The sequence below is a fragment of the Coenobita brevimanus genome, chromosome 89 (genome assembly GCF_032717465.1).
Source record: "Coenobita brevimanus isolate Jiangsu-jjx chromosome 89, ASM3271746v2, whole genome shotgun sequence".
NCBI classification, from domain to species: Eukaryota; Metazoa; Arthropoda; class Malacostraca; order Decapoda; family Coenobitidae; genus Coenobita; species Coenobita brevimanus.
This window is the reverse complement of record NC_137042.1, coordinates 21422464-21566642: the sequence shown is the minus strand read 5'-3', so window position 1 is coordinate 21566642 and position 144179 is coordinate 21422464. Positions and strand designations below refer to the sequence as shown.

The following is a 144179-nucleotide window of genomic DNA, read 5'->3' as shown; positions in this document are numbered from 1 at the left end:
TTGCCATGTACTACTCCATTCATGAAGTTTATTTAATTCTTTTTGCAGCTCTTTACAAGAGTCTGTGTTAGTAATTCTCCTTTGTATTTTTGCATCATCTGCAAACATATTCAGATAGCTCTCATTTCCAGTGTTACTGTTTATATCATTTATATACACTAAAAACATGATTGGTGCCAGCACTGAACCCTGTGGTACTCCACTAGTCACTTCTTTCCATGATGAGTAGTTTCCTTGTGTGTGTGTGTGTGTGTGTGTGTGTGTGTGTGTGTGTGTGTGTGTGTGTGTGTGTGTGTGTGTGTGTGTGTGTGTGTGTGTGTGTGTGTGTGTGTGTGTGTGTGTGTGTGTGTGTGTGTGTGTGTGTGTGTGTGTGTGTGTGTGTGTGTGTGTGTGATCTCATTCAATTACCTGTGTACATAAGCATTATTCCATCTTTCCCCTGACTGACGCAGCACCCACATGTTCAAACCTTCACTCACACCCACGGCAGCCATCTTTTACCTTATCCATCAGTTCCATCATCTGATACAAGTTCCTCCAGCACCCCATGGGCACAGGCATTTGGACTTAATCCCTTCAGTCCGGTGAAATCTTTATTTGTTCTAGCTGCTCCCAGACGATTTTATAGAGCTTAGGGGGAACCTCTTTTGGTGAAGGGATTAGTGAAAGCTATACCTAACCCTTAAAGTTCGAAAAGTCTGCTCAAAGCTGAAGAAAACTCTCTGGAGATAGTAAGAATGAGATTAAAAAGACGTCACGGAATTCAAGGAGCTTTCTATGGCGCCCGTGACTGGACAGGTTGCTTGATACGTTAAAGGCAGTTATAATAATTCTCCGTACTGCTTGAGGACGCATTGTATCTCGCTAGCAGGGGTACCCGGCGTTGCCCGGGCCAAACAGGCGAACACCCTAATCCTATTTGTTCTAGTTCAATCTTTCTTTCTACTCCAGAAAGACCATGTAACACTTATGCTTTTGAAAAGGGGTAATAAAAGGTACATGAACTTTCTATTTCAGCTTTCGCAGACTAACGCACAATATTTGTGTGCACTTGCTTACTGTTACCGTTGACCTCAAACGGCCTCGGAGGTCTACCTCACACAGCCTATGTCCGAACTGGAGGTCATGTGAGTCTTCATGCCAAAAATTGGGATGCTGGGTCCTGTCGTTCGAGCGTGTATTACCGGTGACCTCAAATGACCTCCTACCAGTGACCTTAAATTATCGCAGCGGTCAACCTCACATACCCTACGTCCGAACTGGAGGTCATGTGAGTCTCCAGGCCAAAAATTGGGCTGCAGGGGTACGCGGCGTTGCCCAGGCCAAAAAGGCGAACACCCTACCGGTGACTTCAAATGACCCAGATCTGAATTTTGACCCCAAAAAAACCATCCTCGAGTCACAATGATTTAGAATACATATGGATCTGGGAGTCTCAGGCCCTTGGTTTGGCCGTGACTGAAGGACAAACAACAACACGGCTCTTTATATATATATATATATATATATATATATATATATATATATATATATATATATATATATATATATATATACTGTTGCTGCCTCGACTCTTGCACAGGTCAGGGGACACTTTTCAAACTGGAAGGATTACAATATACAGCCATCATCATTTCCACTAATACTGAAAGCCCTTTGTAATATTAATGGAATCGTCTGGAGGTGGCAAGACTATAACAGACGTAATTGTCCTGTACGGGTTTAAATTCTGAAACCATTCCTCTCCCTCCTGGTATAACTTTTCCGTAGGTTTCATTTACGGTGTCACTGATAAACGTAAAACTGTGTGTAAACAGGTGACTTAGGTACACATCTTATTTTGTTAAAGTGAGTGAGAGCTGATAAGACTATCTCACGTACTGACAACCGAGACACATTCCTGTAAACAATGGTTTTACTCGCATAATAATGCTTTGTTGTTTGGTTCAGCTGTTCTTAACTGTTGTAGGGTCCAGCCGCTCCTTTCTTGATTTGATTTTCAATATATATATATATATATATATATATATATATATGTATATATATATGTATATATATATATATATATATATCATCCATCCACCCATCATCCAATCCTACATTGCCCCATGAGAAGCGTAGGAGCCCGGGGCTAGGCAGTTGGTCCCGACACTGAAGATGAGAGTGACCAGCCTCACTCATCCCTGAGTGGCATTACATGAGCAATCAACCTCAATCATCCCTTACATATAAAGCTTCACCGACTCAATCTAACTGGAGCGCAATAATTACCCACTAAACCACCAGGCGCCAAAAATTTGGTTATATGGTTACCACCCAGCGTAGTAAATGGTTTCCTGGTGCACAGGAAACCATTTGGCTTGTCACTCAATGTAGAGTCACCCACAGGCTGAAAGAAGTGGAAAGAATGAAGGAAAGAAAGACAGAAGAGGGAGTGTAGTCACCCGTAGGCAGAAGGACAAGGAATGAATGAAGGAAAGACAGAAGAGAATGGAAGGAAAGAAGGATGGAGAGGAAAGGGCAGACACCCGAGAGCAGCTCTACATTGAGTGAGTGGATGGTGAGCGTCCCCACCTACCACACACACACACACACACACACACACACACACACACACACACATATATATATATATATATATATATATATATATATATATATATATATATATTATGGCCGGCAGCAGATATTCTTCCGCCCTCACCTGCAAATCACCTAAGCTACATGCAATACGGTGGCTCCCAAAGTACGTAGATAGCTGATAATCCACGATAAAAGTTCGTCTAAAATTTCGCCTATTTCTAACTTTTCTTCGTCTATTCGTTAATTGGGAAAGTTTTAGTATACCGATGTTTCTATGACCATAGATGATTTTTATATGATGCGTCAGGGAGGAATGCCCTAAGCGTGAACCAAGGAAACAATGTAAAATGGTAAAGTTTTGTTCTTGATTGGTAAAAGATGCTATTTAGATACTTGGAGAGAGAAACGAAGTCTCGTCTGATCTGAACTCTCTCAGGCTTCTATGACTCATCCAGCTGAATAAAGTAGTATAGCTTTAGCTGGAATAAAAGTATAGTTAATCCAACGATAAATCTGGTCGAAGTAATTTTTGTAGAGGAAAGAGCACAGGATGAGGCAACGCGTGGTTTGGCCTATGCCTACACGAGATAAAGTAAGTGATCCAGATCTGGGGAAAATGTTAAAAAAAAAAAAAAAACAGCCGTATACTCAAAACGCATACCTCGATGGGCAAATACACGCTCCATATTCTGATGATAATTTTTGAAGTGCGTGACGACGTGTGTGACCTCTCTGTGGCATTGGTGACTGAAATGTGGGATGCAGGTCTATCATATCTACGTGTGTTCCATAATGTCCGTAAAAAATTAGGATGCTCGCCACTGACGTAACTAAAGCACATGGTCGTAGGTCTCAAAGTGACGAATACTGCTATTCTTAAAAGATGTATATCTGCGATATTTTCTATGTACGCATAAGAACAATACTGACGTATATAACTGTAACGGACACAGCGAAATTTATTGCAGAATCGGACTTTCTGGGAGTGAAAGTGCTAAACAAATTACCGCACTATTTTCTTCATGGTGGCAGAGTTGGAATGGTACAAGGGTGTGTCGGCAGTGGAAGTGATGCATATGAAAGTCGCAATGATCTAATGGTTGCCTCTGTGTCATCGTCAGAGTATGCCACCGGTATAAAATAACAAGATGCAAATATATTCAAACATATGGACAGACATACGATAAGCACCTGTCTGTTATGGCTTGGTTTTCAAACTCTAAACTCACGGCACGGGCAGATAGCGAGACGAACGCGTCATTATCATGACACCGCGGCTCCACTGGTGTATGCAGTACAAATTAGTGTCAACAGGTGAGTCATGTATACTACCATGGCTGAATCAAAGGGTGTAATTTCTCATATACCGACAGAAATCAAGGCCTTTAAAACTTGCTTGGAAAAATACATAGGATTAACTTTCTCGTTCTTGTATTATTTCTTCTTCCATATCCTTTTAATCATAATGAAATTAATAAATATTAACAAAATACTTTCTCGTCAGTTTATTGAGTACAGTACTGAAAATGAAGGAAGGGTGAAAACTCTGCATCAAAAGCTTAAATAAGACATTAATGGGTATTACATAAATCAAATGTAAAAATGACAGCCCTAACCAGCGATGAAATCAACGATATGGCCGAGCTGACAAAGTATAGGAGCATTCTCAGAATGCATACCTCCGCCTAGCTAGGACCATCCCCCCTTTCAACCCTGATCTGAGGCATTTTTCGTCCAAAATTTAATTACTTGTTCCTCTCATGGGACTCGATCAGCATTTCAAGTTTGATGGTTACATTCATTAGTTTTTCCATATGCTAACTCACACACAGGCAGACAGACAAATCGAGATAAACACAAAAACTCCTTGGCGAAGGTAACAAAAAGAAGGCAAGCTTTCCAGTCACAGTAACAAACACGGAAAGTATAATCCGGTAAGTGTATTGGTTTAGTCTAAGCAGCGGAATGACGTTGCCAGTTCGCTTCTTACTGTTACAGTTTGTTTCCATATTTTTTCTTATTTTCATGGAGGTAGCCTAAACGATTACTTCAATTTTATCCATGTTTTGTATCCTTGATGCGTGTTGTTTCCTGAGCATAATGGCGGACACTTACTAAAATTCTGCGCAACTGTACCGTATATATATATATATATATATATATATATATATATATATATATATATATATATATATATATATATATATATATATATATATATATATATTCCATTTCGGCGTTTCTGGTTAAATTACCAGTACCTTTGGATAGGTTTGGTTAGACCGGGTTAGGTTAGGATAAGTATGATTGTTATATTGGATTTGATACCAGGCAATGTTTTGGTTCAATTAGGTTAAGTAGGGTAACCTAAGATTCGTTATAGTGGATTTGGTGCTTGGTCTGGTTAGGCTTGGTTAAGTAAGGTTTGTTATATTGGATTAGGTTATGCTTGGTCTGATTAGGCTAGGTTTGGTTAGGTTATTTTGAGTTGTAAGGATATATTTTGTTCGGTTAAATGAGTTCACGTTAGTTAAGGACAGGTTATAAATATTTAAGGTTAGGCTAGCACAGATGTAAAACAAGAAAGAAAAAAATGTTGAGCACGTTTTAGAAAGCATGCCAATACATTTAAGAAACCAACACGTGAATCTGAATGAACATTGATAAAAAACAACAGGGAAAACAAAATCAGCAATAAATAATCATTTACCATCATAAAAATTAGAAAAATACAGAACACAACCTGGGAGAGAAGTGTTTCGGTATTTTGCTACTTAAACCGAGCGACAGGTTTACCTAATATCCAACCTACGAAACATTAGACAGCAAAAAATTAAATAACGTTAAAACAAATAATAAATAATATGGGTACGTCATTACATATACTGTATACTGACGGATAAAAATATCACCAATCGTTTGCGATTTGATTCTACTTTTATGTTATTTCTAGCAGGAAAGGTTAACAGGAACCCTAAAACCCTATGACTACTAGACTTGTAAGCAGTCTGTCAGCTAAACAAAATAATAACCCATATGTCCATAGAAGCCAAAAGGTATAGTCGTACCGCAATACAACTAAAATGCTGAAATACCCCACCTGCGCAGTGTGTGGCGTGGTGGTGACAGAGGGGTCAATGGGTGCGGGTGAGGCGGTGCATTGAAGGGCGGACGATGGCTCAGATCTTACTCAGTTTCCAGGACAAACAATTCTTCCTAACTGCATCCAATTATCATATTTCATTATTGATGGTGGAAGGGGGTGGCCGCTCTCGTTCTGAAGAACCTAGTCTTCAGAGCATGGGTGAGACTCCATGGTAGTTTGTCAAGGCCTGTATTAAGTGCTGCCATGAACACAACACACTGCTAGTTTATGCATTTATATGAAAGATAGCACGAATTTTGATCGGCTGACTGATTCCCTTACGAGAATAGTATACACGCACAACTCAGTTTAACTGCGCAATGTGGTTTGTACAATGTACTCATTCTAGTTGGGTTTTTCTTGTTAAATCTGACGAGACAGGGAGAGGCCGTAACCGTTCTCTGATGAGCTCAGCTTCAGTGGGCTATACAGTATATTGTGACTTTAAGGCCAATACAGGTAGATAACCGCAACCACTGGAAGTGATACACTAACATTAAGTTGTGCACATCAACACGTCCGTTCGCGTACACTCACAAATAAACAATCCCAAAACATCCTCGCGCTAGAACCGGTGTGTTCGTCGCAATCTGAGCATCCAGAGTTCAAACTGTTCGTGTGTACGGACCTACAGTATGTGGTCTATGTGAAAACTGAACCTCCATCCCTGCTCGAGTGGGATATTTATCGAAGTAAATGTGTCCATCTTTCACATACACGTGCTTCGACACAAGCTTCGGCCTCCGAATATTTTTGCTTCATTACCTCAGTGTTAAAGCCACTTTCATATCTCTCTCCACTAAGACGGTTGCCATTCTCGAACTGCCACATGAACGAGGTCAGGACAATCTATTCTACACCTTTATTGCGTTTACCATCATCGTATACATCAACAATGCCTCTGTGAGGGCGAAAATAGCACGGATGACGGATTCGAAGTTGTTGGCCGAACATCCTGCTTCCTCCAGCGCTGGTGAATAACTCTCCAAGTCCTTGTAACAGCCAAAGGTGACAACTACCCGTCACTCGTAACCGAGAGTTGTGAAGTCACAGCTACTATGAGGTTTCATAAAGTTCTTAGGATTTTTCGCAAATTTATGAACAATCATAAGAGCTTACGCGTAATCATTAGGACTTTGCTTTGATAAATACCGGTCCAGAACTATACTGTACAATAGGCTGATTTTCGCTGTTTTATGAACGATCATATGAGCTTACGAGCAATCATTAGGACTTAGCTTTAATAAATACCGGCCCAGAACTATACTGTACATTAGACTGTCTGCTGGAAACTGTATGCCTATCTGTACACTAAGCATTTCATTCTTGTAACTCAATTTTTGGTAGTTTCCATAAATATTATTTTCTGTACCAGTGGTGCTTTTATGTGTGGGCTGTTGTGCTTTTTTAGCTGGCCAGCGGAGTTTTTTTTTTTTTTTTTGGGGGGGGGAGTACTTTGTGATTTTGCGGAAGACAGAGTACCTACGATAAGAATAAATGATTTTACGGCAGGAGAATTTGAACTAAAATGTGGTGTTCCTCCCTGAAGCTCTCTGCCCCCTACTTCATACATGTTACATACGGGCGACCTGACCAAAGCAGGACCCCTAATAATTACTTATCAATGGAAGTTAAAAGAATGATGGCAGTGATAATGGCATATGCGATAAGTAAGTCATATGAAAAGCTGTGGAAGATAAAACTGACATTAATAAATTTAAAATAATACCATCAGCACAGAAAAAAAAAAAAAATGTCAATAATTGACGGTGCGATCGCTGATTAAGCACAGAGGTACAATTCTGGGACACAAAGATAAATACAAGCGGAATAATATATCATGTTAAACTGAGCATATAGAACAAAACAGGCACTTAACAAGGATTAATATTTTAGAGAATTATTACCAAATATAGGAATATAATTAATAAAATCATAAGTAATACCCATGGTTGAGTACCCTCCCATACAACTGAATACGATCAGTCAAACAATTACTCCATCTACAAAGAATGCAAAACAAGGCAATCAGAATACATCTCAATGAAAGTTATCCTTACCCCAAAAATACTTAGCAAATGCATCAGGAAACCAATATAAGCCCTAGTAACATCAAATTACACAGAACGGCTGCTAGAAAATGGAAAAGGGTGGAAGAAATAGACTTTTAATTCAAATTCTAAGTAATTATGAAAGTGATAAAGAACACAAATGGTTTCCGAGATCAATCAAAAGACTACATGAAGAACTGGAACCCATAGCCTACATGTGTACACAGATAGACTATTGATCACTATATATATATATATATATATATATATATATATATATATATATATATATATATATATATATATATATATATATATATATATATATATATATATATACTAATTATCAATGACAGATTGACTGAAACTGGGAAGTTAATGAACAAATGTCTTCGACGACAGTATGAGTGCTTGTATGAACAGAAATGTGTGAAGGAACTGAGACAGAATGATGCATGACAAGTGTTAAAGACTGCACGAATGACAATGTGTGGATTCAACTAATATACTGTACTATAGCAGTAGCCATGTGTCTGTGTGTGTGTGTGTGTATTTTGGGGCAGCCAAAACTACACATTCAAATCATACCAAAATTGGCACAAAAATTGCAAAAAATTCGCTGATGAGAAAAAACTTCGTCTCATCACGATTGAAAAGCTTTACAATATTTAATGAGCGATCAAATTTTGACCAAAAAACGCCACGGCAAAAAGAATCGAAGAGAGGCGCACATTTTCGTAAAAAGATGAGATGAATTTTGTCATCAACGAGGAAACGAGAGCGAAGCACGAGAAAGCGAGCGCGCTGCGTGAAAGCCCTTCGCAGGAGCAAGTGCGAGAGGGCCCGAAGGGCCCACGAGCACTTGTATGGTAGCTATGAGTGAGAATGTGGCTGAACAGATGAAAGTCCATAAAGAATATGGAAAAATTGTGCGAAAGGATATGAGTGAATGTGCTGGTTGGCTGGCGGGAGTGACTACAACAAATGGATAAATATATAATTAATAAAAAGTGCAATAAAATAAAAATACATATCCATTAATACACTGTTAATGTATATGATGGACCAGTGGTTAACAAGCGCTGAAGCTAACACCTGAAGTGGCCTCCCACGGGTATAACAGAGAATAAAAAAACAGATAAGCTGGTGATAACAAAGCAGAAGCTCTAAGCGTCAGAGCGGCCTCTTCATGAAAAAATGCAACCAACACAACAGGTGGGAACGAGAAGCCTTACTTAAGATAATAAATCGGACAGCAAGATGGATAGCCCACCATCTCTAAATATATACTCGTATTTTTATTTCTCATTTCACCTTCTTAATCTCTGTCTTTTCTCCCTAGTGAGTGAACTACACATACTCGATTTCAGTTTCTATCGAATGTTCGACCTGATAGAAGAAATAAAGGGCAGAAACAAAAAGGAAATGTAGAGGACGGAGAGAATGGACAAAGGCTCCATCCAGTTGCCTCTTACGACAAGCAGGGATACTGGGGAAGTATTCTTTCCACCCCCACCTCCCTCCCCAGGAAGAGTCTGAAAGAACATAAGTTTCACTTATGGTTAAGTCTGAAATGTGCTGTATAATAACAGCTGTGCTGCCCCTGCACCATATAACGGTAGACCGTATCACCAAGAAGTATTACTGTCACCGTCCTTATTCTGACATGTATATAACCACATTTCATTGTGCAGTGTACGTGGTGTATCAATATCAGTGCAGTGTAATGTTCCATATACCCATTTTTGTCATTTTTATTACCTGAATGGTAGGCTGAAACTCATAAACGTAACGACTTTTATCATGTAATAGTCCGCCTGTTCTTACACAGTTCATTTACCCCTTAATCTGAGAGGTCTCCCTTAAATTGAATAAACAGTCAGACTTTAGCATGAACTAAATCGTTTGGCATCAACAATATCAAGTACGTCCTCAGGATGAAAGAGTTCAGCACGAGGCATCTCTCGTGCTCAAGGTGCTCAGAAAGGCTGTTTCGAGTACGACATTCACATACAGAGGAATCTAATTTGCTGAACGAGACACACAACGGTTGCCCAATTATACGCTGAGTGTGGTGAATTATAGCCAAGAGGGAGGGTGTCCAGCGGTGGAAATGATTGGCACACTGACCATCGGCCGAGTGGATGTGAGGTGAAGGGACACGGATGAAAGTATGAAGGAAGCCGGGACGGTAAGTACTGTGATGTGAGGAGAAGGGACACGGATGAAAGTATGAAGCCGGAATGGTAAGTACTGTATATGAATACAACTGAATCAAGGTAGGTTTGTGAGGACAGGCATTCCACATCCTAGATGTACTGAGATACGGCGTCACACAATGGACAAATGAATATAAAACACACACACACATACACAGAACAGAAAGCAGTTGCTAACGGGCCTTGGTGTCATATTCGTCAGGTTTGGAGGGCGCCCATCACATGCTCCATACCAGTTTATTTCAAGACAAGGCATGTCGATACGCATGTAATGGCCCTACAGGGTTGCCAGGTTGGTAACACGTAAATGTGCCAAATGCCTCCAAGAAATATGCCAAATTATGCCAGAACTGTGCACTATATTTTTCCTAAAAATGAGAGAGAGAGAGAGAAAGAGAGAGAGAGAGAGAGAGAGAGAGAGAGAGAGAGAGAGAGATCCCAGAAATTAATATTAACCAAAACCCCTTTACTCACCTTTAGTTAGAATGCAACTGCAATAACATCATCAAACTGTTCACTCATGTACTCCTGATGCACATGTTGGGTTGATGTATCCATACTTCTAGATGTGGATGCGCCCTCTGATCCATACATGGAGTCATTGAACAAGCTTAGCATTTTTTCTGTAACAATTAAGCCTTTGCAGCATTTACCACTGAAGTGCAGTCTCGTTTTTACTCTTATGATTGCAATTAGCATGCTAGTTGAAAGTTAATTTGCAGCTTACTCTTCACATTTGTGACGTGGGAAAAAATGCTTTCCACCACTAAACGGTCCAACTGTCCCAACTCCCAACGGCTGATGTTTTATTGACTACATTATCAATATTGGGTCAATCATTATTTCGTTCAGTGTCTTACTATGAATATAAATAAAAAGACATCGAGACATCCTTAAATCTGCCAATAATAATGCCAAACGAGGTTTGGCATAAGCGATTTTTTTTTAAAATGCCAACCAGACCTTGAAAATGCCAAATTGGCATTATTATGCCAAACCTGGCAACCCTGTGGCCCTATAATACCATTTGTGATGCTGGGTAGAAATAAATATTGAATCGTCACTGGATCTGTTCATTCAACACCCAGTGGGACGGCACGCCTTGAAGTACGGTAATGTTTAGCAGATCCTGTGACTGGGGGGGTATGGTGGTAGATATGTTACGTCCCATGTAGAAGACTGATGATCGAGTCCAATGAAACAGGAGAGAAAAAAATAGTAGGTATGAGCGATTAAGCGTAATAAAAACTCTTCCCCAACAACTTAAAATTATTCAGAGCACATGTATAACATTTCATGCATGTTACTCATGGAAACATACTTTATCAAATGGACATATAACAGGGCACATCAGAATAATAAGGAAGGAACAACTTCGATTTTTTTTTTTTTTTTTTTGGGGGGGAGGGCTTAAAAATATGAAATGTAAACTATCAGAGGGTCTGCAAAGCATCCAACCACGACGAGAATATGCCCCTGCTTCAAAGGTGTTGTATACCAGTAGAGTGGCGGAACTTCCACTGGATACTCAGATCACCCATGGATAGACAGATAATACTTTTGGTAATCCTTTATATCTATCTATTTTATCAGTCACAGTGTCATCTCCGTATTTTCCGTCGCAATACGTTTAAACTATCTACAAAACATAAGAATACCATATAGCCTACATAATCCTTATTCACGCACGAAGGGGCGAGGTTCAGTGTTAAGGAAGCAAGCCAGCGCATCTCAAGAGTCCACCATCTCACTTGCACTGGATGTAAAACCCAGTATAGAAATTTTTCTGCTGGTTAATAAGCATCCCTGCTCATTCACATCTGGCCAGCATCAATTATATCACCATCAAAGTCACTATGCAAATCTTGAAAAACATCATCCTCTTTCTCACGACATTAATTTTAATGTGTGAGTGTAAGACGCCATCGATTAATGCATAGATAGGACAATGAATCTTAGAAAAAGGCTCCCTAACTGATGGCCACATCTGTAGGCCTATACATACAAATTCACATATGCAATCAGCACGGCCTGTTTTATAAATTCATTATTTCTAATCATAGGAAGAGCCAGCTAATTTAAACACGAGGTCATTCAAGTATTTTAGTCAGTTCCTTCCACCTCGTAAGCTAGCTACAAGCACGGAGGTTCGATGTTTTCTGTTTGGTTCCATTGAGTACCATCAGATCCCTCCCCGATGCCCTGATCCTCCAAATCAAGTGTTTATGGAATTATGGCAATGTGGATTGAAAGGCACTTAGGCCGAGCTTCTTTGGTCTTCTCGGGAATTGTTATTGCTTTCGTGAACTAAAGCAATCTGATCGCGCTCATCACTTAACGGAAGTTATCATCTCGCTCATGGAAGCATATATTGTTTTTGTTACTTCATTACTCTTGTCGTAAGTCTTGGCTTAATCACTTGTTATCTATTGTTGCCTACAAGGAGGTGGTGTTGGAAAAGCACCCGTGTCAAACCAGCCATGAAACATACTGCATCCACTTCAACGTTTCTGCACAGAACTGTGTATCTGTTCATCCATTACCATCGATCCAACTCTTTACTCTGCAAAGAACAAAGTCATTTGTACTGTCATGGATTTCGTGTACAAACTCTTCCCACATCTCCATTAACTTTAGTACATCCATCTCTTTCACCCTCTTTTCCTCATGCCTGACAGTAAAACTTCTTAGATGTATTATAGCCACATTACATGATAGATGTACACCCAGACTGATCCTCTTGTTCTCAAGATCTGTTCTTCTGTACTGACACTACCTACAGTAAGCATACTTTTTCGTCTTGTCAATTTCCCAATTTCCTTCCCACATGAACTTTCTCCCACTCAGCATGCTGCCGCAAGTTGTATCTGAACTCCCACTAATGTCAGATTAATTCTTGTATTACTGGTATTCCTGATAAGGGTATCTTCAACATGTAAATTTTGAAGCACCTCTTGTCTTTCTTACCATCAATCGTCTGGGGTGCTCTACTACCAATATTCTTACCCTCCCTTCAGATTATTGGTCACTCTCCTTTCGGGATTTAGGGAGGCTTCTTCAATGATCCGGCTAAATCTTTAGCTTCCAAACTGCCCTCCGAAAGTTTCTCTCTTCCTCTCCAGCTGGGCTATAGATACAATTCATTAATTACCTTCCAAACTGTCCTGTACACCATCCTTTCACAAGCTGATGACTCCACGCTTATTTCCACCGCTTCTCATTGCGTCCATCACAACAATCACTATAGCAATCACAGGATGAAGTTTTGATTTGCTCATTCCTTCTAACTTGGGAAAGAGAACCCAGTTCTTAATGCATCCCAAACTCTGTATCTCCATCTTTTAAATCAGCACAATCTACCACATTAATTTTCTTTTACCTTCAGCCAAACTCAATATTGTGCTTCATCGCAAAATACTTACTGTATTTTTTTCTATATATATATATATATATATATATATATATATATATATATATATATATATATATATATATATATACACAAGGAACAATAGATGCATACCGAAGTATTTAATGGCTATCACACAAAAATAATCCGGTGGTCACATATTATACCACAGCTGGCCACAAGAGCATAGACAATCTTTCAGTAATTACCAGCTTCATCATTCATACAGTAATAATTGTCTGAGGAAGTTTTATTTCAATACAACTAGTAACATGTCTTAGAAATGGAGGCACATGAGGGACAATGTGGGGTTGAGATGATCATGGCAGTGGAAATGGCTATACTTAACGAAGGGGTTACCTACTAGGTGATAACTGATGAGAGAACAGTGAGTGGAGAGTACCGAATGGTGAGTGTGTGACCAAGAATAGTATGTAAAGAGTACTGCAATGGATGATGGCATGGACAGTATATGCAAAAGTCTGGTTCTAACACACACTCTTTCTGCAAAGTCTACGAATGCATAACAGTACCTAACCCATTCTACTAAATCCAGAGTACTCTTTCATTGCTACAGCCCGCTACAGTACTCCCACTCTCTACTAGGGCTACAAATTCATGACAATACTCTCTCCACTACTGGTACTAATGCCTGATGGATATATGGCTGGGGTGAAAAGAAGAGCGAGGTTCATGAAGAATCAAGGGGAGTCATGATGAATCTACTTGGCTCTCTCCTGGATCCACGTGCCAACCTTTTCATCCAGATCGGCCACCCTCTGCTTGACGTCCTCGTACAGCTCCTGGAAGCTCTTGTCCCCAATCGCGGATGCCTTCTCCTGTAGATGTGATAGTCAACATATGTGATAGAAGCAATGCAAAATGTCGATTTAAAAAAAAAAAAAAAAAATGTATGAAATAAAATCAAGAGGAGATTGATGAGAAGATATGAGAAATATGGAAACAAACGAAAGAAAATGAGAGAGAAAAAAGAAGAGGATATATAGGAGAAAATGAAGCGAAGATAAATATGTGAAGCTACAGAACGTGGTGAAATTTTTTTGCCATATCAAATGGAGCCAGGATGTCAAGGGCGTGAATAATGAATGAATGGAAGTGTGGCCCATTGAACTGGGCAAACTTTGGCTGTTTGGACGTTGCTACTCGTCATCCTGCCCTAGGGTGAGAGGCCCAGATGATGATGATGATAAATGAGATGATATAAGGAGAGAAACAAAGTGAGATGATAGAGGAGATCCAAGAAATGAAAGGATATGGGATAGAAATAAGGGGGGGGGGAAATGTGTGAGATGAAAGAAAGATAAGATGAACGAGATGAAATGATACATAAGAAGAGAAACTAGATGAAATGAAAGAACTGAGACAGGTAATCAAATGAGACACCAGATAAGAGACAATATGAGAACTGTAGTGGGAAATTTTTTTAGCCTTTTCCTTGTATGAGATAATGTACGCCAAAACTACTCGCACTGCTTAAATGCTAAAATTAAAGCTAATAAGCTGTCAAATTCTACAAAAACTTTTTTTTTTTTTACGAAAACTTTTTGTGAAAATTTAACAATCTATTTGCACTTATCCAGTCATATTACATTCGAACTCTACTTCCCATGCTCACAAACAGCTTCAGACTGTCAACAGGCTGGACCTACCCACGTAAATTATACAGAAAAAATAAAAATACTCGGGCTAAATCACGCCAAATACTCTTACCTCATGAGTTTTTGATAAAAAATTGCTTGACTCTCTACTACAAATGGGAAAATTAGTTATTAAAAAAACTTATTCTTCATATACATATACCGGTACTATATATATATATATATATATATATATAAAACGAGAAACCCTAGACTGTCTCTGGAAATAAACTTCTCCTGTTAAGAATAAAGATGGCGTTGTTACCTTGATCCACTGTCGGGCGGGGGCGAGGGAGGAGACAAGACCCTGGATAGCTTCGTTCTCTTGTACCCATTCCTTCACGTCAGTCACCTGCAACACCCACACGCTTTAATTTCACACACACACACACACACACACACACACACAGACCAGCCTCCTCTCTCGTATACACCAAAAAATGAAACTCTTAAAACAGAAGTGACGTAAACTCAAAACTTTGCTTCTACAAATCGTTTATATAAAATTTTGGAAACTTTTCTTATGAATCCATCCATTCAGTTTTGACGTTCGTCATCAAAAACACCTGTATTATACCAAATATTTAGCATTAAAAACTTCATAGAAACTCTTATGTTACTCGAAAGACTATTTCAACCAGAGCTACCAGTTTATCATCCTAATGCAAATTACTACCAACACATGAGACTGGTTGGATACTGAGACGGCAAAAATACAACAGTACGATTATCACAGACATATCTGGGCTAGACAGACAGGCAGACAGACGGAGAGGGGGAGAAGCACCCACCTTCTCCTTAACATCACTGGCCACATCAGAGGGGGTCTTGGAGGGCAGACTGCCGAAGTACGAGGTGACAGGCTGGAACCATTCCCTCAGAGCAGTGAGGGTACGTGAACCCCTGCAACGAGTGAGTATACGAATGTGCGTGAGTGTATAAATTAGGTGGGTGAATGAGTATGTAAATTAGACGACTGTGTAAATTTGTAAGAGTCTGAGTGTGTCAGGCGAGTTTCATATATTTCTGTTGGCACTGCAGCTACCCGTATGTACTTATATACATAACCTGATTATTAATTCACTTACTCCAATTCTACATTGTATCCTGTTCTCGACAATTGCTGACTTCTCTACCTATTTACCCAGACATACTTAACACTACTTCAGTTCATGACATCTTTTAATGTGTTATTCTTTCTATCTGCAAAAGATGGTACAACTTAGGACAAGAGCTTTTGTACTGAGGGGTATAATGAAGATTGTGTACTGTATAACTCCTCCAGTTAAAAAACCCTCTCCCAATCTAAATAAAAGTCTACAAGTAACAAAAAAAAAAAAAAAGTAGAATTCAGGATGTTAAAAAAGGTATGTGTCCTACTAAGTGTTGTTTTCTAGATGCTCATTTTTTCTCAGACGTAGATATTTATTTATAGACACATTTATCAGGGGAATAAAACTTAAATAAGATATATACAGTATACATACTCAGCGGGTGCAGCGTAGGCCCCAGCAGCTATGACCCCCAGCACGGCAAGAAAACACCAGGCACGCATTTTGTGTACTGCAACAAAACAAATTAACACCATATTGCAAATATCACATTATTGTTTGGCTGTTATTTCATTACACTGTCACCAGTTCGATACATCAACCAGGACAACAAAAGTACACTAAATACATTATCATCGGAATCAAGATTTTGCGACTTGAAACTCAAGACTGACCAGACTGCTGCACACACACACACACACACACACACCGCTCGCTGGTGCAGTGGTAACGCTCTCGCTTGCCAACTGGTGGACGGGAGTTCGCGCCTCGCTCAGGTTGCGAAAAGTTTCACTGACGAAGTGGGTGGTTACTGTCCCCCTCGAGCAAGGGGACGGGTGTGTGCGTGTGTGAAGGTCACAGCCTTGCCCTTAGATCGGACTATATGAGCTCTCAGCTCCCTTCCGGGAGGGTAAAAAGCTGACGATCACGACCATCAGGTGATCCTGACCGACCCGGTGAATTACACACACACACACACACACACCTAACTACTGTACTCAGTACCAGAAACAGCTTCCCCCTTTATATATAATAAATAATATATATAAATATAATACACATTATCAAATTTCCCGCCAATAGTGAGGAGTGCGCCTACGTCAGCAATGGCCCGCGTGACTGCTGGGTATCTGGGTAGCATGACGTCAACAGCGCGGGGAAAAACATGTGCGTAGTAACCTCTTTGATCCAATAGCGTACTTTGTTTTAATCTTCAGACTAACCCATTTCACTACTGTAATTAAATAGAAATGACATACTTTGGCTGACGGATTTAAAGTAAGACACCCAGGCACGACAAGAGCATGGTGTACGGTATGATGCAATGTTATGTACAGTATAGTGGTGGTGAAGGACAAGGTGTGCCGTACCTAGAAGTGTGACCTTGAATGTACTCTAACACTTCCAGTACTGTGTTGTTTGATATTTGTCTCGTTTCCCTGTGTGTGTGTGTGTGTGTGTGTGTGTGTGTGTGTGTGTGTGTAAAATGAGGAAATAATGTGCGTGTGAGGGGTGGGAAGGTTCCGGTGGGGGAGGAGGGGAAGAGTGGAAGGGTGGGGGATGAAGGGATGAGGGAAGGGTAGAAGTGGCGGGATGAAGGTGTGGGTGGCGAGTTTGGGGAAGCAGGGATGAAGATGGTAGGGTGGAGAGACACGGAGAGGGACGTGGGTGGAGGGAAGAAGATGGTAGGCTGGGAAAGGAGGGAAGGGCGAGGGTAGGAGCAAGGATGGAGGGGTGAGAAGTGAGGGTGAGAGAAAGCATAACAGGTGGGAGAAATGTGGGTGGAGGGAGAAATAGATGGATGGGAGATATGGGCGTAATAAAATCGTCAGGATATACCATGAACAGAATATAAATATCGCTGTAGAAGTTAATAAAACGAAGACTCCATATCACCTCTTCCTTAAGAATTTGTCTGAATATGGCTAGTAAATATCCTTTTGTAAGTTACCTATGCAGATTACGGTGATAAAATGATGCAACACGGAGGACTGTATGGTGTAGTAAGCTAAATAATAGGGAGCTTCCTTGACCGATGAGAATACGGGCTAAGTTGTTTGTGGTCTTTCCCGAGCAAGATATAATCGTCTGGAGATAAACGCTGTCCAGGTGTTAAAAAGTTAATTCCGTGGTTCTACCCAAGGAAAAGCACCGTGGATGGGATTAGTAAGGGACTATTAAAAGATTATTACCTCCCCTGAGTACTGTATTTAACTTACCCCCGGCGGTCTCACGGGGGTGGGGTGAGTGGTAGGGAGGATCAGGAAGATTGTGATGTGGGGGGAGGGTTAATGAGAGAGAGAGAGAGAGAGAGAGAGAGAGAGAGAGAGAGAGAGAGAGAGAGAGAGAGAGAGAGAGAACATAAGAGAGGATCAATGCAGTAGGCCGGTTGATCCATGCTAGAATCTCCAAGAGGAGTAAGTGAACTACTAGAGAGAGAGAGAGAGAGAGAGAGAGAGAGAGAGAGAGAGAGGAATGCTAAAAAAAAAAAAAAAAAAGTTGTTTCATCACCCACACGTCCACCTCCCTTCCAGCAGGTCTCTCTCTCTCTCCGAAGGAAGGAATGATAACAGGAACGACCGGAAGGGGGGTGGCATGGAAGAGACAGAAGTAATAAATAAGAAAGTAGGCGGAGAGAGGGAAGAAAATGAGAGGAGAAAGTCAATCCAAAGGAGGGATAACAACAGGGGGTATAAGAGGTAGAGGAAATATAATAATAATAATAATAATAATAAGGTAATGGGCAGTAAATAGGAGGGAAGTTAGGGTTCATGGCATGGTCAAGGTTAAGGGGAGGGGAGGGGGTGAAGGGGAAGGGAGGGGGTGAAGGGGTGGGGAGGGAGATGGAGGACAGACAAGTTACCCTATAGCGACCTTAACCTTGAAGTATTAAACCCACAATCTCAGTCTCTGTATACTTTTCACCTATAAACAAACAACTCAGATCTCAGCTAATGTCATACGATTATATATAGCTGAACGTGAGAGAAACCTAAGTGTTTATACTATATCCTTAACAATACCCATACAAACACCAGACGATTTTATTCAGGTGAGTGTCACGTATCTGAACGTTAATATTCACGTAATTTTTTTTTTCTTCAAATAAAATGGGTGACAATGCAGAAAGAGAACATGGGATGCAGTGTGCGAAGGGGAAAAAGAAATTACAAAACTTAAAACAAAATTTAGTTCAAGGGAAAATAATGAATGATGAAAAAGCATAAAACCTTGATAACTGTATACAACCAGAGAGAGAGAGAGAGAGAGAGAGAGAGTTAATCCTCATACAGCAACTCCTTTCCTCTCTTGCCCCCACACCCTCGCCACAGGGTGAAGAGAAAGCTGGAAAGATGAGTGATAATTTAGAAAGAAAGCCAGGAGTCAAACTGTGGTAACGGCCAAAGAAAGTCGGACTTGAAAGATAATGAGACAAAGAATTGAAAGACATGAGTAAAACTACGGACACTCAAAGACAGACAAGAGCCTGGGTGACTGAGATGAAGGTAAGCTTGGAGTAAAATTTAAGAAATTGTCAGAGAACAGTACGGAGAGTAAGGCAGATTGGAGGATATGCAGGTCGAGCCGAGAAAGTCGTGAAGTTACGGAGAGAGAGAGAGAGAGAGAGCAGGTAACTGTACATTAGCGGGCAGTATGCAGTAAGCCGACTCGTGTTCTACTTTTCTTCTACACCAAGACACCCCCAACCACCGCCACAAAACCCACCCCAGTTAGCCAACAGCAATGACTGCCGTTGCTGCCTACAGTAATATGGCTTTGGTATTTAAAGGACAGCGTGATGTCATTTTATCCTGCTTCAACGTATCTCGCTCAGAAGTATACTTCATACTGATTTCACTAGTTTCACATCAGTTTCAACGAGTATAATAATCCATTTTGGATGATATCCTTTCATACTGACTTAAACTATCTAACCATAACGGACCACAAATAATTAAAAAGGCGTCACCTTACCAAAGGGATACACTCCATGTACCGGTGCATCCAGAAACGCCGCTGAATAAAATCGCTTGGCCGTAGCAAAAGCAAAAACAACTAAGACGACATCATGGTCATGGGGTTAGCAAGGGAAACGATTCAGCTAAACGACACAGATGAAGATATTCATCAGTCATTGCATGTGCGTTGAAGGTTATTCGGAGCATCCCTTTCATTTTTTTTTTTTTCTGTGAAAAAGTTCAATATGATCATGATGATTCCAGTAAACTTTATGCTATATAGTAATGGCATGAATGTAATTGCGAGTGGCGGATCACCGACTGATCTGGAGAATGTTATTTATCACACGACCTGCATTGTTCTGAACTTCCAAATACCTTATGGAGTAACGATTAAAGCATCTGATTCAATTATGGGAGCCTGGGGTAAAAATGAAACTTCAGTCACCTGTCACGCAAAATGCTTGTTGATAAAGTTCAGTAAAAAATTAATTCATATTCCATAGACCATTCACACGTCCTCCTCTCCCCAACACATGCAAAGAATTTGTGTCTAAGCCAAACACTGCGGGATATTCCAGACCTGTATTTAGCGGCTCATCCTGCACGAAATTAGCCATAAAATTTCATTCTTAACTACTTCGTGCAGAGGAATATGATGCCTACAGTAGAGTAGTTTGGGGGATTACTACCCACATCTTCCTATACAAAACGTTATCTGACAGAAAAATACAACGATTAAAGTGCTGTAATTAGCCAAGTTTCATTTTTAACCTCCTCATTCCGATGACATGTCTTATTCTTGCTATCTCCTGTTCCATTTTATTAAGCGTTGGAAAGATTTTTCAAGATGGAGAGGTTAACAATCAATTCCTCTCATTACTAGGGAACTCTTCCACAGCTGAATATAATCGCCTGGCAGCAACAATTAAAAGATCGTATTGAAAAGGTTACAGCTTCTCTGTCCTCTGCGGCAAAACGCGATTTGTTGTCTATACCTCGAAGTTAAAATATAAGTTAAAACGACGCTGGGTATAACTTACTGTGAGGCTGAAGGGAGGTGTCTACTCCAACACCTAACTTACTTGCTGAGATGTGTATTAACTGAGGGCAGACCAGCCCGGCGCGGTTTATATACACAGTCTCGCTTACTCACCTACCAAAAACCTTCACTCAATTTGGCGGGCACTAATGTTGGCGTTCAGGTACGATGCAATAATTATGCCCTTGTTCGGCGTTAATTACCTTATCTAAACTCAGAGGAACGGCCAGATGACTGTTAATTACCCCATGTTTCCCTCATAACTACCTATGCAGCCAATTATTTTCTCTCAGCCAAATGCTCATTCTTAGAAAGAAACGATGACTAAAGAACGACGTCATGGTGGCTGTGGCATATGATTGGCTGGCGTCACACAGAGGCTGGCTGGATGTTCACGTGGTCTTCCGGTCACCAGCTCGGATTCATTAACAAACTTAAGATCACCGCCCTGTCGTTGTTATGGTATGTTTTCGCAGGCAAAAAAAAAAAAGAAAAAAAAATGCATGGGAAGATTCTGCTCTTTTCTTTCCTTGTGCGTCCTGCAAATATTATCTGAAATCTAGAGGTAGGAAATGATCATTACAGTCTGACCGTCAATCTGACACTAAGAGATGAAATTAAAAAGTGCATGGGTCTCGGAAGAGGGAGTGTTTTCTTTGGAATTTGAACTTTCCGTAGTACCGTGAACGGCCTTAAACATGTAAATTTTGCAGAGGTTCATACACTAAATTCACCTGCCATACCTGATCCGAACATGCACTGAGTACAACATTGATGTTCACAGAAATGTGCCACTTTGTTCAACGCTAAGAGACTTATCCATCTGAGGAATACCAAAATACATAGGCAACTTGAATAAAAAGAAATCCTCCAGTTGTTTGATATTTAATTTTGTTCCTTCAGCTCGAGGATGTCCTTTAGTAAATCAATCTCTCCACTACCAGACGACTGTGTTTAGTTTGGGAGAGCCCCAGAATAATGAAGGCTACAGCTAAATCTTCAAATTCGAAAAATCTCACCTAAACTCGACAGACCACAAAAAATGACAAGAATGAAATTGGAAGTATGTCATCAGAAAGACAGTTCAAATGAAAGCCGAGGGGAAGAAATGTACTCTTTTAAGATTTTTGTTATCGCGCTTCAACTACAAAACCACAGATCTGGCAACTGCATTTCTTACCCAGTTTATGAGGAAAGAAAAATAAATATAACAAGCGTAATCGTCACTGGCAAGGAAACCACAACCGAATAACACAACGTCCCAAATGCTAAGTTCAGTGAGAGAATACATGGATCATACAGATTAAGAAATCAGATTGGTGACGAAATTATAAAACGGTCAACAGTGGCAAATAAGTTGAGTGTATGATAATTAGAGGAGGCACTCGAGAATATTATGGTGGACTCGGTACACCGAAAACAATAAGAAGAGCACACAGAGCTCGTAGATCTCCTCCAAGCCAGCACCATCCCTACCTTTGACCTTATTCCTTAACTTTTTTCGCCTGAAATGTAATCACTTGTTCCTCCGATGGTCCTCAATTATCATTAAAGATTTGGTGACCTGCCATCCAACAGTTTTTCAACGATGCTGCCAACACACAGACAGACAAACCGAGTCCCACGCACACAATCTCTCTCTCTCTCTCTCTCTCTATATATATATATATATATATATCTATATATAGATATATAGATATATATATAGATATATATCTATATATATATATATATACAGTAGTGTATAATGTAAACATAAACAATCACAAAACAAGACACACACAAATATATATATATATATATATATATATATATATATATATATATATATATATATATATATATATATTAGTGTATAATGTAAACATAAACAATCACAAAACAAGACACACACACACACCGCTACACATACACATATCGCTCGCTGGCGGAGTGGTAATGTTCTCGCTTGCCATTTGGTAGACGGGAGTTCGCGCCTCGCTCAGGTTGCGAAAAGTTTCACTGACGAAGTGGGTGGTTACTGTCCCCCTTGAGCAAGGGGAAGGGTGTGTGGGTGTGTGAAGGTCACAGCCTTGCCCTTAGATCGGACTATATGAGCTCTCAGCTCCCTTCCGGGAGGGTAAAATGTTAACGATCACGACCATCAAGTGATCCTGACCGACCGGGTGAATTACACACAAATATGCATATAGCTAAATTATTAGGACAATGGTGATAAAGAATTGTGGCAGGTGCTTGTTATCTTCGGTTTATTATCGTATTCTTAGGTAAAGGTTTGTGTCAAATGCGTGTAACGATCTAAGTCTGACTGTGCTGATAACTTAGTGGTTACTAACCTTTTTTATTTTTTTTTTTTAATCTATAATACGTACAGTTCTAATTTTGCAAGCTTATGGCATTTTGAAAGTTTATTAGCGTCTTAAATTAAATGCTCTTATTTTTTTTTTTAAAGTAAATGTGTATGATTTTTAACGCCAGTTATACATACAGTAATTTTTATAAGGATTCCTAATGTACACTGATAATTATGCTATCTTTATCATCATCCATTTCTTTACTACCCCATTAGGAGCGCAGGGGCCTGGACTTGGTTACTTAGTCCCTACATTAAGGTACAAGTAAGGAGTCACTTTCCTCTGCGTGGTATTAGATATCCAATAAACCCAAACTATCTCTTGGGGAAAAAAAAAATAATAATAATAATAGGGTACATCCAGGTGGAGCGCCTTAACGTAGGCGTGTACTTGGTTATATGGTTACCATCCAACGTAGTGAATGGTTTCATTGGTTACGGGAAATCAGTACAGTTACCTAAGGGTTGAACTACATCAAGTGAGTGGACGGTGGAAGTCCCCACCTAACACCACATCACCTTCCACCATTATATTTAGCGCTTTAAATGAGAACACATAATACGCCAATATGCAATATTCAGTCAAACGTTCTAAGGTACCTTAATCCTTAAATTTGCACTACTGTATGATACGATTACGTAAATAACGACACTACAATCATTTAATAAACAACAATTTATGAGTGGTGGTAAAAGACTATTCCATCCAAAATTACACATCCGGGTACGGCAGACAAAAGTGTGACCATCTCCTGTATCTGTATCTGTATCTGTATCAGTGCGTGTGAGGGCCTCTTCTGGACCGGACCTTTTCCTCGGTGGGAAAGTGACAGCCATAATTTGCAGCTCCTCGTGTACACCAAGTATATAAAAAAAAATAAAAATAAAAAAAAAGCAAGAAAAGAAAGAAGTTTCTCGTGAGAGCAATGTATGTGAATGTGGAATATGTTATATCGTCTACGTCTGCGTTTGTCACAGTTGGTTTGTTACAAGTATGAGCTGATATGGTGTGAATAATTATTCCAGCATAAGAAAAGACTTCAAACGTTTCCCATGCCTTGACTACCGCAGAGCAGTAGACTAAAGCATTAACAACTGAGCCACCAGTTCCACCCCAAAAATGGGGGGTGGGGACCATCTTTCGTGTGTGTGTGTGTGTGTGTGTGTGTGTGTGTGTGTGTGTGTGTGTGAAGGGCAGTAAAAAAAAAAAAGAGGGTAGGTTGGGAGGAGAGGGAGAGTGGGAGGAAGGGGAATGTGGTGGAGGGATGGGGGAAGGGAAGTATAGTAGTTGGGTGGGAGGAAAGGCAAGGGGGTTTGGTGGTGAAGGGGAAATATGGTGGAATTAGGGAGGAAAGTATGGAGGGGGATGGGAGGAAAATTTTATGGAGAGGATAGGAAAGGCAAGTCATAAATGGTGAATCTGAGCGGACGAATGGATGCAGGGAATATAGGACAAGGTAATGAAGAAGGAGAAGAAAGATACTGTTGCGGATGATGATGATGATGACGGGTAGAGGATAGGGATCTTGGGTAGAGGGAAAGTTAAGAAGGGCTCGTAACAAGCGCTTACGGGAAGCAGTGAGCCCGGGACAACGCCCAAGGCCAAGGAAACACATCCGCCTACTCACAGAACTCACGGTCCAACTTTGCTTCGCTAGGTGAGGAAACTGAGAGAAGTACAGTACCTAACACCGTGAGCATAAACAAAGGTGGTCACAAGAAGAACAATGGCTATCTTCTGTGTCTACACATGTGTTCAGTGTCACTGAAACTTCCTGGACGTGGATTACCTGGGCCAATTATTAAACTAAAAGTAGTCACTAAACTCCTCTGTTCGATTATGTACAGGTACTCTTCATTGTATTCAGGCTATCACCAGACTATTTTTTCAACTTCAAGAGCCATTTTTACTCTTGAAGTAGTGAATACAGACTATAATAAAACTCTCAAGTTTGAAAGGTCTATCCTTAGGTGAATACAGTTGTCTGGCGGTCGTAAGAACAAAACAGGGCATACGTCATCGGATCAAGGGGGGGTTACTAAAGATTTGCGTAAGTTACTGAATATACTAGCATGGAATAACGCAGAGCTATTATCCATTAGCTAAAGGGTTCTTTGCCCCCAAAATTAAACCTTATTGACAAAACAATAAAAAAAATGAACACATAGGCAATACAGTATCACATTATTTGGCCCTTACACGAAAAAATAAAACAGCCAGTATAAATCCATGGTAAAAAAGAAAAAGTGAAAGAAAGCGCACGCTCCCGCGAATATAGCCTACTATTTTGCTCTAACTTTACCTAATAATGCCATCTCTTCATTTTAAATTCTAAATTATAATTACGGAAACAGACTGACACCAGGAAATGACACTAGTCACTAAAATTTCCTATCGAAGGGAAACACACAGGAAAGGACGAAAATCTATGCCAAGTTAACGTGAATGATATATAGTCACAATGTGGCCATAATCAAGCATATGCGTGTTCGATGCAAACTCCCCGCCCGCAAGAGCCGGGATAAAAGCTGGTATTAGAAAATCCCGTTTCAGAGGGTCAGATTTTGAGCACTCGGGTTTTCAGTGTCAGACATGAAACACGTAACAATGAAATACGTTATGCCCAGAATTCGGCTGAATAACGGATGTAGGCAGAGTCGGCGTTGACAGATATGGCGTTGGCCAAGTCCGTATCGATAAAGTCGGCGTTAGCAGAGTCAACGTTGAGAGTCGGTGCTGACAGATTCGGCGTTGGCAGGGTCCGCGCTGATAGGGTCGGCGGACTTGACCCTTCCAGGAAGGGAGGAAGGGTCGACGTTAATGAGAAGTTCTTAAATTTTCCACACCATGAAACTGAACGTCCAATCTGATAGGAGTAGAGAGGAAACAAGACCGGAAGACATACAGATACAGCAAGATGAGAGTGTGGTGCGAAGACATAATGGCAGCAAGGAGAGAAAGATTGGTGACAAAAGGCTCCCTTTAGACGCCTCCTACGACAGGCAGGGATACTGAGGAAGTATTCTCCTCCACTCCCTTTCCCAGGGAGCGTTATAATCAGAACGAGGCCCAGTAAAGTGAAGTATTCATATTCAGAGTTTGACCCCGAACTAAACGATTGGACACACTGTCAGAATATGTTCAGTTTCGGTTAAATGTAAAAAAGTCCAAGAGAGATGAAAATGAAAAGGGGAAAGGAAGAAGGGCAGGATAGCACCATGGTAACAAACTAATCAACAATCTAAAAATCATCAAATAATCGTTCCAGCCAAAGCATAAACAGCCTGAACAAATATTGGGTAACTAAATCAATACGATGACGTCTTTTGTATTTATTCTTGATACCGCCAGGCGATTCTGCTCTACTTAAGGTAGACGTCTTGCAGTGGATATAAAAACAAATCTTTTTTTTTTTCCCACGGGGATGACTTGACATTTTCCTCTTATCTCCCGTGATGGAGACGTTGAAGAAGGGCTATATTAATGCCTCTCAACTGCAGGAGGATCATTAAGGCAGATAATAAGTTCTTACTGCCAGTCTTCCCCCAGATCACGACCTGCAATAATCGGTGTTACATCGAGGTCCCGGACTGTACTGCTGGGGGAACAGCGACATCAGGGAAACACACTGTGCCTAACAGTCTGACCGGCCCGATAAAGGTATTGAGTCTTGAGATGCTAACCCCAGATGAATTAACTTTACTGAAAGGGAGTCATACGAGCTCGAATATTAATAGTGGAACCTTCAATTTTTTAGTAAAGTACGGTCGAAGCAAATTTAGCGTTTTATTCCAGCTACCGCCAGAGGACTTTCTTCGACAGAGTGAGTCACAGGAGCCTGACTATACCTGGAGGATGTCATGATCTCAGGACAGGGTTACGTAAACGTCAGGGCTGGTTACATAAGTATATACGATAAGTTAATATTCTCCTTTCATAATAAGATCTGTTATAGCAGACAGAAGATGCAGTACGAAGAACGTCAAACATTCTCCTTTTTCTGCACTGGAAAAAAAAAAAAAAAATCGCAGGTGCAACAGCACTTTGACCATAAGCAGTTTGTGAATCCCAGCACAGCCTAGTAACGCCTTACTGTACTGTATACTCTCATCTCTTTCAGTTATGGAAAGTCCTAGGCTCGGTTGGTGACTAGTTCATCCTGTTCCACTTAAAACTACCACGTTCCTGTGAAGCACTCTCAGCTGAATAAAACCCATTGCCATTGGTTGCGATAGAATACTAGAGCTGTCCCAATCGTGAGACGGTTGATGGCACCAGTATTAACACATCTAAGGACTCCATCCTAGCTCAATAGAATCGTCTGGCGTTGGCTGAAACCTAATACTAGAGTTGTCCAGAAAGGGTTAAAGTTCCCGAGTTTCCGGTCCTTTTTTATGTTTTATAATGTCAGCCATGTAATCTTATCTAGAGTCAAGCTAAATCACAAACATATGTCGACGAACACACACACACACACACACACACACATATATATACATATATATATATATATATATATATATATATATATATATATATATATATATATATATATATATATATATATATATATATATATATATAATCTCACGCGTAGATTAGGGAGTTTTGTTTGTAGTGATTAATGTGCAGTTACTTGTACCAGATACAGCTTCCAAGTCTTTCCTATTTCATCATGCTTTCTTTTTTTCCGACATTCCTGGTATCTGCAGGCGAGTTGATTGTGCGTAGGAGTGATTATTCGTACTGGAGGGGTTATATGTAACTTTCAGTACTCCCTCTCACCACTGGAGATCCATCCTTGGTTGAACAGAAAAAAAAAAAGTTTTTTGGAAGTAAAAATATTATACAATAGACGTCCTCGGGCTGAAGTGGTTAACGCAGCTTAACACCCAACACTTAGGGTCGTATTCTAGGTGGCTCTGGGGATTTTCCAATACATCTTTCTCAGCGATTTATTCTGTACATTACACCCTCTTGTACGTGTTTGATGCAAACGTTTCCTACACTGAAACGATATAAATAACATAAAAAGGAATGGTCAGGTGCTATATGCTAACTACATCGCTAAGGAAGAAACGCTACAAAGCCTCATATGCCTCTTAGAACATGGGTCTTAGTCAACTACTTATCAACCCTCTTGTTCGTGTTTGCTTCCGTATTTTAATCCAGTTAACGCCAAGATATTTTATTAACATGAGAGAGAGAGAGAGAGAGAGAGAGAGAGAGAGAGAGAGAGAGAGAGAGAGAGAGAGAGAGAGAGAGATTCATAAGAATTTTATTTATTCTGGTATCATTAACCCTCTTATGGTCGGGACTACTCTAGTGTTCTATTTCATGTAAAGAAGGATAATCTTATCCAGCTGAGAGTGTTCTACAAGCCTAAGTGTTAACAAATGCTAAATTATATTTATCTGCCAATTATAGTCAGTGACATGCTATCTGTTTATTTATCAGTCTGTCTGTCTGTCTACTGCCAGTCGCCCAATATATACTGTGTATATATATATATATATATATATATATATATATATATATATATATATATATATATATATATATATATATATATTACACACAAACACACATGCAAATAAATAACTTGGTTACGCCTGATTCATAAACTGGCTGATATTCATAAAGAAAAAGGCAAAACGAAAATGTCCCGAACGCTTTCCTGTAATCACATCTACAGGAGAGAACAAAGTGGGTGAGAGAAGGGTGAGGAAATTCCCTAGAGACTTCACCAGGTCACAGGTCAAAACCAGTGTGACAGCTAAAAATATCTTCGTACTGTACATCTACGCAAAACATGGCGTTTTCATTGTAAGCAATTATATTTGAGTAATATATATATATATATATATATATATATATATATATATATATATATATATATATATATATATATATATATATATATATATATAACTTGTAACTTAAACAGAGACATTAAGTATATATATCTAGGCTGCTTCCCCCAAGGAAAGGAAGGTAGCCGAAACAGGACGACACACTCCCCATTTACTCATCCATTCAAACACAGTCATTCGCATCTTAGCCCCAAAGGGGAGAACGGACAGATCCTCACCGCACCACACCACACAAGGGTCAACTGCGCAGTGCAATCAGTGACATCCGCAGCAGGGCCCGACAGCAGAGATGGTTTACCCATGCCACATCATAATAGACCCATCCGCTTACTCGCACCTGACTTGACTAGCTGATCAGACCAAATGTGGGAGAATATCCCCTCAGGGCTGCGTCATCATTTATTCATTCACAATTTCTCTCCATTTATTTCTGTCACGCAGAGCCACTCTTCCTTGCTCAACAGACATCCCTCTCGCATCCAGCGCTCTCTTCACATTGTCCATCCATCCTATTCGTGGTCTCCCTCTCAGCCTTACACCTCTCACATCAGATCTAATTATCTTTTCCACCAATCGCTCATTATCCACTCTCCATATGCCCAAACCATCGCAACACCCTTTGCTCAACTCTACCAGCCATCTCCCGAACAACTCCAGTTCTTCGCACTTCATCATTTCGCACTCGATCCATACGCGTCACTCCACACATACTCCTCAGACACCTCATCTCCATTACATTCAAACTTTTCCTCTCTGCTACACCCATATTCCATGTTTCAGCCCCATAAAACGCAGTCGGTACCACAACACCCTCATACAGCCTTCTCTTTACATCCATTCTAAGCGAACGACATCTAAACACTTTTTTCATTCCTCCCAGCACCTTTCCTACTTCATTTATTCTAAACTTCACTTCTGCATCTATTCTTCCATCCATAGCAACATGCGACCCTAAATATTTAAAACACTCCACCTCCTCAAGCAACTCACCATTCAAAACTATATTCATCCCCCTACCATCTACCAACCTCGTACACTTCATCACTTTATATATATATATATATATAATGAAAGAAAGCGCACGCTCCCGCGAATATATATATATATATATATATATATATATATATATATATATATATATATATATATATATATATATATATATATATATTCAGTAATATGATACCGCATATGGTTAGGACTGTGGCCTATGGACAAGTAAAAGGATTAAGGTCTATCTGTCTATCTATCTATTGCCAGACGCCTCAATCCCGTTTGGGGTGGCCACAAACAAATCGCCTCCAAGTCGCCCTGTCCCCTGCCATTTCACTGCCCTGCTCCCAACTCACACCCCCCTCTCTCATATACCTCTCCACCCCATCCCTCCATCTCATCCTCGGCCTCCCCCTCCCTCTTCCCCCCTCCACCTCACTCACATACACTCTCTTCGTCAGTCTTTCACCCTCCATCCTCTCCACATGGCCAAACCACCTCAGTATGTTCCTCATAACGCTTCCTATCACATCCACATCAACACCACAACGCTTCTTTATATCCTCATTCGTCAGCCTGTCTCTCCATGTGACTCCACAGGCTCCTCTTAAAATAACTCATTTCCACTGCCCTCACTCTTGACTTGTGTCCTTCCAACAACGTCCAAGCTTCACTTCCATACGTTAGAGTTGGTATCACAATACTGTCATGTAGTAACTTTTTCACTTCCATGCTCACTTCCCTGTTTCTTATCACTGCTTTCAAAGAACCAGCAACCTTTCTTCCCTGCTGTACCCTTTCAAGCACTTAACCCTCCAAACCTCCATCCTTACTCATCACACTACCCAAGTACTTAAACGTACTCACATTTTCCAATTCCTCACCATCCAACCTCGCTGTACATTCACTGACTTCACCTCTCTCAAAGACCATCACTTTACTCTTCCCTACATTCACCTTTAGATTCCGTTTCTTACAAGCTCTCCCAAACTCATCCACCAAGCCTTGCAGTTCCCCTTCGTCTTCACTCAACAACACAGTATCATCTGCAAACAACAGTACAGAGAGTTTCCAAACACTATCCTCTCTCACCAGGGCCACTCCAACATCCACTACCCTACCTTGTACCTCTTTTATTACCCCATCCATGTACAGATTAAACAACCATGGAGACATGACACATCCCTGTTTCAACCCAACTTTCAAAGAGAAAAATTCACTTAGTTCACCATCCACACGCACTGCAGCCTTCGCACCATCGTACATACCCTTCACAGCATTCAACAACTTCCCATCTACTCCATATATTCTTAACACTTTCCACAATCCTTGTCTATCCACCCTGTCATATGCTTTCTCCAAATCCATGAAAGCCGCATACAACTTCTTTCCCTTCTCTAGAAACTTTTCCACAAAAGATCTAAGAATGAATATCTGATCTACACAACCTCTTCCCTTCCTAAAGCCTCCCTGTTCTTCTCCAACTAATTTCTCTGTTCTTTCTCTGTCAATAAGTATCCTACCATACACTTTTCCTATTATACTAAGAAGACAAATGCCCCTATGATTACCACACACTTCTTTTTCCCCTTTTCCTTTGTACAAGGGAATAATTATACCTGACTTCCAATCCTCCGGGACTCTACCTTCCTCCCAGGCCAATCTGCACATCTTCCACATCCATTCTATTACTATCTCTCCCCCATGCTTCAGCATTTCACCACACACTCCATCAATTCCTGGAGCTTTCCCCGATTTAACTTTCTTCATTGCTTCCACAACTTCTATCCTACTGATTTCTTCCTGTCTGCTCACCTCCCTCCATCTCCCAGCCATTACCCAGCCATTTATACTCGCATTACTTCCATCCTCTATGTTCAACAATTCCTTAAAGTGTTCTCTCCATCTGCTCACTTTTTCTCCCTTCTCCACTAGTAATCTACCATTTTTATCTTTCACTCTCCTGCTAACTTCATTTCCACCCTGTCTTACTTTTTTCACCTCTTTCCAGAACATTTTCTTACAGTCCCTCCACTTTACACTCAAATTCCTTCCAAATTCCTCATCCATTCTCTTCTTACTCTCTCTTACTAATTTTTTCACCTCTCTCTTTCTTTCTACATATAACTCTCTCTTCCGCCTCTCAACCTCTTCCACACCCCTATTTCTCATCCATTCATTGTATGCTTTCTTCTTTTGTGCCACAGCCTGTTTCACCTCTTCAGTCCACCACGCTGTTCCTTGCACCCCCCTCCGTCTTCTCTTCCTTCCACACACATCACATCACATGCTGCACATATTTCTTCTGTAAATATCCTACACACACCTTCCACGTCTCTCATCTGCTCCAATTCATATTTGCCCAATCGTTCCTCCACTTCTCTCTTATACTCTGCCTTTTTCTCATCCTCTTGTAACCTTTCCACTCTCCTTGCAACTACTCCTTCCTCTCGTTTCCCTTCTATTCCTCCATCTTACTTGAATCCTAATTCTGGCCACCACCAAGTAGTGGTCAGAAAGTCCATTCCCCCAGCCTCTATAAGCTCTTGCATCCATTACCACGCTGGTGCAGTGGTAACGTTCCCGCTTGCCAACTGGTGGACGGGAGTTCGCGCCTCGCTCAGGTTGCGAAAAGTTTCACTGACGAAGTGGGTGGTTACTGTCCCCCTTGAGCAAGGGGACGGGTGTGTGCGTGTGTGAAGGTCACAGCCTTGCCCTTAGATCGGACTATATGAGCTTTCAGCTCCCTTCCGGGAGGGTAAAAGCTGACGATCACGACCATCAAGTGATCCTGACCGACCCGGTGAATTACATACATAATCAATCATTGCCTTCCTTTCATTCAGTTCACCACCCCCCCTTCTCACCACTCGCCATGTATACCTATGGATCATTTTATGCCTGAAGAGGGTATTGGCTATCACCAACCCCCTCCCAGCACAAATGTCCACTAACGCACTCCCATTCTCATCTATCTCAGGAGGCACACCCCACTCACCAACTATTCCATCTACCTTCACATTCCCAACTTTACCATTCACATCACCAATCAAAAACACTCTCTCATTCCTTCCAAACTTTTCCATGCACACTTCTACATTTGTCCAGAACTCTTCTCTCACTCTTCTAGCACGATCTTGCGTTGGCGCATACACACACGCAATCGCCCACATTTGTATTCCAACTTTCAACTTTACCCACACAATCCTTGACCCAACTGATCCATACTGTCTTATGCTCTTCTTCCATCTTTTACTCACAACTATACATACTCCTTCCTTTGCCCTCTCATTCTCACCTACTCCTGCACATATACCCCATCCATACGCTCATTCTCTCACACTTTCTCCTCTCCATTTTGTTTCAGTTATTTCACATACATCCACTTTCGCACCCTCAAGCACCTGGACAATCTCTCTCTCTTTCACCTCATCATTCGCTCCTCCTAAATTCCATGTACCCATTACCAAGTCCTTTGTCCGGTCCTGGGTCGTCATCGTTTGGTCAGTCCTTATCCGAGGCTTCTTGTTTGTTTTTTTAGTTAGTTGTTTTCCGGGGATGGGCACTAACCCTCCGCCAACCCTTTTAGTCTCCTTTTACGACAAGCAGGGATACTGGGGGAGTATTCTTGAAAAAAAACCCTACCCCCAGGGGTAAGGTAAATTAACTAATCTCTTATAAATATTAAAAAAAGGGTGCGGAGAGCCTTCTCTGTTATTTTATTCTAGTGAATAAAACTCCAGCAACTCTCTCTCTCTCTCACTGACCAACAGCTCCACTGTCAATTTTCCTCTTGCGTGATACAAGCTGCCTACGTGAGGGAGCGCGCGCGCGCGCGTGTGTGTGTGTGTGTGTGTGTAATTCACCGGGTTGGTCAGGATCACTTGATGATCGTGATCGTCAGCTTTTACACTCCTGGAAAGGAGCTGAGAGCTCATATAGTCTAAGGGCATGGCTGTGACCTTCACACACGCACACACCCGTCCCCTTGGTCAAGGGGGACAGTAACCACCCACTTCGTCAGTGAAACTTTTCGCAACCTGAGCGAGGCGCGAACTCCCGTCTACCAGATGTCAAGCGAGAACGTTACCACCGAGCCAGCGAGCGGTGTGTGTGTATGTGTGTGTGTATACTATTACATAAACATACTGAAACTGCTTATGTGTGGATCGTGTGCCTGTAAACCGAGAATATGTCTGTGTGTGAGTGAATAACTTGTATGCACAGTATTGTACCGCACGTGTATATAGTAAGTGCGCGTCGGAGTCCACCAGTGTGTATGTAAGCTGCATACGGGAGCATGTATGTATGCATGCACCTTAAGTACATATGCAAGTATAGGCTTGCTTGATCATGTGCATGTAAACTGTATGTATGCATATGTATGTAAATACGTATGTGTATGTTTATGTATGTAGGCTATGTATGTATGTATAATTTCATGTATGTATGTATGTATATACTATGTATTTAGCTATATATCTCGGCTATGTATGCATACATAAATGTGCAAAAAGCTGTGTGAATATTGATATACCGTATATAGACATATAGATAGATAGATAGATAGATAGACAGATACATAGCTGGAAAGGTAGACAAATTGACAGAAGCGTGAGTAACCATGTACGAGTATATGCAGGGAAGTGCATGTACAGTATGACCGCGCGTTTTAGTAAGTACTGTACGTTTGTGGGTAAGCTCAGTAAGTATTTGTAGGCGCTTGTGTGAATATGTGTATTAAAGCTATATACGAATGTGTGTGTGTGTGTGTGTGTGTGTGTGTGTGTGTGTGTGTGTGTGTGCTCGCGCGCAGACAGAGCTCATGTGACAAAAGCGGGTAAGGGAAGAGTAACGCATGACAAAAGGGATAAGTGTTGGGTCATTCATGGTGCAATTGTGTTCGTGGGGGTGGGGACAGGACATGCAATACACTCCCCCTCTACCCTCCATCCTCAATTCCCAGGACAACTTTTACCATTCATTCAGGACAACCTAATCCACTCGTTTAGGGCAATGTCATTCATAAAATTCTGTCAATCCATGCATTCATTCATTCATTCATCAAGTTAGGCGTAATTACGTTGGGGGAAGGGCTCTTTCATACTTTTTTTTTTTTATCATGCCCTCAGAGCAGTATTTTCTCGCCTTCACGACCCGCACGCTCTCCCCTCCCCACATATCGCTCTGTATTTACATGAGTAAATACTTATTCCATTAACATAAAAGCAGAATTTAAAATATACCCTTCCTTTACAACATATAACGTGATGACAAATCTATTGTTCTAAGGAATTTTGTCATAAACATGCCACATGATAGACAAAATACAGATTATTATACACCATATGTTAAACATCAGCAAATAAGCACAAATACCTGATGGCCAAAACATCACTACATCACTATTGCTGATCATATATTAAACATAGCCAACTCATCATAAACACCATTACATGGCCAAACAATCATCGCATTGTCATAAACACCACCAAATTATAAATTATGTCATAATCATAAACATCCATAAAAAATGGCACATACCTGTTCACAGTCTTCCCCCCCCCCCTCTCTCTCTCTCTCTTGATGCGAGAATGTCTATGAGCGGTTATTTCCGTTTGTTTATAACTAACGATTTTTCAGACGCGAGGTGCTTCACTCCTGTGTGCTTGCCGACTTAAAAAAAAAAAAAAAAAAAAAATCACGCCATAACCACCCTCTCACACCACACCACCCAAAATCACTGTCCTACACCACACCACACCAAGGGCATTAATTGAAGGGTTCTGAAGCCCCAACACATATTACTTTTATACGTGTTGATTTGTCTGGCTGATATAATTAAACATGCCTCAAGTGAAGAAAGAAATGCGCTAATGTGAGACAGGAAGTTGTCAAGTGCAGATGTACTGAGTGACTTGTACTTGAAGTCGTTGTAGCTTGGAAATTTAAGTAAATGGAGAAAACAGGAAGGTAGATTATGTATTGACTGCAGCGCGAAGATAAACCTAACCACAAAGCAATTTTTTTTAATATAAAAAAATGGTGGGGTTGGTTATGAGTCATCCTTTGGTATCAGACATCTTGGGATCTTTTATCCTTCTCTCGCGAAGGCCACAACAAGGAGAGGGAGTAGGGAGGCGGCCAAGTGACAGATAAACAGAAGCCTACTGATCGCTCAAATACGTAGAACAACGTGCTTCCAAGGTTGAGACAGAAAAATATAAAGTGAATGGTAATCCCAAGAGCTCTGTGGTTCTACTGAACGGCTCAGCACTTGCTCAAACGAAAGCCGTTTCTGGACGGCGATTTGCTTTGGTCGAAAAGAACGACTTTGGCTCAAGCACTTGCTCCTACGGAGACGCAAGAAAATTCACGGAAACTCCCCCGATGCATTTCGGGTAATGTAAAACCAATGGGGACAATTAAGGGTCAAAGCACCCCTTATGAAAATTTCAATCGACATCAAATTCAAAAGGGTCCATTTGTGACCAAACTGCGCCCGTCCCCCCAAGTTTCATGGAAATGCTTTTTCCAGTTATGGCTGAGCTACACACACACACACACACACACACACACACACACACACACACACACACACACACACACACACGCACACACACACACATACACACAAACACACACAGATCAGAATTATTGTATATTAAATAGGTTTGTACTTATCCAGGCCATTCCTTAACTCTCCTCTGGGGCGGCACGCCGCCCTATGGAGGTGGCGCCCCTCGCTTAAGAACCGTTGAGTTAGACTGTTGTACATCAAACTAGGTTGGGTTGGGCTGTTAGATTTCGTCACACTGGTTTAAGCTAAGTTATATTAAGTTTGATAAGGCATCATTATCAGGTTAGGATGGATTAGGACATAATCGGGTAGAATATAAGTTAGGATAGGTTACGATTGAGTAAATAATCTACTGTAAGGTAAGAGTTTTGGATACTTAAGTGGTTAATTTTATTTGAAGAAAAGCTCTCTCATGTAATCGTGAGTATACGAATCTGAGACAGAGACTGAGAAACTGAATAATTTAGCTTGAGTGAGTGGCAAACACAAAGTGTTACAGAGTGACTGAGCAACCGATTAAGTGAAAGATTGAGTGAAAAACTGAATGGTGAGAGAATGAGTGATTGGGTCCGTGACTGAGTGACCTAGGTAAGTAAATGACAAGGTAAGTGAATGAACAAATGGGTGGACAATGTTCATTAGAGGAATAAGCCACATCTCCGTAACTGCGAATAAATGAAGATCAGGACAGAGTGAGTGAGTAGGAGTAAGAGTATGAATGTGTGAATACACAGGCCCAATAACAATGACTCAACGTACAGGCACTTCCCCTCCCCTCCCCATAATTGGTGCCGTCCTTCTTACTACAGCCCGCATTCTCTTTCTATCCATACCCTCACCACTAACACATCCCATCCAACCCAACCCAACCAAGCCCAGCCAACATAAGCTTACTTACCCCAGTGCAACCTACTATAACTTAGCCGTGTTTTCACTGGGCGTTTTCTGGACCAGTCTAGACCGGTCTAAGCTTTCTGGACCTTCCAGGTGATCGCGAGAACGGATTTTAGACCAGTACCATCCTACATTGGCTGGAGGATCAAGTGGACAAAGCCATGAATAAATCAGCTGCATCATGTAAACGGAAAAAAAAAAAAAAGGACGATAATAAATCAATTTAGCTATGAATATCGTTATTAGTGTACACAGTAGCTGTTTTTACTTCATATAAACGAAAACAGTGTGTCACCATCACGGTCATAAGTGAAATAAAAGTGCAGTTTACCATTTCAGTGAAAACTGAAATGTAATAACCGGAGGCATAGGTTGTAACTGCCATCATTACTTTATAATAATCCATAAATCACAAACTTTGCATTTCTCTCCAGACATAATTAAATCACTAAATCAGCCATAAATTATTTACCTTTTTCAATTTAGGATTAACCAAGTAGTAATTTAAAAGTAGCATCTACATTTACATTACCTTCTCATGTCAGCAGAAGTGGTCTTGGCGTAGAATGGTTTTGGAGTAGAGGTGGTCATGGCATTGAAGTCGTTTTGGCAATGATGTGGTCTTGACGGTGAAGTGGTTTTTGGCGTTGAAGTGGTCTTGTTGTTGAAGTGACTTGGCGATGAAGTGGCTTGATTGGTCTGTTGATTGAAAGGCTTGACCCATTAAAGGAGGAAGGGTCAATGTCAATGAGAGGCCCTTAAACTATTCATACCATGAGATCAAACGTCTAACCTGATAGGAGTAGAGGGGAAAGTAGAGTCCGGAAGAAACACGGAAATATAAAGAAGAGAGGTAGGACAGAACAGAAGAGAACAGTAAGGAGAGAAAGACCGAAGACAAAAAGGCCCTTTTATTCGCCTCATACGACAAGCAGGGATACTGAGGAAGTATTCTTTCCCCTCCTCCCCAGGAGGTCTGTAGTGAAGAGATTAAATGGCTGGGATGAATCTTATACCTAATCCTTTCCATCCTTATGACTATCTAGCATATTACTGAAACCCATCCACCACTTCTATCAGTCCATCTTTTAAATACTGTAGCTGCATCGTGAGATTAATTATAAGTAACTCTTCCAGAATTCAGTGACGCTTTTTCTTCATTTAACTGTTGATATATATATATATATATATATATATATATATATATCTATCTATATATCTATATATATATATATATATATATAGTGCAAACGATTATCTTTCAACACCATAATCATCGCTAACACCAATACCAACACAATCATCAAAATAATCATCGTCATAATCATCTACGTCACCATCAATATATATATCATCACTACAATCACCATCATCACTATATTTAGCATTATGATAATTATCATCACCCTCACCAAGATTAGACCATCATTATCATTACATTCATCATCATCGCAATTGTCAAAATTATCACAAACATTAACATCATCGTCATTACCACCCACAACCATCACCATATTCATTTTAGTCACCACCATTACGATAATAATCATCACCTGCAGAAGCATCGCCACCAACTCTACAAGCACTAAAACCACAATTGTCATAATCATCATAATCATTCTACGCTGGACAAAGGACTTCAATCCTGAGTCACTATATGAGTCAGGTTGTACCCCAAACACCACTGCCCCTTTGCTCTCTCTCTCTCTCTCTCTCTCTCTCTCTCTCTCTCTCTCGGTGAAGTGCACACGGTCTTGATCAGTTCAGTAAGTGAAACAAGCACGACCGTTCTCAAACATTCACCTGTTGCATATTATCTATTTCTTTGCTTTTTATCTGTTTCAAGAATGCCACGGTCAAGTCTTGCATTGAATCTTATTCTAACTAACGACGGACGATTTTATTCAGCTGAGTGAATTTAGGTTATCAATTGCGGTACCATTTACCCCCTCGTGGTAGGAACAACATTATTCCAGCCAACTCCAGATGACTTTATTTAGAAAAGTGAATCATATATCAGCGTTAGTACCGGTATCATTAACCTTCTCGAGGTCAAGCTACTGCTAGACGACTTTATTCAGCTCACAGTAAGTCACAGGAGCCTCAGAGCGTTGCGACGGACTGCGGGCCACAAAGAACAAACACATGCATCGGACATCCCATTAACTAAAGTGCCGGCGTTAGAAGCGGATTCGGAAGTGAAAAATGTTCGAAGTTTAGAGGAATCTGATGTGACGACGGATGCCAGTATTATATATCACTGATATTAGTGCTTAGTGCCCAGCCATCTCAAACTGAATGAATCTCGATTTACGTCACAGTGTTCGACCTCAGTTGTAAGACCGATTTCATTCAAATTGTCAGCCTTTAATTCCTTCTTTTTGTACTTAAAAATGTAATGACAAAGTGTATGCGAGTAACCATTGGATGAACAAGTAGACATAAATATCAAGATAAATACACCGACAGCTTGAGTATGAAGTGTGAGTACACATAAACATCCTTGGTGACTCAGTGCACGGGATGACGTGGCCGTGGGCACACATCCTGTGCCCTGCTCTATGAGAGAGAGAGAGAGAGAGAGAGAGAGAGAGAGAGAGCACAAATAAACAATTTTCCATTTACACGTCAGCACTGCTAATCCAAATCTTTCCCCTTATACAGAAAGCATACAAATATTATTATTATGACGATGATATTATTATTATTATTATTATTATTACTACTACTACTACTGTTACTAATACAGTATTACCACCACCATCACCATCAGTGTACTAACTCAAACTCTCAACCGGAAAAATTAAGATTCTGAAAACAAAGACTCTGGCAAGAGAAGAACTTGAAAAGGGCGAAAAACTAGCATTCCATTCCATTCCAGACTAAAACTACTCTAGGCCACAACTTACACCTCTCCACACCTTCCCATACTCCATCAGTCTATAACCAGGAACTACAGTCCAGTCAATTAGAATTACAGTTATAGGTGACGAGGTTAGGAGTGGGGGAGTATGGGTAGGTGTGGAAGAGGATCAGAAATGGCCGAATATAACGGTATTCCGAATCGACTGTAGATGCAGTATTAGGTCATTCGACCTCATCCCCGATCTTCCTCTCCTCATTCCTCCAACTTGCTTTTTTGCGTATTGTCAATGTCACCACGATAACGCCTATTTCACCTTATTCTTCCAAACGACTTTATTAAGCTTAGATGAGTCACAAAGAAGTTATTGAAGGTTGCATCTACAGTCCTTTCAGTTCGAAGAGAGCAAGAGTAACTAAACACACACCCACACCCACACCGCTCGCTGGTGCAGTGGTAACGTTCCCGCTTGCCAACTGGTGGACGGGAGTTCGTGCCTCGCTCAGGTTGCGAAAAGGTTCACTGACGAAGTGGGTGGTTACTGTCCCCCTTGAGCAAGGGGATGGGTGTGTGCGTGTGTGAAGGTCACAGCCTTGCCCTTAGATCGGACTATATGAGCTCTCAGCTCCCTTCCGGGAGGGTAAAAGCAGACGATCACGACCATAAAGTGATCATGACCGACCCGGTGAATTACACACTACCGAATGAAATAGTGTGTGCCAAAACAATTCACAAATTTAAGGATATGTACGATAAATATGGTTCAAGACACGGGACAGTACGAGCTTGACTCATTCCTGTAAAGATACAATTAGGTAAGAACACACACACACACACACACACACACCGCTCGCTGGTGCAGTGGTAACGTTCTCGCTTGCCAACTGGTGGACGGGAGTTCGCGCCTCGCTCAGGTTGCGAAAAGTTTCACTGACGAAGTGGGTGGTTACTGTCCCCCTGGAGCAAGGGGACGGGTGTGTGCGTGTGTGAAGGTCACAGCCTTGCCCTTAGATCGGATTATATGAGTTCTCAGCTCCCTTCCGGGAGGGTAAAAGCTGACAATCACTACCATCAAGTGATCCTGACCGACCCGGTGAATTAATTACACACACACATCGACAAGGTCGGCACAACCAAACCAGTAGCTTACGTTTAACCATAGTTAGCCTACAGATCTTGCCATGACCAGGCAACATACAGCTATGCCAACCCCCAGCCGCTCCAACTCTTGTGACAACGACAATAACTAAGTCGTCCTCCGAATGAATTACTGAATGTAAAGTAAGTCGTCCTCCGACAGGTTTAATATGTTCCAAATCCCTCCGAAGGGCAAACTCACAGACACGATTTCGGGCTTGTGTGTCCTATGAATTACTGAGATACCCATTTAAAACTGGATGGATAATAGTCGCCGCCCCTCCCCTTGGCTCCTCGAATCGTACAGGCTTTACCTAACAACCTATATAACTGGTGTCAGGCAGATAGGTCCCAAATGGGCTGGGACATGAGCCGTGTCCCACCAACACACGAGGAACTCCCCAGCAAAAATCGTGGGTCAGGATCTGCCAAAAACTTGCTGACCCTGATCACTTTTCCTCATTCTAACACACGTGGCGGTAACAGTTTTCCCTGTGACAGCGTAAGCCCTCTGCCAACCTCCAGAGTCAGGGATGGAATCATCACTACCTTTTATAGATAGGGTCGTGGGTTGCCATGCCAACCACAGCTATAACGAGCTTCACCTGCCGCACCCTGACAGATGGTCGTTGACTTTATAAGTTTATCAGGCCTCTGACAGGTCTTATTTTTTGACATGAAACGGGTAGTACTGGATTACATGGTACCAGTAGCAGATCAATGTCTGACCTGACTCCATACAAACAAAGAGTACAGGCTACAAATACTAATAATACAGGTTGTGAGCTAGTAACTTCGAATTATACATGGTAGATACTAATGATCCGATTTACTGCTTCTCTTTCAGAATCTATGCATGTATGTTAGCTTGCTGTATTAGCAGCGATAGAAATAAAAATTCTCAAAATGTACTGCACAAACTGTCTGCTAGAATAACCAATAACCATTTGAATCCAAGATGTCTTTCATATGATACGGATCGCAAGCTGGAGTGGCCAGACCATCAAGATGCCAGTATCGATGATTTAAAAAAGAAAAAAAAAAAAAAGAAAAAAAAAGAGCATCTCAATTCCACCATGTATTGCCAATTATAGTAAATGAAAAGAATATTACTAGTGAAGAGTGGAAAGTGTGGACGAGCTTGAGTGTCTCAGGCAGCTGATATAATGACTTTACCCATTTCGTTCCTGCATTTTGAATTACTAATAGAAAATATCTGCCCCCATAAAACTATAGCCATTAATATGTTACTTTGCTGAGGGAGATGTAAAAACACCGTATCAGCTCATACTTGTATTTTCCGGTAAGACTGGAATTCTACAATAACTGATAGAAATGTCAACCTTACTGAATCTCGCAGTGCTTATAGACGTTAATCCTCAGCCTTCTTCGTCATATATAATATTCTTCTGTATCTAGTCATTTATTATTTCTGACACAAACAAGCAACATGTATTACCAAGAGTCTGAGATACTTCACTACGGGACCAAGCTAATCCTTCCCCAACTGTCTTCACTATGATCTATTTGGTGCTTATTTAGTTTTGTTCCATTAATTTTATACCTATCAAAACCTCCATCTAGTTCTCTGAAAGACGAATAAGGAAGGGGGAAGAAGCAGTTTGGGAAGGTAAGATTGGGAGGGATGATGACGGTTGGAGGGTTAGAGGAGCGAGAACAAGAGGAAGTAGAGACAGGAGGGAGGGAGAAGCTCAATAATGAAAAACGCTCCTCTTACGAAAGAGACAGAAAAATGAAGAAATTCAGGAGTATGGTGGCGCTGACATGAATATGCTGGAAAGAGTTATAAGTGTTCTGTGATGGTCTGGCAACATAGAGAGAATGGAGAATGAGACAGCGACCAGGAGACTTTGTGTGGGTGAGGTGGTTGAGGAGAGACGATGGCGAGACCGAGTGTGAGATGGATGAGGTGGAGAAGTATGTGAACGCGGGCGATACAAACTGGAGATAGGGCAATCTGATGGAAAAGGAGTGTGAAATGATTATCTAATTGTGTCTAAACCATCTATGTATGGAGACAGAAAGACGATATTATTAATGCAAATTGTCCAAATAAGAATTATGCATTTGACATACAAGAAAAATTAATGTGTATTATACACATTAATCCACAGGGGAGAGCTGCTGAAAAGCCTCCTAAACTGGCGAGAAGACGGACCCATTAATAAGTTGGAGGATTAATATGGACATTACTAGTATATGGAGGGTGTTATATCCTTGAAGGAGCAGTCGTTACTGACAGGTACAGATTTAGCTGAGAATATTTTGTTGAGGTCATCCCTTGCACGATGGCAGTCCGGCAGTTCGACAGATGCATGAAGGCTTGATAGCATTGGCAGGTGGGTTGTCAAGAGAGAAAGTGTTGTTGCTAAGCAAGTACAGAAATGAACATAATACTCGTAGAATGACTGCAGCAGGTTGAATGAGCCATACTACAGGTAGGTCCCGTCTAAGGACACGAGGGTATTATTGAACCATGGCAGTCAGACAAGACAAAGGACATCTTTGCTAACGGCACCACAGTCATATCCACCACTCCATATTCCAAAAGATGGCCATTGCCTCTGAACACTCCCATCAGTGTGTGTGATGGGCCATCACACACACGCAAAACACACCCCAGATACCACACGCACTCTAGACGCACAACAGACACACTATCAATCCTCCCACCCCTCAACACAGCACCCCATAAGGCCTGAAACTGTGAATATAACAAAAATCTGCGGAAATGAAAGTGCAACACCCATAAAACTCTACGGTTGAAACCTGTCAGATCTCTCTCTCAGAAATTTAAGGTGCAGTGACTCAGTCAGTAACTGACACAGGTACAGACACACAATGGATCTGGCTGCTCATATGGGTACGGTAAAAGCTGCCCACCAAGCCCTCCTTCAGAAAAAATTGACATGAACATCATGACAAGAAGAAGAAAAAAAAAAAAGGCTGAAATTTCAAGTGAAAAAACATTGTATTAGCCTGCTGTATTATGTAAGTAAAATACACATAAAAGTATATACCGGTACACATTCCTACATGTTGAAATTTCGCTGGTGATCCACCACACCAAGAGCCTCAATCATCGACACAACAGAATTACAGCTAAATCTGTGTTCATAACTCAATGGACCATAAGGATTATTCTGTATAATATCTATTAAAAGGAAAAGTTCACCTACTTGTCTGGTATGTTTAGTGACAACTTTAGCCTACCAAAATCGTTCACAATTATAATTCAAACACAAAAGAATGGTCAGAATGACAAGTATCTCCCTATTTATCAGTATACAGCATCCAGGATTACTGCATCCATTTTCACAGGGCCTACTCTCAAGGCCCCTCCCCACACCAAACAAATTCCAGCTCAAACCACCCATATCTTTGTCCCGATACCCATTTCTTTACACTCCTTGTTACTTTCATAAATATTGTACCTATTTTCACAGGGTTTACTCTGATGGCCCCTCCCTACTCCCCCCCAAATTCCTGCTCATACCACCCATATCTTTGTCCCCATAGCCATTTCTTTAACTTCCCTGCTACTTTCATTCTTGGAGGATGGTTTGAAATAAACCCTCACTACACTTAAACCACAAATCCTGTAAAACCATTTTCACAGGGTATACTTTCTTGGCCCTGCCCAGCCCACTTCCTTGACCCTGGCCTACCGCCCACCAACATTCTAGATCATCCCACAAATTCCCTTGCTCACCATGCCCATTTCTTTACCACCCTTTGATGGCTTCAATGCACGAAGTGGGTCACACGGTCAATGAATGCACTTGTTAACATCATGTAATTTTGATACTATTTATAAAAATAATGAAAGGCTTAATAGTTATACATTACAGTTGTTGTGCAACCTGAGACACACACAAAAAAAAGAACATAAGACAATAACGGGTGGCTCATGAAAGAGGGCACACCCTCCAAGTATAAAAAGCCCTTGCCGTAAGTTACCCTTCTTATGATTTCTATCTTCCTTTTCTTTTTTCCGCTGTAAGTTACCAGTAGTTTACATAAAATTGTTGGTTAAATACCCACTGCTACCCACTGTACTGATTTGCCAGTTCCATCTATTTACATTACCAGTACATACTTGGAAAATGTGATACTTGAATCATGTGACCATTACATGTAATGAGGACTGCCTGTACTCCGTTGTGGAGTTGAGAGTAGCAGCACCTCAAGGTAAACAAGGTCCTTGTGGACACTGTTCTGCTGCTGGTAACAGGTAATCCAGTACAGCAGACCCTCGCTTTAAGAGACCTCAATAGACTGGATATCTGATGTAACGGACACTACGAATGCCACCAAACTTTTGTCTGCCATAAGAACAATGTTCATTAAATGGGGTGCAGTGGGTTGCAATACATGTTTCCTACCCCTTTTTACTCCAGACTGGCCTAAAATTGCCCTCTCCCCATTGTGATTGCTGAATTGTGATACAATAACAGGCTATAGTAATACCGTACTAGTAATGAAGGGTTTTGGCAAGGATGTGAAATATGTTACAAAAGGGCAAAATTATGGGCCAAGTTAGCATAAAATGGGTAGTTTTCATTTTTAGTACTAGAATATACTATTGTACTCATTTATTTTCAGGCGTGCTCAAAATCTCGCCTCAATGGGGACCATCGGATATAACAGACTATCAGCTTTATCAGAGCAGGCTTCCCCCAATTTTGCCCATTATAGCAAGGGTCTACTTACCTCTTTTATGGTCGGGTTGTTGATGACTACACCAGCAACTCTGGTCTAGGTCAGTGAGGAGGGTGGCCGGACTCCCCACAGTATGAAAAATAAGACCTGCCAAAGGGCAGATGAGATACTTAAGCCAATGGCCATCTAGCACGGTGGGTGGAGCTTGTTAGCGCTGGTTGGCAATCCACCTAAGAAAAAGAAAACTCTGAATCAAACCTGGACAGCCTTTATCCAGAATCCCAATGCCTCTGTCCTGAAAGTGGTGGGTCCTCCCCTGACTTGTGAGGTTGGGGTGGGGTTTGCATCACCCCCCTGTAAAAACCTACATCTAGTGCAACTTAAGAAGGGGAAGGGAGATCACGATCAGCATGTGTTGCCTGACCCTGACCCAGTTTTGCTGGGGGGGTTCCCCCTCGAATGCCAGCCTGATAGGGCTTCTTGGGTCCCATCATGCTGGTGCCAAACATGCTGGTTGCTGGTTAAAGCTTATGGAACTGTGGCAACCTGATGATAGGGGGGAGGGGGGGCTCTAGTCCAAAATTTTTTAACTTGTGTCACAGTGGTGCGGAGGACAACGGACACATGAACCCGTCATACCAGGTGCAGGTTTAACCTTCAGAAGGCACCGAGTGGTGGCTTGGAAGATTCTATGCCTATCGAAGGATGGTTGACGGCCTTGTTGTCATGAGAGTTGGGGCAGCTAGGGGTTGACATAGCTGCACTGTCTGAAGTGAAGTGACCTGGGCATGGCGAGATCAGTAGTGATGTCACATACTCGTATACAGTAGTACTGCTCTGGCTGTGACAATTCCCATGCTTAGAAGTGTTGCTGTGGTAACTGCTGCTCACTTTGTCTCTACTGTTGAAAGGTTTACTCCTGTTGATGAGTGTATAATGTTGTTAGGGCTGAAGCACTCTCTCTTATTGCAGTGTATGTTCCAACTGAGATGAGTGATCTTGAGGAGAAAGAGCTGTTCTATACCAAACTTGACTCAGTTGTGGAACAGCGCACAAGATAAACTCATGATAGGGCAACTGCAATGCAGTGCCTGGCACTGACAGGGAAGGCTTTTAGGAATCTGTAGGTCCCAGCGGCTCTGGAACCCCAATAGTTCATACCTTCTGGATTTTCCAATGTCCTGTAAGTTGAGAACTGCTGGATCCTGGTTTCAGCAGCCAGATCTTCACCACTGAACTTGGTACTCCAATACTGGAGGGGTTTCAAAGGAGATTGACCATATCCTTGGTAGTACTCTCTGGGGGATCCTTCAGAAATGCAGGGCTTTCAGGAATGCAGAGTTCTTTGCTACTGATCACAGACCTGTTGCTGCTACTATAAGGATACAAATCAAAACTGAGAAAAGCTCAAGATGCAACAAAAAAAGTTCCATCTTCAGAAACTCAGAATGAGGAGTGTGCTCATTAGAAAGCAGTGGCACTTTCATATCAGTCTAAGGTGCTCAGTACTGTTCAGGGCCCAGTTGAACGATGGGATATCTTTAAGTGTGCTACCCTGACAGTAGCTGAAGAATATGCTGGAGGGCAACCAAGATCTAGGGGTGGTTTTGTCTCACGAGGGACACAAGCCACAACTGAGAGTCATGCTGCCTGACTGGCTGGGGATCGGGAGCTGCACAGACTTCTGTCTCAACGGGCACAAGTTTTGTTGAGAAGGGACAAGGAGAGTCATATCGGAGAAATTGCTGTGGAGGTGGAAGGCCACTTTCATGTAAGTGACCTTCAACCTGCTTACCGAACCCTGAAAAAGCACCAATCCAGATCCGTTTCTCGGTTTAACTCTGTTCGAACGGCAGACGGATGGCTCGCATCAGGGGTGAACGAGTATTAGGGCTTGGTGGGCTGAGAACTTTGAGCAGCTGTGTATGTCTGAACTTCCCAGTGGAGACCTTCTGTTAGCTGGTGTACAACCACCAACTGCTTTCCCACCAACTGATGATACTGAGCCTTCTTTAGAGGAAATCAAGAAGACAGCAGATATGTTGAAAAGTGGTACAGCAACTGGTGTTTGTGGCATCCCGCAAAACTGATCAAAGCTGGAGGCTATGCCATGATCAGGGCATTACATGCAGTAACAGATGCCATCTGGCAGGCAGGAATCATTCCTCCTGACTGGGCAAGGAGTTTGGTCACCCCTTACCAGAAATGAAAAGGAAACCAGTGTGGCTGTATTAACTAACATGGTATTACAGTGCTCAGTGTACAAGGCAAGGCTCTTGCTCACATTCTCTTGATGCATACCCAGGAACATTTGCTAAAGTTCCAGATGCCTGAGCAATCCGGATTCACACCTAAGAAGTCTACAATTGACCATCTTGTAGCTCTTCGAGTTCTTGTGGAACACTGCTTTGAATATCAACAAGGTCTGCTTGTAGCCTCTGTGGATCTCAAAAAGGCATCTGACTCAGTAAATGGGAAGGTGCTATGGAATTCCTGTGAATCCATGGGATCCCTATGGAGATAATCCAATGGACTGCTGGCCTGTATTCAAACACTGAGAGTGCTGTCAAATGTGGAAGAGAAACATTTGACTTTTCATGTGCATGGATTTGGTACTTGGCTGGGCTGTCAGTCAAAGTCACCGTGGATTATCAACTGGGAATTTCTGAGTTACTAACCCTGCATCTGTCGATGATGCAGTTATCCTAGCAGAGTTGATGGAGATACTACCGAGAGACCTCGAGGAGTTTCACGAGAATGAAAAACCATAGGGATTAATGGTCTCTTGGGTCAAGAACAAGGTCCAGGCATTTGGTGGCTTGTTGGAAAATGGTGTTTAGTCTGTCCCAAGCATGTGTTGATAACATGGAAATTTTGGAAAGAATCACTCATCTTCGTAGTGTGGTTCATAATGATGGTACATGCATTGGTCTGGCATTCGGGGTTGTAATTCACTCATCTCACTTATTTGGCTTTGTTGTTATTTGCGTAGAAAGACAAAAATTCCCATCTTCTGGGCATTGGTGCTCCATATTACTCCATGGCTATGAGACATGGACACTAAACAGAGACTTCAGGCAGAAATGACTCCTTTGGTACTAAGTTCCTTCACAGGATCATGGGATATTGCCTGTACTGCTGGGTGTCTGAGTGCCTACTCCATGAAACTGAATTGAGGCCTATTTCCCACTTAACATGTCAGTGCCAACTCTAGTTATGTGGGCATGTGGCTTGTTTTCCTGAGGTTGATCCTGCTCACAAGGTAATCTCTGAGAAAGTTAACCCAGGGTGGAGGAGACCAACAGGAAGACACGGACTTCATGGCTGGAGCAGAGGTCGATCATTCCTGCTGAGAGATATTTAGAAGAGGAAGAGTCGCTGCCTGGAGGACTGCTTGAAGGAACCCCCATGGGTGGGGCTGGAAGATGAGTGAGGCTATGCACCCTAAAGTGTTTACCTCCACGTGATGATGATGACAACGATGATAATTTCTTGCTACTGTGCAAATATGGTTCTGACCCCATACTCGGTGAACCCACACAACCACAGTGTTGGGAAGGCATAGATTCATTGTAGGTGGTCCTCACTTTCCACCAAGGATTTGTTCAACCCTTTATCAAAAATTTTCTATAAAAATAAGTTTGATAGGTGATAATGGTCAAGCTTAAACAGCAAAATTTTCTGTAATGACTGTGGACTTAGCACACACACACACACAAAAGATCTTATAATAAGATCATACTGTGCTACAGGTGGTAAAGGGAAACCAGGCTACATCAACTCTCAGTACGGAGCTGAACATGCATGATGTGAAGTGAAATGGAAAGTGGGATGAGAAAAAAAATATTACAAGGCACCTGGAAAAGGGCCAAAGATAAGTACATGCCAACTCCTCCCTCACACCGAGAAACCAAGAGCAACATTGGATGGCTTGCCTGATCAAAATACTTGCTATCAGATCCTGACCTCTGCTAGCCCATCAGGTGAGGGGGATATGACTACTTGACATGCCCATGGTTTATGAGGGTACCACATAAGACTGTAAGAGAAGAAGAGGCACAGGGATTGTACAAAAGCCCCAGCCCCCAGTAAACCTGTCAGCACATTAGCAACAAATACCACCCTGCTCCACCCATGGCCAAAGGTACAGAGAACATGAGCCTAGCCCAAAGAGGATAGAGATAGGGTAGCTACATGGCCAGTTCCTATGAGATGCATCTGCAGAGCAACCAACTATGTGGGGTACAGTACCATAGTACAGTCCACATCCATTACAGCTTCTAACCAACATATGCATTAACATATGATTACTGAACCTGACAAAAAGCCATGTTGTTGTTAAATCCAGTCTGTCTGGCAAGGTAGACTCATTAACCAGAGGCAAGCAATCACCTTTGCAGGGCAATCCTATGCAGTGAACTGATGTTCCATTGTGGCAGACAGTACCTCATCACAGTGATGCATGGGGAGGAGAGTGAAGGTTTGAGTCTTGGATGGATGCCACATTTGCACCTCTCCACCCAATTAACAGGGCCACCATAGTAGGCAACACATCATCCCATCACTTGGTTATGCAGCTGCCACCCAGTGTTGTAAATGTTTTCCTGGGTAACAGGAGACCATTAGGTTTGTCACTCAATGTACAGTCACCAAGTGGAAACAAAGAGTAAATGAAGGTGACAGGAAGGTTGGAAGAAAGGGGACAAGAGGATGATGGACACAGAAAGGAATGATAAAGAAGGAAGATATAGGTAGCACTACATCATGTGAGTAGATGATGGGAGTCCTCACCTAACTTCTAATATGTTAAGTAAAAACTCATTACATACAGATAAAGAAGAGCATACAGTCCATGGCGGGCCACTAACACACCAAACTTTCAAAATACTATGTAAAAACTCATTACATAAAGATGAAGAAGAGCATACAATCCATGGCAAGAAAACTTGCATGGGCATGCACATGAAACCAGCACTAAGAATGTGTATTACTGAAAAGGATGTCAGTGAAACCAACCAGAAGGCACAAGGAAAAGAGACAACATCAGAACATTTCATGTAAGAGTTAATCCCAGATCCATGGCATCACATGTAAGAGATAATCCAAGATCCAGCACCACCTGCAAGATGCAACACTGACATTCCACCGCATCTCTCTTGTACTTCATTGGTATCAATATAACCAGGCAGCAGTTATACACATATCCCTCAACTCCCTCCCTATCCCCTGAAAGGAGGATGCTGGGTTGTATTAGAAGAGCAACCTCACCCTACAGTCCACTTCATTCTCGTTCCAATAAGTTTGGGGCCACAACAATAAACTCAGCAGGACTGAAATGTTTCTGTTCCACTTGCTAAAATCAGAAGCATTTCCTTTAGGTGCAGACATGAAAGAGTAGCAGGAGTCAATTTAAAAACTAAATGAAATTAATAACTGAGACTACAAGTAAAAATCTTCAAAAATTCCTTTCCAAAATGCTGTTCCCATAAAATCTGGTGATGCATGACAGGACATTTGGAGGCACAGAAGTATAGGTGACAATAATATCATCTATTCAGCAAATCTGAAAGAAAATAAAACTTAATTCTTTCATCAACTGCATATATTGTTTATTATAAATATATATAAATTCGTAGTACACACACAACTCAGCTTCCACTCACATTCTTGGGTATTAATCAAAATTGCTAAGGTACTGGATTTTTTTTATATTCAGATTATCCACATTAAACTTCTTGAGATTTTTTGGATAATTTATTCACATTATTCTGATCCTGTTACTTTTAATTACTGCACAGTATACAGTCACCACTCGCACAACACGCGATCCTAGTGCTCAAAACTCACAACACGGAAGGCAAAATTTGGGGCCAAAAAATGGTCACAATGCGAAAATGATACACAATGCAGGTGGAGGAAGCTGACCATTTTTTAAAAAAACTGTACTACACTGTGACGACAGAGATAATGCAACCAGAGGCCCCAAATTATGCTTCAAACAGTCATAACGAGGAAAAGTAGGGTTATAATGCGGTGGGAACAGACATAACACGGCCAGTGATAGTCATAGCGCGGGTTGCATCAGCCAATGAAGTAAGGTTGTTACGTACCTGCACGGGGTGTCGTCATGGTCTGCTGAGCATTCCTGCCCCAGCTAAGCCTACCCTCTCCCCTTGGTCTGGCTGCACACATGCTCTACGTGATCTTTCCTCTTTTTTCTGGCCACAGAACTCCAATCCACCTCCCCCTAGTAAGCCTACAACCTCTTCCATTCAAGGTAGGGAGTCCTCTAGTGTTTGTAATTAAGTCTTTATTAGGTAGGTAAATGTCCTGGGGGAAAAAAAAAAAAAAAAAAAAGGTGAACCTGAGGCTGGCTTGGGTACCATGAAACCCTTGAACATGTAAACACATGGTCCTACAATGTGGAATTTTCATAAAGCGGCAGCTTCAGGGTATAATGTTCCCACATTATGCGAGCAGTGGCTGTACTGTACTCAATATATTCAGTGCCTATCCTGCTACTTTTGATTATACTGAAATATCTTCAATGCCTTTAATGATGATTTAACATCAACTGGCAACTGATATGTTACAATTATAAAAAAATTATTAACCCTCTCATGGCTGGAACAGCTCTTCATTTGAGCTAACACCACGCAATTTTAGTACAATGAAAGCAAGTCATATGAGTCTAACAACTGATACTGTACTGTCACTATTAACCCTCTTATTCATGGAACAACTCTATTCTATTCCAGATAATGCCAGATGATTGCATCCTTCCAAGTGGGTCACAGAAGCGTGAGAGCTCTTGCTAATATAAATTAGCAACCATCCTCAGTTCTCCCTCCATTTTTCCTCCTCCTCAATTACTTCTACTCTGCTTCATTCTCTCTCTACCACTCCAGTCTCCACTCTACCTACATGTACTTCACTTTCTATTTCTCATCCATTTAATCTGCTTCCACCCAATGATGTACCTTCTATTTTGCTCCTGCTACCTCTAAATAGCCTTACTTAGCTAACAATTCACTTTTAAAACTGAAGGTGTTACATACAGCCTTCATTTACCCTTTCATAATCAGAGGGTTCTCGCAAGCAGAATAAAATTTTCCAGTACAGTAGCAGCACACATAAACACCAGTTATCATCATACACTTGCAATCATCGTTCTGTGATTTTTTTAACCCCTTAACCGTGGGGCGTCACTTTCGTGACGCTCGGGCACAATGGATCATACCGCAGGGCGTCACTTTTGTGATTCTGTGTTATTTTGAATTATCCCGGGCTTTCAAGTGGTGGCCTGTATCATCTATCAGTACTGCCAATGTCCAACACTAGTCAGCACTCCAAATCTCATCTGTACTCCCATCCACTGTTGACAATTTAGCCATTTTTCCCCGTTCCTGACTCCCCTCCCTACCTCCGCTCCATTACCCTGTCTTCTCACCTCCCCAGCCGCGCTGCGCTAAAGCAAATTTCCCCCGGAATTATCCACTGATTTCATCCATTGAAATAAGCCCTATGCCCTATTCTTATACAAAATAATATATACTAAAAAGAAATAAGGTAAGTGATAGTGCTATACACCTTGATTTGGCTAATTATCACCTGACAACACCTCACGTGCACTCGTTCGCTAATTTCCCATGGAAATTTCCCCTTTGAAATATGCCATATAATCTATTCTCGTAAAAAAAAATTATATAAGGAAGGGAGAAGCCAAAGTGACATTTACATTCACATGGAACTACCTACTTTTTTCTGTATTTTCGAGATTTCCTACTAATCATTTTTTAGCATGTACTGCTACTGTCCACCAATAGTCCGAACTCCTAATCTCATCTGTACTCCCACCCATTGTTGACAATTTAGCCATTTTCCCCCATTCTTGACTCCCCTCCCTACCTCCCCTCCAGTACCCTCTCACCCCTCCCTACCTCACCTCCTTTACCCTTTCCTATCGCCTTCCCTGCCGCGCTGTGCTAAGCAAATCTCCCCCGGATTTTTCCACAGATTTCATCCATTGAAATAAGCCCTATGCCCTATACTTATACAAAATAATATATACCAAAAAAAAATAAGGTAAGTGATAGTGGTATACACCAGGAATTGGCTAATTATCACCTGACAACACCTCACATGCATTCATTCGCTAAATTCCCACGGTAATTTCCCCTTTGAATTATGCCTTGTAATCTATTTCTGTAATAAAAATATATATCAGAGAGGAAGGGAGAAGCCTAAGTGACATTTACATTCACCTGGAACTACCTATTTCTTTATGTATTGCCGAGATTTTCTACCAATAATTTATTAGCATGTAAGTTAGCAGCTGTCAGCCCCATTGTCACTGTCAACCCTTGCCTTCTCAGATAAGCCGTGCCATTTAGTTCCTTGTCCTCCTCTGTGGTCAAAGCATGTCGCACTCGCGCCCCGCCATTTCTGCCGCTTCTGCACCCATTGCAAAGGGACCCGTGACCTCTACACCCAGAAAAACTTGTGAGGGAAGCAGGAAAGGACTAAGTGACTCTGCAGTGGAACGTGAACTAGCTGAATTATCAATGATAATGATGGATAGTGACTATGACCCTTCGAGGGATTCGTGTGATGAGCCGGGTGAGGAAATCGTGCCAGAAACTACTAGTACGAGTGCTTCAGTGCCCCAAGTTATCCCTAGCTCCAATGGAGAGCAACTGTTAGTGCAGCAAGGGAAGGAATTTGGGAAGGGAATGAAAAGGCGGCAGGTTAGCCCCGGAACAATGGCCCCGCGTGACCCAGCCCACCATGAGTCCCGAGGTGATTCACCTCCCCGTTCCTCAAGCTCCACTTCACTCATTTCTTCCTCTTCTTCTACTGAATTTTCTCCGGAGTCTTCATCGTCGGAGTCACCACCAGCATCAACAGTGAAGGCAGGCCGTAGAGGAAGAGGTAAATCCCTGACCCGTAAAAGTAGAGTTGCCAGTAGAGTAAGGGCTGCTAGTGCTGTATGGCAACCCAGGGTCAGTGCGAGTGACCTTGAACCTGATAAATCTGCCTCACAGCCACCCTCCACCCTCATCCACCCTACACCGCCACGACAGGGAATCCTGGACGCCTTCACGTGGACGGAAGGGTCCGATTTTGCCCCTGAACATCTCCATTTTGATGAGAGTTCCTCAGGAATACAGCCTGCCTTCACTCTTGACGAGGATGCTGAGTGGGTAGACTTCCTTTTGGGCCTTCCTCGATAATGAAGTCATGCAGCACATATGTGATGAGACCAACAGGTATGAATCACAACGTGCTGCAAGTGGTACAGGTGCAGCCAAGATGCAACAGTGGTTCACGCTGGGAGTGCAGGAGCTGTATGTGTTCTTCGCCCTCATGCTTCTCATGCCACACTCAAAGAAGCATGAGTTGGAAGAATACTGGTCCATGGACCCCTTACTACCCTCACCCACCTTCAATAAATACATGGCCAGAGATCACTTCCGGAACATCGTGGGAAACCTGCATTTTGCCCACAACGGTGTACCTTCCCAAACCGACTCACTCTGGAAGATCCGGGAGATTCTGAGCAGAATGAAAGATAAGTTTATGACATTCTTCCACCCCTTTCAGAAGGCTGTCATTGACGAATCCTTGGTTTTGTTCAGAGGACGTCTTAGGATTGTGCAGTACATTCCAAGAAAACGCCATCGCTTTGGAATCAAGTTCTTTGTACTGTGCGACTGTAAGACGGGGTACATCCTTGACTTCATCATTTATTCAGCCAGCACTGTCAATCTTGATAAAACACACCCCCTTGGCTTCTCAGGCTGTGTAGTGAAAGTGCTCCTTGAAAGGTATTTTGGTGGGAATCATGTGCTGTATACAGACAACTACTATACAGCACCGAAACTTGCCAAATACCTTTCAGGGCACGGCATCAGCTCCTGCGGCACTGTCAAGAGTAATCGTGCCCACTTCCCTAAATTCCCAGAGGCAGGAACCTTGCAGTGAGGAGACATGCACCTATGCAAGTCTGAGAAGATGCTGGCAATACGTTGGCATGACAAGAGGGTCGTGCACATGCTCACCACCGTACACAAGGGGGAAATGACAGACAGTGGGAAGGTTGACCGTAGGACAGGCGAACCTGTGAGGAAACCTGATGCTGTCTTAGACTACAATATCAACATGCGGCTGGTGGACAAGTCCGACATGATGACTGGAGAGATCGATTGCCTCAGGAAGAATACTAGGTGGTACAGGAAAGTTTTTCTGCATCTCATAGACATGACGATGCTGAACGCCTTCATCCTGTACAAGATGAAGGTCAAGCCACCCAAGTCCTTCTCCCTGAGGTTGTTTGCCAGGACTTGTGTTCAGCAGCTGCTTGAAAGATATAACTCCAAGACGCCATCCAGTAACACTTCCCGACAGACTTGAGCCGAAGGCGTACATGGATCGGCACAGACTGGTGCAAATGCCTGCCACAACCAAGAGGAAGGCTGCGATCCGCAGGTGCCAGCTGTGTGCACATACCACCCGACGCACACCTGAGCACAAACGCACCTCTTGGCAGTGAGCTGAGTGCCAGGTTCCCCTCTGTGCTACCTGCTTCTTTGATTACCACAGCCAGAAGCAGTTCTAAAAGTGCAAGTGGGAAAGGAAAATAATGTGTAAATAATGTGTAAATAGCAAGTGATAGCAATGGATGTACAGTACATATGACTGAACAGTGTAATATAGTTTTATGTTGCTGAAAGTGACAGTGAATAAGTAAAACAGAAGTGTAAATATTGAAAATACAATAGAAAATGTAAATAGAAATGTAAGTAATTAGTAATATAAGAATATGAGTACAAATACTTGAGGTTATATCAGTGAAAGTGAATCCGTGGCTCTCTACGTATTTTACTGAATGAAAAATTGAATGACTTCAGTGACAATAAACTAATACTACTGAAGGAAACTTATGGATAAAGACTGCAGATATATATAAGTGTAACAGAAATAGAAATATAAAGTATGAGGGGTTTTATGAATAATAAATGACAGAATACCAACAGCGAACTAGCGCAAGTGGGAAGGTCATACGTGCTCGTAATTTTCATTGCTTTCACAGTGGTTTTTTTTTGGAGTATGGATCCCAAACTACTTGATAATCATAGAATAGTGTTTATAGTGATAATATCTGGCTGTGGTAATCATATTACAGGTTGTTGGGATGTGTAAAGTGGAGACTTCGTTACCCAACTTCAGAGGTCTCCACAAGTCCTACAGTAATCGATGAAGGCTCAACAAACATCCCAGGAGAAAGCTGAAGGTATGTGCCATATGCATATGTAATTTTAATATTCTAGGACTAATAACTGATTTTTGGCAAATATTTTTTGAAAGTCTGCCGGAGACCGAATATGCCCGCGGGACACGCAAAACACTGGGAAACAAGCCAGCTGCGTAAGGGTTAAGTGGGTTATACCAACAGCGAACTAGCGCAAGTGGGAAGGTCATACGTGCTCGTAATTTTCATTGCTTTCACAGTGGTTTTTTTTTGGAGCATGGATCCCAAACTACTTGATAATCATAGAATAGTGTTTATAGTGATAATATCTGGCTGTGGTAATCATATTACAGGTTGTTGGGATGTGTAAAGTGGAGACTTCGTTACCCAACTTCAGAGGTCTCCACAAGTCCTACAGTAATCGATGAAGGCTCAACAAACATCCCAGGAGAAAGCTGAAGGTATGTGCCATATGCATATGTAATTTTAATATTCTAGGACTAATAACTGATTTTTGGCAAATATTTTTTGAAAGTTTGCCGGAGACCGAATATGCCCGCGGGACACGCAAAACACTGGGAAACAAGCCCGCTGTGTAAGGGTTAAGTGGGTTGGTGGAGGATTCATGTCCCTCCTTGGGAAAACTCAAAGGTAAATGGCCACCCTTTACAGGATTATGGCATCTGGCTATGGATAGATGGATAGGAAAAAAAAAAAATCCAGTACCTACAGAGAGACCCAGCACAATAATATTAGCAAGAAGTTGGAAGGGGAAAAAATAAAAGAATAAAATAAATAAATAAACTTCCATAATCATCAAAGCTACATCATGCTTCTTCCTTAATGAACTCCCATGGTAAGGTTGGTACTATACAACTGAAGGTTTTTATGGATGCCAAACTAAGAGCTAAAACCAGCTACCAATAAATACTGTACTCTCTCCATTTACTGGAAACTTGGGAAAAGTTACCTATGATGTATAAATACCTTAAGTGAAGATTAATTCCTAGCACCCTACATTAAAAAGCACATGGTACCAAGAAATTAAAGTTTCACCAGTGATACTGTATTTATGTACTTCTGAAAAAATCAATGTTTAAAAATTTTACTAACAGACTGCATTAAACATACAGTTATCCTACATGAAAAGACTGGATACAGCATCAAGCCAGATATGCATTTCCCACAGAATAACAAATTTTCTTACAAATCCCACTATGCAGGGCAGCCTCCCTATACAATCAGACTACGCTCAAGGAAAACTGACCAGAAAACTAAACAGGTAATGACAGATCACACAGGCAAAACTGGCAATCATACTTTAAAAACTGGTGCTTCGTAAGGGATTGTAGTAATTGTACAGGCAAAAATGGCAATTGAATACATGCATATATATATATATATAAGCAACGTTGGGTCTGGTTAGTACTTGGATGGGTGACCGCCTGGGAACACCAGATGCTGTTGGCATCCCTATGTGTCAAGTGGGGTTGGTGAAGGATTAGTGCCCCTCCCTGTAAAACAATTAACTCTAAGCCCTTGGCCACCCTGTTTGGGATACATGGCGTCTGGCAATGAATGAATGAATGAATGAAATATATATATATATATATATATATATATATATATATATACACACACAGTAATCCCTCCACTATCCGATGTAACAGGGCCAAAGGCATGTCCGGAAAGTGGTCCGGAAAGTGGGCACCTGCCTGCTGGACTGGTACTTAAGGTCCCTAACCCAGCCTAACTTTGAAAGCCACCTAAATAACTCCCTACCGGACATGCATAGCACCTATTTAAACCTATTTAAGTCCATATTCACACCAATAATGGACATAAAGCATGAAATAAATGAAAAGGAACCAAAGAATGAGGAATTAGAAGTGACTATACCTCAGCTAGGGTACTTACAGCACATCTGTGACCGCCTTCTTAAGGCTTTGGCAGTGGTGAAAATGCTCTTGAACCATGTACAGTAATCCAATGTTGTGCTGCACTTACAGTAATTCTTGCACTGTGAGTTATAATTGTTTAACATTGCACATGGTTAATTTCACCATGCCAGTTTCAACCGCCAGTTTGCACTCCACAGTTAATCCTCTGCACTCTAAATTCTAATTTCTTAACACTGCACAACACTGTAAATACCCATGTGGTCTACTGGCGAGGTATTGCAGTTTATTCACTGTTTATTCACCAAAAAAAAAAAAAAAAAAAAAAAAGAAGAAGAAGAAGAAGAGCACGTGTGGCATCCACGCTGATAGGCATCCACTCACAATCGAAGTTAAGCTGTAACTGTTGAGTGTTGGTGATGGAGAAACAGAGTTGCCAGATCGCAACAGCCACATTACCAAACTTCTCAATTTTCATTACCAAATTTAACATTTTATTACCAAATTCGTACAGCTAGCATTTATTCTTCACTAATTATATATCGTTTCGTTTCGTTTCGTTTTTAAAGGCTCCAACATGCTTGCATGTGTCGGCCTTGGTCACCTAATGGCGGCTCTCCACGCTGCACGATCCATTGCAGCCTCCCTGTTCAGTCCCTTAACCCTAAGGTCACACTTAATGACCTCGTCCCATGTCTTTCTCGGTCTACCCCTCATAACCCCACCCCCAATATTAACACTTCTCACCTTCCTCACCCAATTATCATCCCCCATCCTCTCTACATGTCCAAACCACCTCAATCTACCTCTCCTCATCACAACACCAATACACTCCAGTCCCATCCTACCTCTCAACTCTTCCATTGTAAACCCAGCCCCTCCAGGCCTTGGACGCAGGGACGCACTGCACATCCACCTGATCATTGTCATTTCTGTACGCCTGAGCCGGCGAATATCTTCCTCCTTCACTGCCCAGGTCTCACTGCCATACAGCATTACACTCCTAACACATGCTGCATACAAAGACCCCTTAGCACGTAGGGAGAGCCCTCTCAATGTCAGGAGAGGCAAGAGCTCCCTGAACTTCTTCCAACCACTTCTCACCCTAGCCACAGAGCTAGCACCAGCCCCACCTCCAGCACACAACATGTCTCCCAAATAACAAAACTCTTCCACACACTCAAGAGATTCACCAGCAAGTTCAATCCTTTCACGTCTGACAATCTCCACCTGCTCACCCCGGCACGCCGTACACATAAAATCAGCATTATCTCGCAGTCTACCTCTGATACCACTACATCTCTTATGCACCCATTTATCACACACACCGCACAAGATGGAATTACTTCCCACACCCTTGTGGCAAACTGCACATGGCCACTCTCCCTCGTCTTTGACAGTACCGCCACCAACCCTAGATATCATCACTTTTGTTTTATCTGCATTTACCCTTAAACCCTTTTGCCCCATACCATCTCTCCACTTCCTAAACCTTTCCTCCGCCTCCCTTTCATTCTCTGCAATCAACACCAAATCATCAGCATACAACAACTCCCACACCGTTTCTAAAGTCACGTGAAAGGGCTTCAAGTACCATGATAAACAACATGGGACTCAAGACTGACCCCTGATGCACACCAACATTCACGGAAAACTCATCACTCAAATCTCCATTCACTCTCACCTGGGTGTGAGCACCCACATACATGGCCATAACCACCCTAACCAGCCACTCCTCCAAGCCAAGCTATCTCATTGCCCACTTCACCACCTCTCTAGGGACTCTGTCAAAGGCCTTTTCCAAATCAACAAAAACAAAATAAAGATCCCTTCTCCTACCAACATATTTTTCCTGAAGCTGTCGAACAATGAATATGGCATCAGTGGTCCCCCTACCGGGCATGAACCCGAACTGCATCTCATCAATATTCACTCTTTCTCTAATCATACCTTCTAAAACTCTCTCCATTACCTTCATTATCTGATCTAAAAGCTTTATACCTCTATAATTTCCTCTTTCCAGGGCATCACCCTTCCCTTTATACACATTTACAATTACACTCTTCAGCCAATCATCTGGGACAACACACTCATAAATAATCCTATTTATCAGGTCAGTGACTAAACTCACCCCTATATCGCCTGAGGCCTTCAACATTTCGGCAGTCAACCCAGACACACCTGCTGCCCTCCCCACCCTCATCTTGCCTATTGCCTCACTTACAGTAGCAGTATCAATCAAAGGCCAAGGGCCAGACACTGGATCTGCTGGCTCCAAACCTTCCCTGTCCCAGTCAAACTCCTCATTCAACAACCGGTTATAATGCTCTCTCCATGCATCTTTAATATCCTCACTGTTCACCACTACCCTTCCTTCATCATTCTTCACACACTGCTCACCTATGATATCCCAATTATCCCTCTTCACCTGACCTGCCACCCTAAATATATTTTTCCTTTCCCCATGATTTAGGTTAGCAAGTAATTGTCTCTGTGACTCAGACTTTGCCCTGTATACCTCTCTTCTAGCCCTGCGCTTGGCAGCCAAATATTCCTCTTTGCTACCACCCTTCTTCCATTCCAGGAAAAGCCTTCTTTTCTCCTTAATTGCAGCTTCTACACCCTCATCCCACCACCAAGTTACTTTATGTCTTGGTGGTCCTCTTGTCCAGCCGCATGTTACATCAGTAACTCTCAAGAAATTGTTCTTGAGGGCTCTGTACTGTACATTAACGCCTCTGTCTACAGCTCCCTGTTCAGCCACCACTCTCCTCAACTCGCTATAGAAGGCATCCCTTACTACTTGGTTTTTCAGCTTCCATATTTTCCTCCTAGGTACATAAGTCCTTTTTTTCATCACTTGTTCTTTAAGCACCATATCACAAATCAACAGTTTGTGCTGCTGCACACACTCCTCACTTCCTATAACTTTAACATCCCTCACTAACCTCCTATCGGCCCTCCTAACCAGAAAATAATCTATCTGACTGCTATTTCCCCCAGACTCATACGTAATTAACCTACTGTCTCTTTTCCTAAAATATGTGTTGCACACAATCATATCCGTTGCCTCCCCAAACTCGAGTATCCTTTCCCCTTCTGCATTCCTTAGACCATACGCACATCCCCCATGCACTCCTTCATAACCTTGTGCTGCTTCACCTACATGACCATTTAAGTCCCCTCCCAAAATCACTCTCTCATCATCCCGCATACCACCCACTACACGTATTAAATCATCCCAAAATCTATCTTTCTCTGATTCATCCAATCCTGCCTGTGGTGCATATGCCGATATAATCGCAGCTACCTTTCTTCCCAACAGAATTTTCACTACCAATATCCTATCGCTTACTCTCAAAACATTCATAACATATTCCACCCATTTCTCCGCAACCATCACACCAACACCTCCATATCCGTCTGTCCCCCCCTGCCAAAACAACTTATAGCAACAGTCCTTCCCAACAATCTTTCTGGCTGATCCACCCCTGTACCGGACTTCCTGCAAACACGCCACATCCACCCACCTCCTACTGAATGCCTCAGCGACTTCCCCCGCTCTTCCCCTCAAACTTCCCACATTCCATGAACCCACCCTCATCCCCATGGGTGATTTACTGTCCTCAGGCTTGCTTTGAAACTTATTTTGTTTTGTCATCTTCAGTATTAATAAAGGGGGGACAGACACAGCACAGGTCCCACTCACTGCACAGTCCCAGGTCCAGGCAATGGATCTGGGACCCCTAGCCCACCAGCTTACCAGTGGCTGTGGTAGTGGCCTCGGGGCACCCCGCCAGGACAGCTGCAGGGACACCCTCCAAGCGCGTCTTGGCACTGCAACTATCCCGCCATTATACACCCACTGATAGGGCAGCCTCCTGGGGCGCTACTCCCAGGTTCGGGCCCCTCTCTATTGGGCGGAAGCGGCAGCCTGGGAACCGCAATGCCCTGTACCCTCTAGCACAGGCCTGAGCCCCATCTCGCCCTGGACCCACGATCTATGCTGGCGGAACCCACGCCACACCTCCCCCCAGAAGTCCGCCACTAGGTAGCGGGGGCAAAGTTTTCTGGCCGCATGCCCTTGCTGGCGCCAACCCCTGTAACGTAGTGGGATACGTTGTGTGAAATGTAAAGTGCATGTGGTGTAGTGCATTGATAGTCAGAGGAAATGTTTGGGAGAGTATGCTGGTCTACTCTCCATGTTACTGTCACACTGAAAAGGTCAGCAAAGGGGGATGGTTACATAGCTAGTGAAACAGGAGCTCCAGCTCTCCCTATCACCAGCATTCCCATTCCCCTCGGGAGTACCACCCTGTTCGGCCCGAGCTACGGCCCCTATATATACAAGTAGAAATACATGTAATCACTCTCCCTATAATTAACAGCATGTTGACTGTTTTCACGCTATGTAGGCTAGCACATTAATCAAAGAGAGCAGACAATCCACCATCTCCATCCTGTGTATCCTCAGGCATGTGAAAAATCCATTTGGTAATGCATTATTCTGATTCATTACCTAACGAATTTTTCATTACAAAATTGGCCCACGTTTGGTAATGAAAAATACCAAATGGCAACCCTGACAGGGGAGGGGGGAGGAGGGAGGAAGGAAAGGTAAAGGGGCCATGGTGTTAACAGTTGCTCGGCGCCGCACGGCAATTTCAAATTACGGGAGGGGAAAAAATCGTTTTTTGGAGTTTTTTTTTTTTTTTCTTTTTTGGCCATTTTTGGGTTCTGAAGGTCCAGGTCCACAATATCCGGTAAGTGGGGTGTCTGGAAAGTGGGCGTCCGGATAGTATAGGGATTACTGAATATATATACATATGAGTATACATACATATACATATACTGTATATGTATATCCATCATCCAATCCAGTGTTGCCCCATGAGGAGCATAGAAGGCTGGGGCTAGGCAAGTTGGTCCTGACATTTAAGATGAGAGTGACCAGCCTCACTCATCCCTGAGTAGTATTACGAGAGCAATAAACCCCAACCACCCCTTCAATGTAAACCTGCACCAGCCCAATCTGATTGGAATACCTTAATTACCCATTAAACCATCTGGCACCATAATTTGGCTATATAGTTACCACCCAGCATAGTAAATAATTTCCTGGTGTACAGGAAACTATTTGGCTTGTCACTCAGTGTAGAGTCACCTGTAGACAGAGGGAAGAAGAAAGAATGAAGGGAAGAAAGACAGAATAGGCAGAGTAAAGTCACCCATAGGCAGAAGGAAGAGGAAGGAATGAAGGAAAGAAAGACAGAAGAGGAAGGAATATACTATATCTACTATACTATAGCAGTAGCCATGTGTGTATGTGTGTGTGTGTGTGTGTATTTTGGGCAGCCAAAACTACACATTCAAATCACACCAAAATTGGCACAAAAATCACAAAAAAGTCACTGATGTAAAAAAACTTGGTCCCATCATGATTGAAAAACTTTTACTATATTTAATGAGCGCTCACATTTTGACCAAAAAATGCTGCTCCCGGAGGCCGGCATAGGATTTCCGTAGAATTTTTTGCCCGGAGGTAGAACTAAAATAAACTGTAGCAGTAGCCATGTGTCTGTGTGTGTACTTCGGACTTGCGTTCGGACAACTTGGGTTCCACTCCCAAAGCTGCAAATAAAACGGTCAATTGGTTAGCTGCAAAAAATCCAAGTGACAACGTTACACTAGAGCAGCACATAAACGCGAGAGCCCTCCGCAGGAGCAAGTGTGAGGGGCCCGAAGGGCCCACAAGCGCTTTTATATATTCATTCATCCATTCATTCATTGCCAGACGCCATATATCCCACACGGGGTGGCCAAGGGCTTAGAGTTAAATGTTTTACAGGGAGGGGCACTAATCCTCCACCAACCCCACTTGACACGTAGGGATGCCAACAGCATCTGGTGTTCCCAGGCGGTCACCCATCCAAGTACTAACCAGACCCAACGTTTTTACATATATATATATATATATATATATATATATATATATATATATATATATATATATATACTGTATACTGTATATATATTTTAAACTTTTAGTTATAGCAGTTTTCATTATCACTGAGAAATGAGAATTTGCACCCATGCTGTAACAGCACATTTTTTGGCTCAAAAACATTGTTATTAGGCATCTGAGCTGTTTTCTGCCAAACATGATGATGCAATATCTGTGGTTTCTGATGACACTGAGGGAATCAAAGATGACATCCTACACAAGGAATTAATGCCAGATGGTGGAAACCATTAACTCTCCACCTGCAAGCCTTGGAACCCCATGCTTCAAGCCCATCATAGGTCTCTCTCTCTGGTACCATGTGTGTTTCTTCCTTAAAGTGTCCCTTTCGTCACTTTCTTTTAACCTAACCATGCCTATATGTGTTTCTGGTACTTACCACACCAGCATGCACGTATTTGGTGGGTCTAACTTGTCATGAATGGGAAAATTTGGGTTTGCACTTGGGGTGCCTGGTACCAATTAGGATAAACCCCGCAGGTTCTATGTTTTTGTTATTGAAAAAATTTCGTTATGTGCCATGTTTACCAATTATGCATGATAACCAAGAGATCAGTGTGTGTGTGTGTGTGTATATAAGTGTATATTAATATATATATATATATATATATATATATATATATATATATATTCACTGCCAGACGCCATGTATCCCAAACGGGGTGGCCAAGGGCTTAGAGTTAAATGTTTTACAGGGAGGGGCACTAATCCTCCACCAACCCCACTTGACACGTAGGAAGAACGTCATGCCAACAGCATCTGGTGTTCCTGGGTGGTCACCCATCCAAGTACTAACCAGACCCAACGTTGCTTAATATATATATATATATATATATATATATATATATATATATATATATATATATATGTACATTACATATATATATATATATATATATATATATATATATATATATATATATATATATATATATATATATATATATATATATATATATATATATATGTACATTACATATATATATATATATATATATATATATATATATATATATATATATATATATATATATATATATATATATATATATATATATACATACACACACACACACACACGAGTATATCTATTGCCAGACGCCGCCTTAATCCCATGAGGGGTGGCCACAAACAAATCGTCTCCATGTCACCCTGTCCCCCGCCATTTCATTGCCCTGCTCCCAGCTCATCCCCCCCTCTCTCATACAACTCTCCACTCCATCCCTCCATCTCATCCTTGGCCTGCCTCTCTGTGTCCCTCCCCTCTACCTCACTCTCATACACTCTCCTCATCAGTTTCTCACTCTCCATCCTCTCCACATGGCCAAACCACCTTAATGTGTTTCTCCTAATGCTTCCTATCACATCCACATTCACACCACAACACTCCTTCACTTCCTCATTTGTCAGTCTGTCTCTCCATATGACTCCACATGCTCCTCTCAAACATCTCATTTCCACTGCTCTCATTCTTGACTTCTTTTCCTCCAACAAGGTCCAAGCTTCACTTCCATGCTCACTTCCCTGTTTCTTATCAATGCATTAGTGATAGTGGTAAGTGGGGGCACCCAGCATCCACTCACTTAGTGAAATGATACCCTGTTTTGGGGGTAGCTCTACAGTGAGTGGCAAGCCAAATGATTTCCTGTAAACCAGGAAAGCATTTACAACGCTGGGTGGTAATCTTAAAACCAACCAACACCGTGTTCCCTACATGACAACAAGTGGGTTGGCAGAGGGTTAGTGCCCCTCCCCGGAAAACGACTAACTAAAAATACAAACAAAATATACATATATACGTTGAGTCTTCAATATACGAAAGGGATAGGGACCAAAAAAAACTTTCATAATCCGAAGTTTCGTATATCGGAACGATTTTCCCCACTGAAATATACATAGAAATGGGGGGATGCATCCAAGGACCCCCTCTGACCCGCCACCTAAACTTTCAATCAATCAATCAATCATTTCCTGTGGCACCCCACAGGATGCATAGGGCAGCGATGAACTCTCTCCACCAATAATTGTCTCTTGCCATCTCCTTCAGGTCCCACCAACACTCCTCTCCTGCTTCTCTTTTCATTGTCCTCAACCAGGTTTCCCTTGGCCTACCTCTACCTCTTCTTCCTCTAGCAGTCCACTCTGGCACATCCTGTATTAAACTGCCTTCTTTTCTGTATATGTACCCCACACACTTCCAGCGAGACAGTCTCACATATTCATTAACTGGTTCCACTCTCGTAATATCCCTTACTCTTTCATTTGTAACTCTGTCTTGCCACTTTACCCCAAAAATCCTTCTCAGCATTTTATTCTCAAATCCTAATACTTTCTGATCTGTTGCAATTGTAATGTACCATGACTCATGCCCATAAATTAAAACTGGTCTAACCATGGACTTGTAAATTTTCACCTAAACTTTACCTCTCCTATTTTGAAGTAAGAAATACCTGTAGATGTAGAGAACAAGGTGGCCATTTTCTTGTACATCTCCTTTTTCTTGGTCACAGTCCCAATTGTGGAAGCTGCAAGGCCTAAAGTATGCCCAATCTCTGAGACTCCCTGCGTCTCCTCATGGCATCTTCTAATTTCCAATTTCCTCTCCAGAGGCAGAGTATGGTGCTGCTGCTTCTTTGCAGCGGGCTCCTCCTGATGCTGGAGATGATGCAGGGCGCTTGGGAGGCATGTTTAAAGAGTAGGAAAAGGTGTAGAGCTGCAAAAATATCCTCACGTAAAGCAAAGCTGCGAGGAGGGATGTGGACTCGGTTCCAGGAAAATTCGCTGTAAAGTCAATTCACCATCAAAACATGGACAATTCCCCATCAGGACAATTTGCACCCAACACGATTCCCCGCCATTCTATAAATATATTTAATGTTAATTGATTAATACTACAATAACTAATTTCATGGGGAACTATCAAGGTCTATGTTCATTCAGCAGCGTAGGCTTTGGATATTATTTAAAATCTGCACTTGAAGTCAATAATTAACTTGCTTCTGCCTCGCTGCAGTCGACTTTGAATTATAATCTGCCATCTCCCATAGCTGTCTTCAGTAATTTTTATTGTAGTTTTTGGATGCAGTCAGCCGAGATTGATTGATTAGCTGAGAATGCAGACGTAATACGACGATTATTCGTATAATTTTAGAGTCTGTTGATCGTTCACTTGAGGTTTTTAGGCATTTATATAAATGCCAGTGTCTCAAATGTAGCCTTATGTTAAATGATCAAGTGAAACATTGCAGATCACCTGATTCATGTTTTAATATATTTATATTTTTTTCTGTTAATACCAACTATTTGATGCCATATTTTACATTTATTATAAAAAGAATAAACCACCATCACCTTTATAACTCATATAAAACGAAAACTAATATACCGTTTCCTGTACACCAGGAAGCCATTTACTTCGCTGGGCGGTAACCATATAACCAAATTTTGGCGCCTGGCGGTTTAGTGGGTAATTATTGTGCTCCAATTGGATTGAGCCGGTGAAGGTTTATATCCAAGGGGAGGTTGGGGTCTATTGCTCACGTAAAGCCACTCAGGGATGAGTGAGGTTGGTCGCTCTCATCTTAAATGTCTGGACCAACTGCCAAGCCCTGGGCTCCTGCACTCCTCATAGGGCTACGTAGGATTGGATGATGGTTGGATGGATGGTAAATGACAGTGAAAGAAAAGAGGAAAATGCACAAAAGAAGTTGAAAGTTGAGAGACACAAGGAAGAAAAGTAGCTGGTGCAATGAAGGCCTTGATAAGAAACAGAGGCTTGTGTGTTGCAGCTGCACGAGGCTTACATGAAGGAGTGTTAGTGCCAACTTTAACATATGGAGGTGAGACTATGGTGTGGCATGAAAATGAAAAGTCAAGAGTAAGAGCAGTGAAGATGGGATTGCTGAGGAACGTATGTGGAGTACAGAAGGTGGATAGGATATGAAATAATGTGATTCGTGAAAGATGCGGAGTGAGGAAGTCTGTGGACACCAGAATCGAAGAGAGAGTACTAAGATGGTATGGTCATGTGGAGAGAATGGATAACAACAGAGTGGTGAAAAAGGTATATCTGAGCGAATTCGAAGGAGGGAGGAGGCGAGGTAGGCCAAGGAGAAGGTGGAGAGATATGGTGGATGAATGTGTGAGGATGAGAGGTTTGGAAGTCCGAGAAGCTAGGGAACTGACGGGAGATCAAGCTGGCTGGATGAATTTTGTGAGAGGTGCATGATCAGGGATTTTTGGCACCCCTTTTTAACGTGGCAGCAACTGGATTGACTCTGTCAGATACAATTATGTGAAGCTACAGAACGTGATGAATGTTTTTGGCATATCCCATAGAGCCAGGATGCTGGGGTCTTGAATGATGAGTGAATAGAAGCATGGCCCATTGGATTGGGCAATTTTGGGCTGTCTGGACATTGCTACTCCTCACCCTGCCCTAGGGTGGGAAAGGAGGTCAGGATGATGATGATGATGTAAATAAATGACGGGGAATCTACCTGAAGGCAAATTGTCCCGAAACCGTGGACTCAACTGAGAAGCATGCGAAAAACTGTTGACCAGAGAGGGGTCAGTTCGTTTCCTCGCTGCAAATGAGCGCTCATTTTGAATTTTTCGTATTTCCTTTCATATCATTTTTTGTATCACTGAGACAGATACTTTCGTACTGTGGAATTTGTCCTACATTCATCACTTTTGTAACACTGAAAATTCGTACTTCATCATTTCTCAAGGACTCATTGTATATTATATATATATATATATATATATATATATACTGTATATATATATATATATATACTGTATATATATATATATATATATATATATATATATATATATATATATATATATATATATATATATATATATATATATATATATATATATATATATATATATATATATATATATATAGTATATATATACAATATATATATATATATATATATATATATATAGTATATATATACAATATATATATATATATATATATATATATATATATATAGTATATATATACAATATATATATATATATATAAATATGTATAGTAACCTCTCAACTAACGCGTTTAAACAGCGCGTTTTCGTTTTAACACGAGCAAATATTTAAGGAGATGTGTTAACTAACAAGGATTTCTTGATTTAACGCGACTCTACACATACGTGATGTTTTCAAATTAGCCGTGCGTGCCTTGGACAGTCCCGAGCTGGTAGACCGTCTCGGGGACGGTTTAATTTATTCAGCTGAAAGAAAATATATATACAGTATATATTGTATCCGTTTCATTATGGTAAATTAAGTCTTTACAAATCAGGACAGAGCAAGGAGGGGGAGTGGGGTGAGGAGGGACAGCAGCAGACGACGAATGATGTGTAGACGAAGTGATCCTGTGTGTTGTTGTTGTTTGTGACCTACTTACCGTAATGAAAATATTGCTTTTACTGTATTGTTTCTATAACCAACTAATGCATTAATAATGTTGAGGAACTTTCACAGTGCCATGAAAGTAGCAAAATTGAAAGAAAACCCACGTAAAAAACGAAAACAGAACTGTATGTATTTGGGGAGAAGTAAACAACGCTTCGGCCCAACTAGGGCTAAAATGTTGTTTACTTCTCCCCAAATATATTGTTTTTGTTTTTTATGTCAATTTTCTCTCAAATTAATATTGTTGCTTTTAAGTTTAGAGCAGCATAACTTCCCAAATGGGTAGACTTTCCCAGAGCCCAGGAACGTAACCCCCAATATTATCATTGTTTCTTAGGGGAAAATTATATTTAAATAACGCATTTTTAGATAACGCGACTGCTCCAAGAACACAACCCTTGCGTTATCTGAGAAGTTACTGTATATCTACCTATCTATCTATCTATCTCTATATATATACATATTCATTCATTCATTCATTGCCAGACGCCATGTATCCCAAACGGGGTGACCAAGGGCTTAGAGTTAATTGTTTTACAGGGAGGGGCACTAATTCTCCACCAACCCCACTTGACACATACTGTATATATATATATATATATATATATATATATATATATATATATACATATATATATATATAGATATAGATATAGATATAGTATATACATATACATTCATACAGTATGTATACATGAAGAGTGACCAAAAAGTTCAGTGAATGTTCGAATAACAGCATTTTATTGAACATTAAGTGCATAGATTAGACATCCCCTTCAAATTACTCCCCTCCAGCACACACACACTTGGTCCAACATTCCTGCCACTACCTGAAACACTACTGGAAGTCTTCCTTCTTGATCTCCTACAGAGAGCTTGTCATCTTGGATTGGATGTCTTCAATCATTTCATAACGACTCTCATTGTGCACTTCAGTTTCGGGAACAACCAGAAGTCACAAGATGTCTACTCAAGTAACTGGGGTGGATGTGGCATGAGCGGAATATTTTTCCCTACCAGAAATGTCTGGATACTGCACATTGCTGAAACTGCGTCATTTCCCCAAATGCGTCAGATGCGGCAGACATGACCCTACTCTATGTCTTGCCACAGCACACTGGCCTGTGCTGTTGTGGTGTCTGGTGGCAACTAGGAAAGTGGATGATGCAACAACCATCAACAACCCTCACATACTTCAACTCATTTCCATTTCGCAGTAACATTCACTGAACTTTTTGATCACTCCTTGTATACATACAGAATATATATATATATATATATATATATATATATATATATATATATATATATATATATATATATACAGGCAAGTCCCAGTTAACGAGCAATTGTTAGTGGCATTTAGGAAACTGGATGATGCAACAACCATCAACAACCCTCATATACTTCAACTCATTTCCATTTGGCAGTAGCATTAACTGAACTTTTTGGTCACTCCTTGTATATATACAGAATATATATATGGATGCAAGAACTTATAGAGGTTGGGGAAGTGGACTTTCTGACCACCACTTGTGGTGGAAAATGGAGAAATAGAAGAAGGGAAGGACGGGAGGAAGGAGTAGCTGTATGGAGAGTGGAAAGGTTACAAGAGGATGAGAAAAAGGCAGAATATAGGAGAGAAGTGGAGGAACGATTGGGTAAATATGAATTGGAGCAGATGGGGGACGTGGAAGGTGTGTGCAAGATATTCACAGAAAAAAATACGTGCAGCATGTGATATGGTGTGTGGGATGAAGAGAAGACGGAAGGTGGTGCAAGGAACGGCATGGTAGAATGAAGAGGTGAGAAAGGCTGTGACACAAAAGAAGAAAGCATATAATGAATGGATGAGAAATAGGGGCGTGGAAGAAGATGAGGGGTGGAAGATAGAGTTACATGTAGAGAGGAAGAGAGAGGTGAAAAGATTAGTAAGAGAAAGTGGATGAGGAATTTGGAAGGAAATTGAGTGTGAAGTGGAGGGACTGTAAGAAAATGTTCTGGAAAGAGGTGAAAAAAGTAAGACAGGGTGGCAGTGAAGTTAGTAGGGGAGTGAAAGATAAAAATGGTAGATTACTAGTGGAGAAGAGAGAAAAAGTGAGCAGATGGAGAGAACACTTTAAAGAATTGTTGAACATAGAGAATGGAAGTAATGAAAGTATAAGTGGCTGGGGAATGGCTGGGAGAAGGAGGAAGGTGAGAAGACAGGAAGAAATCAGTAAGATAGAAGTTGTGGAAACATTGAAGAAAGTCATATTGGGGAAAGCCCCAGGAATTGATGGAGTGTGTGGTGAAATGCTGAAGCATCGGGGAGAGATAGTAGTAGAATGGATGTGGAATATGTGCAAACTGACCTGGGAGGAAGGTAGACTCCTGGAGGATTGGATGTCAGGTATAATTATTCCCTTGTACAAAGGAAAAGAGGAAAAAGAAGTGTGTGGTAATCATAGGGGCATTTGTCTTCTTAGTGTAATAGGAAAAGTGTATGGTAGGATACTTATTGACAGAGTTAGGGAAATAACAGAGGAATTAGTTGGAGAAGAACAGGGAGGCTTTAGGAAGGGAAGACGTTGTGTAGATCAGATATTCATTCTTAGGCCTTTAGTGGAAAAGTTTCTAGAGAAGGGAACGAAGTTGTATGCAGCCTTCATGGATTTGGAGAAAGCACATGACAGTGTGGATAGACAAGGATTGTGGAAAGTATTAAGAATACATGGAGTAGATGGGAAGTTGTTGAATGCCATGAAGAGTCTGTATAATGGTGCAAAGGCTGCAGTGCGTGTGGATGGTGAACTGAGTGAATTTTTCTCTTTGAAGGTTGGGTTGAAACAGGCATGTGTCATGTCTCCATGGTTGTTCAATCTGTACATGGATGGGGTAATAAAAGAGGTACAAGGTAGGGCAGTAGAAGTTGGACTGGCCCTAGTGAGAGAGGGTAGTGTTTGGAAACTCCCTGTACTGTTGTTTGCAGATGATACTGTGTTGTTAAATGAAGACGAAGGGGAACTGCAAGGCTTGGTGGATCAGTTTGGGAGAGTGTGTAAGAAATGGCATCTAAAGGTCAATGTAGGGAAGAGTAAAGTGATGGTCTTTGAGAGAGGTGAAGTCAGTGAATGTACAGTGAGGTTGGATGATGAGGAAATGGAAAATGTGAGTACGTTTAAGTACCTGGGGAGTGTGATGAGTAAGGATGGAAGTATGGAGGGTGAAGTGCTTGAAAGGGTACAACGAGGAAGAAAGGTTGCTGGTTCCTTGAAAGCAGTTATAAGAAACAGGGAAGTGAGCATGGAAGTGAAAAAGTTACTACATGACAGTATTGTGATACCAACTCTAACGTATGGAAGTGAAGCTTGGACGTTGTTGGAAGGACACAAGTCAAGAGTGAGGGCAGTGGAAATGAGTTATTTAAGAGGAGCCCATGGAGTCAGATGGAGAGACAGGCTGACAAATGAGGATATAAAGGAATGTTGTGGTGTGGACGTGGATGTGATAGGAAGCCACTGAGGTGGTTTGGCCATGTGCAGAGGATGGAGGGTGAGAGGCTGACGAGGAGAGTGTATGTGAGTGAGGTGGAAGGGGGGAGAGGGAAAGAGAGGCTGAGGATGTGATGGAGGTATGGAGTGGAGAGGTATATGAGAGAGGGGGATGTGAGTTGGAAGCAGGGCAGTGAAATGGCGGGGGACAGGGCGACTTGGAGGCAATTTGTTTGTGGCCACCCCGTACGGGATTAAGGCGTCTGGCAATAGATAGACAGACAGATAGATAGATAGACAGACAGACAGTATATATAGATATAGATATATACTGTATATATATATATATATATATATAGATATAGATATATACTGTATATATATATATATATATATATACTGTACAGGCAAGTTCCGGTTAACGAGCAATCACTTAACGAGAATTTACTAATACGTGGTCTTGGAATTTGCATCACCCCCTGGTTAAGGAGCAGATTAAATCCCCCCAAATCCCAACTTACAAGAATCGGGATGAGGGAATTTGTATTTCATGTGTATTAACCCTTTACTCCTGCTTAAAATTGTTTGTCACAGGTGTTGGTGGTCAGTGGAGGTTACTTGGCTGGTTGTTCACCTCATCCCTATTTTACCTATAATTTATGTTATTCTGCTTAGATTAATGCTGTTTTTATATTTCACGTGTCATTCCCTTTTGTATTAACCTCTTACTCCAGCTTAAAATGATCAGAAAGTCAGCTTTGGAGGTTTAGGGGGAGGTTGCTTGGAGGCCTTGCTCCCTAACCCAATTTTTCCCACAAGTTCTTCACTTCGTTTAACGAGAATTAGGCTAACGAGCAAAATCCTTGCTCTCCATTTGCTTGTAAGATTGGGACCCACCTGTACAGTGTTCCCTTGCATTTAGCGTGTGTCAAGTTAGTGATTTTCGTGTTTAGCGATAGGTTAGAAAAGGTTCCAATCCTGCGCACTTAGCGATGCACTTGTCTTACGCATTTAGCGATGTGGGGTGTGAAATGCCTTGCCTGTTCGCCACCAGACCACCATTGTCATCATTGTTGTGAGCGTCTGGCAACCATGGGTGCTTTTTTTTCTCTCACAGTGCCAAGCATTTGGTGTTTTTCACTGGTGAGTAGATGTATAATCATACAGTACTGTATCTGTATAATGTATTGCTAATACACTGTGTTTCATTTACAGCACTTAAAGTAGGAAATCAGGGGTCAAAAGGGTGACTTAGAGGAGGAGTGCAGACTAACTGATACTTTTCACATATAAAGTACACTTCACATTTAGCAATGGTTTCGCCAGACTAATTAAATCGTTAAATGCGAGGGACCACTGTATACACACACACACACATATATATATATATATATATATATATATATATATATATATATCATCATCAATTGTCTGAGTATCCACTGCAGGACCAGCCTATCCCAAAGAGGGGATGATACAGCTTATGTATCTCTACCAAGTGGCTTAGGCAGTCTGGCAGAGATTGTACGTTGGGTGAGAAGTGCTTGTAAGTGTGATTGTAGTGTTGGCATGGCTTTAGTTGTGCGTGAACCAAGTGTAATTGGCCCACGCAAGAAGACTGGGTGCAAGCATACTTTATAGTATGCAACACTGGTCCAACCACAGCACCGATTATCTCCGCCAAAGCAGTGCGTGGCCAGGAGAACGCTCCCAAAGTTTACTACCCTGGCAGGGCACGAACCCTTGTCCTCCACTTTACCACTGTACCACAGAGTATATATATATATATATATATATATATGATGCTTAAATGTTAAGACCATATACATGAATGATTGCAGAATGGTTGACTGTAAAACGAGGGTATACTTTTTCCCTGGAAGGGGGGGGAAGATGGTTGCTGACTGTTGCAACTACCTTCACCAAGTGTCTCATGGTTTCTTGCAAAGAAAAAAAGGGTTTTTGGCTTTATAAAAACTCGTTTCAATACTGCATAAAAATGGCAACATGTACAGCAAAAGAAACTAAGAAATGGAAAATATATACATTATCATACAAAAATCTACATTCAAAACAAGATTTTGTAAAGTTCCTTCAGCCATAACGATCATCTCAACCACAACTCTAGTCATCAATGCATTAACTTAAGACCTTTGGTGTCACTACAGAATTATAAAAGTCTCTATAAATACTGTACACTGTATTAAAAAAAAAAAAAACATTTCACACACTTTCCATATTTCTGGCCTGATCAAATCTAAGATGAAATACTGAGGCATGTACCTTGACAAATATATTTCAGAAGCTTCATTACACTATGCTTCTACTCACTCACACAAGTACTGTATTCTGGACACCATTTGAACTCTCTGAAAATCAGTGAACATATTAGTTTCATACACATGAATATACTGTGTTATAAAATTCATCCACTCTAAAAGTATGGTAATAGGTTTCACAAAATTATGATCAGTTCAAATTACTCTACAGCAATTCGTCGAATTCTTTAGTCTTTCACAACATTCAAAACCATATGCAGTAAAACCTCGATATAACGGACTTCAATAGACCGGAATTCGCTTTTATTGGACTCGTGAAGCTACCAGACTAAATTCCTATATATCGGAAAAAGTCCGATAAAGCCTGAAGCAGTCCGGACTGCCATGTTCACCACACTAAGGTAAATAAAAGACATGTTTATCAGTGTACAGGGCAGTATTATTATATATATTATACCATCTTATTAACATAGTGAAGTTATAACACAGTACAGTACCACAATGGTAGTCAAAACAGTTTAAAAACCATTCAAGCAATCCGGACTAATGTCTAATACATTGGAAAAAGTCCAAGTTAGCAGGGGGAAGTCCAGTTGTCGCTTTTATCGGAATTTCGCATTTTTTAGAATGGTTTGGGCTCCAATTGGTCCGTTATAGTGAGGTCTTACTGTACAATACACACTGTGTTATCATTTTTCACATACTATCAGTGTCTGTCAAAAGAAATATAATTTATACTAAAAACTTTAAAATTCAGCTATCAGTAACTCCATATTCAGGAATAGCTGACTGTTAGTAATTCTGTCATAAAATTTTATAATACAGTCACTTATAGCCAAGCATCAAAATTTGGGGTATTGTGCTACCTTTTACTGGTCTCAAAAAAAAAAAAAAAAAAAAAAAAAAAAAAATCATGAATGGATGCATGCACGTATGCTTGCACACACACACACACACACACACACACACACACACACAGCTAAGCTGAATGATACTGATAAATGAAAATAAATCAATCTACCTGGATTTCATCCAGTCTTACCAAACTACTGGTCATCTGCAAGATATATATATATACAGTATATATATATATATATATATATATATATAAACTCTGACATCTAACGATTAAAGAATTGGAATGACAATGTACAGCAAATTACTAATAAACACACACTAAACGAGAGAACCAAATCACAAAAGGAAACTTAAAGAGATAAGCAAAGGAAAGGAAAGGAATAAAGAAAGGCAGTTTATGGTAGTTGGGTAAGGAAGATGGGAGAGGGTAACGATGGAAGTGGGAGATGGGAAAGGGATGTTGCTCTTGTCCACCACCAGCCGTTGCTGCTCACATTATTGCTCACCTCCTGCTGCTCCAGCAGTCGTCTCATCATCACTCTCACCTACATCACTTCCCAGTGCTGCAACATAATCATAATACAGTATACAGTATACAAGTAAATGTGTGTGTGGATGAGTAAACTGGGAGTGTGTTGTCCTGACTCAGCTACCCCCCTTTCTTTGGGTGAAGAAGCCTAGGTATATAGATAGTATAAAGCATTATTAGGGTTTTCTTCACCCCTAACTTGACTTATGCAACAAAGAAAAAACAGTGAGTCTATGGAAACTACAGATGGCTTTAAAAGTTTATATGTGGCTATATTTTACTCTATTTGATTATGTATCAACATCAGGAATAATTTTTTTCCTTTTTATATTTATAGGATTCTACATCAACCAAAAACCTTAACCCTTAAACAACAGGAGTGGGAAAGTGCCACTTTCCTCCAATAAGGGCAATTTTATAAAAAATTGCTCATCTACAACTCACAGTTATTCTATAAAGGAAAGGGTTACTTTGAAAAGTAAGATGTCCAATATGAACTTCAATCTTTCTTCAGCAAAAAAAAAAAAAAAAAAAAAAAAAAAAAAAAAAAGCATTCAGCAACGTGCAGCAGCACACAGATGAATGTACTGTGAGTGAAATAAACATATCCTCCCTAACAGTAGCCGGACCAGACTCAGCTATGAGAAGTGTGAGGTGTTTTAGCTGATAACTGAACCACGAGATTTCACTTCCTTGCTGGGAGGTCATTATGATGTACCTTCACAACGAGAATGGTACCCACTGTTTATGGGTTAAGTACCTGCTATTAAACAGTAAAGTTCTCTTTATCCAACAATACGACCAGTGAAATGAGAAAACTGTTTGAATGCTTATAAAAATCAAATTGCCATGGCAAACAATATTCCATCCATCCCTCCATTATCCAATCCTGTGTTGCCCCATGAGGAGCATAGGATCCCGGGGATAAGCAAGTTGGTCCTGACAATTTAAGATGAGAGTGACCAACCTCACTCATCCTTGAGTGGCATTACGTGAGCAATAAACACCAACCACCCCTTGGATATAAACCTGCACCAGCTCAATCCTACTGGAATCCCTTAATTGCCCACTAAACCAAGTGGGGTTGGTGGAGGATTAGTGCCCCTCCCTGTAAAACAATTAACTCTAAGCCGTTGGCCACCCCGTTTGGGATACATGGCGTCTGGCAATGAATGAATGAATGAACCACCAGTTGCCATAATTTGGTTATATGGTTACCACCCAATGTAGTAAATGATTTCCTGGTGTACAGGAAACCACTTGGCTTGTCACTCAGTGAAGAGTCACCCATAGACAGAAGGAAGAGGAAAGAATGAAAGAAAGACAGAAAAGGAAGGAAGGAAAGAGGGTAGAGAGGAATGGACAGGCACCTGAGAGCAGCACTACATCGAGTGAGTGGATGGTGATCACCCTCCATCAACCATATTAAAAAAAAAAATAAAAGTTAGTATACACTAAACTTTTCTTGACACAATTTGTATATACCTCATAAAGGAATTAGTGATTACCTATGCACACATGCGCAAAATTGTAATGCAACAATTTTAGGCACTATAAATATTGTATGAGCATTTCATTTAGAGGCTCCGAGATGTTTACATGTGTAGGCCTTGGTCACCTAATAGCAGCTCTTAACACTGCTCTATCTTTGGCTGCCTATCTATTCACTCTCTTGTCCCCAAGGTCACACTCTATGACCCTGTCCCAGGCCTTTCTTGGCCTACTTCTCAAAGCCCTACCCATAACACTCACACCTCTCATTCCACACTCACCTGTCATCTTCCATCTTCTCAATATGCCTGAACCATCTCAATCTACCCCTCTTCATCACAAAACTGCTGTAGTAATCTCGCAATTACTCACCACTGCAATATCCGGCGCTTTTTGCTTGGCTCTATTAAGGGGAGGGGACGCCAGCAGGGACCAATTTTTGACTGACAAAGGCATTTTGCAAAAGTTATCCCATAAAATAGCTCCGAGTATCATTAGTTCTCTGTAAAAATTTGGCAGCCGTATGACAATTCTTTCCCCTTCAAAAAAATTATTTTGTAATTCTAACTTTGAGGTCACTTCCCTGCAGAAATCTCCATTTTCCATGCAATGTATAATATGACCACTTTTCTTCCAATTTTTTCCTTTTCTTTCTGCAAAAATTATGTCATACGTCTGGCAATGGAAGTGTGAGTGTGTGGAGGGTGGCAGCGAGGTGGGAAATGCCAGGGGTGCAATGACTCTGGGAGGGGTGAGACGTGCCAGCCTTGGTCTCAACCTGTTCTCTTTCTTCGCTTATCTTGGCCATTTCTCATCGTTTTTGCACACTTTTTGAAGATGAGGCGACTGTCTAAGAAGCTACTGCAACATCAGAAAGTGGCAGAGAAGACTTTAACACCATTCTGAGGGGAGAAATTCGTATTGGAAGTAGCAATTCTTTCTCCACCATCACCACCTCCCCCCCCCACCACCACCTCACCTGACGACCCCCAACCTTCTACGTCTTTTTCTCCGACTTTGTCTTCTCCAACACCCTCTACCTCTTCACAACCATCCCTAACCCTAACCCATAAAATTAAAAAAGTACCTCCTAACTCATAAAACAAAAAAAAAGTACGTAAGTTGTTTCTAAGAGTACAGACACTGCAAGTCAACAGAAAACGAGCGATATCTCGGAACTAAACTTATTGTCCTTTGGAGTGATATAACTGCATTAGTTTTGAACATAAGACAAAAAGCAAAATACCTACAAAAAGAGGAATGAAAGGGGAACATTTTGTGCATATATTTTTGTCAGAGACTGACAAACAAGACTGTTATGATTTTTTGAGCATGGCAAAAAGGGGGTAAAATTTGGGATAAATACATAGGCATAATGGGAATTATTTTGTTCGGCAATGGTGAAGAACATTAACCCTTTCATACACAGGGGCCCGGTGAAGAATCCAACCGCTCACACTCTTTCATCACAGGATTCATCGAAGTGAAATCCAACCGCTCGCACTGTGTTGACTCAGGATTTGTCCAAGTGAAATCAGCACCTCACACTCTTTCGACAAAGGCTGAGTCCAACCATATAATTTGCTGTATTTTTTTCACAACAGTTTGTTGTCTGATCTTGCTAATGAACGAAAAAAATATATACAGTAAAGAAACAATATTTGGCACTGCTGGCCTGGCTCTATTAATGCAATATCCAGCAAAATTATGCAATATCTGGCACCAAAACGGGATGTAACTGGCAGTTCCAGGCAATATTGGGCATCAAGGTGTATCAACCGGCTTGTAAACGGTAGCCAACCGGTGCTGTATTACTGTATTTTATCGTTACTTTGCTGTATTTTACGCTTGGTTTTCATCTTTTACTCATGGGAAAGTGTTTAGGATAGAAAGTTGAGGTGGATAATAACACAGTATCTGGCTCAGTGTTGAATATTGTGCTGATAGGGAGTATTATGCAATATCCAGCGTAGGGCTTGACTGAAATACGCTGGATAATTGAGAGCTGACTGTATACTATGTAGCGTATTACTGTAATATTCTATATGTACCGTATCAAAACTGTATTGTCTTTTAATCTCAATTTTAATCTTTTACTCATGGGTAATACTGTTGGATGCTTTTTAGGAGAGGGTCGAAATGGATAGCTTAGGATTGCGACACATTATCCGGCTCAATGCCAAATGGATGGCCGATTATGGGTACCGATGCAATATCCGGTAATTCGCATTATTTGGCATGGAAGTTGGCTGAATTATGCCAGATAATTGAGAGATTACTGTACATTCAAGTCCCATCCTTCCTCTCAACTCATTATTTGAAATCCTAACCCCTCAAGCCTCTCATCCAAGGACATACTACACATCCATTTAATCATTATCATATCTGAATGTTTGAGTCTATGAATATCCTCTTCCTTTACTGCCCAAGTCTCACTCCTGTACAGCATTACACTCCTAACATACACTGCATATAATGACCCATTAGGATGAGGGGTGAACTCTCTCTGTCAGGAGAGGCAACAGCTCCCTGAACTTCCTCCAGCCACTTCTTACCATAACCACCTCCAGCAGATAATATGTCCCCCAAATACCAAAACTCTTCCACATATTCAACAGATTCCCTGGCAAGGACAATCCTGTCACACCTCTCAAACTCTACATGCTCTCCCTGACACACCACACACACAAAATCAGGACTATTTTGCAGCCTACCTCTAATACCACACCTCTTATGCACTCACTTATTACAAGCACTGCACGAGATGGAATTACTTCCCACACCCTTGAGGCAGACTGCACATGGCAATACTCCCTCTACTTTGACATTACAGCCACCAGCCCTACATATCATCATGTCTGCTTTATCCAAGTTTAAACTCAAATCCTCGTGCCCCATTCCATCACTTCACTTCCTAAACCTTTCCTCCATCTCCCTTTCATTCTCCGCAATGGCCACAAGGTCATCAGTATACATACCCCACAGGAAGCCATTTTTGAAATCACATGAGAGAACTTCAAATGCCAGGATAAACAATAAGGGGTTCATGACTGACCCCTGATGCATATGGACATTTATGAAAAACTCATCACTCAAATATCCATTCACTCTCCAAGACAGATTGATAAACAGATACAATCAGTCTAAATATAAATCAGTTTGCTATGCGATAAATCAATACAATGACGAACTTAACTTTATACCCAGTTTTGCGATAACAATGGCAAAATACATTTCTACAATAATTGTGATGGCTGTGTACAACAATCCTGTGTTGGTGCAGTGATACATGCAAGATAACAGGCATGGCAGGGATGGGCAGGGTAGGGTAGGGTATGGAGATGCAAAGTAGGGTTGCAAAGGACAAGGTAGAATAGGGAGATGCAGGTAGGGAAAGGCAGAGCAGGGGAAGGCAGGAAAGGGTAGAAAATGGTAGGGAAGGGTAGGGAAAGGAAGGGTAAAGTAGGGAGATGCAGGGTAGGGTAGGAAATGCTAAGGCATCACAAATGATAGGGTAGGATGGAGGGTAGGGTAGGAAAAGCTAATGCATGACAAGAGGCAGGAAAGGGTAGGGAAAGGCAAGGCTGAATAGGGAGATACAGGGTTGGGTAAGGAGATGCAGGTAGGGAAGGGCAGGGTAGGGTAGGTTTCAAAATGCAGGGTAGGGTAGGGAAAGGTAGGGTAGGATAGGTAGGGTAAGATAGGGAAAGGTAGGGTAGGATAGGGAGAGGCAGGGTATGGTAGGGAAAGGCAGGGTATAGTAGGGAAAGACTGGGTATGATAAGGAAAGGCAGGGAAGGGTAGGGCAAGGCAGGGAAGGGTAGGGCAAGGCAGGGTAGGGTAGGGAAAGGAAGGGTACAGTAGGAAAAGGAAGGGTACAGTAGGAAAAGGAAGGGTACAGTAGGAAAAGGTAGGGTAGGACAGGGAAAAGCAGGGTTGAGTTGGGGGATGCAGGGCAGGGTAAGGAGATGCAGGGTTGGGTAGGAAAAGCCAAAACATGGTAGGGAAAGGCAGAGTAAGATAGGGAAAAGCAGCGTGGAGTAAGGAAAGGCAAGGTGGAGTAGGGATATGCAGGGTACAGTAGGGAAATGCAGGGTAGGGTAGGGAAAGGCAAGGTAGGGTGGGGAAAGGCAGAGAGTAGAGTAGGGAATGGCAGGGTACAGTACGGAGACTGAGGGTAGGATAAGGAGAGAGACGGTAAGGCTGGGAAAAACAAGGCATGGTAGGGAATGGCAGGGTAGTGTAGGGAAGAGAAAGGTAGGGTACAGAATGGCAGGGTCATGTGCTCTAATTTGAGCAATTTTCTCCTCACTTTCACCTTCTCCCCTTTGGCAATGGTGTCAAAGTTGTCACTATGCAATATGTGGCACCACTCAGCAGCTGAGCTTCCTTCCTATCCAGTTGGGAGGTGGTGGAAGGGGGGTTTTTGAGAGAAACAGGGCACTATCTTCATGATGGCCAGTGGCAGACTGGCGGATATAATATCTCCTACAGCCTGGGAGGGATCCACGTGACCCACCCAACAAGCACAATCAAGAATTGGCCGGAATAACAGCACATGAAAAATACAAAAATTCCCTCTATCTTCTGGAAAGTCTGTTGTAGTCACACATAAAGATCTTCCAGAAGGTCCATTGCAGGCTAAGGGTTAAGAATGCATAAGCAGTGTGTAGTGTTGCGAGGTTGGCAAATACAAATGGTAAAGTGTGGTGGGATGAAGGGACTGAGACAGCAATGAAGCAAAAGAGAAAGAAGTGGCAAGAATAGATGCAAAAAATGGACTCACATAAGAAAATACAATGATAGTGAGAAACCTGCATAAAAGCTAGTAAAGAAGAAAATGAAGGGAGTAAATGATGATCTGGGAAGAAAACATGAATGCAAATTTCTTTGAAAACAGGAAACTGTTCTGAAAAGAAGTGTGAAATTGTGGGGGATGAAAGTAGAAGAATACTAACCCAGCAAAGTGAGATAAGAAGATGGAAAGAATATTTTGAAACGTGGATGAGAACAGTGACAGCAGAGCAGTTGTAAACATGGTTGGTATTGGTGGTGTGCACAGAAATGTAGTGCAAGGAAATGTAACAAAATGCATGACAGGTCCACAGCAAGGTGAAATGCATGATGACAGTATTTTTCAACTACTGTGGTAGTCACATTCTCTGGCACCGAACTCCTTCTTTATGAATCACCAAAACCAATCACATTTACCACCACTCTGTTCTTATTCTTCCCATTCATTAGTCTTTCAAAATATTCTCTCCAACTCCTCATTTTTCTTCCACTTGTAAACATTCTTACTCAGCTATTCCTTATCATTACACAGTTTCTCCACATTAATTCTTATACTGTATTTCTTGCACCCCTTTCCAAATAATTTTTTCTTTTAATTCTAAGTACTTTACATTAATTATTCTTCAAGAAAAATACATATAACAGAACAAACTCATTGAAGGTTGATGTCTTTTGATATAGTGACTGGCTATAGAATAAAATACAGCACCAAGCAGTGGACATACAAACATGGAAGGAGTTATTTATCATCACCATCATCATTCCATCTCTCCTTCACCAAATGACTGGATGAAGTAGGGTCCACAATGCAAGACAACACATGATTGCAAGAGAACTATCAACAGCAAATCCAATTCAATGAGCCACTCTCTCATCCACTCACCATTCCAATTCCCTGAGTCCCAAATTCAACTTACAGGTATAACCATCAACACTTACATGCATCACATCACCTGTCAACTATAGTCGGTTTCATGGAGTCTGATGCACTAATTTTGCCAGCTGAGGACATGTGGATTTGGTAACACTGCGTGACGTTTTCGTGCACTGATTGGTCAATTTTCGTTGTGTTTGAATGTGCACCAAATTGACTTGTAAGATGCCAGATTATACAGATACAGATTATAGCAATGATACCTATAATGATAAATATGTGCCAATTAAATTACTAGAGTTGAACTTGAATGACATTGATAACTAGACGCATACGGACAAAAGTCAGCGACAGATTTATTGGTTTAAATTCATTTCATTATGTTTGATTTCGTTCACACTACACACGGTTTTCTTATAGCAGCACAGTTCAACTATTATTTTTTCATGGAGTTTGCTTTTATTTTACTTTCCTTTTTTTGACCATTAACAAAAATTCACATTGCACTCTGATGTAATCCATTACTTTCCCGGCTCCTCTCAGCTGCGGGGACAGAGATTTGCTTGAGGAGAGGGTGCATGGTGACCAGGGAGAGGGTGTCCGTTTGTCTGTCTTGTATGATACTTATTAAGATGTTCAGGAAAATCAAAGACCAACCTTATTAACGTAAGAAATAAAATTACTGAATCTGACTATCAATACAAACAAATGCAGATTTTTAAAGCTACTGTTACCTATGGAGGTAATAAAAACGTGTATGTACACTACTTATATTTATTGAGAATATCATGTATTGGCCCCAGTGAGGTGTGTGTGTGTGTGTGTGTGTGTGTGTGTGTGTGTGTGTGTGTGTGTGTGTGTGTGTGTGTGTGTGTGTGTGTGTGTGCTTACCTAATTGTATCTCTACAGGAATGAGTCAAGCTCGTACTGTCCCGTGTCTTAAACCATATTTATCGTACATATCCTTAAATTTGTGAATTGTTTTGGCACACACTATTTCATTCGGTAGTGCATTCCATTGATCAGTTGCTCTGTTTGGGAAACTGAATTTCCTTACGTCTTTATCACCTCTCTTCTTATGCAGTTTTTTGCAGTGTCCTCATGCTGATACTTCCCCATATGTTAAGTAATCATTTATGTTTATTTTCTCCTTCCCTGATATGCATTTATATAGCATTATCATGTCACCTCTTTTCCTTCTCTCCTATAGCGTTGGTAGATTCAGTTTATTTAGTCTTTCTTCGTAGCTTAGGTCCCTTAAGCTTGGCATCCATCTTGTAGCGGCCCTTTGAACTTTTTCAATCTTGTCTATGTGTTTTTTGAGATGAGGACTCCAGATTACTGATGCATACTCCAGGGTTGGTCTAATGAATGATGTTATTATCCTTCTTAGCATGTCTTCATTTATGTATGTGAATGCTATTCTCATATTTGCAAGCAGTGTATACATGTTCCGTACCTTCTCGCTGATGTGGTCAGCCGGAGATAGTCTGTTATTGATAATCACACCTAGGTCCTTCTCTCTTTCTGATGTGTGTAGGGTTTTATTTCCTAACGTATAATCCCAATCAGGTCTTTTTCCACTTTTACCAAACTTGATTACATGACACTTGTCCACATTGAATTCCATTTGCCATGTATTACTCCATTCGTGAAGTTTATTTAATTCTTCTTGTAGCTCTTTACAAGAGTCTGTGTTAGTAATTCTCCTTTGTATTTTTGCATCATCTGCAAACATATTCGGATAGCTTTCATTTCCAGCGTTACTGTTTATACCATTTATATACACTAAAAACATGATTGGTGCCAGCACTGAACCATGTGGTGTTCCACTAGTCACTTCTTTCCATGATGAGTAGTTTCCCCTTAGTACTGTTCTCATTTCTCTTTTTATAAGAAAATCTTGCATCCAACAAAACAGTTTGCCTCGCATTCCTCCTTGATGGTACATTTTCCATAAAAGTCTTTGATGTGGTACTGTGTCAAATGCTTTCTTGAAATCTAAATAGATACCGTCCACCCATCCTTCTCTTTCATGTATTGTGTCTGTTACTCTGTCATAGTAGCTCAACAGATTAGTAACACATGATTTTCCTTTTCTGAAACCAAACTATCTTTCTGTTATCATACTGTGTTCTTCTAAATGATTTACCCAAGCTATTCTTATAAGCTTTTCTAATACCTTGCTTACAACACTGGTCAGTGATACTGGTCGGTAGTTGAGTGGATTTTGTCTATTCCCTTTCTGGAATAAGGGAATAATATTTGCTTTCTTCCAAATATCAGGTAGTTTACCTTGACTCAGGGATTTCTTGAAAATTAAAAATAATGGTTTACTTAACTCCTTTGCACATTCTCGTAGTACCCAACATGAAATTTCATCAGGACCACTTGCTTTTCCTCTGTCTAATTAACTTAACTCCTCCTGTATTATTTTTTCTGATATTTGTATATCTGGTAGTATGTGTGGACATGCATGTTCCACATAGTCCCTCTCAAAATTTTTTTCGTCTGTAAAAACTAATTGGAAATTCTTATTTAGCGCTTCACAAATATCTTCCTCTTGTGTATAGGTGATTCCCTTATCCGTAATGGATTGTATTATATCTTTTACTTTGGTTTTGCTTCTGATGTAGCTGTAAAATAGCTTTGGTTGATCACTACTTTTATTTATTATATTCTCCTCAAACTGTTTTTGGGCTTCCCTCCTTATTCTTGTATAATCGTTTCTTGCCTGTTTGTAAGTATTATATGCCCTTTCACTATTGTGTCTTCTGTATCTATTCCACAACAAATCTCTTCTTTCTTTTGATTTTTTACATTCTGTATTGAACCATTTCTGTATTTTCTTGTCTGCTTCTTTGTGCTGTGGGATGTACTTCTGGACTTCTATTTCATAAAATTCACAGAATTTTTTATATACAGCATTTAAATCTGTCCTCTAAGCTCATTTTCCCAATCAACTTCTAAGAAATACTTTTTTAGGTCTTGATAATTTCCCTTTTTTATAGTTTAGGCTCTTTTTGTAACTTTCATTGCTGTTAACTGTCATATGCTATCCTGAAGTTGTAATTTAGTACTGCATGATCGCTTTTGCTGAGTGGAGGGTGATATATTAAACTGTTAATATCATTTTCTTGCCTAGTAAATATTAGATCTAGCATTGAAGGTACATCGAGTCCTCTTTTTCTGGTGGTTTCCCTCACATGTTGCGTTAGGAAAAACTCTTGCACGAGATCCAGGAGCTTTTGGTCCCAACAGCTTTCTTGGCTAATTATATCTAGAATATTCCAATTTATATTTGTATTAAAATCTCCAGTTAGTATAATTCTTTCCGATTTCTCTTCCATTTTATGTAGTAATGATCTTAAACTCTGAATTGTACTCTCTGCCAGGTCCTCATATTCGTCTCTTTCCCATGTGTTTGATCTGGGTGGCATGTACAAAGTGGCTACAATTACTTTCCCTTCAGATGTGTTGATCTCTACTGCAATCGGTTCTACTTGTGATGGTATATCTAGTTTTATTTCATTGACTTTTAGATTTTTCTTAGTTAATATTATAATTCCTCCTCCTTTTTATAAGTTTCTGTCTCTTCTCCATATATTGTATTCCTCTAAGTTTAGTATGTCATTGGATATCCTTGGTGTTAATTTTGTTTCAGTTAGGCATATTATATGTGGTTCATTTTCTCTGACATAATCATTCATCTCTAGTAATTTAGATACCATTCCATCCACATTTGAGTACATCAACTTTACCATCTTGTTTATATACTTGTCATGACATGCTTCTACTACCTTCCTCCTTTTTATTCCCTCCTGTTTGTGTACCACTTTCGTAACTGCAATCCTATTACTTTGTAAAAAAAAAATGTGTTCTTCTCCTCTTCTGATCTTCCCTCATTTTTTGTTTTTGCTTGCTCCCTCTTCTCTTTCAGTAATTCCAGTTCCTCTTGTGTTAGGCATCTTTTTATCCATACATTTTTGAACTCCTCTTTTTCCATAAGATTCTTTGCATTTTTTAGTATCTCCTCCACAGTGTTTACACTCTGGAAAGTTACCTTTAGAGGTCTTGTCTTGCTTTTCTCGTATTTCCCTAACCTTTTGTGTTCCTCTATACCTTTACTACAGATTTCCTCTGATACTTCTTTCAGTAAGCTCATTACATTTGCCATCTCCTTTTTGTCTCTTGTGATCTTGTTTTTTACTTCTTCCTCTTCTATACCAGTGATTACAATAGATTTGTTGATATCTACTGAATCTCTGACTAAGGGTTGTTTTGGATTATTCTTTTCACTTCCTTTTTAATGCTTTTTTCCTCTACCCTTGTTTCTAAGTCTTTCTTTACTTTCACCATTTCAGCATACGTGGTTTCCACATCATTTTTGTAGCTTTGCACAGCTTCATTCACCTGTGTTATTTCTCCTCAATATCACTGCTATGGTCTATCAGACTGCTTACTTGCCTAATTGTCTCTGTATCATTTTTGAACTCTTCCATAATACTCTCGTGATTGACTACTGTACTTGCCATTTCACTCATTTTCTTCCTAAGTGTACTCAATTCCACTGTTAGTTCACTGATGGTTGTGTCTTTCTTGTTGACCTCCCTTCCTAGTTTTTCTATTTCTTGTGTGTGTGTGTGTGTGTGTGTGTGTGTGTGTGTGTGTGTGTGTGTGTGTGTGTGTGTGTGTGTGTGTGTGTGTGTGTGTGTGTGTGTGTGTGTGTGTGTGTGTGTGTGTGTGTGTGTGGCGGTGGCTGAATCAGTAGACAGGCAGCCTGCAGTTCTAATGGACCCAGGATCGAATCCCGGCTGGGGCAGGGAACAGTTTAAGGATTTGAATTTCCTAATAAGCAGACTTTCCTGATCTACCAGATGACCCGCCGACATGTCGTAAAAGTACCCCCGCTAATACCAATACACCAGTCCTGTATGAGACAGCCCTAGCATGTATTCAATATGGACGGTGGGTGTTAGTGCCGAAGTGGTGACATGTGGAGGTGTAGGAGGACTACTGGGCCTTGGGATAGGTCACTGTCCCCAAGAAATAGGCCCTGAGCCTTTGCCCAGAGTCGGACACGGTAAAAAAAAAAAAAAAAAAAAAAAAAAAAAAATGCATCTGCTTCTTTATTTCATCAATTTCATTCTTGAAAGCCATCTCCAGTTTGTGTACACGTTCAACCAGTCTATTGTGAGTCTCCATTTCAACCAGTTCTTGGTAGAAATCATCATCTTGCTTTCTACCTTTATCCCTTTTCTTTTCCAAATTTGCCTTACTAAAGTATGTGTCCATTTTGCAATACTAAAAGCACAGAGTTACTTATGGTCCCCGGGACAGTTGTAGTCTAAACAAACCTCAGCTGACTGAGCGCATTCTTTCGCCACTCGGTTCTCTTTTCTGTTTGAACAAGTCTTGTTTAAACTTCTTATTATTTTTTGTTTAATAATAAAAAATCATTTAGTCTAACCTGGTACAGAGTTTGACTCACATAAAGATACTAATTTAGGTAATGCCACTGGCCGTGCTGGCTCGGTATGGAGCGCAGTTGGCGCACGTGTGTGTGTGTGTGTGTGTGTGTGTGTGTGTGTGTGTGTGTGTGTGTGCTTACATAAACCATAATTATCAGAAGCTAAGCTAAGCGTATCTAGGGTAAAGTTGCATACTGGCAGATGAGGTAATGAAAGGCATGGTGTAGACTGTAGACTGTGACACTGTGTAGCAGTGGTAGGAAAAACATCCGAGCCTTCACAGGACCTCGGGACCACCTTGCTATGAACGTCTGAATTCCCACCAAAGTCACTTACTGTGATCGTAAGCATCCAGTTGCGACTTTACTTAGTTTTGTTATCAATTTCGTTCAGGTTTATTTCTAGTAATTAAAAAGGCACATATTTATCATTAAAGATATCATTGCTTTAATCTGTATCATCTTAAAATAAATGAGGGCCTTGGTTGAATACAAAGTCAATTTGGAGCATGTTCAAACACAACGGATATTCACCAATCAGCGCATGAAAGCATCGCGCAGTGTTTCCAAATCCACCTGTCCTCAGTTGGCAAAATCAATGCATCAGACTCCGTGAAACCAAGTATAGTCAATCTGATGACTAACATGTTTCAAGAAGAAATTCCACTACTGAGAGTTATGGGTACTGCTTTTAATCAACTATCTATCTATCCTGATGATGCACTGCTCCCTCCCAGGAGCTCACTCATAACAATGATCACCTATCTTATATATTAAAACACTAAAGACAAGAGTGGTGCTGACCCTGCCTTCTGCACAGTCCACCTTTGCTACGGACGGTGTTGTACGAACCACACTTCGAACACTTATGACCCAGCACGTGGAATTGCGTTAGACACTCCTGAGAGAAGAAAAGGAGACAGAGTGGAGGGATTATGAACAAAAAGACATTACAGAACACTTTCACACACTTTCAGAATTGCCTGAAGAAATAATTATTTCATACTGCAAATATCACAATAGAACTGAAAATGAATATCTATTATATTCAGGACACCTACCTTCGTACTGCTGAAACAGGTGCATACATTATTTTACCAAATACAGTACCAGAACAGCAGAATATTTTTTTTCTGCAACTGATCAGTCAATTATCTATTAAATTTTGGCAGTAGGACCGTTAACCTCTGATCACAAAATTTTTAAGAACGGGAAAAATCAAGTCAGTCAGAAGTTTGCTGATACAATAAAAAAGGAATAAGCAATGAATTATTCAGTAACTAATCTCAAAGGTATGGGATGAAACACAGGTTCCTGATCAGATAATTTTTTTTAACAGGTAGTGAACACATCCTAGCACCCTGACAACTTTACAGCTAATTTTATTTTGCTATAGTTTGCAGTTCGCATGCTAAAACGACACTTCAAAAGGACAGTTCCGGTAAGTAACTCCTATATAAGCAATGGAATCCTGATGAACCTTCTGATTAACCTGTGTACTAAAACACTACTACGAACAATAAGTGAGTGTGCACACCTCATGACAGTCTCGACACAAGATGTTGCAGTAGAGGTCACCATATTCACTTGGCATTGGCGTCTCCTCAATCTCTTCGTCTAAAGACTGCCACAGCTGCCCCAAAACAAAACAACTCAGGTAACACTGGCACATACTCATGATAAATCATGTGGCAAGTTTACAGGGTTTGTACTTGATGCAGGTGTTGTATCTGATTTAACTGAATTCTGTAATATATTTATGACCAAATACCAACTCAAGATTATCAACAACTGTTAGTATAATAACTTAGTAAAAAAAAAAAAAAAAAAAAAAAAAAAAAAACTGATAACCACTGTTGAGGACATTAATATACTGATACATACATACATACTGTACATACAAATATATATATATATACACACATCCATCCATCCATCATCCAATCCTACGTTGCCCCATGAGGAGTGTAGGAGCCCAGGGCTAGGCAGTTGGTCCTGACATTTAAGATGAGAGTGACCAGCCTCACTCATCCCTGAGTGGCATTACGTGAGCAATAAACCCCAACCACCCCTTGGATATAAACCTTCACCGGCTCAATCCGATTGGAGCACAATACTGTAATTACCCACTAAACTACCAGGTGCCAAAATTTGGTTATATGGTTACCACCCAGTGTAGTAAATGGTTTCCTGGTGTACAGGAAACCATTTGGCTGGTCACTCAGTGTAGAGTCATCCACGGGCAGAAGGAAGAGGAAAGAATGAAGGAAGGAAAGACAGAAGAGAGAGTGTAAAGTCACCCACAGGCAGAAAGACGGGGGAAGAATGAAGGAGAGAAAGACAGAAGAAGATGCAAGGCAAGAAGGATGGAGGAGAGGACAAGGCAGACACCCAAGAGAAACACTACATTGAGTGAGTGGATGGTGAGTGTCCCCACCTACCACAAATATATATATATATATATTCATCCATCATCCAATCCTACGTTGCCCCATGAGGAACGTAGGAGCCCAGGGCTAGGCAGCTGGTCCTGACATTTAAGATGAGAGTGACCAACCTCACTCATCCCTGAGTTGCATAATGTGAGCAATAAACTCTAACAATCCCTTGGACTTAAACCTACACAGGCTTAATCTGACTGGTACACCTTAATTATCCACTAAACCACCAGGCACCATAATTTGGTTATATGGTTACCACCCACCACAGTAAATGGTTTCCTGATGTACAGAAAACCATTTGGCTTGACACTCAGTGTAGAGTTACCCACAGACAGAAGGAAGAGGAATGAATGAAGAAAGACAGAATAGGGAATGTACAGTCACCTGTAGGCAGAAGGAAGAGGAAAGAATGAAGGAAAGAAAGACAGAAGAGGAGGGAAGGAAGAGAGGAAAGGGAAGACATTCAAAGCAGCACTACATCAAGTGAGTGGATCAAGTGATCCAGGAAACCATTTACTATGCTGGGTGGTAACCATATAACCAAATTACGGCACCTGGTGGTTTAGTGGGTAATTAAGGCAGTCCAATCGGATTGAGCCTGTGCATATGTATATCCATGGGATGGTTGGGGTTTATTGCTCATGTAATGCCACTCAGCGATAAGCGATGCTGGTCACTCTCATCTTAAGAGTCAGGATCAACTTGCTTAGCCCCAGGCTCCAATGCTCCTCATGGGGCAACACAGGATTAGATGATGGTAATGATAAAGACTAAGAGGGATAGGTCTGGGGTGAATGGCTTTGTTCTGTGCCCATCTAACCCAGAGTGGTGTAGATATTCTTGGACCTTTCACCTGCATTACGGTAAAATGAGTGCAGGCATGAATGCAGAAGGTACTGAGGATTTATCCATGTCTGAGAGAGTAGTGGTGTACCTGATGAATGACTTGTTGGACTGCGGTAGGTACGTAATCATGGACAATTGGTACACAAGTGTAAGGTTGGCGAATTACCTCAAAATGAGAAACACCACAATGACAGGTGTAGTGAGGAAAAGCAGGGGGCCACTGAAAGAATTCAAGCAAGAAAAGCTTTAAAGTCATCAAACTGTCTTTCTATCTATCTATTGCCAGACGCCATAATCCCGTAAGGGGTGGTCATTTGACTTTGAGTTATTTCTGTATTTGCCCATAGATAATGTGCTGTTGGTGAAGTGGCAGGACACGAAAGATGTCACAGTGCTAACAACAAAATACGAGGCAAACATGGCAGAAAAGTGTAAGACCTATTTTGAGCACAAAACTGTTTGCTACAATAACCTCAACACATAGACAAGTATAAATAACTGATGGGCAGTGTGGACATGGCTGACCAGCTTCTTGAACCATATGTAAATGATTGTAGAGGCACAGCATGGTTCAAGAAACTGGGTATTCACTTCATATTCCACATGGCACTGAACTCATTCATTGTGTCCAGAACAGTGAGCAGGTACAATGGTATCTTCATGGACTATATATTAGATATTTTCAGAGGGATGCTAAGTGAACACAACATGGATGCTGCAGTACTTCTCAGTGAATCAGATGAAATGAGATGCCAGAAAAGAAAGACTGTTGTGCTCAGTCACACCCACCAGTTTGTGAAGCTGAGTGGAAACAAGAAAGAGAGATGTTGAGTGTGCTACCCAAAGGGGAAAGACAGCACGTACTACTGTCCTGGTTGCACAAGTGAACCTGGCCTTGGCTTAATGGAGCAGTACTGTCAGTGGCACAGCCAAGATACACCACAGCCTGGACCATCCAGGGGCCAGAAGGCCAAGAAAATGAACACCTAGATGTGAGCTGAGAGGAAATGTTTCTAATAAGTACTTAGAATTAATTCGTATTTATATAATCTTTCAAGGCACTGTATTATTATGAAAAACCTACTCAAAAATATCTTTCGATTTATATTTTTATTACAAAAACAAGCAGTGGCAGATTCAGTCTTACACACATAGGCCTATACTCACATACATATACACAAACATGGCAGATTCAGTCTTACACACATAGGCCTATATTCACATGCATATACACAAACATACAAAACACCATAGGTATTTTTGTAAGATAGCAGATTTTTCCTGGAAGAGCAGTGTGAGGGAACCAGTGGGGGAAGCCTTGTGCAGGGCACCTCATGAGATTAGTCACCCTTGTGGCGAAGAGATTAAGGACTGGTACAAGGTGAAGCTCATGCTGACAGTTTTTTTCAACTATCAGGGTGTTGCTCATTGTAAGTACATTCCAGAGGGCCAAATAATCAATAAAGAGTACTACCTGGGAGCTCTACATTGCAGTGCATCAACAGAGAAGGGAGTTGTGGGAGGTGGAGGTCTGGCAACTCCACTACAACACTGCTCCAGCCCACTCATCCTATCTCATCCATGATTTTTTGGCCAAACACAGGATCACACATGTATGGTAGGCTCCCTAATAACCTAACATGGTTCCCTGCAACTTTTGACTATTTCCTAAACTGATAATCCCACGAAAGGGTTCAAGATTTGAGGACACAAATGAAATAAAGACAAATGCAACAAAGATCCTGCTGGCAATCCCTAAAATTGACTTAACAAATGTTTCCAACAATGGATGGACTGCTAGCCTAAGTACGTTAAGTCCCAAGTGACATACTCTGAAGGGGAGTTAAGTCTGAACTCAGCAAGCCTGCATTTTTGCAAGTTAAAGGTTGGAGACTTTCTGATCAGACCTCAAAATTATGTATAATACACACACACACATATATATTCAGCACCTTTCAACTGTATTCTGAGCATGCCAGAAATAATAACAATATGCATAAGGCAAGAGCTTTAAAGAAAAAAAGAAAAAATAATAAAATGCATATGGAAAGGCAACGGCATTAAAGAAAGAAAAGAGTCAATAATGCTGATCCTGTAAGGAAACCTTAGGATTACTACACATACTGTACAATATTATGCCACATGGCATTTTTTTTCTCTTAATGGATATGGCACATTTCTAGCTGCAAATGAAGTACACCAAAAACCATCCTAAGCACAAGCAAATGGAAACATCAGAAAAAAATACAATACATCAATAAATAATGCTGAACCTGTAAGGAAACAAGGATTAGCATATACACAATACTGTTACCACTAAATTATTTTATTCACCCTAAGAGATACTTTCAAACTGGAGGCCATCTTCAACCACTCCATTACTAGAGGTCTTTCCAAAGCTGAATATGATATTTGCCTTGTGGTAGCAAGACTAAAATTTGAAAAATGCACCATCAGATTAAGAGGTTATTTTACCACCATCAACTCTCATACTATCCACTTTACTTCCTATCCTAACACACGTACTAGGTCATCTGAGTGAGAGCAACTTGCCTCGTGCATATCAATCATAGAAGTAGCACAGATGGGACAAGTGTAGAAGCCAGCTTTGATGAGGTCGTTGAAGCAGGGGCGGTGGATGAGGTGGCCACATGGAGGGACATGCGACACCATCCGTGATGTGTGAATGTCCTCCAGGCACACCGGGCAGTTGGCTTGGCTCATCTTCTCAATGCACTACACAACAAGGAGGAAAATGTTCATTTGACAGGGGGAAGGTGTGACAGAAGATGGTACATGGATGTGGTAAATGACTGCCCTTCTTAGTGCAAGTAAAAGCCAAGCACTATTAGTATCGGAATTAGAAGGGACTCTTAATACAGTATACTATACGCAGTACTACCAATCAAATTCACCTACTTCACACTAGGGCTGCAAATTGGTAAGTAAAAGCCAAGTAATACAGTGTCGGTATCAGAGGGGAAAAATTAACTGACAAACAGGGTTGTATCAATGTAGGTTGAGTGATCATATCATTTACAAAGCCTCTCGATGAAAAAATATATGTTTGTTTTACCCAATGATCCTACATACTTATAAGTTTTCTAGCACTAATTTTCCCACCTATTTAGGTATGAACTACGGCTGAGGTGTTTATTATTTTCCAAAAATTCAACCAAATCCGACATCTGTTTTCTGTCCTAAATGGTAAAACATTTGATCAAAAACGTACGGGATATTTACACCATAATACTGTATTATCATATTCCTGTGGTTAGAATACAATTTGATACAAAAACAATACAGTATCTAGACAGTAGTTTTCTGTCCAGGTGCTGCACCAGAGAGGAACTTATGAGTCTGGCAGGAAAATGATCACACACACACACACACATGCAAGCACATATGCAAACACACACACAAACATGCATTGGGCTTGCTGTTTATATTGTTCACACACACACACACACACACACACACAAAAAGAAGACCAGCCTATTTGTGATCATGTTAATGAGTGCATGAGCGGTGGTCCCGTCGGACAGTAGTAAAAAAAACGCAGTTTCGCTCACAAAAAGACCAGGATATAGTGAAAATAGAAAATCTCTATATGAAAGGGACAATGCAATGTTTACAAGTGGCGAGAGAGAGTTCGAGAGCTTCTGCGAAGAGGATGTGGGAAATGGAAGTTATTAAGTTGAACCATACAAGAATAGCAGGTGTAGAGAAAACAGCGGAGAGGAATGTCCAGGAGATAAAAAAGGTATGGGCAGTAATTAGAGTTACAGGAATGGACCATAGAGCAGGAAAACGAGATCAAAAGTTTAAGGAATAAACTGGAAAAAATTCGTACACACAGTGACAAACGAGAAAGAGAAGTTACCGAATTAAAAGTTAGCAATGAATCAGCCTCTAATGAAATAAATCAGCTTAAGAGGGAGAATAAAAGGTTAGAAGAAGACGGGGACAGGATGAAAAACAAACTAGATGAGTATGAATCCAAATCAAGAATACAGGATGGGCACATTAAAGAAATCAAGGAGCAACATAAGGGATGGAAGAAAATTCAGGAAGGAAATGTAAATTTGAAAGAGATTATAGAACAACAAAGCAAGGAAAAAGTGGAGAGGGAAGTGGTTAGGGTACTGAGAAGTAGAGAATCTTTAGTTAGAGATGTAGCAGATAAGAAAAAATGTGTAATAATTTCAGACTTAAAGAAAAACGTATGACAATAAGATCAGAAAGAGAAAGAGAAGAGCTGAGGCAGGTTAAAGAAATAATATCACTAGTCATGGAGGAAAATCAAGAAGCTCAAGAAGAGACTGAAGAGGTGTTTAGGTTAGAAAAGTACGAGGCAGGAGGGGCAAGGCCATTGAGAGTAAAGTTTAAGTCCCAAGCAACAGTAAATGAAATTATCAGTAGAACATGGAAATTATCAGACAAGGAAGGGTTAAAAAATGTTTGGATAAGAAGAGATGCAAATGAGGAAGAAAGAGCTAAGATAAAGAAGTTAGTACAGGAAGCAAAGGTAAAAAACGAACAGAGAATGGAGGAAGAGAAGACAATGTTTTATTGGAGAGTCAAGGATCAGAAATTAAGGAAGTGGTACCGGCAGAGAGAAGGAGAAAAGAGGGTATAAAAAACATCAAAAAGAATTGGAAGCTGGCATATACTAATGTTGATGGTTTAATATCGGCAAGGCTAGAAATCAACGATTTATTGAGGGGAAATGAATCCGATGTTATGTGCTTTGTAGAGACCAAATTAAGAGAAGATATTGATGTTCATATGGGAGATGGTAAATACAAACCGTGGAGAAGAGACAGAAGAGAAAAAACGGGAGGAGGAGTAATGACAGCAGTGAAGAACAACATAAATGTAGATACCGTGGAAATGGGAGAAGGCAAGGCTGAAGTGATAAATAAGAAATTAGAAACTGGAGAGAATAGCAAGAGAGATATGGCAGTAGTGTATGTTCCCCCTAAGGCAAGAGCATGGAACGATGATGAATACCAGGAAATGTTGTCAGACATGGCTAGCTATTTACAGAAAATGATTGAGAAAAGTAAAATTATAATTTTAATGGGTGACTTCAATTGTAAAGAGGTGAACTGGGAGGAATGGGACTCAGGAGGCAGCAAAGATTCATGGGGCACTACATTATTAAATATAACAATGAACAATGTGATGACGCAATGGGTCAAAGAAGAGACATGGTTCCGAGGTGAGGACACACCAGCAAGACTACACTTACTGCTTACCAAAGAACCCGATGTAGTAGAATCCTTGGAATATCTGTGTCCTATTGGAAAAAGTGATCATGTGGTCATTGAGTTCTAGATGATAGCAGGGAGCGTGGAGCCAAGAGATGAGCTTTATAGGCAGGGAAGATACAACTTTGGGAAAGCAAACTTTACAGGATTGAGAAAATTTTTCAAAAATGCAGATTTGAGAAAATTCAGAGAAACAAGAGAGATACAGAGGAAGTGGGATATTTTTCTAGGCTTCTATAATTTGGGAGTGGAAAAATTTGTGCCAAGAGTAAAGGGGAAAGAAAACAGAAAAAAGGAGTGGTTTATTACAAGGTGTATGACAGCAAAATAAGAGAGATAAGGCGTGGAACAACTGGAGAAAGAGAGGTAACAACAGAACAAAGGAAGAATATAAAAGAATTAGAAATGATAACACAAGAATACACAGAGAGGAAGAAAGGGATTTTGAAAAAGATATAATAGACAAACGTAAGGATGAACCCAAGCTGTTTTATAGATTTGTCAATGGCAAACTGAAACAAAAGGAAGGAATCATCAAACTGAAAGTAGAAGGAGAGGTCCATAAAGATGCAGCAATGCAAGCAGAAATAATGAACAAACGTTTCCAGTCAGTTTTCACTAATGAAAGTGAGTTTGTGGAAGGGGAGGGAGTGACTAGATATGTAGTGATAAAAGATATAAGAGTGGAAGTACAGGAAGTGTATAAATTACTGGATACTCAAGATGTAAGGAAAGCCCCAGGACCGGATGGAATTTCTAATAGGATACTGAAGGAATGCAGAGAACAACTGGCGGATAAGATTCACAGTTTAATTGTGTGTTCTCTGGAAGAGGGGAAAGTGCCTCAAGAATGGAAGAGGGCAAATGTGGTACCAATTTATAAGGGAGGAAACACGGAAGAACTCCTGAATTATAGACCAGTGTCCCTAACCAGCATGGTCACAAAATTGTGTGAAAGAATTCTGAAAGATAGATGGATAAAATATCTGGAAGAGATGAACATTTTGGCTGATAGTCAGTTTGGATTTAGAAGTGGAAGGTCATGTGTGTCCAACCTGTTGAGTTTTTACTCAAGAGCATTTGATGTGCTACAGGAGAGAGATGGTTGGGTGGATTGTGTGTATTTAGATTTGGAGAAGGCCTTCGACAAGGTACCCCATAAGAGACTAATGTGGAAACTAGAGCATATAGGAGGACTGAAGGAAAACCTCCTGGAATGGATGAGAGACTTTTTAAGAGACAGACAAATGAGGACAGTAATAAAAGATAGGATGTCTGGATGGAGGGACGTAACAAGTGGAGTCCCACAGGGCTCGGTGTTGGCGCCAGTGATGTTCCTCATTTATGTAAATGATATGGTAGATGGAGTGAACAGTTATGCAAGTCTGTTTGCTGATGATGCACAGATCATGAGGAAGGTAGAGGTTGATGAGGATTGCAAAATGCTGCAGGAGGACCTGGATAGGTGGATATGATACACGATTGGAGCCGGATGTGGGAAATGAAATTTAATGCAAAAAATGTAAAATATTGGAAATGGGTAAAAGTACCATGAGGCCATCACTGAATTATTTGATGGGTAATGAACCAATCACAAAAGTGAGAGAAGAGAAAAATTTGGGAGTGTCAGTCCAGGATAGTTTGTCACCTGAAAAACACATTAACAAGGCAGTTAGAGAGACATATAGACTCCTGACTAATATAAGAGCAGCTTTTCATTATATGGATGAGGAGATGATGAAAAAATTGATAGTGGCCATGATTCGCCCCAGGTTAGAATATGCAGCAGTAGTGTGGTCCCCACACAATAAGAAAGATATAAACAAGATTGAAAGAATACAAAGAACAGCAACCAAAATGGTCCCCAGTCTGACAGATCTGTCGTATAGAGAGAGGTTGGAAAAGCTGGATTTGCCTTCCTTAGAAGAAAGGAGAAAGAGAGGAGACATGATTGCAGTGTTCAGGATCATGGTGGGAGTAGATAAAATTGACAAAGAAGATTTGTTTGTATGGGATATGAGAGTAACAAGAGGACACGGAATGAAACTCATGAAACCAAGCTGCTTGAAGGATATCAAGAAATATAGTTTTCCTTATAGATGTACAGACCTGTGGAATTGTCTGGACAAAGAGATCATCCAGTCTAAAAACTTAAATGAGTTTAAAGCTAAATTTGACTTATTGAGAAACAGAGACTGGACCCCACTAGCGTAGCTCATTTCCTGTATATCACAATTAAGTAAATATAATTAGGTAAATACACACACACACTAGTGGTTTTCCATCAATGGTATGACTTAGGCTTAACGATTACTTTAGCTGGTACAAGAACTGTGAGCAGCCGCAGTTAAATTTTGATTAAAAATCCAATATCTTACCTTATATTACAGTATTTATTATGGCGCCTGGTTTCATTATGGTGCCTGGTGGTTTTGTAGGCAATTATGACACTCCAATCAGATTGAGTCAGTCCAGGTTTATATCCAAAGGGATGGTTGGGGTTCATTGTTCATGTAATGCCACTCATGGATGAGTGAGGTTGGCCACTCTTATCTTAAATGTCAGGACCAACTTGCCCAGCCCCGGGCTCCTACGCTCCTCATGGGGCAACATAGGATTGGATGACAGATGGATGGATGGATAAACACAATTGCCCATACATACAAATGCCATCAGAAGACTTTTGCCTTCTCTTCAATTTACCATCTTTCCTTTTGATATGAATGCAAATTTGCAAATCTTCTATAATGTAGTAATGATGATGCATGGAATAGGTTTACATAAGATTTTTCTGATTTTCTGTCACCTAAAAGACTGTTGCTGTGGAGGCTGAACTCAAACAAAGTTGCCAAATGTAGTTCATCCCCTCATCTCAGAATAATTGTCCCGTTATTGCTCTTGCCTTCATTCTTATTACATGCAGTAAATAATTTCTTTATTTAGACTACAGTGAAAAAAGTGACTGCAAATATTACAAATGGATGAAGAACGTAAGAACTAATGGTCAAGGGCAGTTAGTGCTTATGTCAATAACGTGTGTATATCATTTATGCACATAAACCCAAACGACCACTGCACTTACACATTGCCACAACAGTAGACGCAGTATACCTCACAGTCAACTCACGGCTGTTGGCCTTGAAGGTTATTTCCTCCCCCCCCCCCTCTCCTTTCCCACTCACCCACTTATTATTCTGAACCTTTAATGGTTTTCAATTAGAATGTTTTTTATTAAGCTGCAAAACAGAGTCAAGGCAATGACACTCTTTCACAAAGAATCAGGCTAAACAATGAAAACCTTGAATAAGACGTATTAACATTTTTTTCTGTCCATATCTGATATGCTGATATCGACAGTATGAACTGGTATCAGTTCGGTATCGCACATAATTGGTAGCAAACATGGTTTGTCATAATGGAGCTGCACAATAATGAAAGCACAGAGCCTATGGGATTTATCCTAACCGGTACTTGGTATCTCAAGTGCAGGCCCAAATTTTCCCTTTACAATTTAGACCCACTTAGTACATACATACATACAGGCATACTGTTATGGTAGGCATCAAACATATACAAGCAAGGTTAGGTTATACAGAAAGTGATGAAATGGGCACAATAAAGAAGAAACACATACCACACAGATATCTGAGATGGGCCTGAGGTAATGGGTTCCAAGGTTAGAAAGTGGAGGGTTAACAGTTTCCACCACCTGGGATTACCTCTTCGAGTAGGGCCTCATCTTTGAATCTCTCAAAGCCATCAGAAGCCACAGATATTGCATCATTATTGTTGGCAGAAACCAGCTCAGGTGTGTGATAATGATGTTTTTGAGACGGAAATATGCTATAATGTGCAGATTTTCATCTCGCAGTGATAATAAAAACTGCTATAAACAAGTGTGCTATGACCAGGAGATTTTACGTCTAGAACATATCTTCCCTTTCCACCCTGATCTATCATATCTAAGAGAATCATCTAAGCCACAGGCTCCCAAGCTTTTCTCGGCCATTCCCCACTTTTGTCACAAAATCTTTGATGATTCCTTCCTCCCCACTCCAAAAAGGGGGAATTCCCTTCTTTAGACTTATTTTAAATAACTCAAAATTTTATACTCGTTCATCTCCATTCAGCAGTAATCTTTTATGCATAAGCGCAGGAAATCTAGTGGCATTATGGGGACTTTCCAAAGTTTTGGGAATATTTTAGAAAGTTATTAAGAGGTTGGTGGGGGAGTCCACCATCCACTCACTCGATGTAGTGCTGCTATCAGATGCCGGCCCTTTCCTCTCTTCCTTCTTTCTGTCCTTCCTCTTCTTTCTTTCTTTCCTTCATTCATTCTTCTTCATTCTATCTATGAGCGACTCTACACTGGGTGACAAGCCAAATGGCTTCCTGTACACAAGGAAACCATTTACTATGCTGAGTGGTAACCATATAACCAAATTTGGTGCCTGGTGGTTTAGTTTGTAATTAACCCTTCATGCGGATAAGTCAATAAGTTTTGTAGGACATGACGCACCTGCTTTTTTCCCCTCCCCCCACCCGCCACATGTTCCACATATGTGTGTTCTCGGCTTGTTTTCACCACCCAAACATATTTATTTTGCCACAAAACCCACATATTCCTATTCATTGATGTTTGTTCTACACGATAAGCAAAAAAAAAACAAAAAAAACACTCTATACATACATTAGGGCCGTGTGAATAAACATTCAAGAGCATACATTTCACTTCCCAACATCATAAGTCAAATGTTTACTACTCAATCTCTACATGTTATACCATCACTGGAATGAGAATTTTATTAGCTTTCGAATGCCAGAGGCCCCAGTTTGATACAAGGTATGATGTTCGAGTAATAAGCGAAAAAGTAAAACCCATTTCCGACAGACAACAGATTTTTTTATTCGGGGAGCTCTAGTAAAAAACTTTTCGTGCCACTGTCATGTTTTTATCATCCAATGCAGAATTTAATTGGCTTTCATTTGAGCTCACAACAGTGATCCTAGGCCTCATATTTTTTTTTTTGGAAAAAAAAAAAAAAAAACTACGGTGCACCCATGCCGTGTCGTGACTGTAGGGCAGTTTCCTGCCTTCCTCTAAGCTACTGCACTGCACGTATTTCACCAATTCTTTTGTACACTAGATATGTACACTATATTCACATGATTCACTGTCACTATTATTATAGCTGAATACTCACATTTGGTGCAGGATAAAGGCAGTGTGGTTGATTATAAACAGTAGCATAATCTGCATTGGGCCAACAGTTCATAACGACCAGGATTGCTTCACAAACACCAAATATCCTATTGCAAACACCAAATCTAATCACAACAGTGCCCAAACACTATACACAAGCACTACTGGTATAGTGAAATGTGTTGCATGGTCGGGACGGGAGTAAGAGTGGAAATTTAAAGGGACAGAGTCGTGCAGTACCTTCCCCACTCACAGCTCATTTGGTACTGAATAACTTGTCCGCTCTCTTGCTGGTATCGAGACCCACAGTTGCCAACTCATTACTTTTGACAAGGAGCAGGGAAGCTATGACACCTCCAAAAATGACGCTGATCATGCAAATTTCCCTCTGACGAAAGTTTTTATGCTTTAATGATGCCAAAAGCGTTAATGAGTATAGTCGCTGCCACATCCATATGACGACAAACGCGTCATCGTGTACGAAGGGGTTAAGGTGCTCCAATTGGATTGGGCTGGTGCAGGTTTATATCCAAGGAGTGGTTGGGGTTTATTGCACATGTAATACTGCTCAGGGATGAATGAGGCTAGTCACTCTCATCTTAAATGTCAGGACCAACTTGCCTAGCCCTGGGCTCCTACACTCCTTACAGGGTAACACTGGAATAGATGATGGAAAGATGGATGGATGCAGCTTTATGAACCATGATAAATACTTGAAGATCAAAATTCAGATCTCACTGTCAAAAAGTCCAAATTAAAAGTCAGATGCATTTGACCATAAAATATATTAAATCTTTAACCCGCCCCATCCCGACGTTTTTGGACTTTTTTTTTTTTTTTTTTTTTTTGCTCAAACATCTGCTTTTGGTGAGAAACATCGAAAATTCATAGAGAAATCGCTCACCTGAGGTTTAAAATACCGGATTTAGGTGCGAGTACTTCCTTACCTGACTGGGTTTTCTAACAGGCTGGCACCAAAGAAAACAAGTTCTATGGGAGGGTAACTATTTTATCCACTCATAAACAGTATTTATTTATTTACTTGGTATGAATTTATATGTAGTACAAGAGTATATTGGTTTTCAAACAGTAATATAGGCATTATAAGCATTGTTTCACTAACTCATCACCATTTATGACCTATTTTTTTCCCACATTACCTGATCATCATTTCTGACTGCTTCTTCCTCTAATGCTGTGTAAACTTTGTCCTCCACATTGTCATCGATTGGGGAATCACTCTGGCCCTGAATGTCTTTATTGGCCAGGTCACTGGTAACAGGTGAATTGCCGAGACAATGGCGTGCAGGGGGGGGGGGAGAGGTTATGCGGTGTAAGGCATTGTTCCTGCTTGGCATCTTGTAGAGGACTAGAGGAAGGTGTCCCGTGTATACGCGCCAAAAATCACTCACGAAAATTGAAAATTGTGCAAATTAGGGACCTTGCAATGTTGCCGTGTTAATTCACGTCGCCGGGACGGCGCGGGTTAAGCAACAGTCCATGAAAAAAATTCATCTTTGGCCATTTTGGCCTTATTCATTTATTCCGGAGGAGGGGGGAGACTTACTGCCTCCCCCCCTCAATGGGAACCCTTGATATACCAAGTCTATCCAAAGCTTGCGAATATTAGCATGCAGAGGGATATGAGTATCACCAGAGGATTGGGTGACTTTCCTATTTCTGACTATGCTGTACTGCCAACAGTTGGATGATGTTCCACATACAATGAAAGCCTATACAATACTTGCCTTGTGTGAGTCCCTGATGCTCTTAGGGAGACAGAGATCACAAATACTGCAGTGGAAGAACTTGTCTCGCTCCCCAACACGACACAAGCCACACCCATCACAGTGGTATTGACCTTTGTCCTCATCATCAAATAACTTGCATATGCTGCAAAAGTACTGGAAAAAAAAAGTAAAGGAAGCACATTAAAACTCACTGCATCTTAAAAACGATCCATCTCTTCACTCCGATGACATACTGTATTTTAGTCTTTCTATCATCTTCCGGACCTCTTTTCCCACCCTAGAGGGGAATAAGGAGTAGCAACATCCAGATAGCTGTTTGCCCAATTCAATGGGCCATGATTCCAATCACTCATTATTCAAGCCCATGGAATCCTGGCTCAATCTGATAGGCTAAAAAATTTCACCAAAGTCTGTAGCTTCACATATACAGGAAGTCCCCGATAAACAAAAGGGTTAGGTACCTTTAAAATCTTTTGTATATCGATTTTTCGTATATTGAAGCATTTTTTTCCCCATACGAAACTAAGAAAATGAGGAGATGCATTCCAGAAGCCCCCCCCCAAAACTGTCAACTAACTACTCTGTACTGTACTAGGCTGGTTGTAAGCTCTGAAATCTATAGTAGAAATGCTAATAAAAGCTAAATGAACTTTAAGCAGTTGTTTATTTATCAAATTACTGAGTAAATAACAGAAGACAGTACTGTACAGTATAATTATAAAGGTGAGGCCCAATCTCACTCATGCCCTGGCCTTCCTCATGCCTCTTGATAATTTCGAGTTTGCGCTCCAGTGTCAGGGTTCGGTGTTGCTTCTTCTTGAGAGGCTCCACAGATGATGATGATGAAGGTGAAGGACACTTGTGTGGCATGTTGCAAGATGCAAAAGATTCTTAGAGTACAGAAGGCTCGCACGACACAGCTGGGGAGTGAGGGCAGACTGGGACGAAGTGGGGTAGTTGCTTATCTCGCCATACATGATAGTGGTGCTACGGTTGGTCATGTGCCAAATTTGAATCATTTTCTTGCAGCGCTTTTCATACCATCAAAGCATATGCCTTGCATATAGAAAATTTGTCCTATATTTTTCACTTTCCTAACATCGAAGTTTCGTATATTGGGGACTTCCTGTACTTATCTGACCAAGTCAACCTGAATGCTGTCATGTTAAAAAGTGGTGCCAGATCCCTGATCATTCACTTCTTCGCACAAAATTCACCCAGCCAGCTCGATCTCTTGTCAGTCTTTTAACCTCGCCATCTTCCATACCTAACCTAAAGGTGAATGTAGGGAAGAGTAAAGTGATGGTCTTTGAGAGAGGTGAAGTTAGTGAATGTACAGCAAGGTTAGATGGTGAGGAATTGGAAAATGTGAGTACGTTTCAGTATTTGGGTAGTGTGATGAGTAAGGATGGAGGTTTGGAGTGTGAAGTGCTTGAAAGGGTACAGCAGGGAAGAAAGGTTGCTGGTTCCTTGAAAGCAGTGATAAGAAACAGGGAAGTGAGCATGGAAGTGAAAAAGTTACTACATGATAGTATTGTGATACCAACTCTAACGTACGGAAGTGAAGCTTGGACATTGTTGGAAGGACACAAGTCAAGAGTGAGAGCAGTGGAAATGAGTTATTTAAGAGGAGCCTGTGGAGTCACGTGGAGAGACAGGCTGACGAATGAGGATATAAAGGAGCGTTGTGGTGTGGATGTGGATGTGATAGGAAGCGTTATGAGGAACACACTGAGGTGGTTTGGCCATGTGGAGAGGATGGAGGGCGAAAGACTGACGAAGAGAGTGTATGTGAGTGAGGTGGAGGGGGGAAGAGGGAGGGGGAGGCCGAGGATGAGATGGAGGGATGGGGTGGAGAGGTATATGAGAGAGGGGGGTGTGAGTTGGGAGCAGGGCAGTGAAATGGCGGGGGACAGGGCGACTTGGAGGCGATTTGTTTGTGGCCACCCCAAACGGGATTGAGGCGTCTGGCAATAGATAGATAGATAGATCTTCCATACCTCTCTTCCTCACACACTCATCCACCATAATCCTTCCACCTTCTCCTTGGCCTACCTCACCTCCTTCCTCCTTCAAATTCACACAGATATATCATTTTCATCAATCTATTGTCATCCACTGTCTCCACATAACCATACCATGTCAGTACACTCTCTTCGATTCTGGTGTCTACTGACCTCTTCCCTCTGTATCTTTACCGAATCACATTATTCCGCATCCTATCCACTCTCTGTGCTCCACATACATTCCTCAGCAGTCCCATCTCCACTGCTTTTACTCTTGACTTTTCATTTTCATGCCACACCACAGTCTTACACAAAGCCGGCATTAACACTCCTCCATGTGAGTCTCGCACAGCTGCAGCATTCAAGCCTCTGTTTCTTTTCGAAGCCTTCATAGCACCAGCCACCTTCTTTCCTTATGTCACTCTACTTTCCACTTCTTTTGCACATTTTCCTCTCTTTTCTATCACTGTACCCAGGTACAGTATTTGAACTCTCTCACCAATTCCAGTCTCACGCCACTCACTGTAACATTACACTAGGGGTCACTTTCTTTCTCAAAAACCAAGACTCCACTCTTTTCTACATTTGCTCTCAAGGTACGATGCTCACACACATGTACAAAATGCTGCACTAATCTACCAAGTTCTTGTCCGGTATTTGCAAGTAGCACTGCATCAGCATACATCAAATTTGAGATATTCCATCCATCACCATTCTATCCCCACATGGATATACAACTCATGTAACACTGGAGAAACATATTGCAGTGAAGGGGTTAGAAATCATCTCCATTAAACTCTTTCACTATGAACAGTCTTTCCAGCCATATAAAACCGTCACGTGATAGGAAGGATATATTATATATTATATCACAGAATGAAAGACTGACTAAGAGGGTGTATATAGGTGAGGTGGAGGGAGGGAGAGGGAAAGGGAGAGGTAGACCGAGGATGAGGTGGAGGGATGGAGTTGAGAGGTATATGAGGGAGAGGGGGATGAGTTGGGGGGAGGGCAGTCAAATGGTGGGTGACAGAGCGACTTGGAGGCGTTTTGTCTGCGGCCACCCTTTGCGGGATTAGGGCGTCGGGCTGTAGACAGATAGATAGATATCACAGAAATGGTGGTAGGTGGTGGCAACCATCATCCATTCGCCTGATGTAGTGCTGCTTACTTCCTCTTTATCATTCTTTTTCTGTCTGCCCTCCTGACTTCCTATTTCTCCCACCTGTCCTGATACATTTTATTACAGTACTCTTATTTCCTGGTGGCTTTATATTAAGTGACAAGACTAATGATTTCCTGTACACCAGGAATCTATTTACAAGGCTGGGTGGTAACCAATTAACCAAAACATACATGTTCCCTGCGTGTCAACAAGTGGGTTGGGAGAAGGTTAGTGCCTCTCCCCATGAAATAACTGACTTAGACAAACGGCCACCCCTTACGGGATTGAGGCATCTGGCTACAGATAGAAAAACTGAAATGAAGCAGTTAACATAATCATCCTGCTTTACAATGAAGAAACCTTTAACCTCATCAACACTCCTAATGATTTTGATAAGCTTTAGACTGACCAACTATAATGATGGTGTTAGAAATAGTCTTAAAGTAACCCTTTCTGACCAAATGTCTGTCACTGAAAGTAGGGTAAAAAAAAAATCACTGTCTGAAGGTAGCAATGACATAACAGAATGTAACAAGATTGGAAAGGTTAATCCAAATCTAATCACAATGGCTTATTGAACAAAATGTAAGGTAATGGATTTACTGTGGATCTTAAATACGAATTGTGAAATTTAGTTCTGAAAACAAAGAATACTGGTAGGCTAATCATGGGAAACCAACTGCTAAGACTGATGTACATGGGCATAATCTTTTTCAGAATTTCCTGATAACCAGATTCACTGGTACTATCTGCTCTCATCTGACTGACATAATACAGTTCCACGGTACAAGCCTGTTGCAACTCCTGTGGAAGTAAAAAAGTAATGGTAAAGAGATACTGCACTGACCAGAAAGTGAAATTGTTCTCAGTTACCTGCATTCAGCATGACCAAACAAAACTCCTTAAAATCATTCATATCTTTTTCTCAATATCAATTCACAATAACATCCAGCTTTCTCTTAAGGAACTCCTGTATTAGGGCTGCCTACAGTACAGCTAGTCATCTATATGCTGGAAGCTGCAGTAAATGCTAAAGCCAATGAAATATTTTGCAATAACTTCCAGGAACTGTTGGAAAAACGAAATATCAGATATGCAATAATATCGGTAATTGTTTGAGTGTCTCAAGTAAGTCTGCTTACTTGTGACTGTGACTGAGTTTTCTGCCTATAAGCAATTGTTGAGTACTGTAACGTATTTCACTTTTATGGTTGTATTTCCTAGGGTTGTTACTAGCCAACCACCTACTTCCGACATTTAACTGTGAAACAACATTGGAAACACAAACACATCAGTAGTTATTAATACATATAATCATATCATTCAGTTAATGACGAGTATAAGTGATATTGGATTCACTGTAGCTCCAGCTGCACCAGTGCAACACTAGGCATTTTGGGGGAAGTTTTTGATGGCTGTATGCCCTTACTATCATTAACCCTAACTGGAGCCTCAGGTTTGAATTTGGAGCTTTCCTTCTCCTAAGCCACCCACCAAATAAAACTGAGTCCAGCCACCCCCACAGAACAGATTGTACAGTAGTTGCAGAAAAGAGAAATATGTGTAATATTCTCATCCTACAGTATACTTTGAATGCATCAATGTGGTCAAGTTTCCTAAGTGTTATGAAAGACAAGCTACCTGGCCTTTGGCCCCAGACCACTCCCATGGTAGTACCTCCTAAAGAAATTGATATAATATCCCTTCAATTATTATTTATGCAAAAACATGAACTTCTACAATTACCGTGCTTTTTCATAGTGCAGTATATTCTGCAGCTACAAGATGATCTGAATCATTCTAAGAGGGCCCAATATACCTAATCCTTCCAGTATGAAAAGTCTACCCAAAGGTACATAAAATCATCTTGTGACAGCAAGAATAAAATGTAATATGTTAATCCACTGATGGGTTTCAAATAATCATAATTAATCCACCCATCAACCATCTAATCCTTCACTGCCCCATCAGGAGCATACGGGCCCTGGGTTAGGTTACTTAGCTCAGACATTTAATCCCTTCAGTCTATTTATTTTCTACCTTATTCCTATTATCTCTTCATTATTTTAAGCTATGGAGAGACAATTTGTAGAGATGAAGTAAGAAAGTCACCATACACCCCTTCGCCATCTGATGCTTTTCTTTAAGCTGAATAAAACTGTCTGGAGGTGGCAAGAATAAAATATGTGTCACCAGACTAATGAGGTTAAAGTGAGAAAGAACAACCACTTGGCCCCAAGTGGCATTATGTGAGCAATAAACCCCATCCCCTCAAGGACTTACACCCAGCTGGTGAGCCATAACTCACAGCTAAATGCACATACTGTAATTATCACCCACACTTACACGGCCAAAGATGACTCCACATGATGCGCTGGTACAGGTACTTGCTATGGGCTGCTCTGTGCCACATGCCAAACACTCCACTCGGGAAATGTTGGCTCGGTCCAGCGGGTGGGATTCCACCTCATCATGACAAAATCGACACACATAGTTTGTCTTGCAGCAAGGGCTCTGAGGGTAAGGAAGGTTACAATTAATGGTATTTTCTGAGAATTCATCTAAGGATGCACTGACTATATTGCTATATGCAAGGGTGCAGTAGCAATGATGCTACTAGTGCAATTGTATTAAATGGAAGATAAGGCATATCTGACAACAGGTGTAACACTAGATTCCTTATACTGTATTAATCTTACAAGCATATACGGCCATCGCTGAACTGCTTCTGTTGTTATCTACTGTACGTTTCGCTGTTAGGGTATATAGTACGAGCAGTTATTATGTAAACTAAAAACTGCATCTAGAGTGCATTCCTCAGCATTGTTTACATAATAATAATTTTCAAAATGCTCCCACATAAGAGTGATGTTTGCACAACCACTTCATTAGCAAATATTACTATAGTATTCCTTTCCTGTTGTTACTGCTCACAAATCTGCCAAAGGCAACAAAAGCAGCTTTATGCCACACACATCCCTCTTCAAAAGACTGAAACATTGCTTCTGTTTTGAAGATTCTGGTTGCTACATGCAACCACATCTGACTAGATGCCCTTCCTTAAGTTAATCACTGATTCTTGAGTGGGGACGAACATTTATTTTCCATGCCCACAATACACACAGAGATTGGCTGATGATGCTTGGACCAGACATTATTAGAATACAGTACAGCACATTCAGTTTAAAATGTGGATGGGTCTATTGCATAACAATTTACCAGAAACTGAGTCAAACATACCAGTAACATGGATTTTATGGGGATATGCTTATGGCTAAGGGTAATCCACCCGACAAAGTCTAAAAACAAGTTTCCAACTCACCTAAAATGGCACAATAGTAATTTCCCTTCACTTGCTGCTTACACTCTAACACCACACTATTGTTCCATCACTGACATTAACTTACACTGTTCAAAATAGGGAAGTGTATTTGGTAAGGGGGAGGTAGGATGTGAGCCTTTTACAGCTGGGTGCTGTAAGCTCCCTCCAGTAAATAATATTGAAATCAGGCCAATATTTGGCCAAATGCAGTCGGTAACAGATACCAGAGCACTAATCAATGATTCAGAATGCAGTATTCCCAATATAATATTCTTCTTTTACTTTAACTAAACATGTTTGGTGTGTGCCATCTTCACAGTCTCCTCTGAATCCCCAGCTCTAAGCAAGTACAGTATAGTACATGAAAATTTTATAACCAGCACATGAATGGTTATGTAGTGATACGTAGATGGGCCGAGTGCCGAAAGCGTGAGACATTCAGCTAGGGGGTCTGGGGTTAGCTGCATTTTTTTACTTTTCCCAGATTAGGACTGCCAAAATTGGGGTGTGCCTTATATGCCCGAAAATAAGGTATGTTTGCTTTTTAGTACCATATATATTTGGTATGTGTCACATGATAGATTAAATATCTTTATACACAATAGTACAGTAAAGAAATACAAACAACTGAGCACTAATAGATTCCTAGTATGTTTATTCACTAATTATTAATTAATCTAAATAATTTTTCTTTGCAATAACGTCCGAATTCACTCCAAGTCCGAATTCACCCCAGTTTATGGTACTGTACTAGGTTTGAGGGACAGCTATTTGTAAAAGAAAATTTCCTCAAGCAATGGTTACATGGGATATTCTTTAGCCATCCTCGCTCCTGGAATTGCTGTTTTCCTCAATATACGTACATCCTAATGGGCCCCATACACGGTAAATCATGACTATGCAGGTATAACCTTTGAGTACGGGTGTGACTGAAGGCTTGCACAAATAACTGAGGAGTATCTAAAATGGCTTGATATTTTCTTGTCAATCATGATGCTTATGTAGCCATGCCTGACGGTGTGTGGGAATGATTGCACAATCATTGTCTTGTACAATGGCCTCATGTGTGACTTTTTATCTTTTCTTATGCCAGGCAGGATTGGATGAAGCAGAGAAAGACAGATTTTGGGATGATTTAATACGTGTAGTAGGTGGAATGCGGGAGGGCTATAATGCCCTCTACATAAATATGATTATTTATCAGTGTGTTGTCCCAGATGATTGGCTGAAGAGTGTAATTGTAAATGTGTATAAAGGGAAGGGTGATGCCCTGGAAAGAGGAAATCATAGAGGTATAAAGCTTTTAGATCAGATAATGAAGGTAATGGAGAGAGTTTTGGAAGTTATGATTAAAGAAAGAGTGAATATTGATGAGATGCAGTCTGAGTTTATGCCAGGTAGGAGGACCACTGATGCCATATTCATTGTTCGACAGCTTCAGGAAAAATATATTGGTAGGAGAAGGGATCTGTATTTTGTTTTTGTTGATTTGGAAAAGGCCTTTGACAGAGTCCCTAGAGAGATGGTGAAGTGGGTAATGAGAAAGCTTGGTTTGGAGAAGAGCCTGGTTAGGGTGGTTATGGCTATGTATGTGGGTGCTCGCATCCAGGTAAGAGTGAATGGAGATTTGAGCAATGAGTTTTCCATGAATGTTGGTGTGCAGCAGGGGCCAGTTTTGAGTCCCATGTTGTTTATCATGGTACTTGAAGCCCTCTCACGTGACTTTAGAAACGGACTCCTGTGGGAGATGTTGTATGCTGATGATTTGGTGTTGATTGCAAAGAAGGAAAGGGAGGCGGAAGAAAGGTTTAGGAAGTGGAGAGATGGTATGGGGCACAAGGGCTTAAGGGTAAATGCAGATAAAACAAAAGTGATGATATCTAGGGTTGGTGGCAGTACTGTCAAAGACAAGGGAGAGTGGCCATGTGCAGTTTGCCACAAGGGTGTGGGAAGTAATTCCATCCTGTGCGGTGTTTGTGATAAATGGGTGCACAAGAGATGTAGTGGTATCAGAAGTAGACTACGAGATAATGCTGATTTTATGTGTACGGTGTGTTGGGGAGAGCAGGTGGAGATTGTCAGGCCTGAAAAGACTGAACTTGCTGGTGAATCTCAAGTTTTGTTATTTGGGAGACATGTTGAGTGCTGGAGGTGGGGCTGGAGCTAGCTCTGCAGCTAGGGTGAGAAGTGGTTGGAAAAAGTCCAGGGAGCTCTTGCCTCTCCTGACACTGAGAGGACTCTCCCTACGTGCTAAGGGGTCTTTGTATGCAGCATGTGTTAGAAGTGTAATGCTGTATGGTAGTGAGACCTGGGCAGTAAAGAAGGTGGATTATCGCCGGCTCAGACATACAGAAATGACAATGATTCGGTGGATGTGTAGTGTGTCCTTGCATGCAAGATCTGGGGGGGCTCGATTTACGATGGAAGAGTTGAAAGGTAGGATGGGACCGGAGTGTATTGGTGTTGTGCTGAGGAGAGGTAGATTGAGATGGTTTGGAAATGTGGTGATGATGAGGGATGATAACTGGGTGAGGAAGGTGAGAAGTGTTAATATTGGGGGTGGGGTTATGAGGGGTAGACCCAGAAAGACATGGGACGAGGTCATTAAGTGTGACCTCAGGGTTAAGGGACTGAACAGGGAGGCTGCAATGGATCATGCAGCATGGAGAGCCGCCATTAGGTGACCAAGGCTGACGCATCCAAGCATGCTGGAGCCTTTAAAAACGAAACGAAATGAAACGATGCTATTCATTCATCAACACTCTTTTATCTTTTTTGTTTTTCTTGGGCACTATGTCTTTTACAGCATGGACACAGCTAAGGCTTATAAAATGGGGTTGCCATGGGGTGGGCAAGTCTAGTTATGGGAGAACTCTTCTAAGGAGGCTGGGGATATTCCCTTGGATATTTGCAGTGGCCACTGGGTTGGCCAGGTACATTTCAGGGATGATTAATACCAGTTACACCACCCCATTGGCTATCACTTCTCAAGAACAAGAATTACTGCTATACATGCAACTTCAATACTCATCTTTAGAGGGTGTGCCACAAATGATAAAGGTCACTAGTGTATGACCAAAACCAATGAATCCACAATCACCATGACTGTGCAGTCATGACTGACTGTGTATAGGCCCTTTAAAATTATGGCAATAACTGGATTTAGAATTTTTGGATGGTTGTGTCCATCTGAATGCAAAAGACAATTATAACTGTGGTCAAATGCATGCTATATTATATGGTATTCAATTACCATACTCCAGCCATCCACCCATCATCCAATCCTATGTCGCCCCATGAGAAGCGTAGGAACCCAGGGCTAGGCAAGTTGGTCCTGACATTAACCCCTTAAACGCGGATCGTCTCGTTTGCGACGCTCGGCAAAAAGGACATAACGGCGGATCGTCGCATTTGCAATTATAGTAAATTTTGAATAACTGCGGGCAAGCAGACTCCAGCTGGTATTGTCTATCAGTACCACCACCCTTTAGCTACAATTAACATACTTTACCTTTGTACTACTGACCTCAGTTGTTGCCAAGTATCGCGTTTTTCCCCCGTCCCCCCCCCACCACGGCCCGGCCAGCCTGGCTGTGATACATGGCAGCGCTCTGAGTGCTCAGAACTGTAAATCTGCGCTCTCCTCTCACAAGCAGTTTATGCTAATAGAAAACGCTTGTTTCCCCAGTTGTAACACTAGCTTTTTTTCTCACGGTTTGCCCCTGTTTAGCGTCAGTTTACCGCAGGCTTTCAAAGTGACATTATGGCGAGTTCTAGCTCTTCCGAGTCAGTGCAAGCGGCTGACAGGAACGAGAATAAAGCGGCGGGCGTAAGGCAGAATAAAAAGCGCGCCGTGGTGATCTTTTGGGAAGTAATATGATTGAAAATACAGTAACGTAGTATACATGTTTTTAGCTGTGAAAATGGAAATGTTTGTTGAGTGACGGGAAGACCGCCGCCGCGGTGCATGTCGGCCGTATGCTCCGTTGATTTTAGCCTTATTTTCAGTGCTTATTGTACAAATACGGATTCCAAACTACCTTTACGTTGTAGTATAAAGTTTACTGTGACAGAATGAGGCTGTGGTAGAGGGGAAACCAGGTTGCTGGAGGTGTGAAAGTGAAGATTTGGTTACCCAACTTTGCAAGTCTCCACAAGTCCTTGGGTAGTCCACGAAGGCTCAACACCTGTCTCTGGAGAAAGCTGAATGTAAGTACTATCTGCCATACCAAGTATAATGTTCTAGGGTTAATCTCTGATTTTTGGCTAATATTTTCCTACAGGTACTCAGAACGCGATACAACCCCGCCACTCAGGGGAAATTGACTGTTTACGGCCGCGTTTAAGTGGTTAAAATGACAGTGACCAGCCTCACTCATCCCCGAGTGGCATTACGTGAGCAATAAACCCCAGCCACCCCTTGGATATAAAGCTACAGAGGCTCAATCAGATTGGAGCATCTTAATTATTCACTAAACCACCAGGCACCATAATTTGGTTATATGGTTACCACCCAGTGTAGTAAATGCTTTCTTGGTGTACAGGCAACCATTTGGCTTGTCACTCAGTGTAGACTTACCCATAGGCAGAAGAAAGAGGAAAGAATGAAGGAAAGACAGAAGAGGGAGTGTAATGTCACCCACCGGCAGAAGGAAGAGGAAAGAATGAAGGAACGAAAGACTGAAGAGGGAGTTTAATGTCAACCGCCAGCAGAAGGAAGAGGAAAGAATGAAGGAAAGACAGAGGAAGGAAAGAAGGAAGAGAGGAAAAGGCATACCAAATGTAATATAAATTTCTGTGTTTCATGATCACACAATATATTAATATTACTACTGTACTGATAAAATACTCAAATAATAATAATACAGGTACTCACATTTTCCAATTCCTCACCATCCAACCTCGCTGTACATTCACTGATTTCACCTCTCTCAAAGACCATCACTTTACTCTTCCCTACATTCACCTTTAGATTCCGTTTCTTACACACTCTCTCAAACTCATCCACCAAGCCTTGCAGCTCCCCTTCGTCTTCACTCAACTACACGGTATCATCAGCAAACAACAGTACAGGGAGTTTCCAAACACTATCCTCTCTCACCAGGGCCACTCCAACATCCACTACCCTACCTTGTACCTCTTTTATTACCCCATCCATGTACAGATTGAACAACCATGGAGACATGACACATCCCTGTTTCAAACCAACTTTCAAAGAGAAAAATTCACTTAGTTCACCCTCCACACGCACTGCAGCCTTCACACCATCGTACATACTCTTCACAGCATTCAACAACTTCCCATCTATTCCATATATTCTTAACACTTTCCACAATCCTAGTCTATCCACCCTGTCATATGCTTTCTCCAAATCCATGAAAGTCGCATACAACTTCTTTCCCTTCTCTAGAAACTTTTCCACTAAAGATCTGAGAATGAATATCTGATCTACACAACCTCTTCCCTTCCTAAAGCCTCCCTGTTCTTCTCCAACTAATTTCTCTGTTCTTTCTCTAACTCTGTCAATAAGTATCCTACCATATACTTTTCCTATTATACTAAGAAGACAAATGCCCCTATGATTACCACACTTCTTTTTCCCCTTTTCCTCTGTACAAGGGAATAATTATACCTGACTTCCAATCCTCCGGGACTCTACCTTCCTCCCAGGCCAATCTGCACATCTTCCACATCCATTCTACTACTATCTCTCCCCCATGCTTCAGCATTTCACCACACACTCCATCAATTCCTGGGGCTTTCCCTGATTTAACTTTCTTCATTGCTTCCACAACTTCTATCCTACTGATTTCTTCCTGTCTTCTCACCTCCCTCCTTCTTCCAGCCATTCCCCATCCACTTATACTCGCATTACTTCCATCCTCCACGTTCAACAATTCCTTAAAGTGTTCTCTCCATCTGCTCACTTTTTCTCCCTTCTCCACTAGTAATCTACCATTTTTATCTTTCACTCCCCTGCTAACTTCACTTCCACCCTGTCTTACTCTTTTCACCTCTTTCCAGAACATTTTCTTACAGTCCCTCCACTTTACACTCAAATTCCTTCCAAATTCCTCATCCACTCTCTTCTTACTCTCTCTTACTAATCTTTTCACCTCTCTCTCTCTTTCTACATATAACTCTCTCTTCCGCCTCTCAACTTCTTCCACGCCCCTATTTCTCATCCATTCATTGTATGCTTTCTTCTTTTGTGCCACAGCCCGTTTCACCTCTTCAGTCCACCACGCTGTTCCTTGCACCCCCCTCCGTCTTCTCTTCCTTCCACACACCACATCACATGCTGCACATATTTCTTCTGTAAATATTCTACACACACCTTCCACGTCCCCCATCTGTTCCAACTCATATTTGCCCAATCGTTCCTCCACTTCTCTCTTATACTCTGCCTTTTTCTCATCCTCTTGTAACCTTTCCACTCTCCTTGCAACTACTCCTTCCTCTCGTCTTTCCCTTCTTCTATTCCTCCATCTTACTTGAACTTTAACTCTGGCCACCACCAAGTAGTGGTCAGAAAGTCCACTCCCCCAACCTCTATAAACTGACGTTTATCTTCACTGTTTTAATACTTAAACTGGTGAAGATAAACATCAATCTGCGTGAGTACAGCAATTATTGCTGTACTCATCTGCGTTTGGGTGAAACATACTAGGAAAGAAGATGAAAATTCGTCTTACTCACATGGCAACATTACCTTATTTTGGTATGGATGGGGTATATGTGCAGGAGTAGGTGAGAATGAGAGAGCAAAGGAAGGAGTATGTATAGTTGTGAGTAAAAGATGGAAGAGGAGCATAAGACAGTATGAATCAGTTGGATCAAGGATTGTGTGGGTAAAGTTGAAAGTTGGAATACAAATGTGGGCAATTGTGTGTGTGTATGCGCCAATGCAGTATCGTGCTAGAAGAGTGAGAGAAGAGTTCTGGACAAATGTAGAAGTGTGCATGGAAAAGTTTGGAAGGAATGATAGATTGGTGATATGAATGGTAAAGTTGGGAATGTGAAGGTGGATGGAATAGTTGGTGAGTGGGGTGTGCCTGCTGAGATAGATGAGAATGGGAGTGCGTTAGTGGACACCTGTGCTGGGAGGGGGTTGGTGATAGCCAATACCCTCTTCAGGCATAAAATGATCCACAGGTATACATGGTGAGTGATGAGAAGGGTGGGTGGTGAACTGAGTGAAAGGAAGGCAATGATTGATTATGTGTGTGTGGATGAAAGGATGCGAAGATGTATATTGGATGCAAGAGTTTATAGAGGTTGGGGGAGTGGACTTTCTGACCACTACTTGGTGGTGGCCAGAGTTAAAGTTCAAGTAAGATGGAGGAATAGAAGAAGGGAAAGACGAGAGGAAGGAGTAGTTGCAAGGAGAGTGGAAAGGTTACAAGAGGATGAGAAAAAGGCAGAGTATAAGAGAGAAGTGGAGGAACGATTGGGCAAATATGAGTTGGAGCAGATTGGGGACGTGGAAGGTGTGTGTAGAATATTTACAGAAGAAATATGTGCAGCATGTGATGTGGTGTGTGGAAGGAAGAGAAGACGGAGGGGGGTGCAAGGAACAGCGTGGTGGACTGAAGAGGTGAAACGGGCTGTGGCACAAAAGAAGAAAGCATACAGTGAATGGATGAGAAATAGGGGCGTGGAAGAAGTTGAGAGGCGGAAGAGAGAGTTATATGTAGAAAGAGAGAGAGAGGTGAAAAGATTAGTAAGAGAGAGTAAGAAGAGAGTGGATGAGGAATTTGGAAGGAATTTGAGTGTAAAATGGAGGGACTGTAAGAAAATGTTCTGGAAAGAGGTGAAAAGAGTAAGACAGGGTGGAAGTGAAGTTAGCAGGGGAGTGAAAGATAAAAATGGTAGATTACTAGTGGAGAAGGGAGAAAAAGTGAGCAGATGGAGAGAACACTTTAAGGAATTGTTGAACGTGGAGGATGGAAGTAATGTGAGTATAAGTGGATGGGGAATGGCTGGAAGGAGGAGGGAGGTGAGAAGACAGGAAGAAAGCAGTAGGATAGAAGTTGTGGAAGCAATGAAGAAAGTTAAATCAGGGAAAGCCCCAGGAATTGATGGAGTGTGTGGTGAAATGCTGAAGCATGGGGGAGAGATAGTAGTCGAATGGATGTGGAAGATGTGCAGATTGGCCTGGGAGGAAGGCAGAGTCCCAGAGGATTGGAAGTCAGGTATAATTATTCCCTTGTACAAAGGAAAAGGGGAAAAAGAAGTGTGTGGTAATCATAGGGGCATTTGTCTTCTTAGTATAATAGGAAAAGTATATGGTAGGATACTTATTGACAGAGTTAGAGAAAGAACAGAGAAATTAGTTGGAGAAGAACAGGGAGGCTTTAGGAAGGGAAGAGGTTGTGTAGATCAGATGTTCATTCTCAGATCTTTAGTGGAAAAGTTTCTAGAGAAGGGAAAGAAGTTGTATGCGGCTTTCATGATTTGGAGAAAGCATATGACAGGGTGGATAGACTAGGATTGTGGAAAGTGTTAAGAATATATGGAATAGATGGGAAGTTGTTGAATGCTGTGAAGAGTATGTATGATGGTGCGAAGGCTGCAGTGCGTGTGGATGGTGAACTAAGTGAATTTTTCTCTTTGAAAGTTGGGTTGAAACAGGGATGTGTCATGTCTCCATGGTTGTTCAATCTGTACATGGATGGGGTAATAAAAGAGGTACAAGGTAGGGTAGTGGATGTTGGAGTGGCCCTGGTGAGAGAGGATAGTGTTTGGAAACTCCCTGTACTGTTGTTTGCTGATGATACCGTGTAGTTGAGTGAAGACGAAGGGGAGCTGCAAGGCTTGGTGGATGAGTTTGAGAGAGTGTGTAAGAAACGGAATCTAAAGGTGAATGTAGGGAAGAGTAAAGTGATGGTCTTTGAGAGAGGTGAAGTCAGTGAATGTACAGCGAGGTTGGATGGTGAGAAATTGGAAAATGTGAGTACGTTTAAGTACTTGGGTAGTGTGATGAGTAAGGATGGAGGTTTGGAGGGTGAAGTGCTTGAAAGGGTACAGCAGGGAAGAAAGGTTGCTGGTTCTTTGAAAGCAGTGATAAGAAACAGGGAAGTGATCATGGAAGTGAAAAAGTTACTACATGACAGTATTGTGATACCAACTCTAACATACGGAAGTGAAGCTTAGACGTTGTTGGAAGGACACAAGTCAAGAGTGAGAGCCGTAGAAATGAGTTATTTAAGAGGAGCCTGTGGAGTCACATGGAGAGACAGGCTGACGAATGAGGATATAAAGGAGTGTTGTGGTGTTGATGTGGATGTGATAGGAAGCATTATGAGGAACACACTGAGGTGGTTTGGCCATGTGGAGAGGATGGAGGGTCAAAGACTGACGAAGAGAGTGTATGTGAGTGAGGTGGAGGGGGAAAGAGGGAGGGGGAGGCCGAGGATGAGATGGAGAGATGGGGTGGAGAGGTATATGAGAGAGGGGGGTGTGAGTTGGGAGCAGGGGAGTGAAATGGCGGAGGACAGGGCGACTTGGAGGCGATTTGTTTGTGGCCACCCCAAACGGGATTGAGGCGTCTGGCAATAGATAGATAGATAGATAGAAGTTTTACTTGAACCAGTAGAAGGACCTTACCAATTTATATTCCTGCAGTTTGTTTTCCGCCATTTTTCTTACTATTTTCACAATGGTAAAATATCTTTCCTGCTGAAAAATTTCCCACTGTTTTTAATATCGCTTTCCCTAAGCCATACCCCCGATTACCTGTCTTGTTTAACGTACTCAAAAGTGGTTTTCGTATCCCAACTGGATGCTAGATTGTCAGGTTAGGTTGGGTTAGGTTTGATTAAATCATCTGGTACAGTTAAGTTAGGTTGGGCAAGAATTAGTTAAACACTTAGGTTAGAACAGTCCCTTCCATCATGTCTGCCATTACAAATGACGAGTCAAATGACTTCACACAGTGGAACATTGCTAAAAACAGCAGGGAAACAGATTTTGCATGAAACGTTTATGTACCACCCCAGAAATAATCAGGATATTTATTTCTTGCTGTGACAATGGTTCATGTGATCACCACCTGGGTACTAGTTACTTGAATATGTTCCCGTGACCATTGCTTAACAGGTGTCAAAATGCAGGCCTATTGGTTTTTCTTTAAGTTTGATGCATGGGCAAAAATTTACCTAATCGGCCAGGTTTCACTTAATTTGGGAAACATTCCATCATTACATCATCTGACTTCCGATGACATCATCAGAGATTATTTTCAAGGCCGAGTGAAGAACAATGCTGTCTGTCTTTATTCACGTACACACCTCACTATGAATTATAATACCAATTAAGTCTGGTCTCATCACACTGCAAGTGAACGAAAATAACAGCGGAATACATGGGAATACCCACAGTCCCACAAGCACCAACACTGGCGTCTGCTGCAAGAGGGTCTTCCCTATTCCATACCTCTTGTTCATCCATAACGCAGTGAACCAGAGGACTACAAACGTTTTTACACTGATACTCACAACTAATTTGCACTTCCGTCTGTAATGGTCGCACCCAAAATCACTCGACTCCCCAATATTGCTCCTCGTCTTGTCAGCCATTGTATTCACTCTTCAAAGAACGCTGGCTTTAACTTCAGTTCATTTATTTCTTGCCTACAAAGGTTGTCATGGCTGAATGGATTATATCACAGAGTTATATACAGCCAGTCTTTAATATTTATATGAATAAATATCTACTGTTCTTTCCATGAAATATATATAAAAAAAAGTTATTAAAAATCGAAACGACATATTCAGACGCATGCTGTGCTCCATCAGCTGTTGACTAACGTCCCTTTAACATTTTATGAAAAAAAAAAAAAAAAAGGGGGGTTAATCAGTTTTATGAATTTCCTTCAAATTCAGCTTTCAATAAAAAGCAAATCACAAAATGCTTAGCCTACTATTAATTTGTACTGTTAATGCATTGCATGTCTCGTGTACTTCGTAGTGTGGTGGTGGAAGAGGCGCAAGGCAGCAACAATTTTACTTTTGTCACATTCCCACCAACTGTGACAAAACGTCATTTACATCTAGGCTATTTCGCACTACACAAACCAATAGCAGAGTCGCAAACAGCGCTCGTACTAACTTTATCTCAAGATTAACTGGTTTAGGCTGATTGAAATGTTTATTGTTACTGTAGAGAAAAGTAACAGCAGTTTACATAAGTTGGAAAAAAAAAAAAAATGTTCCCCCGAGCTAGACCTTATTAGGTGACATGAGCGCGCTACCCCTTCCGGCATGGCAGCTACCGAGCGTGGCTCGAACTCGCGACCCCCCCCCCCCGTCCCGAGATCGACGCTATGCCACTGAGCCACACTGCCCCCAAGTAGAAGCTGTTAAGCGGCATTTAGCATAGCCTCGGACGCGGATAACCCACCACGTTATCCCTGGGTCGTATGGGGTCAGTGAGGGCGTGCAAAAACACTCCCAACACACCTCAAGCTCCTAATCTCGCTCAAGATCACTACCATTAAGTTTTACGTGTCCATGATCTCACGATTATTATGGCAGTTAAATGCCACGGAATTCTATGAAGTATGTACTGTAAGATGACCTTGGAATGCCAAGAGAGTCTGGATGCTAATTAAGCAGGCAGATATACTGATATGTGACAGATGGAAAAAACTGTTGTACTATTGTGTTGGCGGTGTTATGAGATGATGAGCTGTCGTGAAGGTTAGAGTAGGAGAGAAGGATAACTGCACTATGCAAGCTAAGTAGCTCCTTTAAGTGTGGCTAGGCAATTGAATATGGCAAGGATAGCTAAGAAGACTGCTCTCCCCTCCCTCCAACTATAAGAGGCAAGAAAAACAAATGATAAAGAATACATACCACGCAGTAGCGTAAAAAAAAAAAAAAATGGTGGAAATGTTAGATTATCGTACATAGGAAGGAAGTACTGTATAAGGGAATGATAAGATCACGTAGGTTAAGGTTGAGCTAAGTCTCGTAATAATAGACGCCCATATGTACATCTACATCAGTTTATGTTATTTTGCTTCGTTTTCTTTGTTGAAGCCTGGCTTGGGTCTCAAGAAAACTGGCGCTATTATAACGGTAACAATTTGACGCCCAGCTGTCATGATATCCTCCATCCTTTCAACATGTCCGAACCATCTCCGTCCATCCCTCCTCATCACAACAATACATTCGTCTCATCCTTCCTCTCAACTTTTCAATCGTAATCCTAGTCCCTACCCCCCAGGCTTAACGCACTATACATCCAAATATCACTCATTATTTTCCGTACGCTTGAGCCTACGTACATCCTCTTCCTGTCTCACTATGTACAGCATTACACTTTTAATACATGCCGCAAACAATGATCCCTTCGCATGGTGGGGAAAACCCTCTCAGTGTTAGTAGAGGCAACAGGTCCCTGAACTTCAACCACTCCTTACCCTAGCCACCCAGCTAGTTCCAGCCACACCTCCAGCACATATGTCTCCCAAATAACAAATCTCCTCCACACACTCAAGAGACTCTCCAGCAAAATCAATACTTTCACGCCCGACAATCTCTTACATGCTCTCCCTGACATAGCACACACGAAATGAGCATTGTTTTGCAGACCGTATCTCTTTGGCACCTAATTTTCAAAAACACAGCAAAAGGGCGGGGTTACTTCCCACACCCTAGTGGCAATCTGCACATGGTCACACCCTCTGCTCTGGCACTACCATCACCAGCCTAAGACATCATCACTTGTTTTATCAACATTTACTCTTGAACCCTCGTGCCCCATTCCATCTCTACAGTATGGCCAGATGCCACAACCCTGTAAGGGGTGGCTGTTTGTCTTTGTTACTGGTTTTAAGGGGAGGGGCACTACCCCTATGCCAACCCACTTGTTTACACATAAGGAACATTTATGGTTTGGTTACATGGTCATTGGTTACCACCCAGCATTGTAAATGGTTTCTTGGCTTACAGGAAACCATTAGGCTTGTCACTCAGTGATAAACTACCTGAAAAGGAAATCTATCTATCTATCTATTGCCAGACGCCTCAATCCCGTTTGGGGTGGCCACAAACAAATCGCCTCCAAGTCGCCCTGCCCCCTGCCATTTCACTGCCCTGCTCCCAACTCACACCCCCCTCTCTCATATACCTCTCCACCCCATCCCTCCATCTCATCCTCGGTCTCCCCCTCCCTCTTCCACCCTCCACCTCACTCACATACACTCTCTTCGTCAGTCTTTCACCCTCCATCCTCTCCACATGGCCAAACCACCTCAGTGTGTTCCTCACAACGCTTCCTATCACATCCACATCCACACCACAACGCTCCTTTATATCCTCATTCGTCAGCCTGTCTCTCCACGTGACTCCACAGGCTCCTCTTAAATAACTCATTTCCACTGCTCTCACTCTTGACCTGTGTCCTTCCAACAATGTCCAAGCTTCACTTCTGTACGTTAGAGTTGGTATCACAATACTGTCATGTAGTAACTTTTTTACTTCAATGCTCACTTCCCTGTTTCTTATCACTGCTTTCAAGGAACCAGCAACCTTTCTTCCCTGCTGTACCCTTTCAAGCACTTCACCCTCCAAACCTCCATCCTTACTCATCACACTACCCAAATACTTAAACGTACTCACATTTTCCAATTCCTCACCATCCAACCTCGCTGTACATTCACTGACTTCACCTCTCTCAAAGACCATCACTTTACTCTTCCCTACATTCACCTTTAGGTTCCGTTTCTTACACACTCTCTCAAACTCATCCACCAAGCCTTGCAGCTCCCCTTCGTCTTCACTCAACAACACAGTATCATCTGCAAACAACAGTACAGGGAGTTTCCAAACACTATCCTCTCTCACCAGGGCCACTCCAACATCCACTACCCTACCTTGTACCTCTTTTATTACCCCATCCATGTACAGATTGAACAACCATGGAGACATGACACATCCCTGTTTCAAACCAACTTTCAAAGAGAAAAATTCACTTAGTTCACCATCCACACGCACTGCAGCCTTCGCACCATCGTACATACTCTTCACAGCATTCAACAACTTCCCATCTACTCCATATATTCTTAACACTTTCCACAATCCTTGTCTATCCACCCTGTCATATGCTTTCTCCAAATCCATGAAAGCCGCATACAACTTCTTTCCCTTCTCTAGAAACTTTTCCACTAAAGATCTAAGAATGAATACCTGATCTACACAACCTCTTCCCTTCCTAAAGCCTCCCTGTTCTTCTCCAACTAATTTCTCTGTTCTTTCTCTAACTCTGTCTATAAGTATCCTACCATACACTTTTCCTATTATACTAAGAAGACAAATGCCCCTATGATTACCACACACTTCTTTTTCCCCTTTTCCTTTGTACAAGGGAATAATTATACCTGACTTCCAATCCTCCGGGACTCTACTTTCCTCCCAGGCCAATCTGCACATCTTCCACATCCATTCTACTACTATCTCTCCCCCATGCTTCAGCATTTCACCACACATAATAAAAGGAGACAGGAAAGATAGGTGAAATAAGAAGAGAGGTAAGCAATCACAGAAAGAGAATGATAAAGGTGAAGGAAGAAGTAAGCAGCACTACATCAAGTGAGTGGATGATGGTCACCACCACCTTAGTTCCTTAAACACCTTTGACATTTTGTATATTCTTCACTCACGCCCCCCTCACATTCCACACAGCCGTACAAGCCTGCCTAGTTTTACTGGGCAGGCACAAGATCCACAGCTGAGGCTATCTGTACCATTTTAATGGAGATTTTTGTGGGTAAATGAATTATAGGTCCTCACCACTCTCTCCCTTTTAGCTTACTTGGCATGTAATGAACATTGGGGCAATACTTTCGTCACCCAACAGATAAGGGGTATGGTGAACCACTTATCTTCAATGCTACAAATATTCCTATCTCCAAAAGTACTGAAATTCTGTGTTTCACTAAACAATGCCCTCAGCTGGACCTCTCATGTCAGATCACTTGCTAAAACCACCTCAAAGAAACTTGGATTATTGTACAGAGTCCGTAACTTCTTCACTAACAAGCAGTTAGCTATAGTTTATGAGGGTCATGTGCGCTCTCGGCCAGAATATTGTTCACCCTTGTGGAATGGATGTGGAGAGGTTGCACTAAAACAACTTGACAAAACTCAGAACAAAGCTGTTGGAATTACTACATTAATAGTCCTGCTATTACAAATAAACTACAGGCATACCCCAATTTAACAATCTAATTGGTTTGGAAAAACCCATCGTTAGGCGGGGTATCGTATATCGGGGTACTTTTAACATGTATTTCAATGTGAACCATTTACCAGCCTTGGGTTTCCCCCCCCAAACCAAGTCCAAAACCCACCCAGATGAGCCCAAAAACAGGTTTAAAGGCAATCTAAATGGCTTAACAGCTGTCAAGGAAGCTAAACCATGCCTAACACCTGTAAATAACTCACTAAAAGCAATAAAATAAAATGAAAATCGTTAAATATGTCTAGAAAAAATCAAGCATAGTAAACTATACCCCAAAATGATAATGTTCATCCCACCTATGGCTAAAACACATTAATCTAAGTCTAAAAAGTTTATAAATCAACCTAAACACACAATTTTAGTCAAATATATCAATAAAATCGGTTAAAAAAAAATAAAAACCCATCGTTAAACTGGGGTTTGACCATCGTTAGGCGGGGTATGGTGGTATTTCTACCCCCATCGTTAAGACAGGGTATCGTATCTAGGGGTATCGTATATCGAGGTATTACTTCCTCTACAAGTAAGAAGGAATGTTGCTCCCTTGCATTATTTTAGAGATACTTTTATGGCAAATGCTCAGAAGAAGTTGCGTCCATTGTGCCACCTCTCCATGCCTTCCCTCATGCTACACGGACACATGGTAGTGCACATGGCTGGAACTAGCTTACCCAAGATGTTTCCCCGCGAACTTCAACCTACAGCTGTTCAAGTCCAACTGTTACAGATTTCCTATGAATGGAGGATGCCAGTAATCTGGTGCATGGATTATTTTTTTATTCATTTGTTTCTCCTTCCTTTGTTTTATTAAAAAAAAAAAAAAGTCACAACAAACTAATTTTAAGAATACAGGAAACAATATGGCTTGTCACTCAGTGAAGGTCACTTGTATGCTGAAGTAAACTGAGTGAGTGGATTCGGGATGCCCCCACCTGCAACAATGATATAAAATCCCAATTTAACCCCTACAGCCAAAGAGTATCTTATCAAAGTTGAAGAAATCTCTCTGGCAACAGCCAGAATAAAGGCATACTGAATCTGTGGAGTGGACTTTGTTCATCAACATACTTCCACAATGGTCAGTAAAAGTGGTGTTAACTGCACTTTATTATCCCACAGTACTGATGCAGGCAATATTAGAACAAAGAAATGGTGACCACATCGTTGAGCTGATAGGATGATAACGAGGTAGGAAGGCTGATGAATTTTGGAACAGGATGTCTTACTAAAACTAAAGGGAGTCATGGAAAGTAACAGAGGTCTCTCCCAAGCCTGTGCACGAGAAAGGCAGAGACCGGAGGTTCACATTAAGAGAGTATCCATGGACTTTAACTTGGACTTCAACCTGGGAAATGAATATGGGGTATAAACTTAATGTACAGGAGCACTCTGGGTTAATGAACTGCGAGCAAATAGATATAGTAATCTTGTGCAGTGCATACAGGGAGTGTTTAGTTTGGAATGACTTACTGTAAAAGAGGTATAGCTTGGTGAGTTGAAGATGATGAAAAAATAGTAGAAGAAACGAGAAACACGTGGCTTGGGTGGATGAAAGAAGGGCTTGAAATTAAAGGTGGGAATATAGTGAAAGTAAGAAACATGTGAAGAGATTAGTGAAAAGGTGAAGGTAATCATGATATACAGACACACATAAATGTAAACTACAGTACTTTGAAAAAAGGAAACTATGATAGAAAGAGACATAAAAATGAAGTAATAAATTTGGAAGAAAGTGTGAAAATGTGAGGCCTGAGTGGAATAATAAACAGAAGCAACATACAGATCAGATGGAAAGAATATTATAAAAGGTGGACAAATGAGGATGATGATAAATGGTAAACATTGACTGGGTCTGGTGGGATGCACATAAAAGAATGTGATGCCTGAAAAAGAATGCTGCAAAATAGTTGACAATGGAAAGGCAACAAGTGCTGATGAAATATATGCAGGGATGATCAAATACACAGCATGTGTGAGAAATTTTTTGGCTGCCAAAATATGGTGTTGCTTGTTTTGTGACCTATGGTGTCTAAAATTTTTCCAGCTTTCATGTTTACAAGCCTGGATCACTTCACTAACTGTAATGTCATTCAGGGTTTGTTTCAGCTCAGGCTGACTGATACATATTTCAGTTTGCATCCTTTTTGAAGAACTACATGACATGGAGAGATATGTTGCGAGATGAAATTCTCAATATTGCTACCATGTGTGTGGGATTTGCTGGTTGTGGTAATAATTCTTTTGATGAAGATCATGGGTCCAGGGCGAGATGGGGCTCGGGGCTGTGCTAGAGGGTACAGGGCATTGCGGTTCCCAGGCTGCCGCTTCCGCCCAATAGAGAGGGGCCCGAACCTGGGAGTAGCGTCCCAGGAGGCTGCCCTATCAGTGGGTGTATAATGGCGGGATAGTTGCAGTGCCAAGACGCGCTTGGAGGGTGTCCCTGCAGCTGTCCTGGCAGGGTGCCCCGAGGCCACTACCACAGCCACTGGTAAGCTGGTGGGCTAGGGGTCCCAGATCCATTGCCTGGACCTGGGACTGTGCGGTGAGTGGGACCTGTGCTGTGTCTGTCCCCATTTATTAATACTGAAGATGACAAAACAAAAATGGTTTCAAAGCAAGCCTGAGGACAGTAAATCACCCATGGGGATGAGGGTGGGTTCATGGAATGTGGGAAGTTTGAGGGGAAGAGCAGGGGAAGTCGTTGAGGCATTCAGTAGGAGGTGGGTGGACGTGGCGTGTTTGCAGGAAGTCCGGTACAGGGGTGGATCAGCCAGGAAGATTGTTGGGAGGGACTGTTGCTATAAGTTGTTTTGGCAGGGGAGGACAGACGGATATGGAGGTGTTGGTGTGATGGTTGCGGAGAAATGGGTGGAATATGTTATGAATGTTTTGAGAGTAAGCGATAGGATATTGGTTGTGAAAATTCTGCTGGGAAGAAAGATAGCTGTGATTATATCGGCAAATGCTCCACAGGCAGGATTGGATGAATCAGAGAAAGATAGATTTTGGGATGATTTAATACGTGTAGTGGGTGGTATGCGGGATGATGAGATAGTGATTTTGGGAGGGGACTTAAATGGTCATGTAGGTGAAGCAGCCCAAGGTTATGAAGGAGTGCATGGGGGATGTGCATATGGTCTAAGGAATGCAGAAGGGGAAAGGATACTCGAGTTTGGGGAGGCAACGGACATGATTGTGTGCAACACATATTTTAGGAAAAGAGACAGTAGGTTAATTACGTATGAGTCTGGGGGAAATAGCAGTCAGATAGATTATTTTCTGGTTAGGAGGGCCGATAGGAGGTTAGTGAGGGATGTTAAAGTTATAGGAAGTGAGGAGTGTGTGCAGCAGCACAAACTATTGATTTGTGATATGGTGCTTAAAGAACAAATGATGAAAAAGAGGACTTATGTACCTAGGAGGAAAATATGGAAGCTGAAAAACCAAGTAGTAAGGGATGCCTTCTATAGCGAGTTGAGGAGAGTGGTGGCTGAACAGGGAGCTGTAGACAGAGGCGTTAATGAACAGTACAGAGCCCTCAAGAACAATTTCTTGAGAGTTACTGATGTAACATGCGGCTGGACAAGAGGACCACCAAGACATAAAGTAACTTGGTGGTGGGATGAGGGTGTAGAAGCTGCAATTAAGGAGAAAAGAAGGCTTTTCCGGGAATGGAAGAAGGGTGGTAGCAAAGAGGAATATTTGGCTGCCAAGCGTAGGGCTAGGAGAGAGGTATACAGGGCAAAGTCTGAGTCACAGAGACAATTACTTGATAACCTAAATCATGGGGAAAGGAAAAATATATTTAGGGTGGCAGGTCAGGTGAAGAGGGATAATCGGGATATCATAGGTGAGCAGTGTGTGAAGAATGATGAAGGAAGGGTAGTGGTGAACAGTGAGGATATTAAAGATGCATGGAGAGAGCATTATAACCGGTTGTTGAATGAGGAGTTTGACTGGGACAGGGAAGGTTTGGAGCCAGCAGATCCAGTGTCTGGCCCTTGGCCTTTGATTGATACTGCTACTGTGAGTGAGGCAATAGGCAGGATGAGGGGTGGGGAAGGCAGCAGGTGTGTCTGGGTTGACTGCCGAAATGTTGAAGGCCTCAGGCGATATAGGGGTGAGTTTAGTCACTGACCTGATAAATAGGATTATTTATGAGTGTGTTGTCCCAGATGATTGGCTGAAGAGTGTAATTGTAAATGTGTATAAAGGGAAGGGTGATGCCCTGGAAAGAGGGAATTATAGAGGTATAAAGCTTTTAGATCAGATAATGAAGGTAATGGAGAGAGTTTTAGAAGGTATGATTAGAGAAAGAGTGAATATTGATGAGATGCAGTTTGGGTTTATGCCAGGTAGGGGGACCACTGATGCCATATTCATTGTTCGACAGCTTCAGGAAAAAATATATTGGTAGGAGAAGGGATCTTTATTTTGTTTTTGTTGATTTGGAAAAGGCCTTTGACAGAGTCCCTAGAGAGGTGGTGAAGTGGGCAATGAGAAAGCTTGGCTTGGAGGAGTGGCTGGTTAGGGTGGTTATGGCCATGTATGTGGGTGCTCACACCCAGGTGAGAGTGAATGGAGATTTGAGTGATGAGTTTTCCGTGAATGTTGGTGTGCATCAGGGGTCAGTCTTGAGTCCCATGTTGTTTATCATGGTACTTGAAGCCCTTTCACGTGACTTTAGAAACGGACTCCCGTGGGAGTTGTTGTATGCTGATGATTTGGTGTTGATTGCAGAGAATGAAAGGGAGGCGGAGGAAAGGTTTAGGAAGTGGAGAGATGGTATGGGGCAAAAAGGGTTTAAGGGTAAATGCAGATAAAACAAAAGTGATGATATCTAGGGTTGGTGGCGGTACTGTCAAAGACGAGGGAGAGTGGCCATGTGCAGTTTGCCACAAGGGCGTGGGAAGTAATTCCATCTTGTGCGGTGTGTGTGATAAATGGGTGCATAAGAGATGTAGTGGTATCAGAGGTAGACTGCGAGATAATGCTGATTTTATGTGTACGGCGTGCCGGGGTGAGCAGGTGGAGATCGTCAGACGTGAAAGAATTGAACTTGCTGGTGAATCTCTTGAGTGTGTGGAAGAGTTTTGTTATTTAGGAGACATGTTGTGTGCGGGAGGTGGGGCTGGAGCTAGCTCTGTGGCTAGGGTGAGAAGTGGTTGGAAGAAGTTCAGGGAGCTCTTGCCTCTCCTGACATTGAGGGGGCTCTCCCTACGTGCTAAGGGGTCTTTGTATGCAGCCTGTGTTAGGAGTGTAATGCTGTATGGCAGTGAGACCTGGGCAGTGAAGGAGGAAGACATTCGCCGGCTCAGACGTACAGAAATGACAATGATTAGGTGGATGTGCAGTGCGTCCCTGCGTCCAAGGCCTGGAGGGGCTGGGTTTACAATGGAAGAGTTGAGAGGTAGGATGGGACTGGAGTGTATTGGTGTTGTGATGAGGAGAGGTAGATTGAGGTGGTTTGGACATGTGGAGAGGATGGGGGATGATAGTTGGGTGAGGAAGGTGAGAAGTGTTAATATTGGGGGTGGGGTTATGAGGGGTAGACCGAGAAAGACATGGGACGAGGTCATTAACTGTGACCTTAGGGTTAAGGGACTGAACAGGGAGGCTGCAATGGATCGTGCAGCATGGAGAGCCGCCATTAGGTGACCAAGGCCGACACATGCAAGCATGTTGGAGCCTTTAAAAACGAACGAAAACGAACGAAGGTAACTGGTTTGTCAATGAATGGGAAATGTTTCTAGTCCTTGTTCTGCCCTGTGTGAACTGTGCCTAGTATTTCTTTTTGCATTTCATTTCATTTTTTTCCCCCTGATCTTGGCTGGATAATGCAGGATACAAAAATGGGAAAGTGGTCCAGTGAAAGGTCTTACACTGTTCTGCTGGAGGTCTGAGTCATGAGATTAAGGCTATCAAATACAGCATGAGGTTAGCTCAAGAAGTTGCAGTTCATATTGTCTTTGTGAAAAGTATGTACAGGTGCACTGACTACCCATCATCCAGTACAATGCTGACTAATGAACAGAATTGAGGTTTCTGGCTATGCTACTCAGTCCAGACATTTAGAGCAAAAAAGTCAATTTGCTTGCCTTCTTACTGGCATTATCTGTCTGTTGCCAGACGCCTCAATCCCGTTTGGGGTGGCCACAAACAAATCGCCTCCAAGTCCCCCTGTCCCCCGCCATTTCACTGTCCTGCTCCCAACTCACACCCCCCTCTCTCATATACCTTTCCACCCCATCCCTCCATCTCATCCTCGGCCTCCCCCTCCCTCTTCCCCCCTCCACCTCACTCACATACACTCTCTTCGTCAGTCTTTCACCCTCCATCCTCTCCACATGGCCAAACCACCTCAGTGTGTTCCTCATAACGCTTCCCATCACATCCACATCAACACCACAACGCTCCTTTATATTCTCATTCGTCAGCCTGTCTCTCCATGTGACTCCACAGGCTCCTCTTAAATAACTCATTTCCACTGCTCTCACTCTTGACTTGTGTCCTTCCAACAACGTCCAAGCTTCACTTCCATACGTTAGAGTTGGTATCACAATACTGTCATGTAGTAACTTTTTCACTTCCATGCTCACTTCCCTGTTTCTTATCACTGCTTTCAAAGAACCAGCAACCTTTCTTCCCTGCTGTACCCTTTCAAGCACTTCACCCTCCAAACCTCCATCCTTACTCATCACACTACCCAAGTACTTAAACGTACTCACATTTTCCAATTCCTCACCATCCAACCTCACTGTACATTCACTGACTTCACCTCTCTCGAAGACCATCACTTTACTCTTCCCTACATTCACCTTTAGATTCCGTTTCTTACACACTCTCCCAAACTCATCCACCAAGCCTTGCAGCTCCCCTTCGTCTTCACTCAACAACACAGTATCATCTGCAAACAACAGTACAGGGAGTTTCCAAACACTATCCTCTCTCACCAGGGCCACTCCAACATCCACAACCCTACCTTGTACCTCTTTTATTACCCCATCCATGTACAGATTGAACAACCATGGAGACATGACACATCCCTGTTTCAACCCAACTTTCAAATAGAAAAATTCACTTAGTTCACCATCCACACGCACTGCAGCCTTTGCACCATCGTACATACTCTTCACAGCATTCAACAACTTCCCATCTACTCCATATATTCTTAACACTTTCCACAATCCTTGTCTATCCACCCTGTCATATGCTTTCTCCAAATCCATGAAAGCCGCATACAACTTCTTTCCCTTCTCTAGAAACTTTTCCACTAAAGATCTAAGAATGAATATCTGATCTACACAACCTCTTCCCTTCCTAAAGCCTCCCTGTTCTTCTCCAACTAATTTCTCTGTTCTTTCTCTAACTCTGACAATAAGTATCCTACCATACACTTTTCCTATTATACAAGCAATAAATCCCAACCACCCCTTAAAATTATACTTATGGGCTACATCCAGTTGCAGCACTGTAACTCACTAAACCACCTAGTGGCATGTATTGCATATGTGCAACAAGGCAAAAGCACTGCACTATTGTCAACTTACTCTAAAATGGACCTGATTTTTTTCATTTTGCAGTGAAAATCATGCTGTTCATTGACTGAATAAACCAATACTATATTACAGCTCTATATCCTTTTCATAGCATTTATAACAAGCATGATACAGTAAAACATCACTATAACGGACTAATTGGGGCCCAAGCCATTCTGAAAAATGCAAAGTCCCAATAAAGGTGACATCCGGACTTCCCCTTAATAACCTGGACTTTTTTTTATATATCAGACACTAGTCCAGATTGCACCAACGGTTTTTAAACTGTTTTCACTATCACTGCAGTACTGTACTGAATTATACATTCACTACAATAATCAAATGGTACAATATACAGTATATAATAATACTGTACTGTACACTGGTAAACATGTCTTTAATTTACCTTATTGTGGTGAACATAGCCGAAATGGTCAGGCAGCCCAGACTGCTTCTGGCTTTATCGGACATTTTCAGATATACAGTCAAGTTGCCTATGGCGCCTGCTTCTGTGACACAGTTTTCTATGACACGATAAGGTGCCAGACACCCAACAAACGAACCACAAACATAAAACACCTATGGTGCGGGTGTGGCAAGATCTGAAATGCGCAGGCAAATTCCCCTGGCAGTCGGCACACTCACCTGTTTGTAAACAATGAAGATGGTGACCACTTCAGCTCCAACTGTAGACTTTTCTCTCTTATGAGGAGGTTAAACTTCACCAAAGTCATTGTGTTCAGTAATGAAACATTAAAGATTCTTTGGGTATTGTGACTAGTTTATAGGTTTGTTCGTAAAACTGCTATGAATGGGTTAGTGACAAAGCACCTATCTCTGAGCTAAGACGAAGTATAATGCCTCTCATCATCATCATCATCACGTACAGTTACAGTACATAAGAAGGATTATTAATGTGTTAAATGTGAATTTTGTTGACTCTTGAGCATACAAACTTTATCATATAAACTTCTTCAATCAGTGCTTGACCAGGCAGCCTCCACCATCTTTAATGTTTTGGCTGGTCAGCTGATCTGTATGACCTTGCTTACACGGTGCCAACTGTTAAGCACCCACAATCAGAAATGGTATGGGGGTGTTTCGCAGGTGAAATGGGAAGGGGAGGCCTCTACTTTCTTCCTAAGAACTTGATGATGAATGGTGGCCGGTACATTCAAGTTCTGAAAGATCATTTTTAAAACTTTTTTGCTATTCATGGGTGCGACTTTTTCATGCACGATTCGGCTCCATGTCACAAGTCAAGAAAGGTGACAAAATGGCTTCAGGATAATCGGACTGAGGTCCTCAACTGGCCTGGCAACAGTCCGGATCTAAATCTGATAGAAAACTGCTGGGCAAAGATAATGAAAATCATGGCAGAGAAGAAGACAATCAATCTGGACAATCTCAAGACTGAACGGATAAATGTTTGGCGCAAAGAAATGTCCTTCGATTACTTTAGAGATCCAAGTGATTCCATGCCAAAATGCATCCAACTGGTCCTGATAAACAAAGGAAACATGATTTCATATTGATGAATGGCATTTCATGAATAAACATTGTGATATACTGTACTATGACTTCTGTGTTTTTTAATACCTTGTGGGGGGAGGTCCTAAGTCAATTTGCAGTAGCTTTATATAAGAATGATTATTAATGTGTTAAATGTGAGTTTAGTTGACACTTCAGCATACAAACTTTATCAAATAAACTTCTTCAGTCAGTGCTTGACCATGCAGCCTCCGCCATCTTTAATGTTTTGGTCAGTCAGCTGATCTGTGTCTGCTTGGTCAAGCTTTTTTTCGTTCAATCTGCAGCACATGGTATTGCCCAAGTAGACACAAGGCTGATCACCCACCCGTTTTTTCTGCATTGACCGACTGTTTGATTGTGTGCGTGTGTAAAGTGGGGAAAAATGGGGAAAAGTGGGGTGAAAAGGGGGACTTTGGGTGAATGTCCAGGTCCAGAACCAAATACCATTTTCCCAATAGGTTTAGTTATTTCTATGGCACGGGCACAGTCCAGAACCAAATAGCCGTGCCTTAGGCGACTTGACTGTATATATGAATTTAGTCCGGTAGCTCCTCGATTCTGATAAAAATGAATTTCGGTCGATTGAAGTCCATTATTTCGAGGTTTTACTGTGTGTGTGTGTGTGTGTGTGTGTGTGTGTGTGTGTGTGTAATTCACCAGGTCGGTCAGGATCACTTGATGGTCGTGATTGTCAGCTTTTACCCTTCCGGAAGGGAGCTGAGAGCTCACATTGTCCGATCTAAGGGCAAGACTGTGACCTTCACACATGCACACACACCCGTCCCCTTGCTCAAGGGGGTGAGTAACCACCCACTTCATCAGCGAAACTTTTCGCAACCTGAGCGAGGCTCGAACTCCCGTCTACCAGATGGCAAGCGAGAACGTTACCACTGAGCCAGCGAGCGGTGTGTGTGTGTGTGTGTGTGTGTGTGTGTGTGTGTGTGTGTGTGTGTGTGTGTGTGTGCATATACCATATACAGTATATATATATATATATATATATATATATATATATATATATATATATATATCCATCCATCATCCAATCCTACATTGCCCCATTAGGAGCATAGGAGCCAGGGGCTAGGCAGTTGGTCCTGACATTTAAGATGAGAGTGACCAGCCTCGCTCATCCCTGAGTGACATTACATGAGCAATAAACCTCAACCATCCCTTGGATATAAACCTTCAATGGCTCAATCAGACTGGAGTGCAATAATTACCCACTAAACCACCAGGCGCCAATACTAGGTTATATGGTTACCACCCAGCATAGTAAATTGTTTCCTGATGTACAGAAAACCATTTGGCTTGTCACTCAGTGTAGTCACTCACAGGCAGAAGGAAGATGAAAGAATGAAGGAAAGATAGACAGAAGAGGGAGTATAAAGTCACCCATAAGCAGAGGGACAAGGAAAGAATAAAGAAAAGAAAGACAGAAGAGTATGGAAGGAAGGAAGGATGGAGGAGAGGAAAGGGCAGACACCCGACAGCAGCACTACATCGAGTGAGTGGATGGTGAGAGCCCCCACCTACCACAAATATATATATATATATATATATATATATATATATATATATATATATATATATATATATATATATATTGTATGACAATAAATTAATGTTTCATAGGACAACCCCAACTTCACACCAAAAATTCAAGGCCTCATCAGTCAACGGGACACACTATGACACTCCCCAACACCCCATACACAAGACACTGTACAACAAATACAAGAACTCAACACTCAGATTAACAATAAAATATCAGAACAGCAAACACTAAACTGGAATAATTATCTCTAAACACTTGATTACAAAATAAACACCAGCAAACTCTACAAAACACTAAACTGCATCACACTCTCCAACAGCAACACTACACTATCACACACTGCCATCACAACAACAGACACCATATCTTCAAACAAACAACAAGCAAACACTCTCATCAATCACTTTCCACATATCAGCCACTTAAACCCCCATCACGACAACCGACGTGTCATCCAACGTAAAAGACACTTCCCCACAGACCCGGACTTTGCACCTTTCACTTACAACCAGACGAAACACATCATTAGCAACCTTAAGCACTCATCTGCCTGTGGACCAGACAACATAAGCAATGTACACCTTCAACACCTTGGACCACAAGGCATACAAGCACTCACCAACATATCAAACTACAGCTACTCACACAACATAATACCCAACATCTGGAAGCATGACACTATCATCACTATCCCCAAACCCAACAAAGACCCCATGTTATCTTCCTCACACCGCCCAATCACACTCTTCTGCATCCCCTCCAAAGTCACTGAACGACTGGTACTACAACAAGTTACCCTTCACACCCCCCTAGCCCCATCACAACATGGTTTTAAGCCACTACACCCCACCAACTCTCTTTTTACAGATCTTACACAGAGAGTTTTTGATGGCATGAATTCAACTAGACCACCACACAGAACACTCCTAGTCACATTAGACATTAGCAAAGCTTTTGATGCCATCCCACGCCACAACCTCACAAACAAAATATTCAACACAAACATGTACAATAACACAAAAAGATGGCTGGCTAACTACTCAGCAGGCAGATGTACACATGTAACATTTGCCGGTCAGTCTTCGAACATCAGAAACTTCAAAAATGGCTTCCCCCAAGGATCTGTTTTGTACCCGAAACGCTTTAACCTATACATGTACGACATACGCACACCTCACACACTACAGATACACATAGCTTCATACACAGATGACATAACGCTTACATGTACACATCAAAATGCAAACAAAGCCGCACACCTCCTCCAACCTTACCTCAACACACTACACAAATGGCTCAAAATAGACCCAACCAAATCTACAGTGACCCTTCTCACAAACTGGACAGCAGAACATAATCACATTCCACACCTCACCATAAACAACACCCTCCTACCACAAACACCCAAAATCCTTGGTTTAACATACAATACATCAACAACATTTAAACAACACATCATAAACATTAAAGATAAATTAACACCAGGACTCAACATCTTGAGGTCACTTGCCCATACAACATTTGGACACAACAAAGAAACCACCACCACAGTATACAAACAATATATATGTTCAGTGATGAATTATGCAAGCCCTGCTTCAGCTTCTAACCTCACTAAAACACATTACAACACCTAGCAGACCATACAGAACAAGGCCCTAAAAATAATCACAGGCTGCAGAGCTACTACACCCACAGACCACCTATAAGAAGAAACCAAAGTCCTCAGAGTAAAGGATCGTCTAGACATGAGAGGCACCCAAATTCTTGCCCCAGCCTCCACAAACCCACACCATCCACTACACTACATGGCAGCACACCCACACACACCAAGGAACATCAAAACAACACCCAGCACACAATATCATACACAAATACTGTCATCTCTCCCCCCTCACCTGCCTCAGACTAGCTTCCAGAAGCATATCCATACTCAAATCACTCACCAACCCATTCAGTCACTTAAAGACTCCCGTGGGAACTGTTGTGTGCTGATGATTTGGTGTTGATTGCAGAGAACGAAAGGGAGGCGGAGGAAAGGTTTAGGAAGTGGAGAGATGGTATGGGACACAAGGGTTTAAGGGTAAATGCAGATAAAACAAAAGTGATGATATCTAGGGTTGGTGGCGGTACTGTCAAAGACGAGGGAGAGTGGCCATGTGCAGTTTGCCACAAGGGCGTGGGAAGCAATTCCATCTTGTGCGGTGTGTGTGATAAATGGGTGCATAAGAGATGTAGTGGTATCAGAAGTAGACTGTGAGATAATGCTGATTTTAAGTGTACGGCGTGTCGGGGTGAGCAGGTGGAGATTGTCAGACGTGAAAGGATTGAACTTGCTGGTGAATCTCTTGAGTGTGTGGAAGAATTTTGTTATTTGGGAGACATGTTGTGTGCTGGAGGTGGGGCTAGAGCTAGCTCTGTGGCTAGGGTGAGAAGTGGTTGGAAGAAGTTCAGGGAGCTCTTGCCTCTCCTGACACTGAGAGGACTCTCCCTACGTGCTAAGGGGTCTTTGTATGCAGCATGTGTTAGGAGTGTAATGCTGTATGGTAGTGAGACCCGGGCAGTGAAGAAGGAAGATATTCGCCGGCTCAGACGTACAGAAATGACAATGATTAGGTGGATGTGCAGTGCGTCCCTGCGTCCAAGGCCTGGAGGGGCTGGGTTTACGATGGAAGAGTTGAGAGGTAGGATGGGACTGGAGTGTATTGGTGTTGTGATGAGGAGAGTTAGATTGAGATGGTTTGGACATGTGGAGAGGATGGGAGATGATAATTGGGTGAGGAAGGTGAGAAGTGTTAATATTGGGGGTGGGGTTATGAGGGGTAGACCGAGAAAGACATGGGACGAGGTCATTAAGTGTGACCTCAGGGTTAAGGGACTGAACAGGGAGGCTGCAATGGATCGTGCAGCGTGGAGAGCCGCCATTAGGTGACCAAGCCCGACACATGCAAGCATGTTGGAGCCTTTGAAAACAAAAATGAAAACGAAATCAAAACACAGCTGCATGCACGGCCTCCTGGTATCCATCCTTCTAAATCCTACCTCCCTCGTGAGAACAGGGTCCACCTGCCCAGGCTGAGATATGGGAATCATGCAGCCCTCTTAAGTTAATAGAAGAGGCTAGATGACTTCATCGCTGATGCCTGTCCAGAATGCAACACAGCACCCCATACTATTAAGTACATTATGGAAGACAGCACTGCACACAATCACCTGCACCAACAACACAACAAACACTCCTTGAGAGCTCTGTGGGGAAGCCCGGTCTCGGCCATGGCTTTCCTTAGGGACTCGGGGCTGTTCGGCCAGATTTCCTGGGGAACAACTTTTATTATTACTACCTAGGTCATACACAGACTTTTCTTGTTGTTATACAGGGTGATTCAGAAGAAGCACCCATCATTGAATGGTCTTGAAATAACGGAAAATAGGCTGTAATTCTGTTTTCTTCCAACAGATGGCTCCTTTGGTATGAATTGGTGAAACTCCAGCAATATCTGGCGAGTAACATGTCCTGTGCAGCCTGAGGGAGTACTTTGTGTTCAGCTATAGGATGATGATGTTTTCCCAAGAGCAATTTGAAAGACTCACTAGAGCTTTTCCCTTGCTCGTAATCACACATTTCACCGCACTTCTTCTAAAGAATGAGCGTCAATGCTGATTTCAGCAAGACAGTGCCACATGTCACACGTCAAATGAAACAATGGCTTTCTTGTAAGAATTTTTCGCCGACCTACTCGTTTCCAGAAACTTGTGGCCTCCAAGATCGCCGGATCTATCATCTCCCAAATATTTTCACTGGGGTCACCTGAAAGGAGTCGTCTATCAGACAAATCCACACACATTAGAAGAACCGAAGGTCAGGATTAAGAATGCAATTGCAAACATCACTGTAGCAACCCTGAACAGTGTTGGCTAACATGGTAAAAGGGGTACGAGCTTGCATTCACAAAAAAAGGATCGCACTTTGAGCCTATGTTATTATTACGAGCTGCTATTGGTTTGTAAACACTGTAAACAGGTTCTGCATTTCATGTCTTAATGCATGTAAGTACAGTCTATAAATATACATGCAATAAATGTAAGATGTTTTCAGGGTAACGTTTCTTTTGATTCATCCCGTATAATGCAATATGGTAAAATGAAACTTGGTTATCTACTGCAGTTTTCTTAACTAATCTACAGTTGTACTATATGGTGAAACTTTACTAATATATATATATTTACTGACTGATGCTCCTACTGTGAGCAGGACAATTGGCAGGATGCAGGTGAGGAAGGTGGCAGGTGTGTCTAGATTGACTGCTGAAATGCTGAATGCCTCAGAAGATGTAGGAGTGGGGTTAGTTACTGGTATGATAAATACAATTACATATCAGTGTGCTGTCCCAGATACTTGGCTGAAGAGTGTGACTGTAAATGTGTACAGGGGTAAGGCTGATGCCCTGGAAAGAGGAAACTACAGAAGCATAAAACTTTTGGACCAAATAATGAAGGTAATGGAGAGAATTCTAGAAGGTATAATTAGAGAAAGAGTGAATATTGATGAGATACAGTTTGGGTTTATGCCAGGCAAAGGGACCATTGATGCCACATTCATTGTTTGACAACTTCAGGAAAAATTTACTGTAAAGGAAAGAAAATGGATTTGTACTTTGTTGATTTGGAGAAAGCCTCTAACAGAGTCCCTAGGAAGGTGAAGTGGGCAATGAGAAGGCTTGGGATTGAGGAGTGACTGGTTAGAGCAGTTGTGGTTATGTATGTGAGTACTCACACCCAGGTGAGAGTAAATGGAGATTTGTGTGATGACATTTCCATGAATGTGATGTGCATCAGGGGTGAGTCTTGAATGCCCTTATTGTTTATCATGGTGCTTGAAGTCCTCTCACGTGACTTCAGAAATGGACTCCCGTGGGAGATGCTGAATGATGATGATTTGGTGGCAATTGCAGAGAATGAAAGGGAGATGGAGGAAGGATTTAGAAAGTGGGGTGATGGTATGGGGCACAAGGGCTTGAAAGTAAATGCAGATAAACAAAGGTGGTGGTATCTAAGGTTGGTGGTGGTACTGTCAAAGAAGAAGGAGAGTGGCCATGTGTGGTTTGCCACAAGGAGTTGGAAAGTAATTCCATCTTGTACAATGTTTGTGATATATGGGTGCCTAAGAGATGTAGTGGTATTAGAGGTACAGTGCAAGAAAATGCTGACTTTGTGTGTGCAGTGTGTTGGGGAGAGCACGTGGAGATTGTCAAGTGTGCTAGGATTGATCTTGCTGACGAGTCTCCTTGAGTCAGCGGAAGAGTTTTGTTACTTGGAAGATGTGCTGGAGGTGGGGCTAGCTCTGTGGCTAGGGTTAGAAGTGGTTGGAAGAAGTTCAGGGGGCTGTTGCCTCTCCTGACATTGAGAGGGCTCTCCCAACGTGCTAAG

At 41.6% G+C, this 144179-nt stretch overlaps 2 protein-coding genes across 2 annotated transcripts; both read right to left on the bottom strand.

Annotated features, from left to right (window-relative positions):
• Positions 1-13641: 13641 nt before the first annotated feature.
• On the bottom strand, positions 13642-21161 carry LOC145411318 (uncharacterized). The gene is made up of 5 exons (XM_080281345.1): positions 21120-21161; positions 16553-16628; positions 15857-15968; positions 15331-15417; positions 13642-14246 (listed from the first exon to the last, which is right to left on the bottom strand). The coding sequence occupies exons 2-5, from the start codon at positions 16618-16620 to the stop codon at positions 14130-14132; spliced, it is 384 nt and encodes a 127-aa protein (XP_080137471.1). The 5' UTR covers positions 16621-16628; positions 21120-21161; the 3' UTR covers positions 13642-14129.
• A 56779-nt stretch (positions 21162-77940) lies between these two features.
• Positions 77941-123454, bottom strand: Rchy1 (Ring finger and CHY zinc finger domain containing 1). The gene is made up of 7 exons (XM_080281455.1): positions 123374-123454; positions 111899-112066; positions 106379-106534; positions 96708-96890; positions 92405-92500; positions 91672-91768; positions 77941-78272 (listed from the first exon to the last, which is right to left on the bottom strand). The coding sequence occupies exons 1-7, from the start codon at positions 123452-123454 to the stop codon at positions 78205-78207; spliced, it is 849 nt and encodes a 282-aa protein (XP_080137581.1). The 3' UTR covers positions 77941-78204.
• Between the last annotated feature and the right edge of the window lie 20725 nt (positions 123455-144179).

Bases quoted from the DNA above. Each gene is read 5' to 3' on its own strand.
- Rchy1 (XM_080281455.1), bottom strand. From the start codon at position 123,454: ATGGCTGACAAGACGAGGAGCAATATTGGGGAGTCGAGTGATTTTGGG. The intron at 106,535-111,898 runs GTAAGTGTGGGT...TTTTTTTTCCAG, and splicing joins GTGGAGTCATCTTTGGCCGT to TACTTTTGCAGCATATGCAA. The intron at 96,891-106,378 runs GCAAGTATTGTA...CTTGTTGTGTAG, and splicing joins GCATCAGGGACTCACACAAG to TGCATTGAGAAGATGAGCCA.
- LOC145411318 (XM_080281345.1), bottom strand. From the start codon at position 16,620: ATGCGTGCCTGGTGTTTTCTTGCCGTGCTGGGGGTCATAGCTGCTGGG. The intron at 15,969-16,552 runs GTATGTATACTG...CACTCGTTGCAG, and splicing joins GCCTACGCTGCACCCGCTGA to GGGTTCACGTACCCTCACTG. The intron at 14,247-15,330 runs GTAACAACGCCA...TCACATCTACAG, and splicing joins CCGCCCGACAGTGGATCAAG to GAGAAGGCATCCGCGATTGG.